The sequence below is a fragment of the Physella acuta genome, unplaced genomic scaffold, assembly GCF_028476545.2.
Source record: "Physella acuta isolate Inbredline_101_S28 unplaced genomic scaffold, ASM2847654v3 ptg000053l, whole genome shotgun sequence".
In the NCBI taxonomy this organism is placed as follows: domain Eukaryota; kingdom Metazoa; phylum Mollusca; class Gastropoda; family Physidae; genus Physella; species Physella acuta.
In genome coordinates this window covers 204,970-349,148 of record NW_026731573.1, presented here as the reverse complement: position 1 = coordinate 349,148, position 144,179 = coordinate 204,970, and the positions used below count along the sequence as shown (strand labels likewise).

The 144,179-nt window shown below is 35.3% G+C and overlaps 3 protein-coding genes and 2 long non-coding RNA genes across 8 annotated transcripts; 3 read left to right on the top strand and 2 right to left on the bottom strand.

Annotated features, from left to right (window-relative positions):
• Positions 1–1,326: 1,326 nt before the first annotated feature.
• On the bottom strand, positions 1,327–2,635 carry LOC131946594 (uncharacterized). The gene is made up of 3 exons (XR_009387721.1): positions 2,613–2,635; positions 1,938–1,995; positions 1,327–1,690 (listed from the first exon to the last, which is right to left on the bottom strand). It is a non-coding gene; the product is annotated as an uncharacterized LOC131946594 (long non-coding RNA).
• Positions 2,636–8,187: 5,552 nt separating this feature from the next.
• On the top strand, positions 8,188–10,892 carry LOC131946778 (uncharacterized). Its single transcript, XR_009387779.1, has 3 exons — positions 8,188–8,465; positions 9,525–9,621; positions 9,929–10,892. It is a non-coding gene; the product is annotated as an uncharacterized LOC131946778 (long non-coding RNA).
• Positions 10,893–35,646: 24,754 nt separating this feature from the next.
• LOC131946735 (uncharacterized) lies at positions 35,647–63,123 on the bottom strand. Its single transcript, XM_059307671.1, has 15 exons — positions 63,106–63,123; positions 56,290–56,447; positions 55,998–56,115; positions 50,382–50,469; positions 49,886–49,974; positions 47,897–47,992; positions 47,363–47,501; positions 45,599–45,749; positions 41,471–41,514; positions 41,004–41,240; positions 40,209–40,301; positions 39,016–39,177; positions 37,443–37,643; positions 37,263–37,325; positions 35,647–35,785 (listed from the first exon to the last, which is right to left on the bottom strand). The coding sequence occupies exons 2-15, from the start codon at positions 56,432–56,434 to the stop codon at positions 35,726–35,728; spliced, it is 1,686 nt and encodes a 561-aa protein (XP_059163654.1). The 5' UTR covers positions 56,435–56,447; positions 63,106–63,123; the 3' UTR covers positions 35,647–35,725.
• An 11,985-nt stretch (positions 63,124–75,108) lies between these two features.
• On the top strand, positions 75,109–76,150 carry LOC131946610 (craniofacial development protein 2-like). Its single transcript, XM_059307511.1, has 2 exons — positions 75,109–75,699; positions 75,848–76,150. The coding sequence occupies exons 1-2, from the start codon at positions 75,109–75,111 to the stop codon at positions 76,148–76,150; spliced, it is 894 nt and encodes a 297-aa protein (XP_059163494.1).
• Positions 76,151–83,989: 7,839 nt separating this feature from the next.
• On the top strand, positions 83,990–143,768 carry LOC131946747 (PCI domain-containing protein 2). Of its 4 annotated transcripts, none has more exons than XM_059307677.1 (14): positions 83,990–84,234; positions 91,413–91,454; positions 113,831–113,952; positions 118,102–118,169; positions 118,433–118,527; positions 119,005–119,108; positions 119,241–119,316; positions 119,608–119,749; positions 119,941–120,041; positions 120,474–120,547; positions 134,936–135,061; positions 139,899–139,968; positions 141,020–141,076; positions 143,594–143,768. In XM_059307677.1, exons 1-14 carry the CDS (start codon positions 84,199–84,201, stop codon positions 143,681–143,683), a joined length of 1,203 nt encoding a protein of 400 aa, XP_059163660.1. In that variant the 5' UTR covers positions 83,990–84,198; the 3' UTR covers positions 143,684–143,768. The 4 variants fall into 4 exon arrangements, with proteins under 4 accessions (XP_059163660.1, XP_059163681.1, XP_059163667.1 ...); XM_059307698.1 differs by having other exon boundaries at positions 84,220–84,238; XM_059307684.1 differs by lacking the exon at positions 83,990–84,234 and adding an exon at positions 87,959–87,979.
• The last annotated feature ends 411 nt before the right edge of the window (positions 143,769–144,179 follow it).

The window sequence follows — 144,179 nt, the reverse complement described above, 5'->3', positions numbered from 1 at the left end:
ATAGAGATGATATAACGATAGCTTATCTTTGCGGACGACGCTAAACTTTGGCATCGACACCACAGCCTACAAGTTCAAATTCGGTCCTTCAGAAATGTTTGAAGTCTCTAGATTAAAACTACTTTTCTCTTTTATGTGCCTACTGACCACATCACATGTATTTGTTCTGAAAGTCTAAAAACAGAGGCACTAATATATCGTCTAGACTTGTGAGGTCTACAGATTAGGTATTTTGGCAGTTATCTAAGCCCTTGCCTGTTCTGACTCAAAGCCTTCTTTCTCTATCGACGCCTTGCGTAACATGGGATTGGGTTTTTAAGGCGGCATAAAGCTTTATGTTGTTCCTTTTTGAGTACACTAGATTAAAAACTAACGTTTTCAGATGCCTAAAGATGTTTAACCACTAATTAATCAGAATAATGGGTCAAGATTTCAATTCTTGGTTTAGGGGCACGTTAGTTGTCGGGGTTAAAGCTAATGTCGATAGCATAAGAACTGTACCTTGATGCGGGCGTTTTATTTGTTGCCCATCGTAATAATTGAATGGTTTGATTTGCCGTAATGTTAATGATATCATGCATGTGAGGCTTTTGTAAGAAGAAAATGCGTTAAAACACTTTTTAGTTACGCTTTTTTTTAAATAGGCCTATATTTTACGACAACATAATCGTAATGAACAATAAAATAAATTTAAACAACTTTAGAATAAACCTGTTTCGGCTAACATGAATGTTATTCTTCAAACTAGTAATGTTAAACGTGTCTTTTTCGCATTTTCGACTTATAAGCAATACAGTAAATTCCGATAACGTCCATATGCATACAAGCAGTGGCGTAGGCGAGGAGGGGTTTAATAGTGATTTAATAATGATACTTTTTAACCCTCTACTGGACATCATGTTTGGTACCTTGCCCTCCGGCAACTGGGTGGATTTGGATTACACCAAAGTTTTACTTCATAATAAATGGCTTCAGTTTTAATTATTGGGGTTGGTAGCAACATTGACACAGTTGAAGGTATTCAGAAACAAGGTGGCCAGGAGAAATCACATTAATTAGTATAAAATTTACCATTACTTACAATGGGCCCGACTTAATTGTTTAATGTTGCTGGATATTAAGCCTGGTAGGTATTTATGTTTATTAATTTGTAAAGAAACAAAAAAAGGATTCCCAAACAGTTTTTTTTTCAGAAATAAAGAAAGTGATACAAATCAATAAAGAACAGTTTTCAAAAGAATTTGTATAAAAGTAATTATTATAAAATTGCATTGATAAAAATAAAATACTTGACACAAACAATTTGAGGAATATTTTTTTATCAGAGAAGAGAAAAATATATGATGTAGTTTGAAAATAATAATGTACAGAATGTAGCTTTTGCAGATTAAAATGAAAATTCTTGTTTCATTTTTAAATATTATAATAAAACATTTTTAGAAATTCTATATTAGGAATTGTGTATATATATAAATTTATATAGTTAATAAGACAATTGGATGAATTATAATAAACAGCAAAAATGATTCAAATAAGTTTAGAAGTATTTGGCTTGCTGTTTCCCTAGTGATAACCCATCTTTTTTGTGCCACCCTTCCAATCAAATATCCAGCTTTTTCTTGGCCTGTATCATAATGCTGGTCATAGATCTACTTGATTTGTGTATCACAATATGATTTTTAATGTTCTTCTGTAAATGAAATAAAGGCAAAATATTTTGAGTTTCTTTTGTGGAACTAGCAAGAGATATACGTTACAAATTTATATTACCACCTCTAATATTTCTTTATTATAACTAATTACTTTGAAAAGATAAAGCACTGAACATGATGAATAACAAGAAAAAAAACATTATCAACAAAGATTATAGATTTAAAATTGTGTTCATTCATATTGAAGATTAATGAAGTAGACTTTTGTAGACTATCAATATTTACCCTCTTGATGGCTGATACTTTGATTTGATGTCTTTACTTTAAGCTTACACATCAGTCTCTGTGTTGTAAAATATGAAATAATATGCTTCAATAAAACTGTTTCAATATATTAATTACATTAGATAAGTACATAGTTTTGAGCTCTATAACAATATGTGTTTCAATTATCATTCAAATATAATACCTTCTATGTCAGGGGTTCCCAACGTTTTTTTTTTACTCTAGAGCACATTCTAAAATATCGGTAGGGTGGCGGGCACCACCTATTTTAAATCGACAAACTCCTTCAAGAGGCGTAGCGACCCCTTCCCGTCACCCGGGGACAAAACTTTCGATTTGCACCCCCTATCTGAAATTTTCGATTTGCACCCCCCCTCAAACTTTTGATTTCCATCCCCTTCAACCTTTCAATAATGTTTATGAAAAAAATTCTGTCTCTGTCGAATAATTAGAGGCGGGCACATACGAATCGTAAGGCGGGCGCCATGGCGCCCGCGGGCATGGGGTTGGGAACCCCTGCTCTATGTTGTACAGCTCACTGATTTATTAGAATTTAAGAAAAGACAATAATTAATACAATATTTTGGATTAAAATCCATTATATTTATTATAACATAGTGCTATCTTGCTATAATAATTACTTTAAAAAATGGGTTATGCCTATAGTACAGTTACCTGAGGATCAAACTAGGCACAGTAATTGAACATCAGTTGTAGTTATGAAATCTAGATGGCCAAGCACACGCTCATAGTCCTGAAAAGCAATTTACACATAGATTAGCAAGAATATCTCACAGATTATTAAATTAAAGCTAACCCCTATTTAGTGCTATCCATCAAAGTAGTAGCATTTTGTTAAGTTGTAGACACTACAAAGTAATGTTTGTTCTGTGATTTACATACTTTTATAAAATAGCAATCAAATTACACACACACACACACACACACACACACACACACACACACACACACACACACACACACACACACACACACACACACACACACACACACACACACACACACACACACACACACACACACACACACACACACACACACACACACACACACACACACACACACACACACACACACACACACACACACACACACACACACACACACACACACACACACACACACACACACACACACACACACACACACACACACACACACACACACACACACACACACACACACACACACACACACACACACACACATATATATGTATATATATATATATATATATATATATATATGTATATATATGTATATATTATATATATATATATATATATATATATATATATATATATATATATATATATATATATATATATATATATATATATATATATATATATATATATATATATATATATATATATATATATATATATATATATATATATATATATATATCCATCCTGATGGATGTGTGCCCCGCCGACCCCCAGAGCTATGCCGGCGGGAGCCTAGTGCTCCTGGCAGGTCTAACCAAGTCGGACAGATCTGCGTGGGTAGGGGCCAGACCAAACGATGTGCCCTGGTCCTCCAGGTTGGGGGTTGTGCGATGGGCTAACTACTCGTCCACATAAAACAAAAGACAGTTACAGAAACCGAAGCCAAATCCGAAACAAATCCAGTCCTCGCGAGAATCAGGGCTCCACTTAGGAGAAGTATGACGCAATGCAGCCAAATCCGTAAGGAAGCTACAGAGCCGACCCCCCTTCTTCAACCGAGGAAAACTAAATCCACAGCCCCAAAACTACTGTCGCAATAGAAACCTATCCTAATAGGAACATGGAACGTCAGAACACTATGGGAAGCAAGGAAGTGTGCACAGGCAGTGAAAGAAATGCAACAGTATCATCTTACAGTGCTTGGCCTGTGCGAAACAAGATGGAACACCTTTGGAGAGACAAAATTCCAGACGGGAGAAACACTGTTATACTCGGGAAAAAAAAATGAGGACGACCCACGAGAGGCAGGCGTAGCCTTGCTATTGACAAAGGAGGCAACAAAAAGCCTGATGGAATGGGAACCTGTATCTGATCGAATAATTAAAGCTACGCTCCTACGAACAACGCAGACGCGGAAGAAAAAGACCGTTTCTACGAAGAGCTTCAGTCGGTGGTTGATAAGGTACCCAAGCGCGACATGCTGATCCTCATGGGTGATTTAAATGCCAAAGTAGGCAAAGACAACAGAGGCAGGGAAATGGAGATGGGAACCAATGGCCTAGGGGAAATGAATGAAAATGGTGAACTCTTCGCAGACTTTTGTGCCTCAAATGAGCTTACTATCGGCGGTACACTTTTCACCCACCGAAGGTGTCATAAAACCACCTGGATATCACCAGATCATCATACCGAAAATCAGATTGATCATGTCGCGGTAAGGCGTCGTTGGAGGGCCTCACTGCAAGATGTGAGAGCAAAGCGAGGAGCAGACATAGGATCCGACCACCACCTGGTTGTTGCTAAACTGAAGATGAAGCTAAAGGCAAAGAAGAGGCAACATGAAATTGATCCACGAAGATTTGATGTAAGTAAACTTAAGACGCAAGACAACAGGACAAATTTTCAGGTCACCCTAAAGAATCGGTTTGAAGCTCTACAGACAGAAGAGAAAGATTTTGATTCAGTTGAACACATCTGGGAAATATTTAAGCAAGCCACTATTGAAGCCTGCGAAGAGGCTCTAGGAGGCAGAGCGTCAAACAGGAAGCCCTGGATCACAGATGATACATGGCAGAAGGTGGAAGAAAGAAAAAGCCTAAAGAGCGAACTAAATCAAGCAAAAACACGGCAGCAAAAACAAGCAGCAGCCGCTCGATATAACGAAAAGGCTAAAGAGGTGAAAAGGAAACTAAGAAATGACAAGAGATTGTTTATAAATGAAATGGCAGAGCAGGCGAAAACAGCTGCCAGTAAGGGAGATCTCAAGACGCTCTATGCAACAACCAGAGCTCTGAGTGGGAGGAAAACCAATCCCAACAGGCCAGTGAGGAGAAAAAATGGTAAACTTCTAACGTCAATTGAGGAACAATTGGCACGATGGAGAGAGCACTTCCAGGAAATACTAAACGGTCCAGCACCTCAAGATCCACCAGACCTGGAGCCAGGGGAACCCCTTAACATCAATACCGAGGAAATCGCCAGACAGGAAATTTTCAACGCCTTAAATAGTTTGAAGAGTGGCAAGGCAGCAGGACCAGATAATATCCCAGCAGAGGCATTAAAACAAGGTGGGGAAGAAGTAGTAAATCGACTTCATAAATTACTTAACTTAGTCTGGAACACAGGACAGATCCCAACCGATTGGAAAAGGGGCCTCCTTGTGAAGTTGCCTAAGAACGGTGACTTATCTCAGTGTGGAAAATGGAGGTGCATTACCTTGTTGTCCATACCAAGTAAAGTCCTTACCAGAGTTATTTTGGACAGAATGAAAGAGGCGGTTGACCTTAAGCTAAGAGAGGAACAAGCAGGATTCAGGAAGGAAAGATCTTGTACCGATCAGATAGCCACTCTTAGAATTATTGTAGAACAGACGATAGAATGGCAAGCCCCGCTTTACATCTGCTTTGTTGACTTTGAGAAGGCCTTTGATAGTGTGGATAGGCAAACAATATGGAATCTGTTGAGACACTATGGTGTACCTGCTAAGTTAGTGGAAATAATCCAGCAACTTTACAATGGATTTTCATGCCAAGTTAGCCATGCAGGGAAACTGTCTAAAGAGTTCCAGGTCAACACAGGTGTGAGACAAGGATGTCTGCTGTCGCCCGTCCTCTTCTTGGTGGTTCTCGACTGGGTGACACGCACAGCCTATGCCAGTTCTGGAAAAGGTATTCAGTGGACACTCACGGGGAAACTAGAAGATCTGGAGTTTGCAGATGATCTTGCCTTACTCTCGCACAGGCTACAGGACATGCAAGAAAAAGTTGATGCATTAGGAGCCATCTCGCAGCGCGTAGGTCTGAAGATCAACAAAGAAAAGACGGAAATGATGAGAATTAACAATAAACAGGAGGCTCCAGTGTCAATAGACGGAAGACAGGTAAATGATGTGCAAGAGTTTGTCTACCTTGGCAGCAAGATCAGCAAAACGGGAGGCACAGAGGAGGACATACGCGCTAGAGTTAATAGAGCCCGCTGCGCTTTCACAGTCCTGCGACCCATATGGAAAAGTTCGGCCATCTCCATTACCACAAAAATTAGGATATTTAACTCTAATGTCAAGGCAGTTGTGCTGTATGGAGCAGAGACATGGATTCTTCTCCAAGGCAAGCACAGCAAAGATACAGACCTTCATGAATAGATGCCTTAGACCAGCCGAAATTAGTATGGAAATTAATAAGCACTAAAATAAGATTTTCTATTGACTTTTAATATGAACTACTCTTGATAACTATTTTAATAGCATAAGTTAAATTGCATACTATTCACTAAACTTTCGTGGTTAAGTTTTTAATTAAAAAAAATTTTTTGTTAACGCCAACCTATGACATTATAATTATCTTAATTTTGTTTTTAATCGAAGAATAGTGTTGAAAATATATTCTCGAAAATTCAATCGATGGCTGATACTTTGATTTGATGTCTTTACTTTAACCTTACACATCAGTTGTGTGGTAAAATATGAAATAATATGCTTCAATAAAACTGTTTCAGTATATTAATTACATTAGATAAGTACATAGTTTTGAGCTCTATAACAATATGTGTTTCAATTATCATTCAAATATAATACCCTCTATTAGAATTTAAGAAAAGACAATAATTAATAAAATATTTTGGATTAAAATCCATTATATTTATTATAACATATAATGCTATCTCTTGCTATAATAATTACTTTAAAAATGGGTTATGCCTATAGTACAGTTACCTGAGGATGAAACTAGGCACAGCGTATAGTCCACGGAGACTGATTAATATCCCTTGTAATTGAACATCAGTTGTAGTTATGAAATCTGGATGGCCAAACACACACTCATAGTCCTGAAAAGCAATTTACACAGACTAGCAAGAATATCTCACAAATTATTAAATTAAAGCTTACCCCTATTTAGTGCAATCCATCAAAGTAGTAGCATTTTTGTTAAGTTGTAGACAAAGTAATGTTTGTTCTGTGATTTACATACTTTTATAAAATAGCAAAATATATATATATATATATATATATATATATATATATATATATATATATATATATATATATATATATATATATATATATATATATATATATATATATATATATATATATATATATATATATATATATATATATATATATATATATATATATATATATATATATATATATATATATATATATATATATATATATATATATATTCATTGTAAATTTTAGTTATGTCTTGCTATTAAATTTATTTACTCGATTGATCTAAACTCACTTTATTTAAACATAATATAGTGGATAAGTATAGTGATTTTATTATTCAGCAATAAATAGCAGGCCTAAAAAAATTTAAATAGTAGCGTTTGCGAATGAACACATTAAATTCTATGTATTTCCATTTCTATGTCTTTCCCAACTTGATGCATATTACTAACCAAGCATTAAACTATAGTCCTAAACCTGACTCTAATTACCATTTATTGGATAACCTGAATCTTTGCGATACCATGTTATAATATATTATTTTTAAAAAGAGCTTACCACTAATTACTAAAATAAATTGTTTTTAGTATTAACTGAGCCGCATACTATCTGCTGCTATTGTCATCACCAGAAATCCAGTATGCTGGCAAAGATTAGTCTCTAAGTTCCCTGCAACCTCTTTCCTCTCGAGTGCGGAAAACACTGAAATCATTAATCGTTATTTCATTATGCCTAATAGTTTAAAGGTAGTATTAAAGTAGTACTAAATAGTACGAGTCTTAGTTACTATAGGTCTAATGATAATTATTATTGTGTATGCTTACATGCTTTAAGTTTTATGCACAATATTGGTATATAATATATAGTCTATAGTATATAGCCTAAGCTATAGAGTATATAGGCCTATGAGCCTAAATATAACAGCAGCTTGAATAGTGCTCATTAGCATGCATTACTATAAACTATAAAGATAAACAAATATTTCAATTTAATTTAATTATAACTAATAATGGTAAATAGGATTTTTTCTTGTGGTAACAAATTTAAAGTATAGCGCAGTACAGTTATAGTATAGGCCTACTAGATTCTATATTTAACCCTTCATTTCATGTTGTATCAATTTTGATACAAAGTGAAATAACCCCCATTGAATCTACACAAATGTTAAAATCTGAGTTTTTAATATGCCATACACTAGCTTGATCACTTTTGAGCCAAATTCATACCCGAAACAGACTATAGGTGTTTTTCGTCTCACACAATTCGAGTTTGATTCTGTTTTTTTACACTGGTCGGACAGCTGTGATCGAGGTGTTTTTGAGAAAATAATAAAAATTCACAGGCCGTGTTTTTCTTCTTGAAAAAAATATTCACCAATCTCAGGTGAGTAATTTTACCTAAAAATAAGTTGTTTGCATACTATTTCTTTGTATTTGTGCTGATAATGTCCAATTACGGTATGTAACAGTTTTGATACACCATGCAACGGTATGACCATGACATTAGCTGGGACTACTGTATAGTGACTTTTCTGTAGTATAATAATTTGTTGATAGAACAATTCCTAACACATAGTAGATAGACTCTAGTCAACTGTTGGTTCTTACACTAGCTTAGGTTTGTTTTTCTTTCATATTTTTACAATAATAATATGTAAATTATAGAAGAAAAATAGTGTCAAAATCTGTAACAATAGTAACATAGTCAAGCTGTAGACCAGGGGTCTCCAAACTACGGCCCGCGGGCCGGATGCGGCCCGCGAAGTCCTCTCATCCGGCCCGCGGAGATCTTTTTGTCCTAGGAAAAATCGTTTGTTAGTGATGGCTGAGGAACTTTGCCCAGAAAAATCAAAGACATGCCTAGAAGAAACTGGCCCCCGAATAGAAATTTGATAGTTAATGCGGCCCTCGGATTGAAAAGTTTGGAGACCCCTGCTGTAGACTATTGTATACTAATTTTACTTAGATTTAGCACTTACTCAATACTATATATATACAGATGATCAGTGTGCTACTATAATAAGCCTATAATAAAGGGTGTACAGTGTAGTGCTGCTATTGAAGACCAAAAAAGTGTCATAATGTATAAAAATAATAATATAGTATTAGACTGATATTTGCTAGCTGCTGCTTAGAATAACTTGCATATAATTCTCTAACCATACTAATTCATACACAGAGACAGTGTTTGGGTCTAATAAGCTTAGAAAGTAGTATAGTAATTATTATGGAAGAAAAATAGTAATAATATTAGGCATAGGCCTACATACTTAGTCTACTTATTATTTACTTCATACCGGTACGCAAACAGTAATAATTACTATAGGCAGTGGTGGTTTACTTATGTTTATAATAGTAATTAAAACTTAATTTATAAATCCATGACGTTCATGAATGATTAGAGATCGTTTTAGTGCTGACATTGTTTTATTTATTTTTACAGGATCTCTTTTTGTCTAGAGCGAGCGATAAATTTTGTCGCAAAACTGTTCTGAATGAAATAGATCGTAGACTTCAAGGAGAATGTAAATGAAAGTGAAGTTGGTGTAATATTTGATTATTCATCTTATGAAGTTACAATCTAATAACTAGGCCTATAGTAAATATTGTACTTATTACTTGCAATTATTGTTTTAAAAAAAATGGCATAATAATATTTGATTGACATTCTTGCATATAGTATTTATACTTGCAAATAAAATCCTAATCCTCTAGTATATAAAAAGTTGCAGTGATACATTATTTATATTTAAATTATAATTTAATTTGTGCATGCATGAAGATAAAGTAAATAAATCTAGAAATAATATATAGTTTTTTTTAGTAGTGAAATTTTTTTTTTTACAGGATGGGTAAAGATTCTCACAAAAGAATTCTGTCTGAAATAGAGACTGCATATTTCTTTGGTCACTAATGTCTAATTATTCATCTATTTATTTACCTGATGTTGAAGGTGTTACTGTAACTGAAATTGAACACTTAGAAAGTGATGTAGAGAGAATAAAGGGATTGGTTCGGAGCAAGTAAAGCGGTAGACTTTATTCTGATATACATTCATAAGCTGTAGGCCTACATTTATAAGATGTACATTCATAAGATGTAAGCAGATGCTAGTCCTGCAAAGTGGTTAACTAAAACACATGAATGTTTTCTATTATTTGTGAGGAATAGGAACTGACCAACATAGTTTTTAGAGCAAGGCCCTCCGGCTGTTCAAGATTATTTTATTTCACACCATGGATAAAGACTATCTTAGTATACTGGGTGAAAGGATTTTCTAGATCTACATTGCACAGAGGAATCCAGATAAAGCTTGAAGTCTTTGATATAGCAGAAATAAATCAATTCATTGGCTTCTAACAGTCATGTCTCTGGTTTCATTGCATAGGAAAAAGTTCTAATAATGGCCAAATATCAGCATTGTAGATATATTCTAATTTCTTTCATATCAACAAGTTTGAGTCATTAAAAACTACTATGTATTTAAAACAATAACAATTTCAAATTATACTAGATAGAGGTCCTGCTGAGCAAAGTGATGCTGCTTATTGACGTACACAATAAAAAGATGCATGATTGCTAAGAAATATGACATAACTGGAAATAACAATTTTGTGAAAAAAATGTAAATTACTATCTTGTAAATGAATTTCTGATGCTCCAGATTTGGGTGAATAAGTGTTTTACTCAAATTAATAATTACTCAATAAATTTTCAATGATAAGTAAAAAATAATTTGTTGTCAATTTTAACAAATTTTTACCCACCGTTGCATACTGTATCAAATCTGAGACATACTGTTATTTTGCAAAATAAACATTATTTGATAAAATAATTCAATTTCCTCTTTATTTATGCTCTCTACACACCACAGCCCACTTTGTAAGATTTTTTTTTCTCAAAAAGCTTTCACAAAATTAATTCATGAAATGAAGGGATAAGTATGTGGGCTTTTCATTCCAATGCACCACAAAAGATACCACACATGATGAAGCTGGACCTCTGATCTAAAGATTTAATAATTGGGCCTAACAAACAGTGAAACTACAATAAAAAATCATGTAAATTACTAATTTAACGTTCTTACCTCCGCTTCTCTAGATTCCTATTCTATTTCCTTCAAAATTTCTTTTTATGCAGCCGTATGATTAGATTCTAGAATATATTCTAATAAACATGAAATAACTACTAACCAGAACACTAGATCTAAATTTCTATATTCTATTCAATAGGCCTAATATTTATTTTAAATTCCTATGCGATGTGACGTGAACTGTAGGTTTCATGTTATTTTTTTAATGGCGGAAATCAGTTTAAAATTTCGTTTCCTTCCTTTTGTTATTCTATTTATAGATTCAATTATCATTGAGTTAGTCGGCTGATCCACACAGGAAGTGCTGGTATATCTATTAGTTACTCGGTGATCTGATCATTGACAGAAACAGAGATAGCCATTCGCATGGGGTGAAATAGTGTTTGATCGGCTGGAGAGAGAGAGAGAGAGAGAGAGAGAGAGAGAGAGAGAGAGAGAGAGATTAACAGTAGACACAATTATAGAACAAATTTCTACATGTTAAAAAAACTGTTTTTTGATAGGTATTAATTTTGAAAAAAAATTAGTCAACTAGAATTCTAAATTGATTCAAGATTGTCATTCAAATTCCTATTACTGTTACAGCTCCCTTTGGGAGAATAAGATGTAAGATGTGTAAATAGTATAAGAGAGTGCTAGGCCTCTATCCGATATTATATAATATATGCTCGATCGATATGATGATTAATATCTAACACTGATTACATTAAGTTACATAAGGCCTTAACAACTTAACTCTAATGGCTAATACTATTTCTACTAATAAAATAGGCTAGGTCCAGTTTTAACTTAGGCCAAATTAGTAATTATAATAAAGTAGGCCATTTAATGGCATTTATAATATTTTTAGTAGGCTGAGCCCTTAATGCATGAGATGTGATCTTTTTTAATAATACACGAATGACAATCTTGTTCATGATTCTCAGACTGAACTAGTGATTTCTTATCTAATATCCAGCACTACGTTAGGCCTATTTAATTATTTATTAGTAGGCTGAACAATATCTAACAGCTATACTTTATTACTATATTGGCCTATATTATAGGCCTATTATTCTAAAATTAATTTAAGTTTTCTTTCAATACATAGTAGATCGTGGTAGCCTACCTCAACATTATAGTGCCTCGACGTACGAGCTTCTTAAATTACGAGCAGTTGAGCAGGTAATATTTTACTTTGAGTTACAAGCAAAATGTGAGATACCATATTTTGTGGCTTTCACAATTCATGGAAAGAAAATACCCCAAAAGATGCAAATGATTATTCATCGCAGCTATTTAATTTTAGTAATACGCGTCTTACTCATATTTGCAACGTTATGAAAGGGAGAAAGAAATAAACTTCCTAAACATGTTTTATTTTAAGCTACCAGCACATGAATGTGACAAATAAAGCATGGCAAAAAAGAAGAGAAAAGCTCTCACGAAAATTTGCTAACACAATAATTTTATTTAGATCTAGTATTTATCCCGACCGTACCAATGTATTCAGTAACTGCTGTGATTTTTATTAGATCTAGAATGACATGAATCTAGCTCTAGATAGATCTAAATCTAGGTACACTAGCTAGGTCAATTCAAAATATTTAATCTTGTTTACGATCTTTAGGCCTACTTATTTATTAATTTACTAGGCCTACTAGATCTAGATATCTAAGTTAGATCTCTAGCGCTACTGAAAAATTACTAGATTCTAATCTAGATCTAGGTAGATTTAGATCTATCATTACTTACGAGACACTAGGCATACTTTTTCTATCTAGTCAAAAATATAGATTTCTAGATCTAAATGTAAATCTAGATTTACGTAGGTTTTATATTAGTGTACATCGTTGATCAAGAAGATCTAGATTTGGACTAGCTCTCGTCAAAACAAAATGGCTGGAATCTTGTCTTCAGAAAACACCAGGGTTTTATTCTTATAGACACAACTGGAGAGAGGCTCAAGGATTTTGTCGTTGAGATAGATGATCCGCATTGGGTGACTTAACGGATGTCATCTTTCACAAAGTAATATAAATTTCATAGATTTTTAATAGTAAAGACTCCACTAGAGCAGGGGTCGGCAACCTTTTGAAGCGGAAGAGCCAAAAGTTACAATTTTCAAAATTTCCCTGGTTTTAAAGAGCCACTAACATTTTTTTATTTCAAATATTTGATTTTTTTATTAAGATTATTAGTATTTGTTCAAGGAGCTGGAGAGCCGCATCTTGATATCAAAAGAGTCGCAAGTTGCCGACCCCTGCACTAGAGTATTAAATTGATAAATTGCGTTTAATGTTAGCGAAGAGTATGTTGAAAAGTGACAAGAAATTCACTGACTTAAATCTTGGCTAATTTTATAGATTTTTTTATTAATAAAAGAATTTTAAAAATTTAACAAAGGCTACAAAATTGTGTACATTTCGAATCAACAAACGATTAAATATAATATCAGTAACAGATTATACTAAAATGGACCATATCTATATATACTATATACATTCATATTTCTAAATTTTAGCAAGATCATTAACCGAAGTATTAAAAATAAACCAGGAGTGATCTCCTCTAAACTTTCTCAGATATTCTTGTATTTATATGAAACAACAAGGCAGTGGCGTGATCACCCGGTGCGGCACCCCCCCTCAACTTTGATTTGCACCCCCCTCCCCTCAAACTTTTGATTTGGACCTCTTAAAAGACTATTTAACACACGAATTAATCACTTATTTATGTGGAATTATCATTTTTCTCTATATATTTTGCTATTTTTTGCCTTTTCACCCCCGTAAATGGTGCGGTCCGCACCCCCCGCCCCCCTCGATACGCCCCTGCAACAGGGGATGGCAACAGGGGATAGACATTTTAAATACTTAAACGTTTTAAAATATTACGCTGTTGCTCGTAGTTTTTAAACTCTAGTAATTTCAAGTAAAAACAGGGAGCTGTAAAACGTCGATTTGCAAAAAAATCTTTTTTTTTGCACGATTACAAGACTTTCTCTATACTTCGTATATACGAAAAAGTAAAAAAAAAACTACTTACAACAGTATTAATATGGCAATCCTCAATAAAAATTTGTGATATTTAAACTTATTCATTCTCCGATGGAGAATTAAAATGTTCCTTCATTGAATAGGGTAAGGTGGGGTAATTCCACACACGGGGTAATTCCACACACTATATACTGGATACTCTCTATTTTTAATGAGAGTAAAGTTTAATAAAAAGTTACTATTCCCTGTTTCTAAGAGGTCATTTCTTGTACTTTCTGATACTGTTAGAGAAGCGTTCACCTACATTCAGAGCAAGAATTTTAATTTTATCTGCATCTATCTTCAAACATCCTTAGGTAAGTACAACCCCTGCACTTTTTTTAATTTTTTTTAATTGTTGTCAATTATTTATTGATTATATGAAAGCTTAATCATTTTTGTTAATAGTAACAGTTAATGATGCTAGATTCAGCCTTTAATTTAGAACAGGAAAGCATATTTTTTCCAATAGTAGGTGTGGGGCAATTCTTTAGAGGGTTTAGCTTTTATTTTAAACCATTTCAAATGGTTGTGGCTAATTCTGTAATTCACAACTCATGATTTAATCTTAAAAAATACTTGAATAGTACTAGATCTAGTACTATTTATTTTTTAAAAAGACTGCTATCAAAGTTAAGTAAAATTGCCACATACTTCTTTTATTTTTTTATCTATTATTATTTTTACTGTACCTATATTATTTATTATAATTTATGCAATATTAAGAGCTAAACATCGCCATACACATATTAGTAATTAGACTTTCTAACATTTAATTTTGTATTTATTTCAGAATGGTCCACAATTATAAACGAATAACTTCGGCCTATGACAGATGAGAGTAAAATTCAGGAGGAAGAAATTGAGACTTTCTCCTCACCCAGTGATGAAGACTGGTTGCCCCCATGCAAAATTGTTTCCAAGGGGAAAAATGTTTTTTTTTACATTTTTAAATACATGAATTTTAAAATTTTCATAATGTGTGTGGAATTGCCCCACTTGCCATGTTTTTGCAATAAAAGTGAAATATTTAAAAATTGTATTTTATTTTGTGAATTATCTTTATATTTGTTTGCCATCATATAAGTAATGCATGTCTAGTTTTACCCTCAATATTATATTGTGGTAGTGTTGATTTTAGATTTTTTACAATTCTTTTAGAAAAGTAGTTTATGGAATTACCCCGGGTTACCCTACACAGGGACTGAATTGTTTTTTCCCCCGTATGGAATGGGAATTCCCTTTACATCAAGGTCTTCCACTTCTATCCAATCTACACTCTCACATTTAATTTCATTGGCTATCACCATCAGTTCCCGTTGGCAACGTGCAGCAACTCTCAGAGGCCTGATGCGCTGTAATGGCACAATTGATGAGTTTGTGAGTTAAGGAATGATTGCGCAGCATAACCAATGAACAGAAGTAAGAGTGACAAACCCTGTCGCTGATCACGAATTGAACAGACGGGCCATACAAATCAAAAGGAATTGTGCGATAATTTCATCCACTTTTCTACTTTGAGCAGCAAAACGAGATCGGAATATGCAAGAATGTCAATCAAATATTATTTAGACTGTAAATTCATAAGGTAAATAATCAAATAAGCCGCAGTAATACTATAATATTATTGTTATGCATTATGACACATTTTTTTCACCACACTGTAGGCCTGCACCCTTTATTATAGGCTTATTATAGTAGCACACTGATCATCTGTATGTATATATAAGTAAAATTAATGCATGACAATTTTTATTATTGTTACAGATTTTGAAACTATTTTTCTTCTATAATTTACATATTATTATTGTAAATATATATGAAAGGAAAGCAAAACTAAGCTAGTGTAAGAACCAAAATTAGAGTCTAGTTACTAGACATTAGGAATTGTTCTATCAACTAATTATTATACTACAGAAAAGTCACTATACAGTTAATGTCATGGTCATACCGTTGCATGGGTATCAAAACTGCTTCATACAGTAATTGGACATTATCAGCACAAATATAGAGAAATAGTATGCAAACAACTTATTTTTAGGTAAAATTACTCACCTGAGATTGGTAAATATTTTTTTTCAAGAAGAACAGTAGAAACTACTAATTAAAAACTATTATGTTATGTAATCTAAATATCACATTTTTTTAATAAATCGTCGCAAGATGACCTAAAGCCTACTTCTTGGCTTACTTTTGGGCGGCAAGCTCAACGCCAGGAATGTGCTCAATAAACCTACAGATCGATTATAATTCATAATTGTAGTTGTTGCTCGTTGTCAGGCTTAATTTATCTTTCACAAGGAAACCGCGGATAGCGATTTTTAAAAATCTAACATTTCAGTGTGTTAAAAATTGAATATGAGCAATCGCCATGAATAAACGTAGAAATATATAACTTGTTTTGAGAATTCTAGACGTGTTTCCATATTTTTAAAAATTTTTTTTGGATTAGTTACAGAACTTTAAAAGGTGTTAGTTTTCACACTTTTTCGTGGTTTTCATGCAACCAGTACTGCTATTGGCGGCTATGTTATTTTTGTCTATAGGTTAACAACTATTAACATATGAATCTATTCTTAAAGCACGGGTTCCCAACCTGGGGGGCGCGACCCCCCTGGGGGTCGCGAAGGTCTTTCTGGGGGGGTCGCCAACTGGTATACTAAACCTTAGTAATTTGAAACAAAACATAAATATTTAGAAGAATTTTTGAAATTACTGGAAATGTAATAGAGAAAAAACAAAGCGCATTGTACAAAGTTGTTCTCAGTCACGAATCTATGAAATTTTCAAAACTAAAACTCCATTTGAGACGAGTTATTAGGAACACACCAAAAAATATATGAAGTTCTTTCTTCGGTAAGAAGCTAGTTGCAAACGCCTGAGACTTGATTGAACAGGAAGTTTTCACCAGCATTAGTGCAAGCATCAAATGAAGTCGCAATAGAAAATGCCAAGCAAAAAAAAACAATAGGAGAAAATATCATCAAACGCTGCATGTACGTAAATAATAAATAACACATTTTTATCGAAATTAAGCTTTCACCATTGTTTGCTTTTCAAGTTGATAAATCAACAGACGTGAGTTCGTGTTCGCAGTTGCTGGTCTGTGTCTATATTCATGCGAATGATAGCAAAGAAGGTTTGCTCTTTTGTGAAGATAGCATGGAGAAAATAAATACCTTTTGTGAAACTGGATGATTAAAATGGGTTAGAACAGCTGTGGGGGTTTGTACGGATGGTGCACCATTTCACAGAAAAGATTTAGCTCCCTAACCACTGCCCTAACCAATCGACATTAAGAGTCCATTGCTAGTATAAGTCTTAAATTATATAAAATCTGAAGCCTTCAAAGCTGATCAAAAATATTAATATAGATCACGAGGTTCTGCTCTTCTACATTACAGTACGCTGACTGTCAAACGAAATGTTGTAAATTAAGTTTTTGAATTGAAATCTGAAATCTGAAATCAAATTGTTCTTGCAAATGCAAAAGAAATAAGATCTTTTGGTATACTTAAAACGACATAGACTGGTTGGAGAGAGTATCATATCTAGCAGATGTGTTCGAACATCAAGTAAGCTTAACCTGAAGCTTCAGGGAAAATGAACGAATATTATAACTTTCCATGATAATCTCGGGGCATTTTTATCAAAGCTGTAAAATCGGTAAAGAAAATAAATCTTGGAAATATTGTAAATTTGAGAAACTCTGCGGTGTGGTAGATGAATCTGATTGTGAGAAAATTAAAATTTTGAAAGAAGCGATTTCTGGGCATCTTGAATCTCTTGAAAACGAACTGCATCGCTATTTCTCTGAGCTGAAAAAAGAAGAATCTGCATTTTCGCATTACCCATTCTCTTCTTCCCTTGATGTTGCCAGAATTCCCGATGAATTACAAGATGAATTCTTTGATTTGCAGAATGATTCTGCGTAAGATGAAAAACTGCAGACACAATGTTGGTGTAGTATTTACCATTCATACCCAAACGTAAAATTGATTGAATTTTCGAGAATATATTTTCAACACTATTCTTCGATTAAAAACAAAATTAAGATAATTATAATGTCATAGGTTGGCGTTAACAAAAATTTTTTTTTAATTAAAAACTTAACCACGAAAGTTTAGTGAATAGTGTGCAATTTAACTTATGCTATTAAAATAGTTATCAAGAGTAGTTCATATTAAAAGTCTAATAGAAAATCTTATTTTAGTGCTTATTAATTTCCATACTAATTTCGGCTTTTTAATTCTATGGGGGTCGCGGGTCACTTACTTTTTATAAAAGGGGGTCGCCACTCACAAAAGGTTGGGAACCACTGCCTTAAAGCGTGTAAAAATTATTTGTGCTAATTTTCTCCCATCATACTGATATTGATATATAGGAGATATAAAGTTGTTTTTAAATTTGGACATTTTTTAAGCTAATTACGGTGTGTCGCGAAAACGCGACATCAGGCACTTTTGACAAAACAGTAGTTTAATTTTTTTTTTTTACTATTTTTACCGTCACGTTTCTCTAAATATCCACTCACAAACAATAGAATATCAACTGAGATGTAGAATCACTTGCAAAATTCATGAAAACTATACTTTATTAGCTCATGCATAGAGTTACATAACTCTTCTGCACCTCCTCACTGACTTACTCTTATGTATGGGTATTTTGAAGCCTTGCTGTCGTGGTTCTACTACAATACAGTAACACACTACATATGAAAGGACTTCCTTCAATATTTACCATAGCCATATTTACTATACATACAAAGCACGTGAAAAAATACTGTCCTTAATGACAGTTCAGCCATTGTATATTCGTGGGTACTTAGTTTCACTACTGTGGGTACCCACTGCTATTGTTGATGGTACCCTATGTTTCCGATTTGTGCTAGGGCTATTGTGCTCGACTGATTCTGCTATTGATTACCAATGACAGTGCTGTAGCTACATATTACCCCTGGAATGGGTACTCAGTGCTGAAACAGTGGGTACTGAGTGTTGAAGCCATGTGTACTGAGTGCTGAAGCTGTGGGTACTCACTGTTGAAGCTGTGGGTACTCTACTCAGTGTTACTGCAGTCGGTTCTTGTTGTCACTGCTGTGGGTACTCAGCGCTGGAGCAGTTGGTAATCGATAACGTTGATGTGGGTACTAAGCATTAGCAGTGGGTACTCAGTATCACTGTTGTGAATGCTTAGTGCTCAAACTGTGGTTACTCAGTGTCCCTGATGTTGGTAGGCCTACTCAGTGCTGAAGATGTGGGTACTCAATAACACTGCTGTTGGTACTGCCAGTATTATGCCACTAATGTGGGTATGCAATAGCACTGCAAATTGTATGTTTGTCAGTACTCAACCTTACTGTATTTATTACGAGGTGTAGGTCTATGTTATTATTGTCAAGGTCACTGTGAAGACCTTTTTTGGTGGTATCCAGGATAGCGGTTCGCCAACTCACTTCCTGTTGTCCATTTATATTTTATGTTCACCTAATATTTAACAATGCAATTTCAAAGCTAAATTCGTTACATTGTAACCAGCAATATAATCACATTTCGGGCATCGCTCTCTCTTCATATGCCAATGTCAATGACACAGGTGAATTATACTTCACCTAACACATGGTAGGAGGATCTCTACTTCAACCGGCAGTTGATTTGTCCGTTGCCACAGAACATCGTTTCTGATGGTTTTAGGCCAGCGAATTCGCATGATCTTTCTGATGCATGGGTTTTAAATGATTGTATTTTCTTATTTACAGAGGTTATTCCCCATGCCTCATGTGTGTTGAAGATTTAGATTTTTATTCCATCGGTTAAATATCCAGAAAACCAAACATTTTTTAGTTGGTTGAAGACTGCTCTTGCCTTGTCAGTCCAATGTTTTAGGGTTGCTGCTTGATGCATTGACTTTAGACTTTGAGAACTTTACTTTTCCCTCTGTGGATGTTCAGCCATTCATGTAGAAAAATAAGTAACCCTGTTGGTTTTATCCTGCATTTGCTGTTGTGTGTGAGCAAGAAGGGGCAGGTCGTCAGCAAAGTCCAGGTCATACAGCTTGCTCCACAGTGTCCACTGTAAACCGTTTTGCGTTTTCTCTGTTGACATCTTCATAATCCAGTCTATGGCAACTATGCCTTACTCAGGTTCGTACTGGCCTTTGAAGTCTTTTGGCAATGCACTACACTACATTTTAGACCTTCATATGAAGACATAATAATGTTGACTATTTTCTGTGGCACCCGTAGTGTGTCAACAATTTCCAGATTGACTGTCTATCCAGGCTATCAGAGGCCTTCTCATATTCTATAAAATTAACTATAGAGAGGAGTTCCACTCTTGGGTCTGTTCAGTGAAGATGCGCAGGGTAGTAATTTGGTCTACGCATGATCTTTCCTTCCTAAAGCCCGCCTGTTGATCACGAAGCTGGGGGTCTATCGCTTCTTTCATTCTGTTTAATAATATTCTGTTGAAGACTGCCTAGGATGGATAAAAGTGTTATTCCTGTCTTCGGAAGTTTTATGAGTAGTCCCTCCTTCCACTTTGGTTTATCTTTCAATATTTTCTTGAAGAATATGTATAGTAGTGTGGTGCTAGTTTCTATATCTGCTGTCAGTGCTTCTGCCGGTATCTATTCATGGAGCCTTCCAATTTTTCAGCTACTTAATAGCTTTATCTTCTTTTGAAGGTGGGAGATCACTTTCAGCTGGTGGTATGTAAAAACAAGCAGCAGCTAATTTTGCCCAACCTCTCATTAGCTGTCGTCGCTTTCTTAATTAAACAGGCTACCAAAACATGGTTTACTTCAACAAGAGTGATTCTTATAGATTACAAATGGCGCCTTAACGTTTTTAAAGGGGGGTCAGGACAATAGGCCGACAAGACAAAAGGCCGACATGTTATATAAAACAACAAGCTACAATCACAGTCCATATATAGCGAAGTCACAGGGGCAAGTTTACACAAGTACCCTACTAATATAACAATATAAACATTATAAAAGAAAATATGTACAGATCCAAGTGCATAATCTGCACTACAAAAGAATGTTTTAAACATGGTGCCTCCAGGTGCAGTTCACACCCCCGCCCAATGATGTAACTGTTCGTATCAATACCCCAGAGAATTTTAACAAGTAATGTTGTAAGCTGTTGCTTAAAAGGCATCACTACCAATTGATTTCAGTTTAATTAAAGTTTGGTGACTAGACTGCACTGTAGTAACTTTGTTACATGTCCCTAGTTGCATGTATCCCATTTTTCAAATAGCATTGTCTCTTGGCGCTCCACCCAATTGCATGTGGGCGATGATGCGACGGCTCATTACTTGGTTCTTTGATGGTTGTCTACCGCATTTCACAATATTTAGGAGTTGATCTTTTGTGTTTAAGACACTCCCGTGATCTTAAGTCGCTTGGCCTTCTGTCCTACACCCTTTTAAGGGACAGTAAGTAACCAGTTTTAAAAATTAGTTACATGAAGTGAAAAGAGGGTTATTATTATTGCTATATTTGCCGAATTAATGAGAAATTAGACGGCAGGTGGGAGCTCCAAATGCTAGGTTTATCTAAAGAGTAGAACATTTTAAGGCCATAAATCATTAACAGGGAACACGGGACCCCCAAAATTTTTATATTGTACAATCTAAATGAACGGTGAATGTCCAAACCATAACTTCTAAAGTTACAAATACGTAAGTATGAGATTTTTTTTACACATGAAAATATAAGTTTGTCCCTTAGTTGGACATCAACGCCAACGCTCTACAAGTGTAGCTGTCCTCATCATCATCGCTCCTTTGTGGCCCCTGGGGATCAAAGGGCTGCAACCACACATCTCCAGCGGACGGTTTTGGGCTGCTCCTCTACTCTGTGCCCATGAGAGCCCAGCTGTTTTCGCCTCTTCCTCAACCGTTCTCTCCTCTTTGTTTTCCTTGGCCGACCCACCCTCCTTTTTCCCTGGGGATTCCAGTCCAATGCATGTTTTGCGAAGTTTTCTTTTTCTTTTCTTAACGTGTGTCCGATCCATCCCCATTTACGGGCCTTGATATCTTTCAGTATTGGCTGTTTCTTTAAAATTTGCCACAGGTCTTTGTTTGATATTTTGTCTGGCCATCTTTAAATATTTTGAGTATATGTCGTAAGCATTTGTTTACGAACGCCTGTGGCCTATCAGTATTTGTCTTTGTAACTCTCCGAGTAGGTCTCCGAGCCATAGTAGCACTGCCTTAACATTTGTGTTGAAAATCCCAATTTTGCTCCGGAGTGACAGGGCCGTGGACTTCCACATCGGGTGCAGTGAGTTGAAGGCACATCTAGCCTTGTTGATACGGCATTTTATGTCCTCGTCTGCTCCCCCGTCCTTATTGATCACGCTTCCCAGATATGTGAATGTGTTTCTCGTAAATTCTCCATTTAGCTGCATTATTATTATTTTAATTGTAAAGGAACTGGGGGGGGGGGGGGGGGGGGTAACGAATGAAAATATACGTTTACGGAGTCGTTTGTGTACCCAAAAAAAAGCAGTACAAACCGATTCATTCACTGTAAGTCTTAATCTGCAATCCTGATCAGTTGGCCGGCAGCCATGCAAACAATGTAGCAGAATTAAAACTAAATATTTTTTTGTGTATCATACATATTATTATACCTATACCACCTACGCACATATATCTAAAATCGTAAATTGATTTGCTGTTTCTGAATATTTAAATCATAAATGTATTAAGGGCAGGTTAAACCCCCCCCCCCCCCCAAAATACATATTTAAGTCAGAAATGTTGATTTTTTAAAAATCTATTGTTTATGAAACTTCATTCAATTCTGAACATTTTTGTATAATCATTTTGCAAAATTTTCGATTTGCTAGTATTTTTTATAATTTTTTTTAATTAATGAGAGTAATGACGTAATTGACCTATATTAAGCAACATTTAGCAAAGTAAAATTAAAAACTAAAATAAATATTCTTATTGCTGAGTAAGAGGCTCCAGATACTATTTATGTTACTGGGAGGTTTTAAAAATGACTTATTTGGTATAGTTTTCGCTTTTTCTCTTTTTTTTTCAAATTTAGTATATTTTTCACTATTTAGCGTTTTTCTCAAAATGTTACTTTTCAACAAAATTATACTAGTTAAATCACTATAACTCAAAAACTAATTGAGATATTTAGCTGAAATTTTGCACACATGTTTACTAAACACTGCTTGCAAAGTTGAACTAAAATAACTTCTATATCTTTAAAATTTCTTATTTTATAAATAAATAGCTAAGTCTACTCCCTACTTTTTGGAAATTTTTTAGGTCTCACATTTAAAACATTTGGCTAAAATCCATTTTTTTATTTTTTTCTAATTGTTTTAGTTCATCTTTTTTGTAATTGCGTATATTAAACTATGTTAAAGATTTGAGTTATTCTGACAAACAGAAGCTGTGTTATTTTGATTTCAATGAGAGCTAATTTTGAGCTATTTTTGAGCTATTTTACCCTAAAAACGACACATTTTAGAAAATATTTTCACAAAACCATAACTTTTTAGGGATTTTTTTGCATTTTTTTCATATATTATGTTAGTTACAACTTCCTTATCATTCAAAAAAGTCCTAACACCTAAATTTCCATTTGGGGGTTTAACCTGCCCTTAAACATACAAATTTATTGTGACTTTTTACCTCTTTTTTCAATTTAATTTTAAAAATTATAATCCGATTTCCACGTGCTTGTGCAATAAAAATAATTATTTTAAATTTATTACTAGCTTTAGATTAAGTAATTTGATGTGGTAAATTACAAAATATTAGGCCTACAAAACTGTAGTTCTGTTTTGTTATTTGAAAGTATACTGAACTGACATTTATATAAATACTATTGTTTACAGTTTAATCAAAGCTGAATCTTCATTGTACATCAAGTATAAAAGCTTTCCCGCAAACCAGTCCTTATGTTTTATTCAATAATTTATTGACATCCAAACATTAAATTTTTTTAAGGTGATTTTTCTTAAATAAAACAGTCTACTGTCATATGGGACAAGAAACATTTAATTTTGAAATTGATTGATTTATTAAATTTTAATGGAGCTGAAACACTGGGTACAAATTTATTATTACTTTGTTTCTCAGAACATCACAAATTTCGAACATAAGAGCTGTGGGAAGTAGGTAATGATGTTAAAATATCTCTTATAACTTGAAGAAATTATGGATGGTTTAGAGATAGAAAACATTTCAGAAGATGATAAAATATCTGTATCAATTGTCACTAAATAAATATTTTCATTATGCAAATCAAAATTTAGGTATAGAAGAATAAGGTATGTCTTCAGATTTTCTTATCAGCGAAGATCCTGCGTGATTCTCTTTGTTACCATCGGTCAAACGACAAGCCAATTCTGGAAAATTCATTGGGTTCTTTGTCTGGGAAGCTAAATATATATAAATTAAGTTCATGCAAGGCTTTAGAAACATCAATTGGATAATACTATATTAACTTTTTCTAACTATCAGCTCCAAAGGAATAATATAAATAAGTTACACATCATCAATAAATGAAATTTGCAGATATTACCATTTCACCAAACTTTCTCATAATATATATTTTATATATATATGTCATTTTGTTAGCCTAGATATGTTAACTTTCATTTACCACAATAATCTGATTATATAAATTAACAACATTGCATTAGAATTACCCAGCTATCATACATTCTTCTTTTTACTGCCCTCCTTTGTGAGGGGGAGATAAAAATCATCATATAATGTGTGAAGCAATTTACAGATCAACCCCCCTCTCTCTCTCCCTATATATATGTATATCTATATAATCTCTAAAATCATGTTGGTACCTACCTGTTTGAATGTTAGGCCCCTTTCTTCCAACTGTTTCTGTGTGGATCTTCTCCATGGGGGGTCATCCATAAATGACGTCGCGCTTTTTTTGACGATTTTTACCTCCTCCCCTCGTCACACATCGTCACAAAAAGCCAGAACCCCCCCCCCCCCCTTAAAATAACGTCACATATTACTAGATTCTAGATCTAGAGTGCACAACAGAAAATAAAAAAAATTAATCACATTAGTCCTTAAAATTTAGTGTTTGTTTTAAATAAATTGATAAAAATGTATAGTTATTATAATTATAAATTTCTTTTGTGTTTCATTAATATTTTTAAAGTATTTAACCTTCGTTCCCTGTAAATAATTGAGTTCGTCTACATAGTAACCAGGATTGTCTGGTGGCCATTTTGAATTTGTCGATTCATAATTTTGACGTGATAGTCCAGATAAACTGTAGTAATACGACCCTATCATTGATCCCAGTCGATAGATTTTAAAGAATTAGTAAACACTAGCATCTAATAGTGCATCCATATTTCAAGTCCCTAGAATGTCCTGAATTAAATAGCTTCACGTCTAAACACACCCTGTGTACAAGCGTAGTTCACACGCCAAAACCGTGGACTAGTAGCGTTCAAATTTACATTAATAACGTGTACTAATTAAACCAAACTGACATTCAAACTTAAAATTCATTTATTAAAATGGAAAATGAAACTTTAAAAATGATACTTACAACTTGTTTGAAGGCTCTAGCAAGGGTAAAATCCGTTTAGCAATCATCGGTCGTCAAGCTTTAAAACCTTTCGGCGAGCAACTCACCCGGAGCAAAAAGTTGACTCGAGGGTTACATGCTTATTGAGGGCGCGGCTTCGCGAAGGTAAATCAGAAATACTTGAATTTACAACACAAAGTAGTTATAAAAGTGAGCTTTACATCGGTGTAAAAATTGAAACAGAATTAGTTTGTTTTCATGTATATATTGGCATTTAAATTTTAAAAACTGATTTTTTAAAAGGAAATAAGCAAGTTATTTTTTCAATTTATACATTAAACGATAGACTAGAATTCGCTCTTTAAAAGGACATTTAGATTATGCTTCTACGATGCTTCGTCGCGAAGCCGCAACCAAATGAAACAGTGTGGGGTCGATCGGTACGCGCAAAGCGGTGAAATTTGTTGACGTAACTGATACTTTTCAAACAAATATAAAACACATTCTAACATGTGTTACAGATATAAAGATACCAGATTACGACAGATAAAGACTTAAACTTTATTGACATATAATTTTTATTCTTATAGGACAACTAGAAGTAGTGAAATTTTTTTTTTTTTTGAAAACCGCAAAAACTGAGCATAAAACGCACTTTTTCGCCAGTTTGGACTTCCTACTTTTATGGTTCCAAAATCTATAGCGATGGCAGAAGGAAGGACAGACACAGCCCGCGCATTTTGTGACCTACCATTTACGGTCAGTCCTAAATCTACCAATGCGCGCATTGGCCAATATCGCCTCCCAGTCAGTCCAAAACTGTGCTTGATTTCGGCCTTTGAATCATCTGGCTAGGAACCACCTGCCAAAGTCCGAATTAGAAGATCATGAGCAGATTTTGGGTTTTTTTAATACCGTAAGGATCATGAAATTAAGTCTTTATTAATTATTTATTATAGTAAATGACAGAAACATTCGAGTTTTATTTATAGTCTCAATCAATCAATATTATCACTTGTTGCAACAAGTTGAACTTTTATGGCATTACACTTGCAGCGATTTGACGTTCAATCGAAGCGAGTGTAGCCTTGGCCGCCGGTCAATGATTGTGAAGATGCGATGGTTCGTAGAGATTTTTTTTCAGTGCCAACTAACGACAGTAAGAGCAGTTTTTCGTGAAGAATTAAAAACTCACTTCTAGCATACAGTGGTTTTAGAACACCATGTTCCGTTGTAGACAACTGCACTGACGCTTCGGGATCACCCCGACCTCTGTCAACATCTGGAATACGGATGCGTACATTGTCACCCACTTCAGCTTGTTAAAATTTTGTATGATCTTTTAAGCACTTAGCACCTTGAGTTTGCAAGCTAGTACCTATTGTCTTGTTTATCGTGAGGTCTCTTGGACAAAGCCCGGAGAGCTTAGCATTGAGAGCGTTTTTCATTCACTCAACACACAAAGCTAAAGACACCATAACAATTTTTTTTTAAGTTTTCAGAATTATACTAACGGAAGTATACCATTGAATATAAACTAATTTAGTATTGCTGTAAATTACTAGTGCGTGATATTAAAATTATAACAAACCAGAATAATAACAATGGTCAAGTTTTAGGTGAAACGATTCAGTCGGGGGGGGGGGGGGGTTGAAAACCAAAAAGTTATAGTTTTAGTAGCGCCATATTAATTAAAGATAAATAATAGTGAGATCAACAAATTATGTCTTTAAGGTAAAAAAAGAGGGCATACTGATATGAAGAAAGTGTATGTAATTTCCTAGTAAGTTGAGGTTTGTTGCGATACAATCTCACTAAAAAGTCGAAGTTCATTTCTAGGCTAATTCTCTCAATGACTTGCCCGACAATACCACGACGCTAGTAGTGTATAATTACGGATGGGCCCTATTCGACCCCCCCCCCCCCCCCGCCCACTGAATGCCACTGTCTGTACAGTAAGAAAGGACGGGGCTTTTTTGGAACTTTTCCTTTTTCTAGAATAGAAAAGTAACGGTATTTCCATTTTCTTTTTAAAATTTTCTACCTAAAACAAATATTAAAATTCCAATGAAAAAGTTTAATTTTTTTTAAAAAGGGAAAAGGGCCCCTATTTGCCTCGGGCCCCTATGCCTTGCTTACACTAGCTTTACGGTGACTACGCCACTGTACCTAGCAGAAGTGTTCGAACAAGCTTAACCTGAAGCTTCAAGGAAAATGAACGAACGAATGAATATTATCGCTTTCCATGATATTGTCCGGGCATTTTTATCAAAGCTGCAAAATCGTCTATGAAAATAAATTTGGGAATTATTGTAAATTTGAAAAACTCTGCAGTGTGGTTGCATCTGATTGTGAGATTAAAATTAAAATTTTGAACGAAGCGATTTCTGGGCATCTTGAATCTCTTGAAAACGAACTGCAGCGTTATTTATCTGACCTGAAAAAAAGAAAAATCTGCATTGACGCATTACCCGCTCTTCTTCCCTTTATGTTGCCCAGCATTCCCGATGAATTACAAGATGAATTCTTTGATTTGCAGAATTTCGCGTGTTGAAAAATGGTATACACAATTTTGGTGGAGTATTCACCATTCATACCCAAACAAAAAATTGATTGACTTTTAGAAAAGAGTTTTAGCCCTTTTGACCATTATTTCGAGTTTTAGAATATATTTTCAACACTATTCTCCGATTAAAAACAAAAGTAAGAAATAAATTGAATGTTGATAATGACAGGTTGGCGTTAAAAACTTCACCTCGAATGTTTAGTAAATAGCGTGCAATTTTACTCATCTTATTAAAATGGATATTAAGAGTAATTCATATTGAAAATCAACTAGAAATCGTATTTTTAGTGCTTATTAATTTCCATACTAATTTCGGCTTTTTAATTCTATGGGGGCGTCGCGGGTCTCTTACTTTTTATAAAAGGGGGTCGCCACTGCTTTAGAGCATGCAGCAAACCTCCTGTCAGAATACCCTGAATCTCAAGATAGTCTTTCTAACAGATGCAAAATCTGTCCTGCAGTCGCTAAAAATCTAGAATCCAGTGGATCCCGGGCCACTGCCAGATACAAGGAAGTGAGATCGCGGACCGGCTGGCAAAAATCGGGGTAAAGAAAAAGAAAAACCAGAAACATTTTGTGACCTACCATTTAAACATTTCTAATCTAAAGCTAGTAGTGAATTGACAATAATAAAATTTATTGCACTAGCTTGTGGAAATATAATCCGAATAATAATGTTTTAATTGATATAGTTTATTTTTAAACAAATCAGTTTGTCGAAAATGATGTTTTTCGCTTAAAAGAGATGCTCTGGTCTGGCTAGGGACGAACGGCCAAAGTCCGAATTAGATGATCATGATCAGATTTTGGGTTTTTTTTATTTACCGTAACGATCATGAAATAAGGCTTTAATTGATTATTAATTAAAGTAAATAACAGAAATATTCAAATTATTTTACAAGTTGAACTTTTATGGCATTTAGAATTACATCTTGCAGTGATTTGCTGTGCACTTGGATGTGCAATTGCAGTGTAGCCTTGGTTCGTATTTAATTTTTTTTTAGTGCCAACGGACGAGCATACATTTGTTTCAGATGGCGTGACGTCACTTTTTTTCGTTATAAAGAGAGCAATGATAGAAAAAGAGTTTTAGCCCTTTTGACCATTATTTCGAGTTTTAGAAAACGGTTTTAATAAATTGTAATAGGAATTGATCAAAATACTATGCAATTATTTGGGGGGGGGGGGGGGGATTGCTTGCTGAAGTGTGACGTCATTTTAGGGGTGGTTTAGGTGGGGTTTTTTCACGAACGAAATAAATAGGTCGAGATCACGTGATTTTTGTAGGTGTGGAAAAAAGTGTATGTGTGTAGGCTCTGCTTGTGGTGCGTGTCAATTCAATCAAGCCAAATAGGCCTACACGTGTCACGCTAAATCTGTGTGAGGCTTTTCGGTTGAAAGTTAGATCTAATAATAGCCTCATATATTCTGCTTAAAAAATCAATCGACTATTAATCATGGATAGAAATAAAATGTCCCAATGTACTTTTTATGCCTACGTGCTGGCATATTCTAAAAAGATTTGCCAAAAGAAGTCGTTTAAAAGTGGAGTAAACTAAAAAGTGATGTTGATATCTTTTAAAAGCGGAGGTCTGGCTGCGGGAGCTAAAAGCAATTGCTGCCGCTAAAAAAAGGGCTCACTTTTCAAGTTTTGGGTCAAACAAACATCTGTATCTACACCCACAAATAAGAAAACATCCTGTGATTTGGCAAAAGAAATACCTAATAAGTCACTAGTCAAATGAAAAAGTGAACGATGCCCATGACGTCAGTGATTTCAAACAAACATCTAATCACGCTACAGTCCAGATCTACTTGGCTTGTATGAGCGACAAACTCGCGGAAAGTTAACGCATGAACAGACCATGGAACTTAAAAGAAACAGAGAAAAAAAATGATTTGGATCAGCATCACACGAGAGGAGACAGAATAAAGTCTACAAGATTATTAAAACATTAGATCAGCTAACTGATCAGTTAAAACAAGATGGATTTCTATTTAGTTTAAGTGGCCTGTACCTTCGACTGTTGCCGAAACTTACTTTTTCTCTTGCAGGGCAACAACATGTATCGACAGTCCCAGTAAAACTCGATAAGAGCGCAAAACGATTGCCATGCTAATCGCATTAATCGCTTATTTACTGCGGCAATAATACATCACCTAGATGTATGATGACAAGGCCAGCGTTCAGCTTGGGTTGACAGCAGCTAAAAAAGAGTCCATTGCTCATGCACATGGAATACAGGGTGAACTAGCCTGACCATGACTGGGTTGTGGCTGCAGGATATAAGCTGATCCTTTCAGTTTATGCCGGGATAAAAATTCAGCCCAACACCTTGGATACTCCGGCCCAACATTACTATCAATCAAATCAGGTAAACATTCCTCACTTAGTCATGGAATTTTGAAAAATTACACACTTCATGAATTTGATGATTTCACAAAGAGTGGTGTGGATCAAATTGTTAAACCAATGTGTGTTGACGGTTGATGGAGGCCCAGATATCAAAAGGTTATTAAGTTGTTTTGCACACCGTTTTGTATTTCTGTCACCGAAAATTAAATGTTGTCTTAGCAAATCATCTTTCTTAGGAGCTTAATAAGATCCAAAAAAATTGCCTTCATTTAATGTAGCTTTTCCTAAACCTTGGGCTTCACGATGGCCTCAAAACGCCAATCTAAACGCCAATCCCTGTTTTCCCAAATAGGGAACTGCATACTTTTATCTAGTATTACTGTTTTTTCTATTTCCTTTTTTTCCTGATGTTAAAAAGTCACATATAAAGTCTTTATACAAAAGTCGGAATTTCATAATTTTTCAGTTTTTATGTTTTCTTAATTTTGTCAGGACCTTTTACAAAGTTCTTACAGCCCAATTTCGGATCATCCCAAGTGTCTGGCTTGTGTTTAAAAAGCTCACAAGTGTATTATTTCCCGACAACATTTCGTATGGGTTTTTCCTTGTACCAAATGGCACAAGTGCCAATCAGTTAAACTTTTGGGAAAATCCTTAAGTATGTTTGAGGCCTGGTTGACAAGGACCCAACTCAAGAAAAGCACGTAGGCCTGCTAGATCCGGTGTTACGGGTGTTTCACAAAAAAAATATCAGAAAGATTTTCCAGATTTGTATCAATTATAACTATAGCATTAAGTTTTTCAAAGGTCACGCCAGCCCGCGTCTTCCGTGAACAAGTTGTTGATAGTGCTCGGCCATGAAAGCTTTATTTTTTGTAAAGCTGATTGGCTGAATCGGTTACACGTCTGACTTGATGCATGGAGGGCGAGGCGATTTGGTGCCGTGTGGTGGAATGGTAGGTTCGGATCCCGTATGGGTTCTGACTGTTCTATCTTTACCTGGACTATATTCTGTACCTGTCTACCCTTGGCGTTGAAATATCACTTTGTTTACATTGCTATTTAAGTTTTACTGGCAACTTTTCTGTCAATGTGTTCTAAATGGGTGTCTTCTAAAATGTCTATAGACAATGCCTTAATGTCTCGACGACTTGATTCTGCATATGAGATGATGTGGTTGGGTGTATATTTTGTACTTGGGTATCTTGAAACACATTTTAAAAGAACCTCTGGTTGTAAAATGTGAAGTTTTAAAGAAATAGAAATTCACCGAGATCAACTTTTCAAGCTGTTTTTAGCGAACATTTGCGCAAAATTTCTCACGTAGTTTTTGAATTATAGTCATTTTACTGGTACTATTTTGTCAAAAAGTAACAATTTGAGAAAAACGCGTAATTGTGAAAAAATATACTAAATTTGAAAAAAAAAACAACGAGAAGAAGCGAAAACTTCAATAAAAGTCATTTTTAAAACCTCCAAGTTATCCCCCAATGCGGATCATCTCACAACGTTGAGCCTCTCTCCAATTATGTGGATAAGAATAAAACCCTTTGGTGGTTTCTCAATTGACACTGTCGTTGAGAATAAAACCTACTCTCCACAATTAGGACAGCATAAACTATAGGTGAACTGAAGACAAGATTCCAGTCATTTTGTTTTGACGAGAGCTAGTCCAGATCTAGATCTACTTGATCAACGATTTACACTTAGAGAGAAAAAGTATGCCTAGTGCCTCGTAAGTAAATGATAGATCTAGATCTAGATAGACCTAGATCTAGAATCTAATTTTTCAGTAGCACTAGATATAGATCTAGATATCTATTATTAGTAAATAAGTAGGCCTAAAGATCGTAAACAAGATAAAATATTTTTGAATTGGCCTAGCTAAAGTACCTAGATTTAGATCTATCTAGAGCTAGATTCTTGTCATTCTGGATCTAATAAATAAATACGGTTGAGATAGAAAGGTAATTATTTCCGTGGCATATCTGTCCTTGTGGATCTATTCAAATTTAAATCTCTTCTATTTCATATTGTTTGTAGATCTATATCTACAAGCTTAGGTATAAAATTAATAAAGCTACACATTATTCTTAAACTTAAAGGAACATGGCTAAAATTCATTGAGCATTGTTGCATTTACGACTTAAGGCCTAAATAAAATTATTACGTTAGCTTAAGACCTAACTTTTGTGACAGTTTCACTTTTATTTTTTGCCATGGCTTTATTTAAGTCACTTTCATGTGCTGGTAGCTTAAAATAAAACTTGTTTAGGAAGTTTATTTCTTTCTCCCTTTCATAATGTTGCAAATATGAGTAAGACGCGTATTATTAAAATTAAATTTTTGGGGTATTTCTTTTCCATGAACTGTGAAAGCCACAGAATATGGTATCTCAAATTTTGCTTGTAACTCAAAGCGAAATGTTAATCGCTCAACTGCTCGTATTTAAAAAATCTCGTATGGATAGGCACAATGTTGACATACCACTGGATCTACTATGTATTGAAAGAAAACAAAATAATTATAGAATAACAGGCCTATAATATAGGTGTAGTTTCACCCCTGTGCAGGATGCCCAATCGTATTCTGCTCCCGGGCGACTAACGACTACACTTTTTTCATATTGTCATTAATATTTAAATGCAGTAGACAAAAGTTTCCCTACTGTAGGGCGCTCTTTAAAACTCATAGTGTTCGTCTGGAAGCCAGGGGCGCACCGGGTCAAACGACTGCTTGGGCCCAGGGGACTCCTTAGGTACAGGTTGAAAATAAGTAGTTTCATTACCCCTTGTGCACATGGTTCTCTGGGCTCTAACCTGCACAAACGGGGCGCTACCATCCGATAATTAATTTTGGGAAATTATTGAATACACTCTTGGGTATTTTCGACAGTTAAGCTGCACCCCCTAGGTTGTCTTTTCATCGGGGCCCCACTAATTGTAGTCGCGCACATGAATAAATAGTAAAACTGCACTATGTGTGGCATCCGGCGCCTACACTCTTTTTAAAGAGCGCCATTCACTAGGAATACGTAATAGTGAAGTAGAACACACTTCGACGACCGCCCGGGTGTCCGGGACGTAGTGGGGCGCTCTCGGGAGCCCAGGTTATAGTACCGCAGGGGCATCGCGGACGGCCCTTGGCACGGTTTTGTCATCGAATGTCGTGTGCCACAGTCAATATTGTAGAGTGCTCTTTAACACAACCTTATTGCTCATAGGATATCCCAGGGCGCCAAATCGCATTCTGCCGGGGCGCCGGCAAACGTGCCTAATTCCATATAGTCAACGATTATTGTTGCCCATCGTGTCTTTAGTGTATAGCTTTAAAAAAACGAAACTAGGCGCCGTGGTGTTCACAGGGTAGCACGGGGCGCTTCGGGTTACGCAAAATCCGGGGCACCGGAGGCTGCGCATGTTTTTACCGCTGAGTATATTAAGGCCCCTTCCCCGCCATGCAGTACGCTCAAGTTCTAGTATCGCTGCGCTGGAATTATGGGCACCAGGCCGTGTATTAACAAAAATCGCACCCTCCGGGAATCGCTCGGGAGTATTTTCATTAACTCTCCAAAGTTTAACGGCACTCAGATGAACGATGTCAAACAGCATCCGTTTTTTTTTTTAAACCCTGTAGAGAAAAATTGCACCCTCCAGGAGCGCCGCCCTTGTAAAATAAAATAAAAAAAATGTTTTGCTAAAACCTCCCCTGAAGTTTTATGGCGAGCGGATGAACGGAATTTAACCGCAACCTACTTTTACTTATATACCCTATATAGAGAAGAATCGAATCGCGCCATGCAGGGGCACCGTCCTCGTGAAGTATCTCCAGTGGTATTCTTAAGTTGCATGGCGATAGGACTAAAGGTGTAGTACTGCATAAAGGACAAAAACCCACAAACAAACAAGCAAAATTTCATATATATAAAAAGAGAGAAATGTACATAATTCTACATATGCATAGTACATAAATAAATAAATAAATAAATATATATATATATATATATATATATATATATATATATATATATATATATATATATATATATATATATAAACATAAAGTGATATTTCAACGCCAAGGGTAGACAAAGGTACAGAATATAGTCCAAGTAAAGACATGCTATGATAGTGGTCTGCCAAGAAAGCTCTATTTTTGTAGAGCTGATTGGCAGAAGTGGTTACACGTCTGACTTGAGGCATGGAATGCGAGGCGATTTGGTGCCGTGTTGAATGGTAGGTTCGGAACCCGTCGGGTCTGTCTGTTCTGACTTTACTTGGACTATATTCTGTACCTTTGTCTACCCTTGGCGTTGAAATATCACTTTGTTTATATTGCTATTTTAGTTACAACGCCTGCTTCCATGTTTTATATATATATATATATATATATATATATATATATATATATATATAGCTGCATTTGGTCAATTTGTGCACATAATCCACATAATTAATTCATGTGGAAAAAGCATCGTTATCATTGTAAATTATTAGATTTTGTTATCAGCTCCTCTCCGGTCGTCACTTGGCAAATCTGTTATCCAAATACTTAACAAGCATGCATTCACCTGTAAATTTTGCAGTTTGTGTCATCTTCACTCACCCTCACCACCCCTTGGGTGATAGTTTTTAGACGTGCACAGTTAATAGTAGATTTTTATCTGCAGTCAGTTATTAGTACAGCTAACTCTTATTAGTCATTTACTGAACTGGCAAAATGCATACTTCTTCTATATATTTTGCAATTTTTCGCCATGGTGTCACACCCGAAATTTTGCCACCTTGCGCAGTCCGCAGCCCCAACTTGTGACGCCTCTGGGTAGGGTTACTTCTTGAGTACAGTAGTGATGTTAAAAAGAGATCAGAGACAAAGTTTAGGCCTAGACTTAGGGGAAATCACCCCTGCTTTAATTTTACTGGAAATTACAACACAATTCAATACATTTTTGTCCTTTTAAATTTAAATAAAATGAATACAAAGTGATGTTTTCAATTTGTTTATTTCTGAGGTTGAAAGCTTTCTAACAATTTTGTTTTATATCCAAAAAATTTGACCTTCATCAAAACATGTCTGGTTCTGCATCAACGAAGTCTAAGATCATTGCCTCAATCACAGATGACTGAAATATATTTTTATTTGTTGTTTATTTTTAGTTAGTATATTAAAAAAAGGATGATTAAGAGGCGTAGCGAGGGGGGGGGGGTGATACATATGTCCCGGGCGCCGGCCCCGGGGGGGGGGGGGGGGGCGCCAAATTGAAAGTTTGCCTCTGGGCGCCTGAAAGGGTCGCTACGCCTCTGGGATGATTATAGATACTGGTGTCCGATAAAAGACTCTTCCATAAAATAGGTGTGTTGGGTTGTTAGTAATATTGTAATCTCGACTAATTTTATGGTTAGAAAGTAGGGTTAAGCGTATGGTAGGACCAGGGTTGGGGTTAGGGACAGGGTTAGCATCTATATTAGCCAGCCATGTGTATTTAGTTAACTACCAGTAACCTTGTTTAAAGAAGATTCCATTATAGGACAACAGTATAAATATTCTCCCAAAAAAAAAAAAAAAAAACTAAAATACATTGAAGTTTTGACAACAAAACCTTTATACTATACAAGTTATTGATTTAGGTTAGACGGATCCAAAACTAATAAAAGAATCAGTTATGATTGTAATAATATTAATTAACAGTTTACATTCTATTACATGAAATTCTACTACAAAAATAGATTTTAAAAAGATACGTTCCCGTTAAAATTTAATAAGTTAACAATGTTTAATAATTTGTCTATCAAACAAAATCAGAATGACAAAGTCATCAGTATTGGATGTTCTCAGGGCGGCTTGTAGTAAATAGGCTTGGTAAATCTTAAAACCTTTTTAGACATAGAGAGGTACAATAGTCTACATATTTTCCAACTGATATTCAGTGATATGTTATGAATTTGATTCCCATAGATGAAAAACATGTGCCGTTTTTGTTTCTAGGCGTCATTTCGAGATTTAAAAATAACAATTATAATATTTTTACCAATAATGGAATCAAATTAACTATCCGTAGGCCTGGCTATTAATAATATTTTATTAATATTGTAACAACGTTTAGGGGTCATCCATTTATGACGTCCACAATTTTATTTTGGACCACACAAGTCCACATAATTCCCTATTGAATGTCCACACACACGTCACCAAAAGTCACAATTTTTTAACCCCCCTCCCCCCACCCCGTGTGGACGTCATAAATGGATGACCCCTTACAGATTTGAACTGCATACTTCTTTGAAAATAATCAGAATTTAATGTAGGCTATATTTTTCTTTAAGCTTTATACATCTTATAAATTCATCATTGTCATTATTTATGATTTTAAATAACTTAACACTAGCAGAAGTAACTTATCTAGTTTTGTTTAACAGATTTAAGCACAATATTCACATTAAGTTTGAAAATTTTTAGCTGGCAAGTATGTGAATATGAAGTTGGTGACCTACTATTTTTTTCTTTAGTTACATTGCTTATAATACAAACTGTAGAAGAATTACAAATAATTAAAGAAAAGCAGAAAGGATGATGCGATTTAGTATTTCATCATCAAATACCTGTCCACCGCCACTGGTTGGCTTTATTATTTCATTTTCCACTTCCAGGCTTTCTTTATGTGACTAAAACAAAGAAAATTTTTTTTCATATAATTTTAAAAATACCAATAGTCTAGTCATAGCAAAAGAAACAAATTAAAATAAAATTACTATTATTTTAAAATTTTATTTTTAGCATACCTTTTTTGTAGGATTTTCCTTCTTCAACACATTTACATCATCTTTTCTCTTTTTGGGTATATTCTGAGAAAATATTTGCTTTGTAACACAAATATTTTCAACAATCGGTGAGCTTTTCACTTGTAGATGAGCCGTGTCATTATTAAGTTGATGAGCCGTGTCATTATTAAGCCTTGTTTGTTGTAATGCTTCTTCCTGTAACTGTTTATTATTTCAAAGGTGAATCACAGGCAAATAAAGATTTGTTTTTACATAAGTCAGCTTTGAAATTTAATCTTTTATTTTTCAAAACTAAGGGCTATACTCACTGTATCTACTTTTAATAACTGTTTTAATAAGATATTTTGTTAATAGCAAAACTACAATTTTGACTGGCATCTATTCTAATGATAATGAAGTGATTTTGTTGTAATGTTCCAGTTACATTATTAATACAGCAGACAAGGAATGAATATTGGATTTTTAATCAAACTGGATAATTAAGTCATTAAAATACAATGATAACGGGAAGTTTAGTAATGACTAAAAACAAGGAAATAAAACAAATATACCCCCCCAGTGACGGAACTAGAAAAAGGGCCCCCCATATATATATATATATATATATATATATATATATATATATATTCACAAATTACGAACATAGGATACTCACTTCTGGCCTGATCGGGTTTTGAAAAAGAAAATCTTTGTTGTTTTTTTTTTCAAATTAACACAAATTACATCTCACGTGTATTAGTGCATTAGTCTTTTATGAAAATCTCTGTTTGATTTTATTTCTGCCATAATATTTCTGTATCCATAGTCGGTCAAAAGAATACGAAACATCAAAGCTTTGTATATGTAATGGTTTCCCGTGTTATGTTTATTTTTATGTCTTTTTGTATTGTATTATTAATTTTAAATACATTTTTTATACATTGTCATTCTTTGGTGTGTATTTAAAAAAAATAAATATGAGAAGTAATTGTTTTTTAATTGTTTAATACAAATCTATTAAAAGGAGCTCATGATCACCCCTATTTGGCTATTTGAAAAATATGTTATGTTGCATAACTTATAACACGTAAGGCCACGTGGCGAATGCTTTAAGGGTTAATTATTAAAACCATTTCCTAATTTTGAAATTGAACCTATTTCATTGCAAAGTATATTATCATGAGACCAAAAACAAGTGGCACAAAAATATGCTCTTACTCATTTTGGAGCCTAAAAATGTCTTAATCTCATTTATGCCCGCCGAAAATTGTGAAAAGTGTAACTTCATATCTGGCAAGCCGGTTAAAAGTATTTACACTGAGGATTGATGTGTTATGGTTTTCTGTTTGTATTATTTTTGTTTCTTTTGCATTCATATTAATTGTTTTGAAAACATTTCATTTTATAGCTGTGTCATTCTTTAGTATGGTTTATCTAAAAAAAAATTATTAAAGGGAAGATTGAACTTTTTTTGACTAATGTTCTAAAAAAAAATTTTTCTTCTAAGGGGTATGAATTAATTTTTCCCTAACTTAAATGGATTTTCTCATTACTAAAGTATACTCTAGTATAATCAATAGTTTTTGTTACTTACTGTTTTTAATGCTTGTATTTCCTGTTTAAGGCGGATAATCTGATGGTTCTGATTCTGTACAATAACTTTTGCTTCTAAAACTTGTTTTGAAAGTTCTTGATTTTCATTATCTATTAGGTCAGCAGCATTATCTATTTCATGGCTGTTATCATTTCCGTTATTCTGAAAAAAGAACAGTTTTTAAAAAATACTGATTTAACAATACAAATACTTATGCTACAAAAGGGTGGATCTTAGTTTCTCCCACTTATATTTTACAAATATACTTCCAATTAGATATTTATAAAAACAATTATTTAAAGAAAAAACCTGCATCAATGTAATGACAAAGGAATTATGACTTAACAGTGGCGGAACTACAGGGTAAGGGAAGGGGCAGCGAGCTGTAATGAGTAACAGATAAATCAAAATTTTTATTATTCATACATCTTTATTGTATTTAAAAAAAAATAATATAGCTGTGATTGAGTTATTGTATTTTGGTCATTTACCCTTGCTAGTAAGTAAGACGTAACTACATTTGCACTAAGGCAAACTTTCCATGACTTATCTCGCTCCTTTTATGTATAGCTGAATAGTGTCTCCCAAAAATGATATACTAGAGAAATAATACAGTTGAAGGGATAGAGAAAGTGGTCCAACCAAGCTTAATGTAATGAATGTAAAGTTTTCTCACTGTTATAGAATTGCCTTCATTAGTCACTAACTAAAGGTGACTTTTATAACCAATGTTATAAATTGTTATAACTAATTTTTACACCAAAAATTCAAGTCATTAAAAGCAGAACTGTAACTTTGACGAAAAGTTTTAGAAAATTATAATTCTGATTTCTGTGTTATTGATTTATCCTGAATAAGTTTTTACTAGTAATATTAAAAAAATAATAAAGTGTAGGGTTAAAATTAACTCTCCCTCTAACTGTAATTAAACAACAACAGGATGAGGCCAGCTATACATTTTTCTTGTAGGTTATGTTTGAGTTAAAGAGGTGCATATATGATTACTAGATCACCTTGACATAGCCTGTTATTGTTGTGAATATTCTTCACATGTAGATTTGACAAAATAATTTATTGGCCTAGGTATATCACTGAACATTTTTATAAAAATTAAATATAGCACTAAAATATTGTGTAATTTTATCTATTTCATGTAACAGAATTTTTTACATTGGTTTTTGTTTAAAACTTACCTTTTCATTCATGAAAGTTTTTTGAATAATTGGTTTATTCATATGTGAAGACAAAAACAAAACTTTCAAAGCCTTTTTGCATGTTAATTGAATCTGAAATATAATAATGTATAATAAATCATTATCTGATCGATAGCACAATAAATCATAAAATAACGTTAGCCCTCAAAATAAAAGATATTTAAAAACTTCAGATAAAGATTAAAATTCCTTTTTGGTCCTAGTGATGCCATGGGTAGATGAAGTAGAGTTCATATTTCTTGACCTCTGCATATGAAAGAATAGTGTGGACAGCACTATATCCAGCCACCTTTACTTTCCCCAATGTAAATCAGGTACCCATCGATGCTGGGTTGACTCGGGCGTTCTACAGTCACTAAATCTGAACTGAGATTTGAACGTGAGACCTTAGGGCTATCGGACAATTCTCTACCTTTCAACATCACTGTCCCTGATTTCTCACTTACTTATACTAAGCACAAAATTGGTATGTTGCTTTGTTAGAGAAAGTAATAAAAACTTAAATGAAAATTATGAGTTATGTTTAATGGTTTTTCTTTAAGATGATATTTACATCAGAGTAAATTCTGAAGCAATCAAACTTCATTTAACTGATGGATTATTTGCAAATACAATTTTGATAGTATTGCCAACATTTTCTTTTCAAAATGTGCAAGGTTATGAACCAAGTAGTTGATTAATCTAAGTAGCCAATTTAGTCAAACAAAATCTTTAAGGTGATCATACAAGTTTTCAAAACCATAAAAAAGAGTTATTTTATTTCAAGCTTTTTACCTCATATGAAGTATCCAAATGCATCCCACAACTTAATACATTAAGTGCATTATTCATCAATCGGTAATGTGCAATAGCATCTTTTTTATTTTGACCATGAACCGAATTGATTGTAGCACATGCTAAAACTGTAGAATATAGAAGTTTTCTACAATGTTGTTGAGCATACGGAGAAAAAGATGGTGCAGCCGATCTTTGTAATGTTGATGTTGTATCTAATATGCATCGTGCAAGATTCTAAATGACAAAGAGAATTCAAGTTACTTTCACATAAATAACAAATATTTGGCATGCCTCAATCACAATAAATATGACAAACGACATTAAATCTGACTAAATCAAAATTGAAAAAAAAAAAAAATCATGATAAACTATAAAAACTAAACAAAAGTAATGATACATCAACTTCACATGAAGAGGGTATAGGGGATGGGACTTTAGGTCTACGGGGAATTTTTTTTTTTTACCTCAGCAAGAATAAAATCTGCGTTGTCAAGAACAAGTCTGGAAACTGGAATTTAAAAAATACTGGTTACGCTTGTAGCAATTTAATTAACAGATGTCAACAAATAAAAATGTGATAAATCATAGAAGACGTTGGTATTATTTCTGAATTTAAAATTTCATTATAAATATTATAAATTACATAAAAATGTATCAGGAAAACAAAAGGTTTAAAATAATTCTTTTTAAAATATTTAAAGTACATTAAAAAAACGTGGTTGCGGAAAAAGTGGTAGCAATTTTTTGGTCAATCAAAAAAAGGGGGAGTAGGAAAGAATAAAAAGTAATTTCATTACATCTCTTATAAAGGGGATGAGAATTTTCCTGCTTAAATCTATACCATCAACTTCTTAAATGTATCAAAAACTTAAAGAGAACTAACTAGTAATGGTTACTTGTAAATCGTTCACATGTAAATCGATGTAAAATCCAATGTATTCATTTCAAATACTCAAAAAAAAAAACCTTTACAGAAGAATACTGCATAGTAAAACTAAAATTAATTTTTAAAAATTAATATAAAATGAAATAAAAACACTAATGTGAAATAAATACACATTCATTCCTTTTTTCTACAAACTTTTTACTTAAGGATATATGCATTTTATGTGCATTTAATTATTTGTAATTACATGTTCATTTCTAGTAGTAAAAGAATAAGAATAAAGGTAGCAGTTGCAGGCTCATTTACAAGGTTTAGTATACTTCATTTGTATACCAAAGCCTAGTTCTAGTTGTGAGATGTAATTTGTTAGTTATATTTACTGCAATAAACTGTCTTGCCTACAATAACTAGCATTTACGTAATGTATACCTGTAGACTAGTAATAGTCCATACTTCTGCATATAGTATAGATCTATAAGGTAAATTTTAATAAGTAAACAGAAAACAGCAGGTCACTATGGCTATCCTAAACACATTGAGCTCACTTCTATTAATGAACTTTACACTGTAGTGTAGACTTGTCATAACATTCTAGTAGTCTACAATTGTACTAGTATTACTAGTAGTTGTGTGCTGAATGACTAGGCTTTTGTTTACTTAAGCGGCTCATTGGAAGCTTCTGGCAAAAGCATGTTCAGTCCAGCAACCGTTGCTACACCAGAAAGACCACAGACAAGAATGAGGTAGCATGACATGTCGACAACTTTTGCTGTGTTTGAGGTCTAAAATGTGTTCCAATAGAAAATCCAGAAAAATTGTACTCAAAATATACTTTTGTGCTGTATTTATGTGTGAAACTTACAAAAAATGATTGTTATAATGATTGTCATGTTAGTAGTTAATAAATTGTATAGTTTGTTCCTGTTTTGTAAATATATTTTTTTTGGAAAAATTGTCCTACATTCCTGACGGTACTTATAAGTACCAATATATGTTTGGGCCATTAAAAATTTACGAAACGAAATTTCCTTCGACATATGCTTTAATTGCGCCAAAAGCAAAATGATGACACATTGTTTAAGTAAAAATTTCATTCAGAACCTAATTCTGTAAATAAAGGGTTAAGATAATAACTTTTTAATGAGAAAATGTTAAAAAATCTGTTTAAAATACCATTTTTATGACCCTATTAATTAAAAAAAGAATCATTTTTCCCAATCTTACGAACTCTCTACTAAAAGTTTTCTATCTGTCATCACTGGAAAGCTGGATCAACTCTCTGGCAAGAAACAAATAGAAACTGTCGTCTGCTAGCTGATCAAGCAATCTCCACTTTTATTATTGAATTTAGTAATCTTAAAGTTAAATTTTAGTGACTATCTGATGTCTAATTAGAATAAAGATAGATATTCTAACAGTGTCGAAAGAATATTTCTGGTAAGTTTGAATGAAATCACTGAATTAGAAATAGGTTACAAGATTTGTCATAAACAAGCAAATAAACAGATATTGTGAACTAAATAAAAGCTTATTATTATAGAGTCCTTTCATATGACGTCACCTCCGTTCGTGAATTTAAACATCTGCCATCGCAGTGTACAGATCTACATTCAAAATGGTGATCTGTGCGGTGAAAGGTTGTCATACTCGAAGTGGCAGATCTAAAGGGATTCCTTTATTTCGACTGCCAAGGGTCATATTAAACCAAGATGACAGAGATCGACAGTTAACAGATCGTAGATGCCGTCAATTTTTAGCCAATATTTATCGCAGTGCTGTGAGCGAAGCAGCGACAAATAACATGCGAATCTGTTCTCTATACTTTGTTTCAGGTAAGGACAGTAAAATAATAATCATTTTAATTATAAAAGATAACTGTTAATAAGACAAATATGCTCGACATTCACAAATACTAATAGTAAAAGACAAAGTCAAAAGTAATAATAAGAATAATAAGATTTAATAGTAGGCCTAATAATAGTGTTTTAATATCTAGATCTAGAATCTAGCTCTAAACATGGCGTAAACAAAATTCGGACCACAGATATAGATTCTGGATTTAGGGTGACTGGCTCCGCTGGGTAGACATTCTAGAATCTACTTATTTAGGCCTACTTAAATTTAATTACAAAATTTAGATCTACATTTGATTCAAAATACACCCATAATAAATCAAAAGTAGTCATAATAGGCCTAATAAAGCATTTAATTGTCTCTAAGATCTAAAATCTCGCTCTATAATCTAATCATTTTTTTAGCAAACGAAATTTTCTGAAATTGATATAGATTGTTTGACTAGACTTAGATCTAGAATCTGCTACTTAAATTAAATTTTAAAAAGTTTATACAAGCATGTAGTTTATATTATTGTAGTAGAAGGCTTAATAAATTACTAAGGCCTCGGGCCTACCTACTTTGTCTTTTTACAGCAATATGTATCTGATACTGGACTGAGTTTAATTAAATTCAAATGCATATCTAGTAATTGGTCTACTAAGTTTATGTAGCCTAGTAGTAGAATCTAGATCATACCAGCCAACAACAAATAACCACATTATTATTATTTGGTTATTGATTAGGCTATTTTTTTTTTAAATCCACTGTTTATAAAAGAAACAAATCAAGCTAGAAACATTATAAGTGAGATGGTTTAGAATAATAATGGATCCAGTCTACAATTGATACAATTGCAGGTCTACATAGGGCCTACAGTCTAGTAGTTTACAGTAGGCACCTAGTGTGTAGCTAGTATACTAGTGTGTAGCTGTCCAGAGTTAAGATTCTTGGATGTAAAAAGGGACGGTACTAACTAATCTGCCTTAATGCTTTCCCCTGATAAGCCATGTGTGCTATAAATAACATAACATGACATCCAGGTGAGAAATGATGAGGGGAGAGCAGTGGGACTTTCGCCTTTGTTCTCCCTGCTGAGCCCTGAGGGTAAAAAAAAAAAAAAGGGGGGGGGGGGGGGGGGCGGCTGTGTATCACGAAGGTGAGAAATTTTCAGGGGAGGGCAGTGGTACTGACTCCTCTTTGGTTTTATTGGGGGGGGAGTTTGAACAGTGTCATCCCCCCCCCCCCGACAAAAAAAGTCTGGAAGAAACACTGATTGGCTGAGATCTAAGAACAGCAGTGGTAATTACACTTGAATTATATTAGCCGTTGTAGTGTGGGTTTTGTAGGAGTTAAGTGGTCTCACGTTTGCTACAGTAGTGTGGTTGTACTAAATCTATTGCTTCTAAATCTTGTACTTAACAGAGAATCTAGAATCTACATTAACCAGATCTAGATAACCTATAATATATTACTGCATTTGATCAGATTCGTCTACTTAAACTCTAAACGCAAACAGTATTACTAACAGTATTTTTATTTAGAAATTTCGGCCACACATTTATATTATCCACAAAACTGTCAATAACAGTATAAGGATCTTCAATTCCTAAGAGTTCAAGTTTTTTAACGTATTTTTCCTTTTCCGCGGGTGCGGTTCTTTACTTACAGTAAATTAAAAAGTAGTGTATTATTATAAAATTAAAGAAAACCATTTATTTTCTCCCATTTGGTACATTACATAAAAAGGATTAAAACTTGTTTTATGCAATTTTTTTTTCACTAAGCCTTACTTTTAAAATGTGTATTTACAATAGAGTTGCATGAATAAAACAGAGGAAGCAAATAAAATAAAAACTTGTAAAAACAATACCTTCCAGTGCAGCAACGGTTGACTTTAATTCAGAAAGACTATGGTCTTTTATACTATTTTCTATCTCCTTCTGATTAATATTTAATAAGTTGCTGTAAGAATTAGTAGTAGATTTCTTATTTTCAAAGTTTGCACTGATCTGTTTCTCTTCCTAAAAAAAAAATCATTAGATGTAGATGATGAAAACTAGTGGTAACTTTTGAAATGAAACAAAGGTTTTGGTGCCATATCTATTATATATAAAGCAATGTATGTGTGTTTATTTGTCTGTCTGTCTTTTATGCATTACTGAACCTTTCATCCAATCACCATGAAACTTTGGGAAGTTGTTGAGAATACCTCCTGGAAAGGTATATTTGAAAAAATTTCGAAGGGGTGGCACAGAATAGGATTAGATTATTCTCTATTTACAATATATAAAAACAAAACTTGATTGCGGTTTGACACTGTTTATCTGATCGCTATTAAACATTGAAAAGTTGATTAGAATACTCTAGGTGAGGTTTCTGAAAAAAAAAATCTTTTTTAATTTCACAAGGGGAGGCACCCCGGGAGGGGGCGATTCTCTTTATATATGGTATATAAAAAATAAAAGTCGGATGCTGTTCGAAACTGTTCATCAGAGTGCCATTAAACTTTAGTGAGTTGATGAGAATACTCCTGAGAAGGTTTCTGCGAAAATAAATTTTTATGGGCAGCTATTTTTGTCAATACACAGTTTGGCGCGCAGTTCAAGAGCGGCTATTGTAACACTTGGTATCCATTAATCGGGCGTCCTGCATAGCGGGTAAGGGGTACTACTGTATTCAGCGTTAAAACTTCAACTGCAAACTGAGCCAAGGGTCATACCCGGCACCCCTGGAGTAGTGTAACTAGGGGCTCCCAAGAGCGCCCCTCTTCGGTTCCCAAAGTGTGTTCTAACTCACTAGTATGGAGTGTGATTAACGTATACTCAATGCTTTCATTCACCATGTTTTGGGCCTGCTAGGCAGTAGTGGAGGTAAACACGTACCCTGAAGTATGATCCAAAAAAATATAGCATTGTTTACATTCAAATAATTCTAAAAATATAGGATTGGTAATGCATTGATGAAACCCCTAAAATATTTTGTGACTTTCTTCTAAACCCACAGCAAAGGACGGGCACCCTAGTAGGTTTATAAAAGAAGATCTTATAGTTTTGTTAACTTTTTGATGCTAGACACTTACTACAGAGTCACTTGTTAAATTAATGCTTTGTAAAGTTTTTTAATACAACTAAAATATATTATTCATTTACTTCATGTTTTGGAAAAATTGTTTTTTTTTAATTTTGAGATTTAATTTTAACAAAAAAGTGCATGTGTCAGTATTTATTTAAAGTTCTTTTGCAGATACTTCCACTATTTTTAACAATATAAAATTTAATAACTGAAGTGTCCTTTTGTATAACAATAGTTTTGAGCTGTTTATGTATAAAATAATTGTTGTGACACAATAAAATAAATTAATATTTTAATATGAATTTATTTTTATTGGTGAAGGGTGTCTAGCTATTAGTTTCTCGGCTATTCATGAAAACAAGTCTTTCACTGGTAAAAGATAAATTAAGAATGTTTCTCAGTATTACACTATTGAAAAAGGGACACAAAGATGTAGACATACATTGGGAAGATTATTCCACTTTTAAATTAATCTCTCAACAGCCTCATGGTTTTCCAAAAACAAAAGTATTCATTGTTTTTAACAGGTTACCATAAAATAAACAGTGCAAAATAACAATACCTTTTCCAATGTGTCTACGAATTTGATGTCCAAAATCAATTGATTATAAAGAAAATTATACTGGTTTATCAAAAACTGTCCCCAGCCAAACATTTCAATCAACAGTTTAAGAACATTGTAGGTACTTGTTCTAATGATGCTGAAAAATAGTAATAAATAAATTGATAATATACTTAAAAACAAAATTCCCTCTTCTTTTGTCACAAAGTGAATCTGTTTCACTCACTTTCTTATCTCCACAGGTTTACGAGATAGGTTATGAATTCAAATGTAATGAACTCAGGAAATGTAAGGGACAAAAGCATGCTATTGATCCATGAAAACAATTATGATCTGATTCATCTCAGTCAATTATCATTTCTCAGGTTAAAAAATTAAAAAAAAAAACATCACAAATTTAGTTAACTAAAGATTGTTCAACCATAGTAACAATTGAAAAATTGTCTTTTACATTTTTAAATAACCATACAATATTAATACATTAGGAACGTCACTTTCCTACATTTGACTAATAAATTTAAAAAATGTCCTTACTTTTTAATTTTAGTCTTCATGTAAGTTGTATTGATTAATACTTGTAAACAAAGGTCTGTTATTAAAGGAACTTGAGGGAGCAGATGGGTGCCACAACTGTTTGTAAAAAAATATAGAAGAACAGAGTTAGTCTAGCATTTCTGCTTGTTTGGGTTCCATATCTTGTCATGATGACTAGACACACGATCTCAGACAAAACATGTAGAAGACAAAGGATCTCAAAAGAAAAAAATGAGGTGCCCCCTTTGAAATGGGAGAAAGGTTCTAAGTGAGAAAAAAACCGCTCCTTAGGAACAACATAACATCAAACAATCAAATAAAAAGAAAAAAAACCTTTGACTTTTTACGATAGCTAAACATAAATTAGTGATTCTTTTCTTTTTTGTTCTTAATTGTAATGTAGGAAGGGATTTCCTCCAACACAAGTATTACATGTCAGCATATAGGCAGTTGGGTGACTGCTATTTTAGCCAGCTTTTGTTTTAGAATTTAATTCCATACCCATTGTCTATTCAAGAACTGGAAAGCACTAGTTGGAGTTTCCTCTCCTAGATGGGTTTCTTTCCCCAGCTATCAAGCCTCCTCTGGGACTTTTTGGTTTAGCAACCACTTACTTTACCGACATGACCACACCAGATGCTAGTGATTATTTGATTAGTGATCAATATCATCAGGCAGGTATTGAGGTGGAACCCACAAGGTTAGCACAAAAGATGTTGACAAAAAACACCTGGCAATGGGACCTTGAAACTGAAAAGATGGGTTACACCTGGTGCCAGGTGAGAAAATGGTATGGACAGAGATCTTTGAAATGACAGCAGTCATTGCAATGCCAAGTTATGTGTAGTGTGTATGAAAACAAAGCAGTACTAATTGTGATTAACTAGCTGTGGCAATAAAAAAAAGTATACAGAAGCAGATGATCAAATCCCTTTTCTTAAAATTTCACTTCTCATTACCAATTTATTTTTTCAATTTTTAAAATAAGTTGCCATTTAAAAAATTTGGTTTAATATTAAAATTTAACACATTTAACATTCAATTAAAAATGTTCACTACTCATATCTTTCTAATTACTACAGGTAAAGGTATTTTGTCTGTGGTATCTTGTCCTTAAATATTTTGTCTTTGTTTCATTAGTTATGGAACCCTTTCACATTAATTCGATTAAACACTGAGTAAGTCACTGATGAAGATATTGGATGTTGTGGAGAAGTGATTTAAAATCATGCTTTAGAATATGTGTGTCTATCTGTGAATGACATTGTTATTTCAAATGATTTCTTGGAATTATTTTTGTCAGTAGCTATGAATCTGTTAAAAGAGGTTCATTTTAAAAAATAAAACAAAACAACCCAAAGCACATTAAGGTCAAGTTAGTGATGCCAAGATATAGGATTGCAAGAAACCATGTTTTCTTCTAATTTTCAGGTTGTAGAAAACACAAATTCTGACTTAAAGGACATGTTTCAAAATGGTGACCCTTAAAATTACATACATGCACTCCTGGGTAAGAGTTTTCAATCTATAAGTTATCTAGTTTTTTAATACTGGTTTTACATATTGCAAGGTAACAGCTTAAAACTTTTAAGAATCCAGAGGATCTTTGGAGTGTTTCATTTCAATACCTAGAGACCAACTGTCATCATGCATAACCTTACAGAAAAGGTTTCTATGACATGGATCACATTAGTGATACTAGGAATGACAATGCTATGTGTTAATTAAATGAGATGCAGCTAATGCAAAAATATCTGCTGAATATTCTACTGAATTGTATGTATTACACCCCTTACGATAAATGATTGTTTCAATAAATAGCTGGTGGTAGCAGTAGTTCCATCTTTGTAATACTATAAGATGCAAAAATGGAGTGCAAAAAACATTTTCTCTTCAGATACTTGTTTATATTATTCTCAATCTATTGCAAATTAAAATTCATGCAAATATTTTTAAAAATTCATATTTAGAATTTTCTTCTCATATTACCAAATAATCAGTTGGTTAACTAGATGAAGCATTGCTTGGTATATTGCAGGTAGGGCTTCTGATAAAACACAGCAAAAAGGCAAAGTTTTCTGAAACAATGGAAAAAAAGTAGCAATAAACAGTAACATATTAAAAAGATGTGTGAATTATTATGAAGATTTTAGGCTACTTAGAGATTTTCATATTAAAAAAAAAAGAAGACAGGGATGGTTAGGTCATCTAAAAACAATGCCAAACAACAGAGGGTGAAAGTGGCAAATTAGCAAAACACAAAGGGAAAAGAGTAAAGTAAGGCAAGACAATGCAAAAATGAATTTATGATGTGGATACAGTCCTACTGCAGTCCAGAAGTAGAAAAAAAAAACATCTGACAAAGTGGTGCAGCAGACTAAGCCCTCTACAGTCTGTGGAGCTACAGGGGTGGAAACATTTTATAATAACACTTTAAGTAAAGTGTAAAAAAAAACCCAACTAGTAATTAGTAACAAGTACTTACAGAAGCAGGATATGACAATTTAAGCCCACGAGAAATTAGATTGAAAACTGACCCAACAGGCAGCTTGATTATGCCATGAGATGGTTGCCTAAAATATAAAGAGTGTTAATCAGCACTAAATATAAATAGGAAAGGTCTTAGTGTTTTTTTTAAATTATGGATTTCATTTTTACAAGCTTTTAAGTCGTTCGCAACGTCTACTTATTTGTTTGTGGCAGATCTTGTCAATTTTGACCCACTTTTAATGCAGCGATTTCATTCAAACTTTCCAGATACATTCCATTTTAATGACAATAAAAGTCTATCAATTTTTTAATTTAATTAGTTATTTAATTAGTCATTAAAAATTAATTTAAATGGTTTTGAAAGACATCTGACAAAGTGGTGCAGCAGACTAAGCCCTCTACGGTCTGTGGAGCTACAGGGGTGGAAACATTTTATATACTTTATATACTTCTATACTTTAAGTAAAGTGTAAAAAAAAAACCCAACTAGTAATTAGTAACAAGTACTTACAGAAGCAGGATATGACAATTTTTTAATTTAATTAGTTGTTTAATTAGTCATTAAAAAGTAATTTAAATGGTTTTGAAACTAAGGGGGGATAACAAAATCAAATCACTCAATAGATTACTATATTCAACTAGCGTACCCGTCCCCGCGCCTTGCTGCGGGGATATAAGAAAGTCTTATGAAATATATAAGAAGGGTTTCATCAATGCATTACCAATCCTATGTTCTAAGACGCGTGACCTTGTTTTCTAAAACTGAGTTATTTAAATGTAAACAATGCCTACGCTTGGATCATAAATATAGGGACATGGGTTTACCTACAATACCAACACTACCGCATGAAAACCTTACGTCAATCACTCACCAAAATAATGAAGTAGAACACACTTCTGTGACTGCCCATGTGTGAGGGACGTAGAGTGGTGCTCTCGGGAGCCCCTGATTACACGAATGCAGAGGCCCTGCGTACGGCCCCTGGCTACAACTAACATAGGTGCCTTAGTGCTCACAGAATAACCCAGAACGCCAAATAGCATCCAAAAACAATGATGCAAATTTTGTCAATCATTCAGTGACACAAATCAACCGGATTTTTTCTTTAACATGTAGAAAAATGAATATTTGACGTGTTATAAACATCAGTGTGGCTGATGCAATTTGTTAGCTCTGATTGGATAGTTTAAAAATAGATGCTAGTTGCATCATCCGCAAAAATTCAGTGTCAGCATGATAAGAGAAAATGAGCACAAATAATTTTTTACACACTTGGAACATAATTTAGGCATTAAGGGGTTAATAGCAACAAGCTTTTAAATGCACTGAAAAAAATATAACTTATTTGCTTTCTTTAAAAAAGCTTTGGTCTCTCATGTAAATTATTTTTATTTTCTTATTTTCAGTGATTTTAAAAGCTTGTTGCTATAAAGGTTTTTTTATATTTGTTTTATATAGTTATACACTTATGTACATATAATTACATGTATGTATATATATATATAAACATAAATCTATATATGTATATACACAAACATATAATATGTACATACTACCTTAACTGTCAAGCAGATTGCTGCAATCTCAGATCAAAAGAAATTCAAGGACACTAGTTATGCAATTCTTACCAATGATGTATTTTTAGATAAATGACCTAATAATCTTAACTAACGTTGTATCAACAACAGATGCATACGCATCAGATAATAAAACCGGGAGTGATCTCCCCTAAACTTTCTTGAATATTTTTATATAACACTACGGGAGATGGCACATCACGATATAGTTAGGTTTTTAATCTTTTGAGGTGAAAAACATCAAGATTTGCAAAAATCTCAATTTTTTTTTTTTTGCATGATTACAATACTTTCTCTATACTTCTTATATACGAGAAAGTAAAAAAAAATGGGAAAGGCTGAGGTAGAACACCCTTCGTTGCTTGCACTGGTGTCATTGGCATCAGGAGGTGCAATCATAAGCCAAGAAGAAACATTGTGGGATTGATCACTCCAGTGGGTCGGCAACCTTTCGAAACGGAAGAGTTGCAATTTATAAAATTTTCCAGTTTTTAAGGGCATAGGCAGGTGATGAGTACAAACCTCCTTATTTCTGAGTCTAAAGATATATTTGGCTAATAGTTATAACTCAAAGGGTTAAGCATAAAAATATCTTAAATTTTTTTTTGCCATGGTGATGGTGGCCATATTGGATTTTATTGCCGATTTTTAAATGGGAATAACTCAACTTTGTACAAATTTTGTGAAAACTTAATATAAGATGGAGACATGTGTTTAAGACTTCTGATAGAGTACATTTTCAAAAATGAAGATCATTTTTTTTTTACTTTTTTTCCATACATCACTGTAAAATTTTCATTATTTCGTCAATTTTTTTCACTATTTCAACAATGATAAAAATTTTTTTCCAAAATTGTTTTATCAGTTTTATTTGAGCATATATATAGCGTAACTGGAGGAAATTTAGTTCAGTTCTCATAAATATTAACAAAGTTATTTTAACAATGGTACAAAAAAACATCAAATTGAGAAAAACGCAAAAAAAGCAACCAACAAAAAGCTGCACAAAATGAACATTTCCCGCTGTATGTCACTAAAATTGACCACATTCATAGCCAGAAGTATGGTGCTGCTGAATTAATTCATTCAGAGCTTGTTCAGCTGCTAGTTTCCTATTTTTTTTTTTGGCACTCTTTGCTTTTACCTAAGCTGAAGTCAGGCTGTTGTAAAGGCGTCTTTTTTGGCGTCCTCCACTTATTCTTCGACTATGGTTTCCTTCTATTGACAGCAGTGCCATAGCATGCATGGGCCCAAAATTGAATTCTGCTATCGCAGAAACAGCAGCATATGTTGTGAGGTCCCATGTCTAAAGCCAATGATGCTAAAATGATGTCTTTGTTTTTTGTGAATTGCCTTGTTCTGGATTCTTTTGCAGTTGTATGCTTACTGTTTACAACATGTTTACAACTGCTACACCAAGCTTGAAGCAAACTTTTTCTCATCAATATTAGCCACTATATCACAGTACACTCTGGGCAAGGAAATTTATTGATAAAATCAAGAAGCAAATAACCACCAACAATAATTCTGCATGGCTGTGGTTTACAATCAGCATTATCAGTACTAGATGTAGCATTGCTTTCTTCTGTCTGTGAAAACTGTGTCTTACATTGCATCAGTGCTTGTCTGAATAGTGCTAGATTGAGTAGAGGTAGCTGCAATCAGTTGCATTCAGATGTGCCTTGTTTTAGACTTTAGTTAGATGTGTGTATCTATTTTTAGCAGGAGTTTGGTTCTACCCATAATCGACAAACAAATTTAATCCTCTCACTGCTTGTGATAATTTACACAAATTAATCTAAACTGTTAATAGTATATTTAATTGAAATGAATATACGTTAAAATAGTGTAAGTATTTCACAGACTGACACAGACGCTTACAGAAACAAAATTAAACCAAATCAAACATCGCAAGCGCTGAAACTTAGGGAATGTTTACTAGCTAAGTGAAACGACCAATCGCTAACTAGCTTCCGCCGTTGAATGCCAATTAAAAAATTGAGGATGATTAAAGAGCCACCAACATTTTTTTTTCAATATTTGGTATATGATTAGGTGAATAAATTCAAAATAAATAGGTTTAGTCCCCTAAGTATGAAATAATATTTATTTCTCACAAAACATATGAAAGTATTTTAGCTATCTCTGCTAGTATAAAAAAAAAAAAAAAAAAATATAGCTATGGCGCTATCCCTAGCCAATTGAGAAGCTAATAACTAAAAAACAACGTCACTCGGGTCAAATTTATGAATGCTGATATATAAAGAAATGCATTCTGAATAAAATAACATTCACTATTGAAAGATATTTGAATACAAAGTGTGAACATCGGTAGTGGAAAGCATGGAACCATTGCCACGAGGCTGACCACAGCAGTTTTTATGCTTGGTGCCCAAGCAGCTGTCAGCTATCTGTATACGCTCTACTTAGTGTTTTTATCTTGTTTGCAGGAGTTTCTCTCTTACAGTATAACATTTGTTATGAGTTTTGAAAATGAAATAAAATAATTATTACGAGCCGACCCGCTGCTTATCATACGCCGCTATTAAGTTGTTTTATTTTCTACGTTTCAGTAATTTATAATTTGTGAATTCGACAGTACCAATGCTGCCACTGAAAATATTTCCTTATAAACACTAAACACCCCTTCCCCCCCCCCCCCCCACGTGAAAGCAGCCTCCTCTTAGTTACCTCCTCTAAGTTTAAAATCGTTTCAAACTAAAGTATCTGCCCCTAATAGCCGTCACCAAACCCGTCTCTATGATTGTAAAATCTAAACAGCGTGAACCACAACTCACCAGACCGTGTGAGGGGGTGGGGGGGGGGGTAGCTTGCAGCTTGTTTTCTAACGGCTCGAAGAAGAGAATTATATATATAGATTTGTGCTTGGAACTGGAGAGCTGCATTTTTAATTCAAATGTGCTGACCCCTGCGCTATGCCTCTCCCATGAGCACCATGGCTTCTACATTCATTTTAATGGCGCAGACATTAGGGACACAGTGAGTTAATAAAATGATGACAAAAAAATAAGTTGCTTCACAGCAGCCGGGTACAGTAAAAAAGAAAATGCTATTCTAGCCTTTAGTGCTTCAAGATATAATTAGTAATGAAGCTTCTGATTCCAATAAAGTCAACAGTAAAGATATTGTGTTTTATGTATTTAAGCATTCATTTTTTGACTGTCTATTAGTACTATTACCTAAGACTTTTCCAATCTGGACATTTCACACATGGCCTGAGCAGTTCTTACCATCTATATATATAAAAATGAAACTTTAGGAAGTTAAGAATGCTCCCAGGAAGGTTTCTGAGAAAAAACATTTATTTTAGAGGGGCGACACTCCAGCAGGCTATAATTTGGTGCACAGGGCTCCCACTTGGGCACTATGGCCCCTATTATTTCCAGAGTGCAATCCACTATGGATTGGATAGGCTATTATAATCAGTCACTAAATCAAATAATTTGCTTCTTCCAGCAACTTGCGATTGGGTGCGGGGTTTTCCTTGTGAGCACTTTGACACCTACGTTCATTTTAAAGAGTGCGATATACTAAGGATACGATGGCCTGTTGTAAACGTTCACAAAATTGAATAAGGCACGTCCCTGACATCTCGGCAGGGTGTGATTAGGCGCCCTGGGGCTCCCCAGTGAGCACTAGGGGCCTAAGGTCACAGGGGTGAGTTCTAACTCACTATTACGGAGGATGATTAATACCCTGGGGTGTCTGGGCGCAATATTAACTAAGATCCAAGAAATATATTGCTGGCATTGTTTACATTTAAATAACACATTAAAAAATGCACTATTATTATTATTAAAGCACTTATGAAATCTTCTTAACATATTGTGTGAGCCCAAAGTAACATACGAAAGGGTTTTATTATTTCTTTATAATACCTAGTAATGCCTAGGAATAGAACAATGCAGATATTGCATAACCTTGCCTTATAATGAAAGGGACTATACATTGCCTAGGTATTTTACAGAATGCCAGGGTTTCATACATATTGTAAAAGCTATCAATTGTTCACCTGATAATTGTAATTAGAGCTAAACAATTATGAACTGCTGTCTGCGTTACAGCTTTCAGTGAAGCATCTGTTTCTGGATTATCATCTGGATTTGTGTTGGGTGCTGTAGCATTTTCTTCTGCATCCAAAGAATGTATATTTTAAATTAATCAAAAAGTGTAAAACAATCTGATCACTATAGCTCATTAAATCTTCATATTTAGTTTACTGAAATATTCATTTTTATTCTAAAAATGTTTTATTGTAGAATTTGTATATGGTTGAGATCAAACACTTGTACTAAAACACTTGCCTGTTTCCACTAGACTGGATAAAGTAAGCAGAGATTTTTCAGCTGCATGCAATGCAATGTCAAAGTTATGGGCCCAAACATCAGTCTTTTTACTTTTTAACCTTTTGCTACCCCACACAAATGGAGTATCAAGCACAGCAGACATTCTTGTGTTGTTCCTAACAAAATTATAAAAAGCATTTTAGTTTAATCATATAATACAAAGTAAATTAAACTGTCAGATTTGTTTTTGATATTTCTTTTCTCTCTTCTGAACTGAAGTGGGCTGCTACTAGAAATACAGTGGACTGCTAACCAGGGGTGGCACCTTTTCTCATGGATTGAATGGGAGGGTGCGATTTTTCTCTATATACAGTATATAAAAATAAAAGTCGATTGTGGTATGACAACTTTCATCCGATCGCCATGAAACTTTGGGAAGTTGTTGAGAATACTCCTAGTGAGGTTTCTGCAGAAATTTTCTCAAAATACGGTATGTAAAAATAAAAGTTGATTGCGGTTTCACACAGTTCATCTGGTCGCCATCAAACACTGTGGAGTTGATTAGAACACTCCAGGTAAGGTTTCAGTAAAACATCTTTCTTAATTTTGCAAGGGAGTCGCCCCGGGAGGGTGCGATTTTTCTCTATATGCAGTATATTAAAATAAAAGTTGATTGCGGTTCGACACCATCCGATTGCCATGAAACTTTGGGGAGTTGATTAGAACACTCCAGGTGAGACTTCTATAAAAACATTTTTTTTTAATTTTGAAAGGGCGACGCCCCAGGAGGTTACGATTTTTTCTATATATGATGTATTAAAAAATGTCGGATGCGGTTCAACATGGTTTATCTGAGTGCTATAAAAGGTATCAGGGAGGGGGGGTGCGTTTGTCGTTCTGGTCTTTCCCATGAGTGCTATGGTGACTACGTTCATTCTAAACAGTGGGATAGACAATGGAAAAGATGGGGCGCTACCGTCACTCACTAAATTAAATCAGGCGTGTACGGCGGCGGCCTGGTAGGGTGCGATTAGGCTGCGAACAAATAATTCAGTTTATGCCCCGAAAGGCTCACATGGGCCGCTGAGGGCCCTGTAACAGAAAAATTAACCAAGGTTAGATTATTAACTGGGTTGTTTCCTTTTATACGTAAAAAAACCCAATTTTGTCACTTTACAAATGATACAATTAGCATCTATTTTTAGATGATCCAATCAGAAATTAAGATTGAGCTTCTAATAATACATCATTAGTAATACTAACAAATCGCATCATTCACACTGATGTTTATAACACGTCAAATAAATTTTTTCTATATGTTAATAAAGAATCCTGTTGATTTGTGTAACTTTAACGAATGATGCAATCTGCATCTTTGTTTCAGGATTTGGCGCTCTGGGTTATCCTATGGTGCCTATGTTAGTTTTAAGGAGCCAGGCGCCTATGCGGAAGTGTAATGGGGGGGGGGGGGGGGGGGGGCTCTCCTGAGAGCGCCCCTCTATGTCCCGGACACATGGGCGGTCTGCGAAGTGTGTTACCTCATTATTTCTGTGAGTGTAGGTAAGCCTGTGTCCCGATATTTATGATTCAAGCGCAGGCATTGTTTATATTTAAATAACTCGGTTTAAGAAAACAAAGTCAGGCGTCTAAGAATATGATTGGTAATGCATTGATGAAACCCTTCTTATATATTTCGACAGACTTTCTTCTATTTCCGCGGCAACGCGCGGGGATGGGTACGCTAGCATATATATATATATATAATTGAAAGTAAGTTTGTCAGTGGGTTTGTCTTTATGAATAACTAATCCTTGATACATAGATTATTAGATGGTGATTAACATATACAAGGCGTTCATACAGCAGGAACGTCTGGGTAGAAGCTACAACAAACAAGACGTCTGCAGTAACATATTACTAGCATCTCAGTAAAATACTCTAAAGATGAGTTAGCTAAGCATTAATTTTTCCCTCCTGAAAATAATTACTGATACTTTTATAACGTAGATGAAGCAGATCTTAAGTACCTAGAATTTCCTGGATTTTAACAGGATTAATAAAATATGTGTCCTTTGTATGAAAGGTTTTCTTATGTTTTAGTTAAAAAAGCTGGGTTAACTATGAGTAGTGTGAAATGAAAAATACTGTTTGTAATAATTTGTTCTGTTTTGGACCAGCACATACAATGACTTTTGAGAATTAGTGCTGTATATTAGAAAAATTCCTCGATAAAAGCTTCAAAACAGCATTTAAATTTAAAATACTATCATTGATAAAGTCCAGACTTTTATGAAAAGGCTGCCTCAGACGAATATTCAGGATCTTGCCGTTGAAGAAAAAATTAGAAAAAGAAGATGGAGTTGGATATGGTACACTCTGCACAGACCGCCAAGGCATGCAGTGAGGTGTACCCTAGAGAAAATGGCACAGGACAGAGGACTCTGAAGATCTTTGGTTGGTGGCCCATATCCCTGCAGGTGTGATGGGCAGTGATGATGGTACAGAAAAATTGCTGTAGACAAAGCATTTTAAATGCATGTTTGACAACAAAACACTTCAGGCTTTAAATCTGTTTGATTTTAGCAATTTTAAAATGTTTATGTCATTTTTCTGTTTAAAACTATTTTACAAAAACCTCATTTGGTTCAAAATAGTTTCTTGAATTATTTTTTACCTTCATTGTACGTTGTGAGTGGAATCCACCCACATTTTCATAAATATCTGCCCCAAGAAATGCCGTTTTCTCTGTCATACAAAAGCAAACAAGTCAAGCATGGCATCAACATCTTTATCGGCATGTGATACATACACGTCTTATTACAAAATGTTGTTTAATGATATAGTTTTATAGTCATCACAACGATTTTTATAAACAGGTTGGGCCATTTTGGCATGAATTTTGTATAGAGATTACAAGGCAGATTATAAAGCAAGTCGCTGAAAAATGTGATGGAACAGTTTAACAAATGATTTACATACATTAGTGAAGAATATGCTGCACCCCAGCTACAACAACACTGCATTTACATAATGCACCTGTGGTGCACTGTCAAAACGGCCCAGGACAAATCGGGACCAATTTGTCAATTAATATGACCCCGACAAAACGACCCAGTCAAAATAACCCAGTCAAAAGGGCCTGACTTATTGGCTTCCGTCATATTGACTCTCAACATATAGGCACCCGACAAATGGGCTCCCGACACATAGTTTCAGGACATATAGGCTCCTGACAAAGCGGTTCCAGATATATTGGCTAAGTGTTTTAATTGTTGAATGTAATTTAGATTTAAATGATCTAGATCTAGTTGAAATGCAAAATCCATTCACAAAACTGTTGTGAGTGGACAACAACATTAAATACAATCTAGTCAGATATTTATGGCAACAATTTTTTTTCTTATTACTTCTAGTCCTGGGTTTTAAATGGGGGACTAATGAAAAGATACGTTTGAGTACCCATAAATAAAAGCAGTAGGTCTACCTAACAGATTCATTCACTGTAAGCCTTAATCTGCAGAGCAGGGAAGCTGATGGTAAAAATCCTGATCACGTGAAATAATAGTCCATTAACAGATGGCCGCTGTTAATATAGCAAATCTAGCTCGCAAACACATCTATTTGAAGTTAATTTCTAGCCTAATTTGATATATTCATTATTTAGTAGTCACTGCTTTTGGTTTTCTATATTTTATTTTAAAAATAGACAATAATATATCACAATATAGGCTACTAACTTGTATTAAAGCCATAATATTGAGTCACCTTTTTTCCACATTACTAGCCTCTGCCAAATTTTACGTACCTGATAGTCTGTGATAGATCATTACCAAGAAGATCTAGAATCCCAGATTCAAGTGTTTTTTTAGGCCTATAGTTTTAGTAGGCTAACTAAAACCATAATCTTTTGTTTAAACTACATAAAATTAGGCGAGATTAGTATTTTGAATAAACCGGGAGTGATCTTCCCTAAACTTTCTCGAATATTCTTATATAAGACTACAGGGGATGGCAACTCAGGATATAGACATGATTTTTATCGATGTTTAATTATTTAAACTTTTTAAAACAGAATAGAATCTCATAGAAAAAAAAAGAATAGCGCACCAAGTGAATAGCAAACAATATGTGTATAATAGTGCGGAATATTATTAGTGCTTTATAAATTCATTTCGTTTTTTGAGAAATCAGAAATAGCGTAAATTACTACTTCCAGTCGACAGAAATTACTCAAAATTTGACAGAAGGCAGAAAATTAGATCTTTTACTAATATATGTGAAATTTTGTTTATCTATTTGAAACAGTACTCAAGTTATAGGCTTTTAAAAAACTAAAAGTAGATTAAGTCTCACTTCCGGTTATTGGAAATAGCTGAAAGGTAGAACTACAAATTCGATACAATACTTATATATGAAATTTCATCAACCTAGCTGTAATGGTACTCAAGTTATCATGTTTACAGACACACAAACACTGACATACGACAAAACTGCAAAACTATGTTTTTCCAACTCAGGAAGATGTAAAATGTCGAGGTTTATGAAAATCTTGATTTTGATTCTTTGCATGATTACAATACTTTCTCTATACTTTATATACAAGGAAGTAAGAAAGCTGAAAGCTGACTAAATTTTAGCACTTATTTCACATATTTAGGAGGATTTATGTTTTGAAAGTTACAAAAAAATTTCAAAGATTCATTTGTGTACCTGTTTTTAAACAATCGTATTAAGTCTGTATTATACCTTTTCAGTAATAAATTAAGACTAGCGATGTTTTCATCAGATGCAATAACTTAATTACTTAATTTAGCAGCCACCTTATAATATTAAAAAGATTTTTTTGGCAAAATTATAGTTAGAGATTCAGGGGAAACCACTCTAATTAAAAGGCGGCAGCTGTTTATATAGTGTATAGCAAATCTTACTTGCAAACACTGCTGTTTAAAGGTAATATCTGGCCTATATACTGTATTGGGTAATCTATCATTTTAGGTACATAAAATCGCCCGAGACTAGTAATGTGAAAAAAGGAGACTAATTAAATTTTAGTAATAACTATTTCACATATTAAGGAGGATTTATGCTTTGAAAGTTACAAAAATGTTTCAAAGATTCATTCATGTACCTTTTTTTAAACAATTGTATTAAAACTTTTAAGTAATAAACAAGGACTAGCGCTGTTTTTAAATTTATCAGATGCAACCAAGCTCATTTACTTTAGCAGCCATCTTGTTTAAGTTTTTTGGTAAAATTATAGGTAGAGATTCAGGGGATACCACTCTAATTTACATAAAGCCGCTGTTTATATAACAAATCTTGCTCGCAACCACAGCTGTTTAAGGTTGATTTCTGGCCTATATTGATATATAAATTAATATTTAGCCATTGATTTTGGTTGATTATTCAGTTATCTATTATATCTGACACAAATATATCACAATACTAGGCATACTGCCTGCCTAGCTTCGCTTAGGTTTTCAAAAAACTTTTGAGAATTGAATGATCAATTAATTAGTGATTGGCTGTTATGTGGAGTACTTAGGGCCTAAGTTTAAGAAGTCTGAGTAGTTTCATGTCATGGAAACCTTGATGGAATATTTGCAAACTTATTACCCGCAAGGTTATTAGAGCTGCAAAGGCTTCCTTAATAGTATAAAGCAAATATTATATTTAATTTACCTTCGCAATAGTTTTTAGAATTTCATTACAATTCATAACTTTATTTATAACAAAATATCTATTTAAACGAATGCTATACTTTGTGATTTTTGTTTTTTCTTTAAAATAGTATAAAAATTATCTTAAAATTATTTTTAAAAAGTTACATCCCCTGAACATAGACCAAATGACGTAGTCTTTGTTTACTTTTTCGCAAACAATTGTTTATATAAGAAAATACAGCATATAACAAATCTAACGACCCTAAGAGGTTTTTCTGATGGGAAGAAAGTTTTCTTGTTACTGTTACCCTCCAGGGTCAGTCTACGACCTCACAAAATATTAGGGGGATTGTTCGTCAATTTATTTATATATATATCTCATATAAGGAGAATTACACTCTAGGTCATTTTTTAGCCCTCTAAGAGGACTTTGAGTCAAACCAACAGTTTTTTTCCATACGGCCTAGTCATCCATAGATGGGCATGCAAAAAAATAGCATATTTACAGAGGTTAAGTACCCTAAAATTTGTGTTTTTCACATAAATACAAAGATTATACAGGGAAATACGGCTGGTCAGTTTTGACCCATTACTAGATTTTCCAGGATATGGCGAGTTTTAATCTGACACCCCTAGGTACCACCTCACAAAATATCACCGGGGGGGGGGGGGGGGGGGGGTGTTTTGCAAAAGTTTTTTTCAATATATAGCTCAAATAGGGAGAATTTCACTTACGGTCATTTTTTAGCCCTCAGCGAGGGCTTTGAGTCAAACCGACAGTTTTTCCCTATGGCATTACCATTTACCTAGGTGCATGCCAAAAATTAGTCTGATGTACAGAGGGTAAGTAACCTAAAATCTTTGTTGAAATTACCCTCTGTTTTTCACATAAAATACAAAGATTATATAGGGAAATACAACTAGTCAGTTTTGACCCATTTCTAGATTTTTCCCGGATGTGGCGAGTTTTTTCTGACATCCCTAGGCGTCTTTCTACAACCTCACAAAATATCAAGGGGGGGGGGGGGGGGGGTCGGTCGGAAAAAGTTTTTTCCGTAATATAGCTCATATAAGCGCCTGTCAGTCAAGGTCAGTTTTGACCCCCTCTTCGTGAACTTGTTGGCTAACCGGCACCGACCCTGTATTCTATTGCCCCAAGGCAGGAACCTACCGAAATTTGAAGCGCCTGCGGTGTCAGGAAGTGCCCTATCGGGCATCCGAGCACTTTGCTGGATATATATTAGATACTTCTATTAAAGCCGTAACAATGAGGCAACTTAGGTACGCAACTTATTTTCACATTTCTAGTCTCGGCCGATTTTACGCACATATATTACCCTATAGCCCTATTGCCTATTACTATTGATTGATATAGGCCTAGGCCTATTTAATTTAAAATTTAGCCATTGTTTTCGTTTTATTATTCAGTTATCGATAAGTAGGCTATTGACTAATCTATAGATTCTATAGAAATATCTGACTCAAATTTGAAATATCACAATATAGGTAGCAAGGTAGATAGATCTAGTGAATAAACTAGATCTATAAGCCTAATCTAGGTCTAGGCCTATATTTTTTTATTTATACTTGTAGGCCTAGATCTATATAATATAGAATCTATAGGGCCTATAAAAGTATAAAGTAAGCCTAAAACAAACAACGAGGCAACTTTTTAACACATTACAGTTACACTTATAGATCTAGAACAGGGGTCGGTAACCTTTTGAAGCGGAAGAGCCAAAAGTTACAACTTCCAAAATTTCCCAGGTTTTAAAGAGCCACTAACATTTTTTTATTTAAAATATTTTATTTATTTATTAAGATTATTAGTATTTGTGCAAGGAGCTGGAGAGCCGCATCTTGATATCAAAAGAGCCGCATGCGGCTCGCGAGCCGCAGGTTGCCGACCCCTGATCTAGAAGAATTCTAGATTCTAGTACTACTAGATCTAGATCTAGTAGTAGGGCCTATAAGATCTAGATTCTAATCTAAGATTAGGCATTCCGACTTCCGCTGTTTCGATTCGGTATTCAACATCCGGACTTTTCGATGCAGTCTTTATAAAAACTCGCCCTTTTCCGAAGAATGCCGAATCTCACTGTTGGAATCGAGTTTTTAGAAATATTCGATATAGATATTCTAGTGTAGTCGTATTATATGTTTCAATTAGAAAATTACCGCCATTATGACAATCTTTAAGCCGAAATCGATCGCACGATTCTAATGAGTTTATCTCGCGAACATGTCCCGTACGGTGCTGTCACATTTTAAATAAGTTTACGTATTAAACCCTTTATAAGTGTCTTGCCATTAGTTGTAAGTGTCCATTAAATAAACAAATATTATTATAATAACGGTTTTATGGCACTTACTACTTCTGCTTACGAGTTATCATACATGTCAAATCCCCGAGCTAGCGCTTCGGCCTTGACAACGCCATGGCGTCGGTTTAGCACCGCATTACCTATTATCGATAAAATACGCGCACTAATGCCAATGACGTAGTTTTCGAAGTTGGAAAGAATTTAAATTGTGGGTGGCACTGTTAAAACTAGATAAAATACGTTGATCAAGTTATCTATTAAAACCGACAGGCAAGAATCTTAGGCTTACATTAAATAGTGTTAAGCATTTCACACATACCTACTTACTTAGATTTAAGGCATTTTAAGGCTAATACTAATAGCCTTTAAATATACTATTATACTTTATACTATAAATAAGTTATAGGCCTATTTCTTAGTATAACTAATGCTATATACTATATGTATCGATTGATAAAGTAAGTCTGGGCCTATTATTGGTTATGATAAGCAAAGAAGCTTGGTGATAAACTTATTTAATTATTTGTAATAATTATGCTTATGACATTAGTAAATAATTAACAAAAGGTGCAGCAATTGACATGGAGGGGGGGGGGGGGACTAATTAATAAGGCAGTGAATTTAGAATGACATGAAAAAGGCATGATAATTATTATTCATAATAATTTAGGATACAATTTTTACATTTTATAATAAAAAGTAACAAAAAACAAATAACAACAAACAATACAGATTTCAATCACTGCATGTTGCCAATATATATATTCATATAAGCAGATAGACAGGGAAGCTGTAACTTCTGATTTGGTACAAATTAACACTTAGCTTAATAAACTTTTACAAGAATTTAAGGTTTTTCTATTGATTAGTAATTTAGTTGTACCAAAATATCAATAGGGTCTTATAAAGGCCCTAGTATATTAAAGTAGTTTCCCTTTTGGACCTGTCAATCCATCATCCATAAAGCAGCTGAAGTAGAGTTTATCTGTTTCTTGACCCATGCACATGAAGTGATGGTGTGGTTAGCTCTCTGCCAAGCTATCTTTACTTTCCCTTGTGTCAGGTACTCATCTGAGCTTGGTGGATGCTGCACGTTGCACAGACAGACTCGTCTGAGCTTAAGACTTGCATGTTGGTAGTTGGGTGCTTTAACACACCATCCCTAGTTTTATTTTTCAGCATTCTTCTTATTACATGCTTCAGTATCAATAACCAAAATGTATCCTATCTATTATAGTAACATTCTGGACATACGTCCGTTGCAGTCACTATAATTACTATAAAAGGGTGCAACACCCTTTCAAAAATTCATAGGACTTTTTAATTATATGCAGTCATACTTAATATAATTTTTTTCTATATTTCTATTGCCCCCACCCTCTAGCAAAGTTTCAATTTTAATATTAAAAAAAAAACATAGACTTTCAGTCTGCATATTGACCTATATAGAACAGCACCCCTCACTTTAATTTGGCTTGATTAGTTCTAATTATCCTTCATCAAATTTTGATTTTACTTTCATATTTCTATTGCCCACACTCTCTAGCACTAATGTGCAAAGTTTTATAATTATATCTCGAATAGCAGCAGTGGTATGCAAGCCTAAAGCCAATCACACAATTAAATCCGACGTTACAGTGATATATAACAGGCTTAATACATAACTTTAAAAATTCATATAAAAAAAACTATTAGGCCTAGAATGATAAATTTGGTATTTTTTTCAATGGGGTATATTATAGGATTAATCTGTGTACATTTTATCATTCTATGGTAATTAGGAAAAATATCCCAACATTCCTAATCTAAGATTCTAAATCTAGTCTAGCTAGATTCTCTAGATCTACTCAGCCGATTTTACTTTTTTAATTTTTACGCAATTTAAAATCTTACAGTTTAACTTAAAGTTTAAAGTCACAAATTGGGGGACTTTGGGCCTAAATAAAGTCTTGAAACGATAGATTGACTTTCAAAGTGTTGATAGATTTCTTTTTTTTTAATCTGTTTACATAAAAATTTGCTTTTGTAGTTGTTTCCCTTAAGCCTTCTTGGTTATATTACTTCATACCGCGTGTTTTTAGGCTAGACTTTTGAGTAGACTAGACTAGACAAAACCCGCCAAAAGTTAATTTTATCTGGAAACAATTTCTCCATAGCACCTGTAATTAACTTAGCGTTCACAACTAAAGTTTAGATCTAGATAGATCTAAATGTTATAGAAATTATATAGATCTAGATCTAGTACATTTTAGAAAACAAACATGTCATGACCTTTGACTTGGAATGTCTTGCTTTAGTCTAGATTACAACAAAAATGGATGAGTAAGCTCTAATCAAACTAAAATAACGCGGGAGTGATCTCCCCTAAACTTCTTGTATAAAATTACAGGCAGTGTTTTTTCCACGTTTTTCTCCGGGGGTACACTTGAAATTTTTTTGGGGGCGGACTCAAATTTCCAAAGAGATGCCTGGAAGAAACTCTGATTACAGGGGATGCAACTAGGGATACAGACATGATTTTTAATCAATTTTATATACTTAAACTTAAAAAAATCATTAAAAAACGCTTTAAAAACAAGCTTTTATGTAATAATGCACTAAAAAGTAGAAAATAAATTATACAACACTATCTAAATAACTATAAAGAAAAGCGGAGGTCGTTTCCAAAATATTAGTAAAGGTATTCAATAGATGCTAAAGTCATATAGGGTTAGGTTAGTATTAGTTTCATGGTCAGGCTTAAACTAGTTCTTGGGTTTGGGTTAAGTTTTAGGCTGAGGCAGTGGCGTAGCCAGGATCGTCTAATGGGGGAGGGGGTTCAAATATTTTCCCGCATTATAAATGTATATATCAGAGGCGTAGCGTCCCTCCCCGGCCCAGTGTTCAGTGTTTCTTCCAGACTTTTTTCTCCGGGGGGGCACTTGAAATCTTCGGGGGGGGCGGTAAACTTTCTTCGGGGGGGCGGACACTGTTAAAAGTATATATTTTCTATATAAATTATATAAATTTCATTTCGTTCGGGGGGGCGGTAAAAATTTTTCGGGGGGGCTTCGCCCCCCCGAAGAGATGCCTGGAAGAAACTCTGCCAGTGTTTCTTCCAGACTTTTTTCTATGGGGGGGGGGGGGCACTTGAAATTTTCGGGGGGGGGGGGGGGGGTAGACTTTCTTGAAGGGGGGGGGGGGCGGACACTGTTAAAAGTATATATTTTCTATATAAATTATATAAATTTCATTTCGTTCGGGGGGGGGGGGGGGAGGACACTGTTAAAAGTATATTATTTTCTATATAAATTATATAAATTTCATTCGGTTCGGGGGGGGGGGCTTCGCCCCCGCCCCGAAAAAAAGCCTGGAAGAAACTCTGCCCCGGCCCCCGAGGACAAACTTTTGATTTGCACCCCGGGGGGTAATTGACTTGACAGAGGGTTATTGCTTCGTAGTAATGACGGGGTGGGGGGGGGGGGAATGTCCGAGGGTAATTGACGGGGGGGGGGGGGTAATTTCCTAGACCCGTTTAGTACACATATTTTCAATTTTGGTTGTACCATATAGAGAAGCACATTTGATGGTAACATAGACTTTGGAAGCCTTCGAGCCCAGTGGCGTAGCGAGGATTTTCGGGCCCCTATGCAAAAATTATAATTGGGCCCCTCACGTTAAGGGGTCATCCATAAATGACGTCACGCTTTTTTAAACGATTTTTACCTCCCCCCCTCCCCTCCGTCACACATCGTCACAAAAAGCCAGACCTCACCCCTAAAATGACGTCACACCTCAGCATATCACGCCCCCCCCCCCTCAAAATTGCAGTTGAATTTTTCTTAAAACATCGATGTTTTTCCAAAATCTTGTCTGAACTCTGTCAATATAGAATATTTTAATCAATTCCTATTACAATTTATTAAAACAGTTCTCTAAAACGCGAAATAACGTCTAAAATTAGTTTTCTAATATGGCTTTTTTATAATGCAAAAGTGTGACGTCGCACTATCTGAACCCCCCCCCCCCCCACCTCATTACACACCGTCACAAAATTACTGACCCCCCCCTTCCCCCTACGAGTGTGACGTCATTTATGGACGACCCCTAATCTGTATACATTGTGTATTTTATACGTCTACTAAGCTTCGCTTAGGCTTTCGAAAACATTGAGAATTTGAATGCTTAATTAATTCGCCCGAGGGTCGGTCTACGACCTCAGGAGTTATGAAGAGGTTCCTACGTGGACATTTTTTTTTCGATTTATAGCTCATATAAGGCGCCGGTCAGTCTTGACCCCCTCATCGTAGACTTTTCGGCCAACCGGCCCCCGTGTTCTGTCGCCCCAAGGCAAGATCCTGCCAAATTTGAAGCGCCTGCGGCGACGGGATAGGCACCCGACAACTTTGCTTTATATACTATAGAGATTAGCAAATTGCATAGATAAACAAATATTTCAATAAAGTAATTAAGGCCTGAAATACTTTAGTATAGATCTAGAAATGTATTATTTGAATAGATTCTAGATCTAGGTAGGGATTACATCTGTGTAAGTCTAGTTTTTCCGTAGATCTAGAACATCTAGATCTAGAAACTCTAGATCTATAGAATCCTAATAGATTTTTTTAAAAGTTTAGCCCGAGCAAAATTGTGTTGTATAAATTTTATAGCGTACGTAGATCTAAATCAAATTTGAATGAAATAGTTCATTTCTTTTTATTCTAAACACGGCAGATGACGTCATTAGTTAATGTATAAACATTAGTGACGTCACTGTTTTATGCATTCTTTTTCACAACTATAAACGCTTTTCCTGTTGCATGATTAAAACTGTTTCTCTACATTCGAATACGCTTTTATTTTTTATTTTTCTTCTTTAAATAAAATTGTGGTTATACATTTAAAACATCTAACATATTATTTTCAACAAAAGTCCGTATAAAGGTATCCATATATCGCTGCCGATTCTGACGTGATATCCGGCGAAAATCTTTTGCGGGCAGAGAAAGAGAAAGAGAGAGAGAGAGAAAAGTGCGCACTTGGGCTATTACATATTAGGATAACTGTATTTATACGGTATTATTATGTAGTACCCGTAGCATAAATACCTTTGATTTTATATCACTTTTATGAAAAAATCAACAAATTAACCGTAAGCCTGTAACCTTTAAGTAACATAACACAGTAGCTTCACGCGGCGGGTGCCTCACAATTTAGGCGTGACACCATGACGAAAACTCGTTAAATTTACTGTCAAAACTATATTTAATATTTTATTCAGTTAAAATAATAAAATACTAAGGAGAGGTAACACTCCACCGGAAATGCAAAATTGTTAGACGGGGTGGGGGTAACACTCACTAAACGCACCGGGTGATATCGAACTTTGTGACGCCACTAACTAAATACACATTTTTAAAAGTTGCTCATGATTTATTTAAATTAGTTTTTCTAATTTCTCGTATATACGAAGTATAGAGAAAGTCTTGTAATCGTGCACAAAAAAAAAATCGAGATTTTTGCAAATCTCGACGTTTTACACCAGTGGCTTAGCCAGGATCGTCTCATGGGGGGGGGGGGGGGGGGTGTTCAAATTTGTTCCAGCATTATATATATATATATATATATATATATATATATATATATATATATATATATATATATATATATATATATATATATACACTAGCTGTATGTCATTGCTTCACTATAATGTAAAATAAATTGAAAGTACTCTGGAGAAAGAAGAAAAAAAACAACACAATGTTGGCCGACAAAATAAAACAATTTATCACTCTAAATAAAAATAACAAAAAAGATACACACAATGAACGCAACACAATCTTTTTGTAATCCTTGTAAAAACAATTTGACATAATGATTCCTAGAAAATTAAGACAAACGAACTAGGGGAAATAATCACTCTCTTAATATAAATATGCATATTTCTACAAATTTAATTGTAAATGTCGAAACATATCACTAATTTCTTAAGTATGTAGTAAATAAACTTTACTTTATTCGGTTTTACAAAAACATATTGTCTACAAGCAGAATTAAATATATTGTCATCATAAATGCTAAAATTTTACGGCATAATTTAAGTTTTTTAAAAATCAGAGTTGGTATAAAAGCACGCTTTTCGATTTCATATTGCAGTTGATTTTAAATAAAAACTTACATGTAACTAAACAGTTGAGATCACACTTTTTTACTTTCTCGTATATACGAAGTATAGAGAAAGTCTTGTAATCGTGCAAAAAAAAAAAAAATCGAGATTTTTACAAATCTCGACGTTTTACACTGATACGAAAAAACATAATTTTGCAATCTTGTCCGTATGTCTGTGTGTCTGTCTGTGTGTCTGTCCGTGTGTAAACACGATAACTTGAGTAGCGTTACAGCTAGGTTGATGAAATTTCATATATAAGTATTTTATCAAAATCGTAGATCCGTATCAACTTTTGAGCGATTTCCGATAACCGGAAGTGGTACTTTTCCTACTTTGAATTTTTCAAAAGCCTATAACTTGAGTACTATTTCAGATAGATAAATGAAATTTCACATGTAAGTAAAAGATCTAATTCTCTACCTTCTGTCAAATTTTGAGTAATTTCCGTTGACTGGAAGTAGTAATTTACGCTACTTCCGATTTCTCAAAAAACTAATGTAAATTTTAAAAGTACTAATAATATTGCGCACTATTATGCGCTTTTTTATTTGGCGTTCACTTGGTGTGCAATTAATTTGTCTACGAGATTTTATTCTATTTTTAAAACTTTAAGTATTTAAAATGGATTAAAAATCATGTCTATAGCCCGAGTTCCCATCCCCTGTTATTTTATATAAGAATATTCGAGAAAGTTTAGGGGAGATCACTCCCGGTTTATTCTAATTAGCAACTATTTGTTTGTGTTCTTTAAAGATCATTTTTACTTTCTCGTATATACGAAGTATAGAGAAAGTATTGTAATCGTGCACAAAAATAACTTGAAATTTTAACAATTTTCACCGTATTACACATCAGTCCTTCATCACACCCGAAGTATAGAGGACTTATTTTAATCGGGCAAAAATTATCAATCCAGATTTATCAAAATTAAAAGATTTTATGCGTAATCCAGTCTGAAAAACTGGGCTTTGCAATTCTGTCTGTGTGTGTGTCTGTGTGTAAACACGATAACTTGAGTACCGTTACAGCTAGGTTGATGAAATTTCATATATAAGTATTTTATCAAAATCGTAAATCCTGATAACTTTTGAGCGATTTCCGATAACCGGAAGTGGTACTTTTTCTACCTTGAATTTTTCAAAAGCCTATAAGTTGCGTACTATTTTAGATAGATGCATGAAATTTCACACGTAAGTAAAAGATCTAATTCTCTACCTTCTGTCAAATTTTTAGTAATTTCCGTTCACCGAAAGTACTAATTTACGCTATTTCCGATTTCTCAAAAAACGCATGTAAATTTATAAAGCACTAATAGTATCCCGCACTTTTATACACATTTTATTAGGCGTTCTCTTGGTGTGGGACGGAGTGGTCTAGCGGTAGAGAGCTGGACTGCTAACCCGTTAGTCTCGAGTTCGAATCCGAGTTCAAGTCAGTGCACCGTCCCTGAGTCCACCCAACTCTGATGGGTACCTAACTCCTGTTAGGGAAAGTAAAGGCGGCTGGGCATAGTGCTGACCACACTATCTCTTCATATGCCGAGGTCACAGAAACAAGTGAACTCTACTTCACTTACCCCATAAGACCGTCAGGTTTGAAAGGAAAACCTTTTCACTTGGTGTGCAATTCTTTTTTTTTACGAGATTCTATTATATTATAAAAAGTTTAAGTAATTAAAAATGAATAACAAATATTGTCTATGTCCTGAGTTGCCATCCCTCGTAATCTTATAAAATATATTAGAATATTCCTGAAAGTTTAGGGGAGATCACTCCCGGTTTATTTATTTGGCGATCACTTGGTGTGCAATTCTTTTGTCTACGAGATTTTATTCTATTTTTAAAACTTTAAGTATTTAAAATGGATTAAAAATCGTGTCTATTGCCCGAGTTCCCATCCATTGTTGTTTTATATAAGAATATTCGAGAAAGTTTAGTGGAGATCACTCCCGGTTTATTTATATAAAAATATTCGAGAAAGTTTAGGGGAGATCACTCCCGGTTTTTTTCTTTCTTATAAGTTTGCAAAGTGATTAAAACGTTCCTTGAAGTCCATTTTCGCTGCTCCTGTATGTTCTATACTTAGGATGGCCAAGTTACTGACTCAAAGCGCATATCTACAACTTGTTACATAACTTTATCAAAATGGCGAGACTTGGGGTGTCCAAATGTATACTACTGAGGCGGCTGAAGGACACCACTTGTTTTATTTAGCCATTGATTATAGTAGCCCTCCTTATCCCTTTGTTATAGCGCTAATTAAAACAAGTGCATGCGCCGTGGTGCTCACGGGGGGGGGGGGGGAAGCCCGCGGCGCTGACAGATGCACCTGTGCAGTTTGTCCGTTGAATTAAGCAGTAACCCTGACCCCTTGTGCAGGAACCCAATTAACTGACCCCAAGTGCTAGGAAAGCCGCTGGGAAACTCTGGGTAGCAAACCGAACCGCCTTACTGCCAAGGGACCGCTCTCCTTATGAAATAAAATAAAAAAATTAATGGCAGAAAACTTTGCAGGAGTTGTGGTTGGAAATTTCACGGTCAGTAGAGGTTTGTTTGAATTATTCTGAACGACTAACCGATGTTTCTTGGCGATTGGATCATTTTAGTATTAATGCAAACAGGACAAGGGGACAGACAAACAAAAATCTTTAAGTAACGGCATATTGATTAAAGATAAATTAGATCAACAAACACATTGTGATTAATTAAAACTTTAAAAACATTAACACATTTGCGACAAAGCTTGTTGTGAAAACACTGTCCACGGCTGATATTTTTTTTTTAATGGCTCGATTGTAATCATGGATGGATGGAATTTCGGTGAGGACAGAGAGTTGAGAAGGCAGGGGGTGCAGATTTGTGGCGGTGGGGTAGAGAGTTGAGAGGAGAGGGGTTGCAGGTTTGTGGCGGTGGGGTAGAGAGTTGAGAGGGGAGGGGGTGCAGGTTTCTGGCGGTGGGGTAGAGAGTTTTTAGCGACGCGTATAAATTTGCGGGTGCCGGATGCCAATCTTACAAAAGAGTCAAAGTTCAAGTTTATTTATAGGCTCATTCTCTCAACGGCTTGCCCGACAATGCAACAATGTCTACAGTTTTATTAATACCGATGGGCCTTTTACAACCCTCCTTCCCCAGTAAGAAAGGTTTGGGGGCCTTTTTTTGAGTTTTTGATTACTTCTACATTAGAAAAGAAACTGGACTTCCGTTTTCTTTTTAAAATTATTTTATTTTACAAATATTAAAATTTCAATGTAAAATTTTTTAAAAATTTAAAGAGGGACAAGGGCCCCTATTTGCCTTGGGCCCTTATGCCTTGCTTACGCTAGCTATGCCACTGCTTTGTATTGAACAGACAGGATGCCTGTATTAGACAGGTAGTTACCCGACGAACACTAGTCCTGACTTTCTTGTTGTAGTTGTTGTATATTTAGGCCTACTTGTCTTGGTATAACAAAATTAACATTCAGTGGCGGGAATAAGGGGTGGGAGGAGGGCGACGGGGCGGGGGGAAAGAGTGATCATCATCATGGGGGGGGGGGGGGGGGGCATCGAACAGAGTGATTTATTGTTGTTTTTTTTTGGAAGAAAGTAAAAGTGTTGTTATGTTGTGTCATCTTAAGGATTTATCCGTTCCCAAACAGAATTATTAATTTACCGAATTCATTCAAATTGTTATATACAATCATTTCCAAAGGTGCTGACTTAATATAGTCATCGAATTGTCCGCGTCTTTTATGGAGGAAAGGGAATCGGTGAAGGGCAGTGATATGGTAGTCATTAATAAACGCCAATTTTTTAAATGTAGGATATCATTTACAATAGTTAAGATCATAATGATTTTTGTTTTAGAATATTCTAAACAAATTTTGAAGTTTATACTGTTTTGATACATGGACCGAGTTCGCTTTATTGTAAAGTTGTCCTGATTTCTCACGCGTCTAAAGTATCGGCATTCACGGCATAAATAAGGTGTAGCTGGCTGTCACGTCGTTTTCTCCCTAATTATTTATAGACACGAACTTTCTTTTGTGAGACCGCGATCATGACCAGCAATGTGATACGCGGTCGCTCTATAAACAAAAACTTTCTCTTAAATGACTCCGGAGTCCTTTTTCTTAAGGTATGGCAACCCAAGGCATAGATTTAAGTACACAGTTATCCTTTACCTCACCCAACCAACTGCCACCCACCCCAAAGCTTCACACTACTGAACGTCCGTGATTACATTTGAGAATCATTTCTTTTTGATATTCATAAACATAGAGTGTGCTTTCACTATTCGTAACCAGTAAGCTATCAATGTTTTTCTATTTGTTTTAACTTTAATTTTGTTGATATTGTAATTTGTTTAAAATTCTGCGCTTACTAACGGTACAGTCTCTTTTTTAAATACACCTATAACGTATGCTAACGGAAGCTAGTTTGCTGACAAATCTCCTAACGCCCAAGACCAAAACCAGATTAGGCACCTGGAACATCAGAACCCTATATGAAAGCAGCAGATCAGCCCAGGTCGCTAAAGAAATGAGGAGGTATAAATTAAAAGTCCTAGGATTAAGTGAGACACGATGGAACGGCAGTGGCCAAACTAGGTTGCTCTCGGGAAAGACTGTCATCTACTCAGGTCACGAGGACGAAGATCATGAACACACGCAAGGTGTAGCCATAATGATGTCTCCAGAAGCAACAAATGCTTTGATTGCATGGGAACTCGTCTCGCCACGACTCATAGCAGCTCTTTCAATGCCAAGGGAAGGAAAACAACTTTAATCCAGTGCTATGCACCCACAAATGCTGCAACGGATGGAGAGAAAGAGGACTTCTACAGCGCCCTGCAGGCTCAAATTGACAAATCACCAAAAAGAGATATAAAGATAGTAATGGGAGACATGAATGCCAAAGTTGGAACAGAAAATAAAGAACGGGAGCTCACAATGGGGAAAAATGGAATAGGCATAATAAATGAAAACGGGGAACTCTTTGCTGATTTCTGCGCATTTAATGATCTAATTATAGGGGGGGGAACAATTTTCTCTCATAACACCACCTGGACGTCACCCGATGGCAAAACAAAGAAGAAAATTGATTACTTCACAGTTTCCAGAAAGTGGAGAAGAAGTTTAATGGATGTTAGGGCGAAACAAGGTGCAGATGCAGCCTCAGACCACCAACTCGTGGTTGCAATACTAAAATTAAAACTAAAATCCTACAGGGATCGAGCTGATAAACCACACTTTAAATTCAATACAACATATCATAGGTGTCCAAAAATAAAGGAAGACTTTAACTGCGCAGTAAAAAAATAGATATGAAGCACTCTCCAGCCTGGCAGAGGAAACAGTAGAGCAAAAATGGCTATGAATGCAGGAACTATGGAAGTCAACATGCACTGACATATTGGGGAGAAGAAAAAATGAACAAAAATAATGGATCACATCAAAGACATGGGCCAAAATTGAAGATAGAAAAGAGATAAAGCAGAAGATTAACAAATGTAAGGATGAAAAAGAGAAAATAAACCTCAGAACACATTATTGTGAAGTAAATCGCATGGTCAGGAAATGTGCAAAAGAAGACGAAAGACAGTTCATACATGAGATGATAGAGGAGGTAGAAACTGCGGCACGACAAGAAAAAATGAAGAGGCTCTATGAAGTAACCAGGACACTATCAGGCAAGAACATTAATCCCAACAAACCAGTAAAGGATAAAGTAGGAAATATCTTAACAAGTGACACAGAATAGAGAGACAGATGGGTAGAGCACTTTGACGAGATTTTAAACCATCCTCTCTCATCAAACATCCCCGATATACCACCTGCAAATCACCTACTAGATGTGTGTACAGATCCACCCACAAAGTTAGAAACAATAAGAGCAATAAAAAACATGAAAAATGGCAAAGCAGCTGGCTCGGACGGCATCCCACCAGAGGCACTCAAGGCAGACCCAGCCATAGCAGCAGACATACTACATCCTCTTCTTAAGCAGATTTGGGAAGAAGAGATAATCCCATCTGACTGGAACCTGGGATACCTGATAAAAGTGCCAAAGAAGGGAGACCTAACACAATGCAGCAACTGGAGAGGGATAATGCTTCTTTCAGTTCCAAGTAAGGTGCTGACAAGAATCATCCTAGAGAGACTTAGAGATGCCTTGGACAAAAAGCTGAGACAAGAACAGGCTGGTTTTCGTCAGGACAGGTCATGTACTGACCACATCGCCACGCTGCGTATCATTATCGAACAGTCCCTTGAGTGGCAATCCCCCTTATACATGACTTTTGTTGACTTCGAAAAGGCTTTTAACAGTGTGAATAGAGATGCTATCTGGAAGTTAATGAGCCACTATGGAATACCCAAAAAATGTATATCTATCACACAGAAACTATATGAAGACTTCACCAGTCAGGTAATACACAAGGGAAAGCCAACAAAACCATTCACGGTGACGACGGGTGTAAGACAGGGATGAATGCTATCGCTAATGATATTCTTGATGGTAATCGACTGGATCATGCTGAGGGCCACAAAAAACGACACAGGAATCCAGTGGAGTTTCACAAAAAGGTTGGAGGATCTTGATTTTGCCGATGACATCTGCCTACTATCTCATAAGCATCAACACACGCAAGTCAAACTAAATCGGCTGTCTGAAGAAGCCTCCAAAATTGGACTAAAAATCAATAAAAACAAAACAGAGGTCATCAGAATCAATAACAGCCAGGACCTGCCCATACAGCTAAATAGAGAAGATTTACGAGAAACAAACACATTCACATATCTGGGAAGCGTGATCAATAAGGACGGGGGAGCAGACGAGGACATAAAAAGCCGTATCAACAAGACTAGATGTGCCTTCAACTCACTGCACCCGATGTGGTATCCAATAGATACTAAAGAGACCCACGCTTTTCTTTATAGTTATTTAAATAGTAGTGTATAGTTTATTTTCTACTTTTTAGTGCATTATTACATAAAAGCTTGTTATTAAACCGTTTTTTATGATTTTTTTTTATATGAACTATTGGTCATTAACAACTTTGTTCTAAATTTTGGGCATGTGATTAGGATGCAAGAAATAAAATAAGAACATTGGTAAAACGTAGGAGAGATAAACATCTGGCATTTTAGCTGATAGACTTGAAAACATTTATGTGTGCATGTATGTTATATATATATATATATATATATATATATATATATATATATATATATATATATATATATATATATATATATATATATATATATATATATATATATATATATATATATATATACTAGCCGTCCCGGCCAGGCCCTGCTCTGGCTTCTGTGAAAAACCTTTCTGTTAAAGACCATTACCTGTGTGTTTAGTAATCATCATAAACCCGGCATTGCCCACCCAAACCACAACCAACCAAAACCAAAACAACAAAACGCAAACATAACGCTAACACAATTACAAATACAAACGAAAACAAAAACTTAACAACAAACACAACCACACCCACAAACACCAATACAAACACAAAGAAAAAACAAACAAAAAAGCAAACGAAAACAAAAACCTAACAACAAACCCAACCACAAACACCAATACCAACAAAAAAAAATCAACGAAAAAAGCAAACGAAAACAAACCAAATCCAAACGCAAAACCAACCAAAAACACAAATACAAACCCAAACAAAAAAAACACAAACAAAAACGAAAAAAGAAAGAACAAAAACGAACCAAATTAAAACGCAACCACTAACGCAAACCCACCTAAACACAAAGAAAACACTAACGCGAACATAAACGCCCGGGGCGGAATCACCTGTTTTAGCTTAATGAACGACTATAGTACCCCAACTTATTCACAGTCTTTTGCACTCACTTAAACGAACGCGCCTGTTTCAATTTAATAAACAATTTTAATACTCCAAGCTTAACCGTAAAATACCTACAACATTTGCACTTGATCAATCCCCGCTAATTATGTAATTATTTTTTTTCCCAACACCAAAACAAAGTAATTAAAAAGTAAATTATTTTCACGGAATGCAATGGTTTTTTATAAAGGGAAGTAATTGTGTTTTTCCTAATTTATCAAAGGGAAGTAAGTGCTATAGGACTAAATAAAGACATAATTAGAATTTTTGTAAAGGATGATATTTTTTTTAAAACTTGTGTTTAATGAACATGCCGACAATTATTACTATAATTTGAAAAATGAAAATTATTTCCCAACACTTTCAATGGTAATTTTTTAGCTCATAAATTTAGACAAATGCGCACGATAATTTTTCTAACACTTAAAATCGTACAATTCCAACGACATACAAATGCATTACATACAGAACTGAGCTTTATATATTATATATATATATATATATATATATATATATATATATATATATATATATGGGCTATTTATATAATGGTAAAAGCAGGCCCCGCGCGGATGGTTGGCACTAGGCAGGGGCGTTTAGGGGCCCAGTTCCGACCAAAAAATATTGAATTTTTTTTTTTTAAATTATGTTTTTCATGCAACCTTTAAGTGAGTTTTTGTAAAAAAAAAAACAACAGGTCTACTATAGCATTATAGCAGAGATTGTTGCGTAGAAAAATATTTTAAAATCTACAAGAGCTATAGTTTGAAAGGTAGGTAAACATTCACACTACTTCCATGACTTACGACCCTTCTTTAAAATAGGGATGTCCACGAAGCTCATTTTAACAGTTTTGTACTATCTATCTATATATATAATTCTCTTCTTCGAGCCGTTAGAAAACAAGCTGCAAACGCTCTCCCTACCTCCCCACCCCTACATGGTTTTAGTGAGCTGTGTTCACTCTAAATGTTTACAAGCAGAGCCAACAATTTTAAACGTAGGGGGGGGGGGGGAGAGGGGGGGGGGAGGGAAGGAAGGGGGGGGGGTTATGGTCCTTAACGAGCTACTTATAGTGTTTTAAAGAAATATTTTCAGTGTCAGCGTTGGTACTGTCGAATTCACAAATTATGAATTATTGAAAATTAGAAACAACTAAATAGCGGCGTATGTTATGCCGCGGGCCGGTGTATATTAAAAAGCAATTGATTCTCTGAATTGTTACTTAAATAAGACGTACTATACAATAGTATAGATATAAAAATCAATGTTTTCAAAATTGATATTATAAAAGCCAAAAATGAAAAAAATAAACATAACGCGAGAAACCATCAGAGGCGTAGCTAGGGGAGGGCGGCCGCCCCGGGCGCCGACCCCAGGGGGGGGCGCCAAAAGGGGTAGAAAAAAATATTAAAAGCTCATTTTAAGTTGCAGTTTTGAATTATAAACAGTCAAAGTAAAGAAATTTAACGGCTGGGAGCCTTTGCATACTGATTTAACTGTTTTCTACCTTGATTGTGTAACTGTAAAACGTATATCTTTAAGAAACAGTGACCGGAAAAACCGCTTTCCAGCTTTCCTAGATGGGGAGGGGGGGGGGCGCTTTTTCGAAGACTAAAATCGGAAAAATTCACAACGGATTAAGGAATAAATAACCGATATCACTCAGAAAAGAAACCCTTTGAACTAAAGCGTATTTTACGATTGTGTAACATAAAAAAAGAGTTAGTGACGTTTAAAATCCGCTATGTACTAGATAGGTTGCTAGATAACTCTTTTAACACTTAGTAAAGAAATCAATTGTATTAACACTTAATGTACGATTTCACTACCCAGTTTTGCTAAGTAATAACGCGACTAATTCTTTGTACGATTCTTACGATTCTCTCAACGTGATCGTGATAGATCAGATACTTTTACTTGATTGCATTACATCTTGCCGGGTTCACTGCATTAAAGAGAAATAAAAATAACGGATTCTTGTATCGCTATCCGATCGGTAAAATAGCAGACTGTCGGAGCAGGTGGATGGGAAGCGACACTCTTTGCCAAAATTTTAAGAGAGAAGAAAATTAGTATATTGTACTGATTATTACTTTGTTCAACCTAACTGATAATTCAAAATTGCAATATTGTTCTAAAGACATGAGCAAAAGTAGACCAAATAAGGCTTGCACCTTCTACAAAATACACTCTAAAGCAGTGGTTCTTAACTTTTTGGAGTACTGAACCCAACCAGTTTCATATACGCAATCACCGAACCCTCCTTAATAGTTGTATCGTCCACAATGACAAAATCCGATCGTGAATCCTATGCGTCGGGTGTGTGTCTTGACCTCCGCGGAAGCCCTGAGACTTAATCACCGAACCTCTCGGGTTCGATGGAGCCCACTGTTTTAAGCTCTTTTGATTTTCTACATTTTATTCGTTTCAGCATCTTACTTAAGGGGAATTTAATTGGCGTCCAGTAAAGTTTTAGGGAACGACAATCAGCGTAATTGTTAATTTTTTTCCAGACTGTCGCACACACAAACACACACACACACACACACACACATACACACACACACACACACACATATATATATATATATATATATATATATATATATATATATATATATATATATATATATATATATATATATATATATATGGGGGGCGCCAAACTGAAAGTTTGCCCCGGGCGCCTGGAGGGGTTGCTACGCCTCTGGAAACCATTCACGAATCAAGCTAACGTCTTTATATATTTATGAAACTTTTGTAATACTAGATGAGTTTGGACTAAATTTTCTCTGGTTTGTTGTCTCAGATGGTTATATATTGCAATGAAGTAGACTAAATTACTCAGTTAGGATATATATATATATATATATATATATATATATATATATATATATATATATATATATATATATATATATATATATATATATATATATATATATATATATATATATATATATATATATATATATATATATGTATATATATATGTTTATATATATATATATATATATATATATATATATATATATATATATATATATATATATATATATATAGGGGTAAAGGAGGGCGTTAAGAGCCACACTTTTTAGCACCTGTACATTTTTAAAGATTTCTACTAATCTAAGAATTTTTTAGTATTGAAAATATGGCAAAATTATTCTAACATATCTTACACAATATATAAATAATAACAAAGTCTATTAAATATACTTTAAATAGGTTTAATTGAACATTTATTGTCATACCCCCGAAATCAGCATTTGGGGTGAAAGGAGCCGGGCAATGGGGCAATAAGCATTATCTCCTAGTTTAGACTAACTCCTCAATAAAAATAATTAATTTCTAACCCCAAAATAGTTAATGGTGTGTACACACACTTTAACTGATACTAGCTATCACTAGGCCCCAATGGGCCCAGTCTACAATTGATACAATTACAGGTGTACATAGGGCCTAAAGTCAAGTAGTTTACAGTAGGCACATTAGTGTGTAGCTAGTATACTAGTGTGTAGCTGTCCAGAGTTAACATTCTTGTATGTAAAAAGGGTTGGTACTAACTAATCTGCCTTAATGCTTTCCCCTGATAAGCCATGTGTGCTATACATTACATAACATGACATGGAGGTGAGAAATGTTGAGGGGAGAGCAGTGGTACTGGTTTCCCCTTTGTTCTCCTTGCTGGACCCTGAGGGCCATAAATTACATAAGGAGATGCTATCTCTGGTTGGCTGAGATCTAAGAACTAAGTCCATGCTACCTACAAAGAGATAAGTTTTATGGTGTGTTAGATACAGGTGGGGGCTGGGTATCATGGGGGTGAGAAATTGTGAGGGGAGAGCAGTGGTACTGGTTTCCCCTTTTTTTCTCCTTGCTGGACCCTGAGGGCCGTAAATTACATAAGGAGATGCTATCTCTGGTTGGCTGAGATCTAAGAACTTAGTCCATGTTACCTACAAAGAGATGAAGTTTAATGGTGGGTTAGATCATGGAGGTGAGAAATTGTGAGGGGAGAGCAGTGGTACTGATTCCTCTTTGGTCTCCACCCTGCTAGACCATGAAGGTCATATGTTACATAACATGCCACCACAGATTGTCTGAGATCTGTAACTGTAATCCATGTTACCTACAAAGAGATGAAGTTTTATCCATGTTACCTACAAAGAGATGAAGTTTTATGGTGGGCCACAAACTGGTGGGGGCTGGGTATCATGGGGGTAAGAAATTGTAAGGGGGGGGAGCAGTGGTATTAATGTGTCTGTTTACTTCCATGCTGGACCATGAGGGTCATAAATTACATAACATACCACCCCAGATTGGCTGAGACCTAAGAACATTTATTCCTGTTACCTACAAAGAGATTAGAAGTTTTATGGTTGGTTAGAAACAGGTGGGGGCTGAGTCGGCTGTATTGCCCCTTAGGGGTAATAAGTACTCATACCATTTTAAAAATTACCTTGCTAACATGAGATGACTGAATTTTTACTTTTTAGCAGGTTAGAATAGTATTTCTATCATTTAGACACAAGTCTGTTTAACAATTAATACATTTTGTGTTAACTATTCCTATACCAGTGTCATATTCAGTGGTCTAATAAATGAGAAACTTGCACATAGGGTTTCAAGAGCCACATAACAGTATCTGTTATAACTTTTCTAAACAGGCAAGCAAGTGAACAAAATGAATGTATTCATGTAGATTTAGTTATTATCTAACAAATAAAACCATTATGGTAATGATCAGTCAAGTTTTACTCTGATAATGATAAAAACTTTATAGCATGGTAAAATGGGACTAATGTCGGCCATTTTGTTTTGGCACCAATAATCACTGTGCAAAAAAAATTCACCAAAATAAAACTTTTCTAGCCATAGCTATAAAAATAGTGTTAAAATGTACAACAACCAATACTCTAATACAGGAACAAAGAATGGGCTTGAAAAACTCATTTGGTTTATTACAAAGTGAAGTTTCCCAAGTTATGTCTATTTGGAAAAAAAGTTCACAAAATGGTTTTATGGAGATGAGAAATTTTAGGGAAAGAGCAGTGGGATTAAATCTTGTCTCATCCTCTCCCTATTGGACCAAGTGGGTCATAAATTACATAAAATGAATCCTCTGCTTCTCTGTTATCAAAGAACAGCAGTGGTTGTTACCTCAGAAGTAGATTAGCAGTGTTATTGGGGGTTTTGTGGGGGTGGGGTGTTGATTGGGGCTTAATACCACACGGCTCCTAACGCCCTCCTTTACCCTATATATATATATATATATATAGGGGGCCCTAATTTTTTCTTTGCGGGGGAGCCTTTTTTTTCAAGTTCCGCCACTGGCACTAGGCCCCGCGTATTCCTTACGCCGGCTCTGCCGGCACCCTTGCAAGGTGCGATTTGACGCACTTATCCATTTATCACAATAGCACCTGCGACAGTTTAAGGAGCACCCTACTATATTGACACGGCGACACACAACATTCGATGATTAAACCGAGCGGTTGGGGCCGTATGCGGCGCCCCTGTTGTAGTGTAGTCGGGGGCCAAATCTGTTGGCTCATTTATATTATCTGTATGCGCAATTTTCGGGATCTAGTATGTCTCACCATATCCTCGAAGTTTATTATTAAAATTGGATGTTAAAAAAAATAAAGCGAATTTTTTTTCTAACTAAGTTGATCTTTTGGGAAGGAAGAAATTATTATTTAGATTCTAGAAGATAGATCTAGATCTAGATCTAGGTCTAATAAGATCTAGGAGTTCAAGTTTATTATTCAATATTATTATTAGGCCCAGAAGTGACGAGGAGATTAGATCTTGATAATCTATAGAGTCTAGATCTAGATCTATATCTATATTAGAGCTACCGTTAGATCTAGATCTAGAATCTAGATCTAGATCTCTAGATCTAAGATCTAGACTTGTCACTTGGACAATGGCGAATGTTTCTCTTAATTCGTATTTGCACGCTGTAGGTAACTTTACTTTCTTTAGATCTAGAATAATCTAGATCTAGAATCTAGATTAGATCTAGGACCTAGATCTAGGTCTAGGATAATCAGATCTAGAACCGAGATCTAGACATTTATGATAATTTGTTTTGAGCAATTATTTAAGATTCTAGATTTAAGAATATTTAAGATTCTAGACTAGACTAAGTGACTAGATCTAGAATGATTAGAATATTTGGATTATTCGGTAATCTATCGCTTTGGGTACGTAAAATCGCCTGCGGCTATTAATGTACGAAAACGTTACCTCATTGTCAAGGCTTTAATAGAAGTGTATAGGCCTAGATCTAGAGTATGTTGTCATATGTTTGTGTCAAATATTATAGATAAATGAATAATAAACCTAAATCAATGGCTAAATAATATCGATATAGGCCAGAAATTAACTTTAAACAGCAGTGTCTAAGAGCAAGATTTGCTATATATTATATATAAACAGCAGCCATTTATAAAATAGAGTGGCTTCCCCCTGAATCTTGCGCTATAAGCTTATAAAAATAAAACTTTAACAAGATGGTTGCTATAGTAAATAGCATGGTTGCTTCTGTTGGAAACATCGCTACCTAAAATGATAGTTTACCGATTATTCTAGATCAGTGATCTAGAAATCTAGCTGGCTAGAAGAATCAGAATCTAGATCTACTATTATTATTAACTATTATTAACTTAGTATCTAGAATAGTATCTATCTAGAATTCTAGATTCGATCCAGGGGCGGAGCTACCATACCGCCAGACCCCGCAATGCGGGGGGGGGGGGGGTGTGGCCCAGGACGTTTAGGGGCCCAGTTCTGACCAAAAAACAATGAATTTTTTTTTCAAAAATTATGTTTTTCATGCATCTTGAAAGTGGTTTTGTAAAAAAAAAAAAACAAAAAAAAAACAGGTCTACTATAGCAGAGATTGTTGCGTAGAAAAATATTTTAAAATCTACAAGAGCTATAGTTTGAAAGGTAGGCAAACATTCACACTACTTCCATGACTTACTGCCCTTCTTTAAAATAGGGATGCCCACAAAGCTCATTTAAATAGTTTTGTACTATGTATATTAAAAAGCAATTGATTCTCTGAATTATTATTTAAATAAGACGTATAGGTATAGTTATAAAAATCAATGTTTTCAAAATTGATATTATAAAAGCCAAAAATGAAAAAAATAAACATAACGCGAGAAACCATTCACGAATGAAACTTGCGCCTTTATATATTTTTGACCAGCATTTTTAGTCGTCGTCATGATAATTTCTAGCCTAAGATGAGTTTGGACTAAATTTGTCTGGTTTGTTCTCTCAGAATGGTTATATATTGCAATGAAGTAGACCAGGGGTCGGCAACCTTTTGAGACTGAAGAGCCAAAAGTTACAATTTTCAAAATTACCCAGGTTTTAAAAGCCACTCACATTTTTTAAATTGCAATATTTTTTAAAAATTATGATTAGGTAAATAAATTTGATTTATTTAATATAAATAGCTTTACATATGAAAAAAATATCCTAATATATAAAAGCCCAATGTGCGCACATCTCTCTCTCTCTCTCTCTCTTTCTCTGTCCGCAAAAAATTTTCCCCGGACATCACGTCAGAATCGGCAGCGATATATCGAGAATTTTTTACGGACTTTTGTTGAAAATAATATGTTAGATGTTTTAAATGTATAACCACAATTTTAGTTAAAGAAGAAAAATAAAAATTAAAGGCGTATTCGAATGTAGGGAAACAGTATTATTTATGCAACCGGAAAAGCATTAATATATGTGAAAAAGAACGCATAAAACTGTGACGTCACTATTGCTTATACATTAACTAATGACGTCATCTGCCGTGTTTAGAATGAAAAGAAATGAACTATTTCATTCAAATTTGATTTAGATCTACGTACACTATGAAATGTATACAATACAATTTTTCCAGCCTAAACTCATAACATTTATTTTATGTATTTGGATTCTAGATCTAGAGATTCTAGATCTAGACTAAATCTAAATCTAAATCTACGCAATAACTAGATCTAGACGTAGACGCTAAGATCTAGATTTAGACTCTAACTTCTCTAAAATCAATTCCAAAAATAAATTTCTATATTAGGACTAAACTATTTCAAGACTTATTTATTTTATACAAAATCTTTGTTTGGAACTGGCTAATTTGGGATAAAAAATTAATTTGAAAGAATAGGCATATTCGCGTAAGTTAAGATTTTAAAATACGTCTTTCATTCTCCGTATTTTATAAGGTGCCTAAATAGCGGAGGTGTTAGTGTACATTAAACCACGCAGGTGGTGCGGGTTCGAGACACAGCAAGTCAACTTGGTTAATGTATTATTTTTTATTATGCTCGGGCTAAACTTAAAAAAAAAATTCTTTTAGAAATCTAGATCTAGATCTAGATTGTCGGGTGTCCGATAGGGCACTTCCCGGCGCCGCAGGCGCTTCAAATTTGGCATGATCTTGCCTTGGTGCGACAGAACACGGGGGCCGGTTGGCCGAAAAGTCTACGATGTGGGGGTCAAAACTGACCTCGACTGACCGGTACCTTATATGAGCTATAAATCGAAAAAAAATGTCCACGGAGGAACCTCTTCATAACTCTTGAGGTCGTAGACCGACCTTCGGGCGAATTAATTAAGCATTCAAATTCTCAATGTTTTCGAAAGCCTAAGCGAAGCTGGGCAGCATGCCTAGTTTCATATAAAAACATACTCTCATTTCACCAGAATAATGAAATTAGTAATAAAAAAATAAAAATATGGAACTATCTCAATCCACTTTAGAAGCAGTTAGCTTTTTTTTCTTTCTTTACCAACATCATCGGCTCAGATGTCTCCCATTAGCCAGGCAGGCCTCGACACGACAAACTGAATCTAACTGGCTTGGATATCGGTTTGATTACAGTGTATGGGTCACTTCTGTCCTTTGGTTCCTACCAGCTTATCTTCCACCCAACTGAACACAGGGTAAACTCGTACCCCGCTGTCCAGTACCCGGCTCAACAGTAGGAAGCTAATAACTAAAAACTACGTCACTCAGGTCAAATTAATGATTACTGATGTATAAGGAAATGCATTCTGAATAAAATATCATGCCCCTTTTAACGACATTTGAAAAAGTCAGCAGTTGGGCATTGGCAAGCATGAAATGCAGGGTTCGTGCGGCCTCCTGAAATTCCAGGAGGTCCTGGAAAACTCCTGGAATCTTAAAAACGTAAAAATCTCCTGGAATTCTCCTGGAATTTGAAAAAATATAAAAACCTCCTGGAATTCTCCTGAAATTTAAAAAATTCTCCTGAAATCTCGTGAAATTTTATTAACCCGCGGCGCAAAACCCGACCGAAATTATTTGATTTTGTTCCGCCAATAATTGAATAGTAGTTTTTAAATGGGACGAAAATCAACGCATCGGCCGTCGTCCGACTGAATCGCACTGCCGTGATCTACACAGCCGAGTGTGTGGTCACGTGACGCTAGGCGATTAATCCGAATGGATGATACTATAAACAATTTCTAAAGATAGACAGGCTTACATGTGTTCCCGTGTTTGACTTGTCGGCTTTTGGATTTTTAAAGTAGACAGGCATGTTTCATAACTTTGTCTTAAACTATTGAAACAGCAAAAACAAGTTGTAGTAGTATTTACGGCTCAGGACTAATCGTCAAAATTAATCTTCTTTAGAAAACCCGGAAAGCTGCAATCCGATCAAACAATGCTGGTTCGCGTAACGTTTCATTATTTTATTTTATACATTAATTTTTCGTAAAAATAGCTATAGAAAATAAATTAAATTTTTCCAGTGGCTCTTTTTTTCGGTTGACTAAAAATTGTTAATACGCTTAATTCTAGCTTGCCAAATCAACCAAAATGGGCTGGGGTGGGTGGGGGAAGACACTGACCATCCTACACGGTATGTAACACCCAACGTAACATCTATAGTCTATAGCCTCAACCCGCCCCCACTACTCCGTGCCGTGAAGCGACAAGCTGACGATCGTCGCCTTTGATGTTGTGTAACACTCGTACGGTGGTTTCATACCCCACCTCCCTTCCCCCTTCACTTTGTGGAGTTGATGTTACTAATCCTTGGGCATAGATCAAGAAATCTTGCCAGACTTTTGTCTCTGAAATTATATAATATTCGTCTGACACGTTCATCGGGTTGGCCGACTAGCCTAGCATCATTGGATTTGGCATCCAAAAATCAATAAAATATCACGAAATGATATTAATTGGTGAAGTCTGCTTGCATTTATACCTCTTTTATAGTGAAAAACTCTTTAAAATTTGGTCCATACCCTCCCAGTATTTTTCCTCTTTCAGGGTCTATCCGGGTTGTCTGAAAAATCTGCTATTTTTTTTAATGACAAAAAAAAACTATCATAAATTTTTTGTTTATGGTCAGATTTTGAAAATTCTAACTGGTCTGTAGTCAGATTGATAGCCTCTATCCTAATATGTAACTTTTACTGAAATTAAATTTTTGTATTGGCTTAGCTAATTAAATGTATTATTAAGTACGCTTTTTTAAAAAAATGTACAAATTGGGTTTCTTTTTTGTTTTTAAAATCTCCTTGAATTTTTTTTTTAAACTCCTGGAAAAGTCCTGGAATTTTATTTGAACTTTTGAGCATGAACCCTGGAAATGGTTGCCTAGTGGCTGTACACAGCTCGGCTGTTGGGCTGGGCCTGGTGCCCAAGCGGCTGTCCGTATACTTTCTACTGCACCTATTCTCACTGTTCCCGTATGAGTTTTTTTTTCTTCTGTTTAAAATTGTGTTTCTTTACAGTAGAATTTCGTTATGAGTTTTGAAGACGAAATGATATAAATATAAATATTTGTGCAAGGAGCTAGAGAGCCGCATATTGACATCAAAAGAGTCGCAATCGGCTCGCGAGCCGCAGGTTGCCGACCCCTGAAGTAGACTAAATTACTCAGTTAGGATCTAGATTTTATATATATATATATATATATATATATATATATATATATATATATATATATATATATATATATATATATATATATATATATATATATATATATATATAGGGGCCCTACTTTTTCTTTGCGGGGGAGCCTTTTTTTCTAGTTCCGCCACTGATCTGATCTACTATAATGATTATTAGGTAATCTATCACTTTAGGTACTTAAAATCGCCAGCGACTAGTAATGTGAAAAACAGGTGACTCCTTAATTTTAGGTCGATTCTAGCCGGAAAAAGATAGACATTCTCACTGGAGAGAAACTTTGACTTGCCTTCGCGGCAATTTTTTTGATGGTACTGCGCATGCGTGTGTTTACAGCTGCAGAACCCTAACCTAGCCCTAACCCTAAGTCCTAATCATAGTATTACTTACTAATGTGAAGGTCTGGTTGGTTGCTAACAACAATATTAGTTGGTCCCGTTACAAAACCGGAAGTCAGAAGCTGACCCTGAAACGTCACGCTCCGTTTTTTTTTTGTCTTTAAGTTTTTTGGGCGGTCCTCTATACAAGAAATGAAAAACTGCTAATCTCGCATAATCTCTTCATTATTTTAATGTGAGATGCCATTTTAATTTTATAGTGCTTACATTTGTTTGAAAGTGTGCACTAGGCCATGGGTCGGCAACCTTTTGAAGCGGAAGAGCCAAAAGTTACAATTTTCAAAATTTCCTTGCTTTAAAGAGCCACTAACATTTTTTTATTTCAAGTATTTTATTTTTTTTCATTAAGATTAGGTAAAAAAAATGATTTGTTGTTTAAAATAAATAGCTTTATTTATGAAATAATATTTATTCATATAAAAACATACGCTTGTTTTGCCAGAATTATGAAATAAGTTATCAAAAAATAAAAATTTAGGACTTTAGAAGCAGTTAACTTTTTTCTTTCCTTACGGACATCACCGGCTCAGGCAGTGTCTCCCATTAGTCATGCATGCCTCAACACGGCAAACTCCCTGACTAACTGGCTTGGATACAGGTTTGATAACAGTGTATCGGTAAATTCTTTGGTTCTCACCAGGCTTATCTTCCACCCAACTGAACGCAGGGTAAACTCGTACCCCACCGTCCAATACCCAGCTCAACAGTAGAAAGCTAATAACTAAAAAAAAACCATCACTCACGTCAAATTAGTGATTACTGACAGATAGGGAAATGCCTTCTGAATAAAATAACATCCCCCATTTAACGTTATGTGATAAAGTCGGCACTTGGGTAGTAGTAGGCATGGAATTGTTGCCACCGGGCTGGCTACAGCACGGCTGTGGGGCTGGGCCTGGTGCAAAAGTGGCTGTCAGCTGTCCGTATACTTTCTACTGCACCTTTTCTCACTGTTCTCTGATGAGTTGTTTCTTCTGTTTAAGCTTATGTTTCTTTACAGTATAATTTTTTTTTATGAGTTTTGAAAATGAAATAATATAACTTAGTATTTGTGCAAGGAGCTGAAGAGCCGCATCTTGACATCAAAAGAGCCACATGCGGCTCGCGAGCCGCAAGTTGACGACCCCTGCACTAGGCCATGGATACAATGGTTTGCTATAGTCTCTCACTGAATCAAACCCATTGCCCCGCAGGGTGCTATTTGATGCCCTGGGCTATCCTATGAGCACTATGGCGCCTATGTTTGTTTTAAGGATCACCCTACAATATTGACACGATGGCACACGACCTTTGATAATTAAACCATGCCAGGGGTGGTATGCGGCTTCCCTGCAGTAGTAAAACTGGGGCACCCAAGAGTGTCCCTCCATGTTCCTGACACCTGGGCCGTCGCCGAAGTGTGTTCTACTTCACTATTACAGAAAGTGATAATCTCACAGTCAAGGCAAACCCCTGTGTCGACAGATATGATTCAAGAAATATAGCTCAGGCATTGTTTACATTTAAATAGTACAGTGTTGGAAAACAAGGTCACACGTCTAAGAAAATAGGAGTGGTAACGCAATGATAAAGCCCTCTTAAAATATTACATCAGACTTTCTTCTGAAACATTAGCAGCGCGCGGTAATGGCATGCTAGTGTACTCCGATGTTAAACTACCAATTTACTTTATGAGTAAGTTACAAACACATTACAAAATAATTTTTGCCATCCATTAACCATTAAATGGTAATGACTATTGTAAGTATGCTCTATTAGTATATTATTTATTTTATTTTACAGGTTGATGATGCAATCAAACATTTTGATAGTGATGAAGCTGCAGTAAGTACTTATTTTTAAGCTATGTCATTTATCTCTTTGTTATAATATTGCTTACTTAATTTGTTTGTAGGTAAAAAAAATAATTTTTAAAAGTTAAAAAGCTATTCTCTGACCTTGCCATCACAAGTCAATTGTATATGTGATTTTTGCAATTAAAGTGTGAACATGCTCTAATCCTAGCCACTTTAACTTTTCATCAACTTGAGTTGACTACTAATTGAATCGATTTTGAAACCCTTAGGCAATAATTCATTAACTTTATATATATATATATATATATATACGAGCCGGCCCGCGGGATAACATACGCCGCTATTTAGTTGTTTCTAATTTTCAATAATTCATAATTTGTGAATTCGACAGTACCAACGCTGACACTGAAAATATTTCTTTAAAACACTATAAGTAGCTCGTTAAGGACCATAACCCCCCCCCCCCTTCCTTCCCTCCCCCCCTCCTCCCCCCCCCCCCCCTACGTTTAAAATCGTTGGCTCTGCTTGTAAACATTTAGAGTGAACACAGCTCACTAAAACCATGGGAGAGCGTTTGCAGCTTGTTTTCTAACGGCTCGAAGAAGAGAATTATATATATATATATATATATATATATATATATATATATATATATATATATATATATATATATATATATATTTATTGTGAGGTCTCGGTCGAAAACCGCCCTTCTAAAAAAAAAATTCAAATTTCTGTTTTTTATATAAATCAAAAGCCAGTATGATTCCCCATAATACCCCCAAAATATTATAGAAATCTGGTGAATGATCATCGAGATATAATCATCTGAAGGAAACAACTATTATTTCTAGCGCTAAAAATCTCGGCGCAAAACGAATATCGCAATTTCCGCAGTATACTTTTAATCAGCAATGCAGTCGCACAATTTAACACCACAGCAATCAAGGTATTTATAGGTAAGGAGATTAGATTAGTTATGGTGTAAGCTATTCTATTACATTTTATCATTTAAAAGAATAAAAAATAAAGAGTATTTTAGATTTTTGAGAAACAAACTGTTTTGTTTACATTTTTATTAGGCTTTGAAACTAGGTCTAAATTCTAGAATCTAGTGTAGATCTAGAGCTCAATTTAAAAATACTATCAAATCGAATTATCACAAACTTGTGCTATACATATAATTATTTTTTATTCATTACTAACTTTAGATGGAACATTTATCTTCATGTTAAAAAATGTTTTATGGTAGTTACCAAATTATGACCTACATGTTAGACAACAAAATAAACTACTTGGAACTTAAATTTAAATGTTAAATGGTAATTAGCATGGTATATTGATAAGTATTACATGTTTACATTTTAGATCAAACTTGAAATTATTTAATCACATGATCTGAAATTGTATTTACAGATGCTACCATACAGCAGAGGGAGAAGGCTGATTCAACTTAGTTTAAAATCTCAAGCTGTCAAGCAACACAATTATATTATTTCATTATTCACAAAACTCTTCTCGTCTGACTTAACAAATAAAGATCAGTTTAATCTCTCTCAAGAGACCAGTCTTACCATATAAAAGACCAGCCTCTCTTAACTGACCAGTCTTACCATACATCAGACCAGCCTCTCTCAACTTGACCAGTCTTGTCATACAAGAGATCAGCCTCTCTTAACTGATCAATCTTATCTGACTAGTATTACTAAAGAACAGACCAGCCTCTATCAACAGACCAATCTGGCCTTTCAAGAATTCAATGTGACAGACACTGCAAAACAACCCTGATGCTACTATCTACTTCAAGGGTTCCCAAACTGTGGGTCGCGAACTGAACCCCAGGGGGGTCGCTAAGGGCTTTCTGGAAGGTCGCCAACTGGTAGACTAAACCTTAGCAATGAAAAAAAAACAACTAATATCACAGGAAATTGAATAGAGAAGAAACAATGCACACCGTACAAAGCTCTTCTCAGTCATGAGTCTATCTATGAAACTTTCAAAACTAAAAAGTCATTTTGAGACAAGTCATTCCTAACACACCAAAAAAGAAGCTGTGGGTACTCAGTGTTACTGCAGTCGGTTGTTGGTGTCACTGCTGTGGGTACTCAACACTGGCGCCATTGGTAATCGATACCATTGCTGTAGGTACTCAGTCTTAGCAGTAGGTACTCAGTGTCACTGCTGTGGATACTTAGTGCTGAATCTGTGGGTGCTCAGTGTCATTGATGCTAGTACTCAGTGCTGAAGATGTGGGTACTCAATAACATTGCTATTGGTACTCAATGCCAGTACAATGTCACTGATGTGGGTATTCAATAGCACTGCAATGGGTATTTTTGTCAGTATTAAACCTTACTGTATTTATTACGAGGTGTAGGTCTATGCTCAGTGTTATTATTGTCAAGGTCACTGTGAAGACCTTTCTTTGGTGGTATCCAGGATAGTGGTCCACCACCATACATATTGTTGTCTATTTATTTTATATGTTCTCCTAATATTTTACAATACTATTTCAAAAGTTAAATTTGTTAAATTGTACCCAGCAGCATGATCACATTATTCCAGCATCGTTCTCTCTTCATATGCCAAGGTCAATTAAACAGGTGAACTCTACTTCACCTACTGCATGACCCATAATGTTCTAAAGTGCACTTTTATATATAGGCAAAGACTTTTTTGTAAATCCTTTACTTATTTATAATAATACTTGAAGAAAGGACAGCTTGGCAAGGGATCTTATTTCCATATACCTGCTTTGCACCCAAGTACAATTTTATGTCTTGTTACCTGATGTCGCGCTTTTGCAACAAACCAAAATCAGAAGATAACTTCCAAAATTATTCTCATATCATTATGTGATTTATACTGTTTATATACAGAAAAAAGTGAATAATAAAGCTATTAGTATTTTTGTTGTAAAACCACCTGTTATTAATACAGGGATGTGACTTTTCCGAATTTTAGCCGTGATTTTCTTACAGTTTCTAATACTGTTGACTCTCTACAAGCTCCCTAATAAAAGTCAATAGTATTATCTAATCAATAGTAATATAACTTTTACTTCGGCGCCCCACGTTTTTCATCGCTTATAGTAGAGTGATCGCTTGCATTATTGTGATGTATAGCATTTATTTTCTACTTTTTAGTTCAATCAGAAAACGTGGGTTTTTTAAAACTTTTTTAATGATTATTGTTTCTGTTTCAGTTGCGATTTTCCTCCGCTGATTTAATTTTCGCCGAATTTTTCCGCCGACTTTCAATTTTTGTCGATTTTTTACAAAGTTTTAAAAATTAGGAAAATAAACCGGGAGTGATCTCCCCTAAACTTTCTCGAATATTCTAATATAACACTACAGGGGATGGCAACTCGGGATATAGACTTCTAGACATGATTTTTAATCCATTTTAAATACTCACATTTCTTAAAATAGAATATAATCTCGTAGAAAAAAGAAATGCACACTAAGTGAACGCTAAATAATACGTATGCTTCGCTTCGTAGGCCTACAGATTAAAAAAAAATACTAAACTCAACGTGACTACGACCGTGTCTTGTTTGTGGAAGAAAAAATACGTTCAGACTGTTTTTAAATTTTTAATAAGGGGTCTTCCATAAATAACGTCACATTCGTAAGATAGTATAACGTCATATTTTTGTATTTTAAAAAAGTAATGTTAGAAACAACTGCATTTTAGCCGCTATTAGAAAACTGTTGTAAAACATTGTAATAGAAATTGAATAAAATACCCTTTGTTGGTCGACCTCAGTCAATATTTTTGAAAAAAATCGATGCTTAAAAAAAAAAAATTAATTTTGAGGAGGGGGGGGGGGAGCATTTGTTGGCTGAGGTGTAACTTCATTATAGGGGGGGGGGGGAGTCTGGCTTTTGTAGGAGAGAGGGGAGGTAAATATCGTCAAAAAACGTGGATGACCCCTAACACTGACAATTTACATTTATTCCAAAAAAACATAAATATCGATGTGGCTTGGCTATCAAAATGATTAACTTTGGTTCACACATCAGACCCTTTCTAATTTTAGCTAACCTGGTCCATTTCATTTTTCCATCACATGAACCTAAAATTTTCAAATTATAACTAATCTTAATCTAGGGTCTTTACAGTTGGAGATAAATATTTTTACCAATCCAATCTTTAAAAGAATATATATTAGGCATTAGACCCCCTATTAAATAAACCGGTAGTGATCTCCCCTAAACTTTCTCGAATATTCTTATATAAAACAACAGGGGATGGTAACTGGGGATATAGCTATGATTTTTAATCCATTTTAAATACTTAAACTTTTAAAAATAGAATAGAATCTCATAAAAAAAACATTGCGCACCAAGCAAACGCCGAATAAAAAGGCGTATAATAGTGCGCAATATTATTAGTACTTTAAAAATTTACATTAGTTTTTTGAGAAATCGGAAGTAGCGTAAATTACTACTTCCAGTCAACGGAAATTACTCAAAATTTAACAGAAGGTAGAGAATTAGATCTTTTACTTACATGTGAAATTTCATTTATCTATCTGAAATAGTACTCAAGTTATAGGCTTTTGAAAAATTCAAAGTAGGAAAAGTACCACTTCCGGTTGTCGGAAATCGCTCAAAAGTTGATACGGATCTACGATTTTGATATAATACTTATATATGAAATTTCATCAACCTAGCTGTAACGGTACTCAAGTTATCGTGTTTACACACGGACAGACACACACACAGACACACACACACACAGACATACGGACAAGATTGCAAAATTATGTTTTTCCGTATCAGTGAGGTGTAAAACGTCGAGAACTGTAAAAATCTCGATTTTTTTTTTTTGCACGATTACAATACTTTCTCTATACTTCGTATATACGAGAAAGTAAAAATTGAAAATAGGAGTACATCTAGAATCTACATAGATTAGTACAGTTTAAATTAGCTTCATGGTAAAATAAAACTTAATTGCTACTTTTGTTACATTGTAGTTTTTAAAAAGTTGTTTATAAGGTAAACATTAAATTGCTATTAGACAAGACTTTCAATGTTATTTTAGAGTAACATAAACTTCTTGTATTTAAAATATTAACTTCATTAAACAATTAATTAGTACAATAACAGTATGAAGCTGCTTAACTGCGGTATGAAGCTGATTAACTGCGATAAAAAGTAGATAAAACATTGAGTTATTATCCAACATATTGAGTTATTATCCGAAGAAAATTTCCTAATTTTTTTTCCTGGTCTGGTCTCATCCCTGGATATTAATAATCAATGTAAGTAGGCTGAATTCACAAAGTCAAAAACTTTACGATGCGTGTGAGTCAAGAGAGTGTGACGTCATAAATTTCGACTTGACGTGAACATTGGTACCGATACGACCTTCTGGATGTACTCAATACACAACAGTAGCAGTAGGATAAATGTACCTATGCGCATATGCTAAGCGCAGAATTGGTATGTTGCGTTTTCGCATGCTATTTTACTCATCATTTTAAAGCATTTATCAAGATTAATTCAAACTAGAAAATCTTATTTTAGTACTGATTAATTTCCTTACTAATTTCGACTTTTTATATTATTGGGGTCACGGGTCACTTACTTCCAAAGTTTCATGGCGATCTGATGAATGGTGTCAAACAGCAATTGACTTTTATTTATATACCGTATATAAAGTAGAATCAAATCGCGCCCTGCAAATTTGCAAAGTTTCATGCTGATTTGATTAAGGTGTAGTAATGAATAAAAGACAGACAGACATACAAAAGTACATTGCTTTTTATATATATAGATGTATAAATATATATATATATATATATATATATATATATATATATATATATATATACTAGCTGCATCCCGTGCTCCGCCACGGTAAATCTTTTTAAAATATACCAACTTTGGAACAGAACAAAACAAACAAAAACACAACACAAACACAAACAAAACACAACCACAACACAACCACAACACAACCACAACACAACCACAACACAACCACAACACAACCACAACAAATGGTAAATCTTTTTTAAATGTACCAAGTTGGGAACAGAACAAAACTAAATACAACACAAACGAACGCAAAGAAAAAACAAAAACGAAAAAACAAACACAACACTCAACATAAACTCAATTTAAATGTAATCATAAAGGCATATTGCTCACAGTCTATCCCGTAGCGCCAAATCGCGCCCTTTCCGAGCGCCTGACACAGTTAATGAGGCGTAGCGACCCTTCCGGGCGCCCGGGGACAAACTTTCGATTTGCTACCCCCCCCCCCCCCCCCTCAAAATTTTGATTTGCACCCCTTTCCCTCAAACTTTCAATTTCCACCTCACTCCCTTAAACTTTAGATTTGCACCCCCCCCCCCCCGCAAATTTTCAATTTGTTTTTCCAACCCATTTTGGCGCCCCTAAGGTCGGCGCCAGGGGACATATGCCCCCCCCCCCCTCCTTGCAACCCTCTGCTATAAAACCTCTAGCTTGTCCGCAAACCGAAAGATAGAATAATAGTTAGTAAATAATACGTAATAGTGTATAAAATAAATTAAAGGCATTATTTAGAATATCCGTGTTTTACAGACCATATTGCACATTATAAATTCATGCATTTTTTTCAGTACTTTTAAAAATTTACAATAAAGTTTCATGACTAAAACCATTGCGCACCTAATGAACGTGATGACTTAATATAATAATGGAGAATAGTTGATTAAAAATTATAATTAGTAAACAGTACATTCAGTGAATAAAATAAATAAAAGATAGCCTTTTATCAATCAATGCTAATAATAATATTCCAACAATAATGTACTCTTACACGTCTGCATAATTTGCATTCACATTTTGCTAATTATATTATTCCAACAATTATTCCGTCTTGCAGATTTTGCATTCACATTTTTAGCGTGAGTTCAATTTATCTTTGAATTACCTCCATTGGCAAAATTACTAAGCAGTTTAATTAGATTTTTCTACCGTACTGTTATTATGTTATTAATATGTATCCACTTTTTCTGGGAATATGAACGAAAACGATATTTGACATTGATCCTTTTAATATGTTTTAGCAATGTGCGTGTATTTAATATTCTCTTTACGTTATGCAAAATTGTACAAACAGTGGAAATTATAAAATAGCTCTATGCCGTTATATAAACAAACCCTACTCTATTACTTATAATAAGACACTGCGGTGCACTGAAAAGCACAGCATGGTGCGATGTTTACTTTTATGGTTTCAAAATCTATAGCGATGACAGAAGGAAGGAAGGAAGGAAGGAAGGACTGACACACGCTCAGCCCGCTTATATTATAGATATATACGAGCAGACCCGCTGCGTATCTTCTACTTTTCAGTAATTTATAATTTGTGAATTCGACAGTACCAATGCTGCCATTGAAAATATTTGCTTAAAAACACTACCCCCCCCCCCCCCACGTGAAAGCAGCCTCCTCTTAGTTACCTCCTCTAAGTTTAAAATCGTTTCAAACTAAATTATCTGCCCCTAATAGCCGTCACCAAACCGTCTCTATGATTGTAAAATGTAAACAGAGTGAACACCGCTCACCTGATCATGTGGGGGTGGGGTGGGGGTGGTAGTGATAGCGATAGAGAGGAAGAGAGGGGACTGCAAAGGCGCGCTTGCAGCTTGTTTTCTAACTGATCCCAGAAGAGAATTATATATATATATATATATATATATATATATATATATATATATATATATATATATATATATATATATATATATATATATATATATATATATATATATATATATATATATACTAGCTGCATCCCGTGCTCCGCCACGGTAAATCTTTTTAAAATATACCAACTTTGGAACAGAACTAAACAAACAAAAACACAACACAAACACAAACAAAACACAACCACAACCACAACACAACCACATTACAACCACAACACAATCACAACACAACCACAACCACAAAACAACCACAAAACAACCACAAAACAACCACAACACAACCACAACCACAACCACAACACAACCACAACCACAACACACGGTAAAACTTTTTTAAATGTACCAAGTTGGGAACAGAAGAAAACTAAATACAACACAAACGAACGCAAAAAAAAACACAAACGAAAAAACAAACACAACACTCATAACATAAACACATCTTAAATGCAATCATAAAGGCATATTGCTCACAGTCTAGCCCGTAGCGCAAAACCGCGCCCTTTCCGAGCGCCGGCGGACGCGTCTGACACAGTGAATGACTATAAAACAGAGGTGTAGCGACCCTTTCCGGCGCCCGGAGACAAACTTTCGATTTGACCCCCTTAAACTTACGATTTGCACCCCCTCCCCACAAAATTTCAATTTCCACCCTACCCCCTCAAACTTTTGATTTGCACCACTTTTGATTTGCACCCCCCCCCCCCCCTCAAACTTTCGATTTGCACCCTCCCACCGCCCTCAAACTTTCGATTTCCACCCTTCCCCCCCCCTCCACGCATTTTTTTCCAACCCACATTGGCGCCCCCTAAGGTCGGCGCCCGGGGACATATGCCCCCCCCCCCCCTGCTACGCCTCTGCTATAAAACCCCTAGCTTGTCCGCAAACCGAAAGATAGAATAATAATTAGTAAACAATACGTTCAGTGTATAAAATAAATTAAAGGCAGTATTTAGAATATCCGTGTTTTAGAGACCATATTGCACTTTATAAATTCATGCATTTTTTTCAGTACTTTTTAAAATTTACAATAAAGTTTCATGACTAAAACCATTGCGCACCTAATGAACGTGATGACTTAATATAATAATGGAGAATAGTTGATTAAAAATTATAATTAGTAAACAGTACATTCAGTGAATAAAATAAATAAAAGATAGCCTTTTATCAATCAATGCTAATTATAATATTCCAACAATAATGTTCTCTTACACTTCTGCATAATTTGCATTCACATTTTGCTAATTATATTATTCCAACTATTATTCCGTCTTGCAGATTTGTATTCACATTTTTAGCGTGAGTTCAATTTATTTTAAAATACCTCCCTTGGCAAAATTACTAAACAGTTTAATTAGATTTTTCTAACCTACAGTTATTATGTTATTAAAATGTATCCACTTTTTCTAGGAATATTAACGAAAACAATACTTAACATTGATCCTTTTAATATGTTTTAGCAATGTGCGTGTATTTAATATTCTCTTTACGTTATGCAAAATTATACAAACAGTGGAAATTATAAAATAGCTCTATGTCGTTATATAAACAAACCCTACTCTAATACTTATAATAATACAATGCGATGCACTGCAAAGCACTCCGTGGTACTTTTATGATTCCAAAATCTATAGCGATGACGGAAGGAAGGACTGACACACTACCAGCCCGCTTATATTATAGATATATATATATATATATATATATATATATATATATTTATACATCTATATATATAAAAAGCAATGTACTTTTGTATGTCTGTCTGTCTTTTATTCATTACTACAACTAGTATACCTGTCGCATGCGTTACTATGATCACAGAAAAAAGGCTGACACAACATTTTAAGAGTATTTCATCAACGCATTACCAACCGTGAATGCTTAGAAGCCTGACTTTACGAAGTTATCATTCTCTGTTAATCATTTCCATTATGGTAGCTCTTTTTTTGAAAGTCTTCAGGTTTTCTTCCACTTTAATGATTTTTACTCTACTGAATCTGTTGAAAGTTACGAAGATATCAGCCATATATGTTATAATGAGAATTGACTTAAAATTTTTGAAGCAATCTGCATGACAATGTTGAGGTTTTGCAAAAATCAGGGCTGATTCCACACACGACAAAAATACAAATCAGCACCAGTCTCCGAGATAATTACTGGTGTTAGAATGGTACTCCAATTCAGAGCCCATTTCTTTACATAGCTCACTGAAGATGCAGTGCCTCAGTACACTAATTCGCACTTGGTTGACACATTCCATTTCAATTTTTAATACTCATGCCTGTGCAGAATACAATGCATAACAATGATGTGGTGCATCAGTTTTTACTAGCGCACCAAAACCAGACTTTCTTCCCAGCATGACTAGAAGTCTATACAAAGAAACTGGAGAAACCATATGAATTGAAGGATTGTTTTCTTTAAAAATAGCCACAAATTTCTTCACATCGGCTGTCTTAGTAATTGTTGTAATAGGCTTACAAAATAAATTATCTTCATTAATTTTGATGTCTTTCACTTACCATATGAATACTGCAAGCTGGTTTAGATTGAAAAGGCTGAATTTTGCAGGGCTTGAGATTAAATCTACAACTACCTGAGCCAAGATGTCTTTGGTCATGTCTTTTTTCTGTTGCTGATATAATTTAAAAGAGGAATTAGGGATAACTTAATTTCAGCAGCTTTTCCCAGCATGGTATTTGCCATCTTTAACACAGCTGATTTTATGAGTGTTTCACCAATTGTGAGTGGTTTGCCCAGCTTTGTTATCAGGTGTGTAACTTCGTACGATGCCTAGAACAGGCAGAGTACTCTTTTCATTGAATTGGGCTCTCTTAACCTGGAATTCACCTAGCATTGTGTTCTTGTATTTTCCATCTCCATACAGGTTTAGGAAGTGTTCTTTTAGTTTTGCAAATCATTTAGTTAGGACTCGGACTCCCACCAAGTTCTGTTATACATGTGAGTTCATTTTGTCCAGATTAACCCGACCACTTTCTTTTTTGCTTAACATAGTATTAAAGGATTAAAATAATAAGAAAGTAATCACACGACATACCATCACAACAGTCGCAAGTCACGATATAGAAATAAAAAGTATATTCATCATAGCAACTATATACAAGATCAAAGCACACTTGTCTATGTGGCGTTGACACACTTCATGACATGTATGTCACAATGTCAGTACCATGATATAGAAATACGATACCAATTTGTGTTATCTCGCTTGATTACAATGTCATGCTGTCTCATTAAGTTTATTTGAACTGTCATTAGCCATGGTCGCTATTTCTATCCTTGTCACTGGCAGAATCTGATCACAAATTATGAGTCTTGTGTGTGTCATGAACTCAGCCAAGCACTGTGACTGCCTTACCAAACCCCTGGGGTTTGATCGGACCCAGGTTAACCCTCCGTGGCAACTGGGTGTAATCCACCCGAAGTCGCTTTTTTTTTGTCATATCTCAAGTCTCGTTTTATAAGGTGGTTGGGATGAACACATTAGATTGTAAATTTTAAAAATATGCTTAAAAAATTTTTTTATGAGGGTTTGCAAATTTTTTATACGGTCCCTGGCAACTGGGTGTTACACACCCGTACACAATTTTGAATGGAAAAAATATAACTAATAAACTTGATTCTAAATATTTGTTTTTACTCATAGTGGGTTAAGTCATTGTGTTACATTTTCAAAGTTTAACTATAAATTAACAATCTGAAGGTATCTGAGTAACAAAAATATCAAACAGGATTGAAGTAATATTACTTTAGTAATAAAATAATAGAACATTTATAGGCTACTTCTCTCTTGGCCTGACCCGTACACAATTTTGAATGGAAAAAATATAACTAATAAACTTGATTCTAAATATTTGTTTTTACTCATAGTGGGTTAAGTCATTGTGTTACATTTTCAAAGTTTAACTATAAATTAACAATCTGAAGGTATCTGAGTAACAAAAATATCAAACAGGATTGAAGTAATATTACTTTAGTAATAAAATAATAGAACATTTATAGGCTACTTCTCTCTTGGCCTGACCCGTACACAATTTTGAATGGAAAAAATATAACTAATAAACTTGATTCTAAATATTTGTTTTTACTCATAGTGGGTTAAGTCATTGTGTTACATTTTCAAAGTTTAACTATAAATTAACAATCTGAAGGTATCTGAGTAACAAAAATATCAAACAGGATTGAAGTAATATTACTTTAGTAATAAAATAATAGAACATTTATAGGCTACTTCTCTCTTGGCCTGTTTGGGAATTCCTTTAGTGCAATTAATACAGGTGAGAGTGTGCCTTGAACTAGAGATGTTTCACATTTTTAAAAATCTCTAAACCACTCGGTCAAAAGGTCAATGCTTTAAGGAGATGTAATGCTAGGTACTCTAAAAAAATTTGAATCTTGAATATGACAGAAGTGAACCTAGGTCAGCTAAAGCTGCCAGTCCTACCACACCTTACAACCTTAAAAACCCCCACTTCTACATTGGTCTGTTTCTAACCATCCACTGTGCTATGTCAGACCCTCCCTACAACTTGGGCATGTTTTCCCAAACTTAACACCCAGGTAACGCCTTCTGTCCAGTTCAGGTGGGGGAAAATCCACTAATGGCGACCACATTTCATTAAATCAACAATTTGGGCTCAATTACTCTACAGATGGCTCTACTATTAGCTGAAATAAAACTGGGTCTATATTATGTGCCCCCCAATTAAGATAGCTCTATGAAAAATTAAAAAATGTTAACACAATACTTAAAGCATGCCCCCACTATACTTAAAAATCAATATGGGCAAAATTATTCAGAAGGATATTACTACCATGTATCAAAAACAATATGCTGATGTTTATCTTGAGGATGTCCTTACAGTATGTGCTTTCTTAATCTTAAGTATGCTCATATAATGCATCAAAATGAATAAATGCCCCTACAATTTAACACAAACAGTATGGGTGTTATTACTCTACAAATAGCCATATATTTCACCAAAGATGCCCCAAAAATGTATAATAATAATAAGGGCATAATTACCCGTTCGATGCCCTTAAAATATATTATAGTAAACATGTACATAAAATCTTTAGCGATGCCCCCAACGTTAGACACAATGATGACGGTACAATTACTGTTGGATTCCCTTCGAATGAATTATATGAATATAAGCATAATTACTTTCAAGATGCCGTTATAGTATACAAAAGATGGGTATACTTACTATGTGAATGCCTGTTAAATGTATTTTAAAAATAAGTGAGCATATTAATATTACTGGATGCCCTTAACAAAGGATGTGTATGTGTGTCTGTAAACACGATAACTTGAGTACCATTACAGCTAGGTTGATGAAATTTCATAAACAAGTATATATCAAAATCGTAGATCCGCATCAACTTTTGTGCGATTTCCGATAACCGGAAGTGGAACTTATTCTACTTTCAATATTTCAAAAGCCTATAACATAAGTACTATTACAGACAGATAAATGAAATTTCACATGCAAGTTAAAGATCTAATTCTCCGCCTTCTTTCAAATTTTGAGTAATATCCGTTGACCAGAAGTAGTACTTTTCGCTATTTCCGATTTCTCAAAAAAGGCATGTGAATATATAAAGTACTAATAATATTCCTCACTATTATGAACATTTTATTTTCTATGAGAATTCTTTTCTATTTTAAAAAGTTTAAGTATTTAAAATGGATTAAAAATCATGTCTATATTCTGAGTTGACATCCTTTGTTGTTTCATATAAGAATATTCAAGAAAGTTTATTACAAAAGTAAACTGTATGCTACGGATGGTTAGATATCAGAGGAAGACAAATGCCTTTTTTTAAGATTGTTAATCTACTGATCAGGTTTTAAAGCAAATATTTTTAGTTATATGTGGCGTGGATTTCATTAAGAAAATATTACTAAAAAGGAGAAAATAAAACAAGTAAGTGTAAAATACTTTGTTATAATGAGCTTAAAAGGGATACGCTCAGTTTATTTATATTTTTTACATTTGGGGTTATCCAAAAAAAAAAATCCACTTATTTAAAAAGTCCATACACGTATGCAAAAGTAATTTTTTTTGGGGTGTTTCTGAGATGATTAAAAATACAACAATCAAATATATGAGAAATCCAGCTTTACAATAACGCCAAATACAATATGGTGCTAGATATTAAGCTTCTCGTAGAGAAGTTGTAAGATTGGGAAAAAATGATAATTTTTTAATTTATGGGGTCTTAAAAATAGTATTTAATTACATTAAAATCTTTGTTTAATAAAAGCATTTGTCGCTCATGAAATCTCTTTCACATTTTATTGACCAATGCTATTATTTAAAACAAGTTAATAAAAAGTCTAGTGACAATTTAAGCGCAATTTCCTTAATTAATTTTTTGTGACCGAACGAATCACCCGTAGATGTTTGCCCCCCCCCCCCCCCCATTTTCATTTTCGTTTCTCTCCACACGAGCAGAGCTAGTCCCCGCCCGCTCGCGAGATCTGCGCGAGTCTGGCCAATGGCAGCGTGACGTTATTTCTCACTAGCGACTGCCTCAGCCGGTGTGCTTGTGGTAGAAATATTTGTATATTCTTAGTAATCTTAGCCAACACAAATTAGAAGAAATTAATTATTTGTGACCGAACGAAAGGATATTTTTGAAAACTTTCTTCGGCAATATTGTTCTAAATTATGGCAGGAATCTATTGGTAAATGTTTCAAGTCGCTAAGTGGTCTGGTTGCCGAGATATGGGCCAAAAACTGCATTTTTTCGAGGTTTTTAGGCTTTTCTGGGAAATCCAGGAAGGAAACCCGGGAATTATTTTGGCCTATGTTCATCCTCGGAACTTGCTTAACATATTTGCTTTTGGAACTAGTCCTCGATATTGCTTCGTTGAGGAGGAGATACGACTTAAAGACGACTTAAAGCTGCGGACACACATCTCCATCTATTCATTCATTCATCCATCCATCCATTCCCAGAAATGACGAGTTAATAAACGCAATTCTCCAGAATGGAAATTGCGCTAAAAATGTATCTTTCTTTAAAAATCTTTAAGTGCACACTTATAAGTGTAAAGTTTTTCATATTTCTTTAATTAATTAAAATAGTATGTAGTCTAATCTCATGAGTAGGCCTAAAAATTATGTAATATGTATTATTTGTCCAGATCTAGTACTTAATATCTTAAGACTAATTCAAATTTATGTAATAAAACTATTTCTCTCTCTCTCTATATATATGTGTATACATATGTATATATATATAAATATATAAATATATATATATATAATATATATATATATATATATATATATATATATATATATATATATATATATATATATATATATATATATGTGACGAGCGAACATTTATCCTGCCGACAACGCCAATTGTAACGAGCCAACAGTTACCATGCTCGCAACGCCACATGTAATGAGACCTAATTGCCTGTAGTGCCACGTGTTAACGAGTTTAACCACTCATTCTAGACAACATTGACCACAGTATAGATACTCAAGATGCAGGTTCGCTATTGATCCTTTATTACATGAATCAAGAAATGCTTCATAATAACACAATAAATCAACAGGAATGCTTCTCAATAATAGTCTGAATCAACTGACCCCTAACAGTCCTTCACTAGGCTTCATATAACTGAATCCACATGTCTATAATCCTCCTTAACACAATACGGCTAACCCGTTCTATAACCGACTTGACATAGTCACACAGACTGACTGATCTAAGCGAGCGATGAAAGAGGTAAGAGCTCGGAAAGGGGAAGAGAACGAGTTCAGTCGTCCCCTCCTATTTATGCCTTGTATCCGTACTCGTCCCCGTACTTGTATTCCTCCGTAATCGATACTTGTACTCGATCTCCGACCACCAGTTGCGTAGTTCAAACGTACAGACCGTAAAATAACATCTGCGTCCTATCCATCAAAGTTGACAGGCCGTCTGAATACCGTTTCCCAAAATAGCACGCGCCGGCTTTGAGGTTGTTATCAGCCCGACCCAATAAGCCACCTGTTATCGGTTGCATCAGACCAACACTGTGTCTCGGCTTCTCGTTCGTTATCATTTGTAACTGGTAGTTAGGCCTACCCCAGTTACATCCACCCCTGCTTTTTTTGTGTGTTTTCAACCACAAACAACGCCTGGCAGGTGCACTCCTCCAAAGTCAATCGCACAGTCGTAAAAAAAAAAAAATCTATTGTTCCACTCACTGTCCACGACGTTCCATTCGTATACGATTGACAGTTCTACCTATTTCACATATCAACTGTGTCTACATCATCTTTCTGAGACACAAAACAGTTCTAGAATTCACATCCACCCTTTCCATTTGGTGCCTTCACCAGTTCACTTCTATAGCTCTTTGAACAGTCTGTTTTCATACCAGCGCGACCATGAAAGAATTGATGGTTGCTGACAAAAAATTTCGTATTCCTTCTGTTCCTTAAACTTCTCCGCGGACCACTTATCTGATGGTCTACTGTCTCTCTGCTTCTGGAGGGACCGGGATCCTCATTGTTGCCGGTATCCTCCCCTTGCGTATCGCTGTTGTTCTGTTGATGGTGATATGGTTCCGGAATGGGTATGTGAATTTCCGTTATAACTTCCGGTTCCCTAATTGTCTTGGGTTTCTGTGTGTGTAACTGCTCTTCTTGCCTATTCCAATATTTCTTTAATTGAGCAATATTCGCCCACCGATCCGGTTTGGCGTGATCGATGGGTCTTATCTTAAAGGGGCCACCTGCTACTTTAGGCATCTCCACGACTTGCCATATCTCCTGTCCCCAGAGATCGTGGATTTTGTTTCTGCCTAACGGGTGGCTACGCAGTAATACCCTGTCATTCAGTTTGAGTGGCGGGTCCTTCGTCTGTATCGGCGGTTCCCTTCGCCGAGATTCATGTTCTAGTCTTTCCTGTACTACCCTGTACATTTCTCTAATTCTTCTCATATGTTCATTCACATATTCCAGTGCGGTGTATGAGCCAGTCATACTCTCCCTTTTTCCTAGGAACAAATCAAGAGGGAGTCGAGCCTCTCGTCCGAACAGCAACATGTATGGCGTAAAGCCGGTTGTGGCATGCGGGGTGCAGTTGTATAGATATACCAACTCTGGGAGAAAATCAGGCCAACGTTTTTTCTGTTCAGGTTCTAACGTACGCAGCAAATCATGCATGCTGCGGTTGAACCGTTCACACTGTCCGTTTCCCTTCGGATTAAATGTGGTTGTTCTAGATTTGTTGATCCCGTAGTGGCTGCACAGTTGGTTAATTACTTCTGACTCGAAAGCCCTTCCTTGGTCAGAGTGTAATTGTCTTGGTATGCCATATTTGATGAACCAATGTTCTAATAAGACCTTTGCCACTGTTTTGGCAGTCTGATCTCGTGTGGGCACCGCCACAGTCCATTTGGTGAATACATCAGTCATTACCAACACATGTTCCGTCCCATCCGATGATTGCTCCAACGACGTAAAGTCCATAGCCACAATCTCTAGTGGTTTTGTCGCTAGTAGGTGTCCTGATGGCTGTCTCATTTTGACAACTGGCATTTTCGCATGCTGACACCTCACACAAGCCTCACAATGGCGTTTGACCTCCATTTCCATATTGGGCCAGTAACACCTCCGTCGTAATATTTTGTGGGTTCTGTCCTGACCCTGGTGTCCTGCCCTGTCATGTGCCAACCTTAGCACTTCTCCTCGTAATTGTCCCGGCACCACCACCTGGTGTATTGTGCCATCAATTTGGTCATGAATTCTCCGCATGAGAACACCATCCTTTATACTGAGACGGTTCCACTGACTCAGTATTTTCTTTGTTTCTCGACCAAATTGTTCTCTTTCCCTTCTTCCTGGGAATTTTTGTTCCTGGACGTGTTTCAATAGCGGTTGTAAGCCACTATCCGTTCTCTGGGCATCTCTTATCTTTTGGTGATTAAGGCAATTAAAATCACTACTGTCCATATGTTCGGGTTCCGTGGATATGTGCTCCACCCCGGTCTGCCCGTTCTGCATCACTTGTACCCCATGAGGGATATCTGTTGACGCTCTGACCTCACATATTCCTGTCAGCGTTTCTTCCTCATCACCCGGTTTCTCGTAAGGATTCCTTGATAAGGCGTCCGCATTGCCATTGGACCGCCCCGGGCGATGTTTTCTCTCTAGGTCAACGAGTGCCAATTCTGCTGCCCATCGCTGTTCGATGGATCCCAGCCTTGCTGTAATTTGAAGTTCTTTTTCAATATCTGATAATTTTTCTTCAAGTCTTGTTTGAGACTCTTTCATTCCTTCTAGTTTGCCAACACTGTTCTGTTGTCTAATATTTTTATTTACTTCTTCCGATAACAGACACTTTAAAGATGAACATTTCTCCTGTGCTTTTGATTTGCATGAACTTTTCCTATCCAGTTTCCTGGTTAGACTTTGAATTCCTTTATTAAGTCTACCAATTTTCTTCTTATCATCATTTTTCTCTACCAACAAATTGTTCACTTGACACTTTTCAACATTCAAGTTCATTTCACAGTTCATTTTTTCCATTAGTTGTGTTTTACCTTTCTTTTTCTCCTTACTGTGTTTCTTTGTCATTTTGTTTACCAAGTCATTACCTCGCCGCTCTGTAGCCTTGACCTGCCTTACAGAGGGCGATCGTTTCACCGGACAGTACCGTGCCATATGTCCGGGTTGTGAACAAGACAAACAAATTGGTCGACCGTCTGCCGTCCATTGGAGTGATGGCTTGGCAGGACACGGCCGTCCAACCCGTCCCTGTTTTGTCCCGTTCTTTTCCTGATTCTCAGCTGTTGACCTGCTTTCCAACCTCTCCAAACGTTGGTCAACCTTCTCTAGGTGGGCCAACAGTTGAGCCATCATGGTCTCCATCGTGTCGGCCCCTGTGGGTGGGGATTGTCTCTGTTCAGGCACAGAGACTTTGTCCACCGAACAGTTCGATTGGTCCTCATCCTCGGACCTGCGGATCGCTGAGTTCCTGACCTGAAGGAAGGTCAACTGCTGGTCTCTGTGGACCTCCTCTTTCAACTCTCTCCTTAAGATCGGGGTTGCTAGCCCCTCGATGAAATGGTCCCTCAGTAGGCGTACATCAATGTCCGGTGATTTGCCCTTTACCAAATCAAAGGCCCTGTTCATCCTGTGTGAGTACTCCATCACACTCTCCGCCATTCTCTGCTTTAAGCCCACGAATCCCGATAGCAGTTGCACTCCCGACCGTCTCTCCCCAAAGGTCTCCATAATCAGATCCAGCACCTTATCTGGATCTGATTGGACGGTCCTATCGTGGCACTTAACCTCTGCCCTAACCGTTTCACCTATACTGCCCATCAGCAGTCTTAATCTTTCCTCTGGTGACATATGTCTCGAGGCCCAGGCCGCTTTGACCTCTTCACTGAACCTGTTGGTTAAAGTTGGATCTCCGTCCCCGTAAAATTTGTTAATATGGGACTCTCTGGGTAGGACCACTATATGGGTCTGCTTCTCGTCCAGAGTAGACATTTTCTTCCTTAAGTACTAAAAAAAAGAGTTCTTTCTTACCGTGTGTGTATGAAAAATTTTTCCTCGTTCCTCAATTTTCACAGTTCCTGAATGTCCGAATTCACACACACACTAAACACAGTTATGCACAAGGTTGACTATAGGTGCCTTAAACGGCAAGTCTAGTTGAATTCATCCTGATCGCAGCGCCAATTGTGACGAGCGAACATTTACCCTGCTCGCAGCGCCAATTGTGACGAGCGAACATTTATCCTGCCGACAACGCCAATTGTAACGAGCCAACAGTTACCATGCTCGCAACGCCACATGAAATGAGACCTAATTGCCTGTAGTGCCACGTGTTAACGAGTTTAACCACTCATTCTAGACAACATTGACCACAGTATAGATACTCAAGATGCAGGTTCGCTATTGATCCTTTATTACATGAATCAAGAAATGCTTCATAATAACACAATAAATCAACAGGAATGCTTCTCAATAATAGTCTGAATCAACTGACCCCTAACAGTCCTTCACTAGGCTTCATATAACTGAATCCACATGTCTATAATCCTCCTTAACACAATACGGCTAACCCGTTCTATAACCGACTTGACATAGTCACACAGACTGACTGATCTAAGCGAGCGATGAAAGAGGTAAGAGCTCGGAAAGGGGAAGAGAACGAGTTCAGTCGTCCCCTCCTATTTATGCCTTGTATCCGTACTCGTCCCCGTACTTGTATTCCTCCGTAATCGATACTTGTACTCGATCTCCGACCACCAGTTGCGTAGTTCAAACGTACAGACCGTAAAATAACATCTGCGTCCTATCCATCAAAGTTGACAGGCCGTCTGAATACCGTTTCCCAAAATAGCACGCGCCGGCTTTGAGGTTGTTATCAGCCCGACCCAATAAGCCACCTGTTATCGGTTGCATCAGACCAACACTGTGTCTCGGCTTCTCGTTCGTTATCATTTGTAACTGGTAGTTAGGCCTACCCCAGTTACATATATATATATATATATATATATATAATGTATGTATATATATATATATATATATATATATATATATATATATATATACACATATATACATATATATATATATACACATATATACATATATATATATATACACATATATACATATATATATATACACACATATATATATATATACATATATACATACATATATACATATATAAATATATAAATTAAAAAAAAATATTGATAAAGATATATGAATATATATATATAATCAAAGTATGTCTGCGGTCGGTGGACTGGCTTTGTCTTTTATTGAAATCCTAATGCCTGAAGGGATCATGTTCATTTTTACAATACTGGTGCATTATAACACTAGTGACGGCTATTAGGGGCAGATAATTTAGTTTTTAAACTATTTGAAACTAGGGGAGAAAGTAACATGTTCTGCTTGCTCTCTTCATTGTAGCCTATAAACTGTCGCCTCTAAACTGTCGTCACAGACGTCTACTTTCGCGGAGGGAAGCGGGGGGGAGAGGAGTGGAAATTGAGGGTGAGGATAATTGTCCTTCACTAAGTACTGATAGTGTTTTAAAGCAAAATATTTTCAGTCGCAGCATTGGTAGAGTCGAATTCACAAATTATGAATTACTGAAAAATAGGAATTAAACTAAATATCGGCGTATGCTATGTCGCGGGTCAGCTCATATCTTATTTCACCAGTTCACTTTGCAATAGGGTGTGTTCAACTTTTGGCCAAATATGTAGCCTAATAATACTTAGATCTATATCTAGGAGTTGTCCATTATTTTTTTCACTGTAGTCCAATACTAGTATACAACCTTAGTCCACTATCGTTACGACATCAGTATCGCATGATTTTGTACATGATTTTGTAAGCGGTCTATTTTCAAATGTATCATTTTAATTAACGTCATGTGGAATACAAAAAGTCAAAGAAAATGTATCATCCTTCACAAAAATTTAAAAAGTGTACAAATTACTTCACTTTATTCCTTTATTGCCAATTACTTCCCTTGATAGATCACAAAAAAAAGTATTGCTTCCCTTAAAAAAAAAACATTACATTTGGGAAAAAAATACTTTTCATTAGTTTGTTTTGGTGTTGGAAAAATAAAATCATACTGTTAGCATAGATATTAAGTGCAATGTGGTGGGGAAAACACGGATATTTTACATACTGCCTTTTCTTTATTTTATACACTGAATGCACTGTTTACTAATTATTACTTGTAATCAGTAATAGTTTAGAAGGCGCTCCTAAATGTCCTCGATGTTTACTTCTATCTTTCCGTTTGCGGATAAGCTGTGGGTATTTTAGTCGATCACTAAATTGATTCAGGTGCGTTTCCGCCAGTGCCCCGGCAGGGTGTGATCTGTCGCCCTGGGCTTTCCTGTGAGCGTTATGGCAATGTTAGTTTTAAACAGTGAGATAGACTATTAATAAGAAGAGGTACTATAGTCCTTAACTAAATCCAATCCAGGCGTTCTCCATCGCTCCGACAGGGTGCTATTTGGCGGCCCGTATCTTCCCGTGAGTGCTATGGCGACTATGTTCGGTTTAGTGATATCAATAGAGTATGTATAGTCGTTTATTAAGTTGTATCAGTCGATTCGGTCGGCGCCCTGGCAGGGTGTGATTTTGTGCCCCATCTGTATTGTGAGCACTATGCTTTTATGTTTGTATTTAAATTTATGTTTATGTTCTTTGTTTAGGTTTGCTTTGTATTTGCATTTGTGTTGGAGTTTGTGATTTTGTTTTCATTTGTGGTCGGGTTCTGTTTGTGTTTGCTTTTGTGTTTGTGTTTGCTATTGTAATTGAGTTAATGTTTGTGTTTTTGTTTTCGTTTCTGTTTGTGTCTGTGTTTGGGTTTGTGTAATGTTTGTGTTTGCGTTTTGGTTGGTTGTGGTTAGTATTAAGTTTAAAGTTAGAGTTGGGTTTAGGGTTATGTTTTCTTTTGTCAAATGTCCATGCTGGGTATATGCTGCTGAATTATCACACAAGTCATGGTCCTTTACAGATAGGTTTTTCACAGAGGACCGTGCAGGGCCTGGTCGGGACAGCTAGTATAAAACTAAATTCTAAAGTAATTGTTTCTGAAAATATTCTAGTGGTTTAATTTATTCAATATATTTTTTTCTTATCTTTTGTTTCTAGCGTCTATTGTCATTCCGGGATCCGCATGTTGCAAGTCCTCATTTGCAACTTGAAAAAGCTGATAATCAGTGCAGAAGATTTTTAGAGTCTCCATTTGATGAAATGGTAGCTTCACATCTTAGGTAATCATTTTAGATAATTTTATTGGTGTGTTTTATGTCAAATAATTTTTAAATAAAAAGTATTGCAGACAATTATTTCAAGATCTAACATTATATTAGATATGCAAACTAACATACTTGTTTCCTTTCTTTCTTTTTAGAGTGTTTTTACTATTCATATTTTTGTTACAAACTGTTATGCTATTTTAATTCTTCCTCGTTGTTCCTAATTATGATATTGGTGGAGATATCTTCCAACACAATTAAAATTATTACATATCAACATGTAATGTGCCATTTGGTCAATTGAATACAACTCCCTACTTGCTTTTCTTTCTGGAATTGCTTGAAATATCTCAGTGTCTAAATTTCAAATAGCAATCCAAAAATGAATTTCTATACCTTGACTATACAATAAATATAAAATAAATCAGGTTACAAACATACAACCGGTTTCCAGAGGTGTAGCAACCACTCCAGGCGCCTGGGGAAAACTTTCAATTTATTTTATATATATATATATATATATATATATATATATATATATATATATATATATATATATATATATATATATATATATATATATACACACAAATATATGACGGGTTTAATGATAGTGGCACCACCCAATGCATTGTCAAAAAAATTCAATCAAGATCTATTACTGTATGCCTCTGAGCTAGGTTACAGAGGCATACAGTAAAAGAGACTTTACATTTGGCTATAGATCTTGATTGAATTTTTTTTTACAATGCATTTGAATTCCACATGAAATGAAATTAGAGCATCGAAAAGGTGTTGGTTAGGGCACAAAATCAGAAAGACAGTAAATAACATCACTAATAGGTGTTGGTGTAAAGTCCACGGGGAAAGAGGAAGAGGAGGAGACAAAAAAGTCATGAAGGAAATCGTTTGAACTAGAGATGGGGGAGGCTGGAGTATTAAGGTTCGATCTTCTTTAAAAAAAAATGTGAGTTGACAAAGTGTTGCCAAGGCCTATGCTACTTAGCAAACCAAACAAATAAAAAGAAGAAATTTTTTTTTTGTATTTTAAATATGATGGCAAATCATTTTTTAAAAAAATGGCTCAGAATTTTTTGAATGTTATGTCAAGAATGTAACAAAGTGAGGACATTTAAATATTTTGCTTTTGAACAGGTAAACCTTTCGTGCACAATAAAATCAAATTCAAATGTAAACGTTCGCATTGCTATGTTAACCGTTTTAAAAAATGATAGAACGCGATTATGATTCCAATCATATTTGCCCTTCTTATTTGCAGCAGTTATTGACTGTTACCGGCGTATAATTTTTATTTCAACTTTTTACTTTTTTTTGTTAATCTCATATTGAGTTTAAAAGGTGAGTTTTCAAAAATTTACTTAAAATAGTAAAACATTGAGACTAACTGTTTTTAGTGGGATTATCTTCATTTTTATTAAGCTTTCTAACTAGCATATTTATTTTAGGTTTATCCGTTTAGCAGACTGCAAAATGTCTCACAAACTAGGTACCCTATTAGCGGTATCGATATCGCAATTTGATGTTCATTCATTTTATAGGAATTATTTCACTAATTTTTATACATTTTTTTCTTAAAGAATGTTAATAATTAAACTAGTAAATGAGTTGATTCAAAGATAATAAATTAAGCTTTTTAAAATAATAAAAATTGTATGAGTTGAGCTAATATGTTGCTGCCTGTACTGCGTGCTACTAATGATTGAATTAGGCATACGATAGCACAAAGTTGAAGTTAAGTTATACATAGAATGATTTAAAACTAAAAATAATGACACTAGGTTTAATTTGAGTAAGACGTTACGATTTTTAGTTTAATTTTTTAACAACGAAAATCATCCTTTTCTTAATGCATTATAGCAGAGGCTTAAATCTAAAAATCGAGAAAGGTGGTATCGCTAATGTTTTGTCGCTATATCTGTTGGTATTTAGATTTAATTAAAATAAGAAAACATTCAGACTTAATTTAAATTTAGTGTGAGTTGGTACATCTTTAATGATATTTTCACAAATGTTTTTACTTTCTTCAGACGTTCACAAGCTGTATAACCCGACTAACAAAATAGACCCTGTAGGCCTATTTATTTGCAATATCGATACTACCTCTCTCCGCTTTCGTATTCCGTTATATTTGTATTATATTATTAGGTCGTTAGGTCTATTTAAAATGTAAAATAAAGATGTATCTAAGCTGTCTTAAACATTATAAGCCAAAGGTGGAAATTATTAATTGAACAGTGGTTGATTAAATTCACCAAGTAGACTGTGCGGGATCCAAAATCTTATTAATATAAGAAATATTAGTTATAAACACAACATTTTACGAGTGTGTTCATTCTATGTTAACAAGCTGAATGTGTACACTGATAGTCTTCATTTATTTCATATCCCATTAGTTTTTGCTAAAGAATAAAACATACCCTTGTAAACAAAGGACTATATTTATTTGCTTGATACCCTCTCAAACCCAAATAACGATTGTATAAGGAGGGTGGGGGGACTTTCTGAGTTAAAGACCTTTGAGTCGGGTGCTTATTGAATTGCTTTTGTTAAGTTAGTGTGATTGTTTTTTTCGATACTACATCTAAAAATGAAGTTGAAAGTATGTAAAGTATGGTTGATAAGTTAGCTATGTAGTCCTGGGGTACCTTTTGCTTTTATAAACGTGGTACAGAATTAAATCTGCCCTTCATCGTCCACAAATAAAGTCACGCTTTTTTACACACATTCCCCTCCCCATCCATAGCTTATCCTCATTTTTTTCTAGACGTTTTTTCAGACCCCATATCCCCAAGCTTTTGTTAAACGTTATCACAACTGGACAGTGTGGTCTAGTATGTAGTATGTCAGCTAACTAAACTAATAGATCATAGGTCATCCCACCACCAAACTGTCCCTCACGTTCAAAACCAGGTGGCAAGATGCCGTATTTAAAACTGGAAGCAAAAGTCTGACAGCTGTGTGAAATGCTCGATTCTTGATAACGTTGCTGTTTGTTTCGTGCCAGCTATGTTCAGTTATCTAACGACACCCAGAGATTATCTCTTAACTGACATGCTTCCAATAAGTCAAAAACACTCATATATGTTGCACTGTACTGAGCTGGTTCTATGATACCAGTTACCTAGGAATTCGGAATGTTTATTTTTTTTACTCAGCCAGTTTCTTTTATTTTTACTATTACTATGACGTTTGAGTTAAATGATTGAATCTATCCAGTGGTATATTTTTATTTAAATAAATTCTTAATAGACCACTTTTAAATTAAATAATTTATTAATATCTATGCAGTTGTAAATGCATTAAAAATACTTATTTGAAAATTTTATAATTGTGTGCCTTCGCAGAGTTATTTCCCTTTCGCCTTTTCTCTTTACTCTCGACGTGACCAGTTTTCATTTTCCATAGGCTTAGTTGTCCCCACAATTTTTACACTAAAACCGTCATATCTAGAGAACCGTTTATCCTATAAACATAAATTTGGTATCATTTTGCAACATTTAGTCCCCGTCATTATTTTGTCATTTTAATTATTTAAAAAATTGTGTGCAACTAGCTAATATATATATTAGTATCATCTACTCCATAAAGTTTTATGGCACTCCTTGGGCGCCACCCTTGTGAAATTAAAAAGATTCTTTACAGAAACCTTCCCTGGAGTTTTCTAATCAACTCCCCAAAGTTTGATGCCGATCGGATAAATGGTGTCAACCCACAATCGGCTTTTAATTTTTATATACAGTATATAGAGAAAAAACAAATCACGCCCTGCCTGGGCGTAACCCCTGCCTGGAGTTTCTTGACAACTTCCCAAAGTTTCATGGCAATCGGATGAAAGGTGTAGTAATGCATTAAAGACAGACAGATACACACACACACACACACACACACAAACACACACACACATCGACCAATGCTTTTCTTTTTTTGTTAGTGCATTTAAAAGTTGTTTTTTTAGAAGTTTTTTTTTTTGTATTTGTTTTAATTCCTATAAAGAGGGTGTTTTTTTTTTTTTTTTTTTTTTTTTTTTTGCTTACTTAATGCCAATTTTCATTGTCTTATATTTTATATATATAAGTTAGTTTATTAGTTTTTAACATTGCACTTGCAACATATTTTCTTTACCATTTTTTTGTTTGGGTTAAGATGTTGCTGGGCTGTGAGTAACCATGACTTTGCAGAAGCATACAACAATCAAGCTTTTGTGGTTCAATATCCTTTATATACGGATAATTTATATATTTCGTTTTTTAGCGTTTATTGTATGAACATTGCATAATAATTAATAAGGTCAGACTAAAAATATATTTTGCTCACTAAAATCAAAATATAATTTTTATTTGGTAGGCCCACATTCTTAATTAACAGTCTTCACCATTTTAAAAATCACATTTCTCTTTTTTCATTTATATTTAGATAAAAGTTTGTTGTATTTTTTTTAAAAAGGGGTATTGTTATTATACCTAAATGATTACATGCTTCTTGAAAGCTCTTCAGTCACAGAAAGAAGAAAACTGGGCTCTTCCAGTTATGTTCACAGTTTCCCTTGACCTCAGATTATTTGCAGTCAGTGTAAGTTTTTAAATTTGTTTTGGCTTTATTGTTGAAATATTTTTGCTTGGGTGTTGGAAGGTAAGGAAGTATTTAACTTGAGCAGTATCATGAAAACACCTCACTCACAATATTTAGAATAGGTAATTGATACTAATTGTCTTTCATTAAGATCTTTGATTCACATCACTCAATTGCTTAAAGTAAGCAAATCCTTAATCTATATAGTATATATACAATATAAAAATTTTTTATATTTTAAAAATGTATGTCGACAATTATTACTGTCATTTGGTTGTGAAGGTATCTAATAATTCTTTTAGATCATTATTTTTAGTGCCAGGAACCTCACAGTGTTATGGACATTACATTTATACCTTAAGTTTAAAAATCAAATTTAAACAACAAATTTTAAAAAGTCTAGATGCTTGATAAGAAGATGTTTTTTGTAAATACATTTTTTTAAAATTAATTTTCAAAATGTATGTAATATAACAGGCAGATATTCAACTTGTTAAAAGGAATAAGGGCAAAGTTGGAGAAAAGTTGGAAAAAGCTGCAGAGTTATTGATGAACCTTTTTAGAGTTTGTGCCTCAGACAAGTAAGTTCACTTTTTTTAGGGGAAGGAAAACATACATAGAACTTACATAAGTAAACTTAAACTTCTGTTAAACCCACCAACCTCTTATTTTTTTTTTTTTTGTCTTTTAAATATATTTATTTTAAATTTCAGCCGTGCAGCCATAGAAGACTCAAAGAAATGGGGCATGTTAAACCTAGTGAATCAGTTATTTAAAATTTACTTCAAGGTTAAAGTGAAAAATAATTTTTCTAGCTTCTTTATAGTCAACTAAAACTAAATTATGGTTAGAAAATCTTTCTGCTAATTTATTGAGATAGTAAACTATTCATAACGATTTTTCAGAATAAGTGAGCTTATACTTACTCATTGGTTAAAATTATTTAAGGATAAAAAAAAACTCAAATAAGAGCTAATAATTAGCAGTCAAAAAAAAAGATTGTAAAAATTCATTTTTATATTTTTAGAAATCTTTCCTGGTGTTTATTTTGTACTACACATATTTTTACTATATTTATAGATTAACAAGCTTCATTTGTGCAAACCATTAATCAGAGCAATAGAGAACCTTCCTATTAAGGATAAATTCAGTCTTTCTCAACTAGTCACTTACAGGTTCTATGTTGGAAGAAAAGCCATGTTTGACAGTGATTACAAAAGTGGTAATGTTTAACAATACTTCATTTAATTTAGTTTATAATATAAAACTTTAGAGGTAAAAAGCAAGTGTTGACTAAATCACTGCAATAATTTTTGTTAATAATTATACTACTAATAAATCTAAATAATATGAGTAGAAAACTTAACTATTTTTTTTTATATAAATCATTAAATGGATGTTTTCTTTTCACAGCTGAGGAATATCTTATGTTTGCCTTTGAAAAATGTCATAAACATAGCCACAAGAATAAAAGACTTACTTTGATATATCTTATCCCTGTTAAAATGCTTTTGGTAAATTTCTTTATTTAATTTTTTTCTAGGAGTAATGCTTTAAATTAAAAATTTTGAAAATTATCTAAAAAATTAGAAACAAAGTCTAATTAACTTTTAAGAGGTCTACTGCAACAAAAATTTTTTAAAAAGCCCCTTATTTTGAATACACAAAAACAGCGATAAAAGTTTATAAATGGATCTTTTTTTATTTTTTTATTTATAAGTATTGAAAGAAATCAGTTATCTGTCAGATTAATAATTGATTTATTATTTCAATTAACTAACACTTGTAAGGTCCTTTAAGCTGGAGTTGTTCTTTTTAAAAAAAAAAAAAATTAAAACAAGTTAATCAATCTAATAATGCTATAGAAGTACTTTTTAATGATTTAGATTATTCCATTACATTATTCCAAAATGGTGTTTGCAAATAAAAGACATTTTTTCTTACAGGGTCATATGCCCAAATTAACCCTGCTTGCCAAGTATGATCTTAATCAATTTACAGATGTTGTTCAGTCTGTCAGGTAAATTTCACTTACATTACATTTTCAAGTTGTTTTAAAAGTCTTCAGCAAATAATATACATCTATGACACCTACAATTTTTTACTCTAAATAATTGAAGATTTTAACTTCATTTCAGAATTAAGTGTTAGGTTAGACATAAGATTAGGTTAGCCTTTTGGCCATCATTAGACATAGGCCGCTAAATAAAAGCTTACCAGGCATCTCTCCTTTGGGCTAGTCTGTACAAATGTCCCCAGGTGGGGTCTATGACAAATTCCCGAAAGACACTTGCCCGAATACAGCTGATTTACCTAATGGACACTTTCCTGAATGCGACAAATGCCCGAATGGACACTTGCCCAAAGGCTATTTGCCTGAAAAATGTTAATATTATATATTTCCAAATAATCGTTCGTAATCAATTTAAATTTGAAATTTTTATAAACAATACATGACTATCTAAGCCAGGGGTCTCCAAACTTTTCAACCGGAGGGCCGCATTGACTATCAAATATCAGTTCGGGGGCCAGAGTTTCTTCAAGGCATATCTTCTTCAAGCCCTTCCCCCCGCCGAACAACGCGCCCCGCGCCCCCCCCCCCCCAAACAAAATATAATTTATATAGCAATATATACAAATTTCAAGTGCTGCCGTGCCCCCTCCCCCCCCCCCCCCCCCCAGAGGAATTGCTCTCAAATTATTCTTCATGTATTCTATTTTCTATATCTATGGTTGAGCCCATGTGACCTTATGAAATTCGCCATCTTCACCACAGGATTCAGTACACTGCTAATGTCCATATATTTAGCACACAAAGCTTGCTGATGAATAATAGAGTACAGGAACATTGGTTGTCGAATATTTTTCTCATTAGCTTGTCCAATGAAGCCTTTCTTTATGCCACTAACATACTTTTCCCCATCAACAGTCAGGTAACTGAGGTTAGTCCAGTCCAAGTTATAATCAGCAAATGTTTTCTTTAACATAATGAATATATCCTCCCCGGTAACAGTGCCATATATGTTATGTAGGGAAGCCAGCTCTTGTGTTATGTTCATGTCTTCATCCACACCTCTAATGAACACAAGCAGTTTAGAGGGGGAACAGCTGTCCAGCAACTCATCCATTGCAATTTAAAAATTGTGAAACTTGCTTGCATTTTTCGCTATTTGAGTCACGATGTTTTCACCAATGTCTGCAACAGGGTGGGCAAAGGTATTTGACCCAAAGCTACATTTTCAAGTTGTTTGGATTTTTCTGGGCAAAGTTCCTCAGCCACCTCTAACAGACATTTTTGCGTGGACAAAAAGATCTCAGCGGGCCGGATGAGAGGACCTTGCGGGCCGCATCCGGCCCGCGAACCGTAATTTGGAGACCCCTCATCTAAGCAAAAAAGAAAAGAATAAAATAATGTTATATTTTACCGTGCAGACATTCTTAATTAATTAGTATTTGCTGTATAAAAAGTGTATTATTTTCATTCCTATTTATGAAACAACACAAAAAATACCATTTTCGTTTATCTCATGATCTTAAAATGAATTTTGATTTATTTATTAAGTAATCGCGTCAACACATTGTCTAAACAAGGTGCATAAAATAGAGATAAAACTTAATTGACTATCTTTAGTTTGTAAATTCGCCGCCTAGACAGCACCTCGTTCTTTGTGAAATGATCACCACACATGTTAAACAAAACAAAAAAAATGAAAAGAAAGCGCTTTGTTCAATTTTGCGAGACGCCGCGTCGCCTACACCAAGTCATAAATGCCCTCTAGCCACTGCAACATGTTGGTTAAACTAGGTGTTCAAAACGTTTATAAAAAGAATGTAGAGACACCGCCACCAACATCACCTTATATTGGTTTAAGAAAAAAAAGATTTTTTTACAGCAATTTCTCAATTTTCATAAAATAAAAGCTAAATTTTAAAAAATATGAACAACTTTGTTTTTATGCTTAGAATTGTGTTTATTATCAATATTTCAAACTTGAATTGATGGAGAATGTCTATTTGGTAATATTATTTATTTCCTAATATTAACATTTTTCCGGCAAACAGCCTTCTGGCTAGTGGCTTTCGGGCATTTGTTGCATTCTGGCAAGTGTCCATTTGGGCATTTGTCGCATTCGGGCAAGTGTCCAATCGGGCATTTGTCGCGTTCGGGCATTTGTGGCATTCGGGAAAGTGTCCATTTGGGCATTTGTCGCATTCGGGCATTTGTTGCATTCGGGAAAGTGTCCATTCGGGCATTTGTCGCATTCGGGCGTTTGTCGCATTCGGGCAAGTGTCCATTCGGGCATTTGTCGCATTTGGGCAAGTGTCCATTCGGGAAATTGGCCTTCGGGCAAACGGCATTCATGCAAGTGTCTTTTGGGAAAACGTCAGGCTTCCCCATCCTCCCCCCCCCCCATGTGTATCCCATCCAATGTTCTATATTGACTTTCACCACCAGCTTCTCCATGGAGAAATTATCTATTTGTATATCTTAATTGTCTAACTTACCTGTAGGCCCTGGTTAAGTTCAAGTTTTTGAGTGAAGTATCAGACCTAAATCACGATGTTTGTAGAATAGTCGAAGATAACAGATGAACTGTTGTTTAAAACATTTGTTAATGACAAAGATGCAGTTGGGAGGATTTGAAATAGTCAAACTATGTAATAACCAAGAGAACCACATTAACCCTCACCCTACCTTGTGATTTACCAGCCTACGCTGTGATTTACTTACCCATATACAATTAAATATAGAAAAACAATTTTGTGATGATGGGCAATGCGAGGGTAAAGAGTGGTGAGGGGTTGAAGAAATGTAACACAGTAGTCTCTTTGTACTTCTTAAAAATAAAGACGTTAAACAAATGTTAATTCACATTATAATTTCATTAATTGAAGGGTGGGGGTTGTTGTTGGAACTTTGATGTCACTATGTCAGCTGTGGGGTTAGGCCTTACATGACATTACTGAGTGTGGAAGGAGGACAAAAATCACCTAATTACAGACAGTCTCTAATGTTCACATTTTTTATATTGTGTCCAGCTATGAGTATACTGTTTTGTTGTCACTGTGGTATATTCTTCAATTACACACTTAAATAATTGGTTTGACAGTTTCATCACATCTTTCAAGGAATTAATTGTATTAGACAGGTGTATCCTCCTATTCTTTGTGTTTGCATGTTAAATTTGATCTCAAAAGTAAAATGCATGGTCCATAAAATGCATGGCAGCATGTTCTAGCCTGCTCTTATTTTTCTGCTTTGGCCATAAATTCTCTTGTTTAGGGATCCGGACAAAAGGCTGACTGGAAATAAGGCACACAACTTAAGGCTGACATCCAAAAGGCCGAAACATTTTTTTTATTATTAAAATCAAATTAAATAATGATAAAGTGAAAGTACAACATAAAACAAAATAGGGTCTAGTATGATAAATTATATGCTTAAGCACATAGAAATTCAAGTTTACTTCTGTCTTCACGTTCTGCAGTGACATTTGCTATCCTCCTTCTCTCTGTAAATATTTTTTTTCTCGTTCTTTTTATGGCTCACCAAGCAATATTGCCACCACTCATCCTTGTTCTTGGCACACTTGTATCACAATCACAGCTGAATTTATCAACCCAATGAATATAGTATCAAATTAGTTTTATGCTGTCCGCAATGAACGAACCTGGAATATAATTCAAATTTTTTGGTCTTTAACATGTAGTCTGGTCAAGGAACGTGATCAGTCAACTTCATTCGGTTTATTTCACTTCTTTGCAACATTTGGTGGTAATGCCACCTATCTGTTTTTGTTTGTACACTCTCATCATTCCCAGTCGCATGGACCCCATTGTTCACCTTATAAGGATAGCTATTAGCATTGTCTCTTGTCGTTCCGCCTTATTGCCTGTGGACGATGATGCTGGCGGCTTTTATCTTGTATCATTGATGGTTTAAGGCACTTCTTCATCTCCAGCTGCTTGGACCCAATGGCCCACCTTATAAAGCTAGCAACTAGCATTGCCTCTTCTCTTGAAATGTCCATCTTATTTCATTCCTTATTTTGATGGTTGTCTAGATAGGAGCTATGTAGTAACACATATTTTATATTAGTATTTTTATATGTCTGTCTGCCTTTTGTCCATGTCAGGCTTTTGTCTTGCCGGCCTTTTAGATGTAGGCCTTTTGGATATCAGCCTTTTGTCTTACACCCCCTTGTTGCCGGCAAAACCACCAATATTTAAGTCTAATATATGTGACCTAGGCTAGTTGCATCTATCCTGTTCGCAACGCCCAATGTGACCTTTCCCGAGTCTATCCTGCCCGACAACGCCAATTGTAACGAGTTGAACCACTCATGCTACACAACATCGACTACAGTAGAAAGACTCGAAGATGCAGGTTCGCTATTGATCCTTTTATTACATGAATCAAGAAATGTTTCAATATAACACAATGAATCAACAGAGATGTTTCACAATAATAGTCTGAATCAACTGACCCCCTAACAGTCCTCACTAGGCTTCATATAACTGAATCCACATGTCTATTGTCCTTCTTAACACAATATAACCAACTTGGGTATGTCACCCAGACTGACTGATCTAAAGCAAGCGACGACGACGGAAGAGAGAGCGAGTCCTGCCGTGCCCTCCTATTTATGCCTTGTATCCGTACTCGTCTCCGTACTTGTATTCCTCCGTAATCGATACTTGTACTCGATCTCCGACCACCAGTTGCGTAGTTCAAACGTACAGACCGTAAAATAACATCTGCGTCCTATCCATCAAAGTTGACAGGCCGTCTGAATACCGTTTCCCAAAATAGCACGCCTTGGCTTTGAGGTTGTTATCAGCCCGACCCAATAAGCCACCTGTTATCGGTTGCATCAGACCAACACCGTGTCTCGGCTTCTCGTTCGTTATCATTTGTAACTGGTAGTTAGGCCTACCCCAGTTACATCCACCCCTGCTTTTTTTGTGTGTTTTCAACCACAAACAACGCCTGGCAGGTGCACTCCTCCAAAGTCAATCGCACAGTCGTAAAAAAAAAAAATCTATTGTTCCACTCACTGTCCACGACGTTCCATTCGTATACGATTGACAGTTCTACCTATTTCACATATCAACTGTGTCTACACCATCTTTCTGAGACACAAAACAGTTCTAGAATTCACATCCACCCTTTCCATTTGGTGACTTCACCAGTTCACTTTTATAGCTCTTTGAACAGTCTGTTTTCATACCAGCGCGACCATGAAAGAATTGATGGTTGCTGACAAAAAATTTCGTATTCCTTCTGTTCCTTAAACTTCTCCGCGGACCACTTATCTGATGGTCTACTGTCTCTCTGCTTCTGGAGGGACCGGGATCCTCATTGTTGCCGGTATCCTCCACTTGTGTATCGCGGTTGTTCTGTTGATGGTGATATGGTTCCGGAATGGGTATGTGACTTTCCGTTATAACTTCCGGTTCCCTAATTGTCTTGGATTTCCTTGTGTGTACTTGCTCTTCTTGCCTATTCCAATATTTCTTTAATTGAGCAATATTCGCCCACCGATCCGGTTTGGCGTGATCGATGGGTCTTATCTTAAAGGGGCCACCTGCTGCTTTAGGCATCTCCACGACTTGCCATATCTCCTGTCCCCAGAGATCGTGGATTTTGTTTCTGCCTAACGGGTGGCTACGCAGTAATACCCTGTCATTCAGTTTGAGTGGCGGGTCCTTCGTCTGTATCGGCGGTTCCCTTCGCCGAGATTCATGTTCTAGTCTTTCCTGTACTACCCTGTACATTTCTCTAATTCTTCTCATATGTTCATTCACATATTCCAGTGCGGTGTATGAGCCAGTCATACTCTCCTTTTTTCCTAAGAACAAATCAAGAGGGAGTCGAGCCTCCCGTCCGAACAGCAACATGTATGGCGTAAAGCCGGTTGTGGCATGTGGTGTGCAGTTGTATAGATATACCAACTCTGGGAGAAAATCAGGCCAACGTTTTTTCTGTTCAGGTTCTAGCGTACGCAGCAAATCATGCATGCTGCGGTTGAACCGTTCACACTGTCCGTTTCCTTTCGGATTAAATGTGGTTGTTCTAGATTTGTTGATCCCGTAGTGGCTGCACAGTTGGTTAATTACTTCTGACTCGAAAGCCCTTCCTTGGTCAGAATGTAATTGTCTTGGTATGCCATATTTGGTGAACCAATGTTCTATTAAGACCTTTGCCACTGTTTTGGCAGTCTGATCTCGCGTGGGCACCGCCACCGTCCATTTGGTGAATACATCAGTCATTACCAACACATGTTCCGTCCCATCCGATGATTGCTCCAACGACGTAAAATCCATAGCCACAATCTCTAGTGGTTTTGTCGCTAGTAGGTGTCCTGATGGCTGTCTCAATTTGACAACTGGCATTTTCGCATGCTGACACCTCACACAAGCCTCACAATGGCGTTTGACCTCCATTTCCATATTGGGCCAGTAACACCTCCGTCGTAATATTTTGTGGGTTCTGTCCTGACCCTGGTGTCCTGCCCTGTCATGTGCCAACCTTAGCACTTCTTCTCGTAATTGTCCAGGCACCACCACCTGGTGTATTGTGCCATCAATTTGGTCATGAATTCTCCGCATGAGAACACCATCCTTTATACTGAGACGGTTCCACTGACTCAGTATTTTCTTTGTTTCTCGACCAAATTGTTCTCTTTCCCTCCTTCCTGGGAATTTTTGTTCCTGGACGTATTTCAATAGCGGTTGTAAGCCACTATCCGTTCTCTGGGCATCTCTTATCTTTTGGTGATTAAGGCAATTAAAATCACTACTGTCCATATGTTCGGGCTCTGTGGATATGTGCTCCACCCCGGTCTGCCCGTTCTGCATCACTTGTACCCCATGAGGGATATCTGTTGACGCTCTGACCTCACATATTCCTGTCAGTGTTTCTTCCTCATCACCCGGTCTCTCGTAAGGATTCCTTGATAAGGCGTCCGCATTGCCATTGGACCGCCCCGGGCGATATTTTATCTCTAGGTCAAAGAGTGCCAATTCTGCTGCCCATCGCTGTTCGATGGATCCCAACTTTGCTGTCTTTAGGTGACTCAAGGGGTTATTGTCAGTGTATACCACACATTTAGCACCTAATAGATAGTCCCTGAATTTCTCAGTCACAGCCCATTTTAATGTCAAAAGTTCTAGTTTCATGGCGCTGTAATTTGTCATGTTCTTCTCTGATTCCTTCAGAGCTCGACTGGCATACGCAATAACCCTGAAACCTTGCTTTTGTTGTTGTGATAGCACAGCTCCCAGACCTTTAGAGCTGGCGTCAATTTCTAGCCGAAATGGTTTGTCAAAGTCTGCGTATCCCAATATCGGCGCCTCTGTCAAAGCCTTTTTCAATAGCTTAAACGAGTTCAGGCATTCATCAGTCCATAATTCACCTATCAGTTGTGTTTTACCTTTCTTTTTCTCCTTACTGTGTTTCTTTGTCATTTTGTTTACCAAGTCATGCAATGGTGCGGCAATTTTTGCAAAACCCGGCACAAATTTTCTATAATAGGAAGCAAAACCCAAGAATGACCTGACCTCTACCGTAGTTGTTGGTTGTTTCCATTCTTTAACAGCTGCAATTTTATCTGGGTCAGTGGCGATGCCATCCGACGAAATCACGTAACCCAAAAAATGTACCGATTTCAAACCAAAGCAGCATTTGTCTGGGTTCAGCTTTACTCCTATCTCCCTAAGACGGAGAAACACTTGTTCTAATCTTTTTAGATGGTCCTCCCAAGTTTTTGAGTAAACTAGAATATCATCCAAATACACCAACATTATTTGAAATAGAAAGTCACTCATAGCACTCTGCATTACTCGCTGGAATGTAGCAGGTGCATTAGTTAGACCAAACGGCATACGGGTCCACTCGTACAGTCCCAGTGGAGAAATAAATGCAGTTTTATGTTGATCGTTGGGGTGCATGGCCACTTGGTGGTAGCCACTAGTCAAATCCAAGGTAGAAAAAAATCTTGCTCCTCCCAACGCATCAAGACATTCATCAATACGAGGCAAGGGGAATGCATCCCTTCTTGTGATATTGTTCAATTTCCGGTAATCACAACACAGTCTTATCTCCCCTGACTTCTTTTTTACCACTACTATCGGTGCCGCATACGGGCTCGTACTGGTTGTAATAATTCCCTTTTTTAGTAGGTCATTCAGGTGTGCTTTCACCGCAGAGTAGTGACTTGGTGGCAATCTTCGATAAGGTTGCGCCACCGGCTTGTCTTGTAGTAAGGGTATCTGGTGTTTTATTACTTCCGTGTACCCCAAATCACCCTCATACGAGGCAAATATATCACTGTATTTATTCAGCAATTCATTTAGTTTTGGGTCCTCAGTTTCTGGGAATGTATATGATCGGCCATCTTCTTTCTTCACCTCGGCCGTCACATTGACCGACCTAATTGTTACTTCATTACTACTGGTATTGATCAGTTCGATGCACTGTGCCGACCGTTGTACCTCGACGTTCTGTGGTACTCCTACCAGAGTGTTAGGCGGTATAAAAATTTCTTCATCCAAAACATTTGCTACCAACCCTTGAACTAGTCCGTTTTCCACTGATGTGTATGTCCGCAGTAACACGACGCCTGCCCTCAGTGCGGCGCCACATGGTTCTATCATCACATCACCATTCACGCTTCTATCACCAATTTGTAATGTGATTGCCTTGACCGTGTTTGCCGGGACTGCTGTCCTTCCTCTGGTCTTGGCAAACCTGGCCAACTTGGATCCCCGACCTGGTGTGGTCGATCCGACAATATTTGTAAGAAATTCTGGCAACTGGCCAAGAATATTCATGCCCAACAGGCAAGGTATATTTGACACATTTGTCTCTAGGTTGTGTTTCGTAACGAACACCCCAACCTGCTTCAACCTATGTCCTGCCACCACGACATCCGCCAGAAAATAACCACAGTATGGAATGGTTAGTCCATTAGCTGCCGTCAGGCGCATGCATGTGTCAGACCTCAACCTATGGTCTTTTCCTTTCATCCATTTGGTGTAAAAATTTTCCGTGATTGTCGTCACCTGGGAGCCTGTATCCACAATTGCCTTCACCGCGATGTCCCCAATCGTAATCACCATTTCAGGACAGACTCCCATCATTTTGCTTCTTGGGCCATACCCTCGCCCCTCTGTAGCCTGGCCCTGCCTTACAGAGGACGACCGTTTCCCTGGCAGTACCGTGCCATATGTCCGGGTTGTGAACAAGACAAACAAATTGGTCGACCGTCGGCCGTCCATTGGAGTGATGGCTTGGCCGGACGCGGCCGTCCAACCCGTCCCTGTTTTGTCCCGTTCTTTTCCCGATTCTCAGCTGTTGACCTGCTTTCTAACCTCTCCAAACGTTGGTCAACCTTATCTATGTGGGCCAACAGTTGAGCCATCATGGTCTCCATCGTGTCGGCCCCTGTGGGTGGGGATTGTCTCTGTTCAGGTACAGAAACTTTGTCCACCGAACAGTTCGATTGGTCCTCATCCTCGGACCTGCGGATCGCTGAGTTCCTGACCTGGAGGAAGGTCAACTGCGGTTCTTTGTGGACCTCCTCTTTCAACTCTCTTCTTAGGATCGGGGTTGCCAGCCCCTCAATGAAATGGTCCCTCAGTAGGCGTACATCAATGTCCGGTGTTTTGACCTTTACCGAATCAAAGGCACTGTTCATCCGGTGTGAGTACTCCATCACACTCTCCGCCAATCTCTGCCTCAAGCCTACGAACCCTGCCAGCAGTTGCGATCCCGACCGTCTCTCCCCAAAGGTCTCCATAATCAGATCCAGCACCTTATCCGGATCTGATTGGATGGTTTTATCGTGGCATTTGACCTCTGCCCTAACCGTCTCTCCTATGCTGCCCATCAGCAGTCTTAATCTTTCCTCTGGTGACATGCCTCTTGAGGCCCAGGCCGCTTTGACCTCTTCACTGAACCTGTTGGTTAAAGTGGGATCCCCGTCCCCGTAAAATTTGTTAATGTGGGACTCTCTGGGTAGGACCACTATATGGGTCTGCTTCTCGTCCAGAGTAGACATTTTATTCCGTAAGTAAAACAAAAGAGTTCTTTCTTACCGTGTGTATATGAAAAAAATTTTCCTCGTTCCTCAATTTTCACAGTTCCTGAATGTCCGAATTCACATACACACAAAACACAGTTATGCACAAGGTTGACTATGGGTGCCTAAATCGGCAAGTCTAGTTTAATTCATCCTGCTCGCAGCGCCAAATGTGACCTAGGCTAGTTGCATCTATCCTGTTCGCAACGCCCAATGTGACCTTTCCCGAGTCTATCCTGCCCGACAACGCCAATTGTAACGAGTTGAACCACTCATGCTACACAACATCGACTACAGTAGAAAGACTCGAAGATGCAGGTTCGCTATTGATCCTTTTATTACATGAATCAAGAAATGTTTCAATATAACACAATGAATCAACAGAGATGTTTCACAATAATAGTCTGAATCAACTGACCCCCTAACAGTCCTCACTAGGCTTCATATAACTGAATCCACATGTCTATTGTCCTTCTTAACACAATATAACCAACTTGGGTATGTCACCCAGACTGACTGATCTAAAGCAAGCGACGACGACGGAAGAGAGAGCGAGTCCTGCCGTGCCCTCCTATTTATGCCTTGTATCCGTACTCGTCTCCGTACTTGTATTCCTCCGTAATCGATACTTGTACTCGATCTCCGACCACCAGTTGCGTAGTTCAAACGTACAGACCGTAAAATAACATCTGCGTCCTATCCATCAAAGTTGACAGGCCGTCTGAATACCGTTTCCCAAAATAGCACGCCTTGGCTTTGAGGTTGTTATCAGCCCGACCCAATAAGCCACCTGTTATCGGTTGCATCAGACCAACACCGTGTCTCGGCTTCTCGTTCGTTATCATTTGTAACTGGTAGTTAGGCCTACCCCAGTTACATCTATAAAGTTCATCTCTGTATGAGGCGCTCGGAATATAGGTATAAAAGGAATATAGTAAAAAATATACTTGATCGTCATAGTGTAATATCTCTAAAGTACTCTTTATCTAAATTAATGATTAAAATATTAATATTGAAGGTGTTATAAAACAAATTTCGTTTTCCAAAAGTCTCAAAGGTATTTGAGAGGTCCATAAATTAATTTAAAAATCATGCACGGCGTAGTTACAATTAATATGGTTATAAAATCCTGCCTGTCTGGTATTTTTCGGACTTTACTAAAGATTGGATGTATTTGATAATTTTAATATTTTCGGTAACTAAATAAAAAAATAAAAGGAAAAACAATTTGGTTTTCATGTGTAATGGCGACATAAACAATGGCATCCTGCTATTCGATAGGCCGACATAAATTTTATTGTACACATTATAAGCTAAAAAAGAAAAACTAGCTCATGGGATTTAAATTTGCATTGTTATTTAAAAACTTGAACTGCAAAGTTTTGTAAACAAAAAAAACTATAAAGTGGGGCTGTCAGAAATCGATCACGGAGTTCCTGTACAGCCAATCAATGTTTGTCTTACGAAAGTGAAACATTGGGTTATGACTTAGGCTTGATGAAAATAAATAGAAATGTAGCCTTAAACTCAACAAATTATTTTCAAGTTCTCTGGATCTGCAACTTGTATAGCATTGATTCTAAAAATATTAAATTTCTGAATTAATTTTAGGCTTAAGTTTTTAATAAAATTTTATCTTTTATTATTTGTACGGTCCTAAATCTAAAAAAGCACATTTTTATTCCATGTCAACAACATTACGGAAGGATTTTCGTCAACTCACTGGTGTCCATTGATGGCATGTACATTAAACAAAATTAAAGAATATTTAATACCCTTCACAAAAATTCTAATTGTGTCTGAAAATTATTTTCATTTAGTCCTTTACCACCAATTACGTCCCTTGATTAATTAGGAAAACGCAATTACTCTTTAAAAAAACAGTACATCAGGGAAAATTTTTTTTTCCAAGCTTTTATTTAACTCACTATGTCTGTCGTCAGTCTAGATCAAACCGTTGGTAAGTGGGTCAAGACATGAAGACAATGCAACATGACATTAAATTTGACTTAATTGGTTTTTATGAATTAATTAACATTTTGACCAAAATAGTAGTCTTACCCAACTATTCTGCACTATTATACATGCATATCACGTTCATTAGGTGCGCAATAGGTTTTAGTCTTGCAACTCTATTGTAAATTTTTAAAAAGTGAAGTACTGAAAAAATAAACTGGGAGTGATCTCCCCTAAACTTTCTTGAATATTCTTATATGAAACAGCAGGGGATGGCAACTCGGGATATAGACATGATTTTTAATCCCTTTTAAATACTTAAACTTTTTAAAATAGAATAAAATCCATAGAAAAAAGAATTGCACACCAAGTAAAATAGTGCAGAATATTATTAGTACTTTATAAATTCACATGCATTTTTTGAGAAATCAGAAATAGCGAAAATTAATACTTCCGGTCAACAGAAATTACTCAAAATTTGACAAAAGGCAGAGAATTAGATCTTTTACTTACATGTGAAATTTCATTTATCTATTTGAAATAGTACTCAACTTATAGGCTTTTGAAAAATTTAAAGTAGAAAAAGTTCCACTTTCGGTTAGGGGTCACTCATTTATGACGTCCACAAATTTTTTGGATTTTGGATGTTCTTTTTTGCCAAACTGTTAATAAAAAATTCCTTTTAAGACATTAATTAATTAATTGATATATTCATTGGTAGGAAAACAAATTGATTTATAAAAGTTCAGAACAATGACTTTATTTATAGTAATGTCACATGATTTATTTACTTTTTACATCAATAATGGCGGTTTCCATCCAAGATTTTGTTGCCCATTCAAAAGTTTAACGCATTATAAAGCTAATTTTCTGTCGGCTATAGCTTTAACAATACATCTGTTTGCTATGTTTATTAGGTTCCAACACTATTATCAATTTTCAACAGTTCTCCTAATTTGAGTATACAATAAATTTCTCTAGATCTACAGATACGCTGTCGGACAAAAAGAAAGTCAATCCTAAATCTAGAATCTAGGTCAAACCAAAATTAATTAGTTAAAAATAAAATCAATTCTAAAACCACAATAAATTATTGAGTTTCTTTATTAAACTTAAATATTTGGTATAAATCTTTGCCTTTTAGTTTCAATGATCATTTAATTCGAGAATACATGGGATTTATCTATCTAGGTTCTAGATCTAGCTAGTGCTCCTGAAAAACTAGCCGTAGATTCTAGATCTAGCTCTATCTAGATCTAGAATCTATGCCAATAATGAGTTTCTATACTAAACAATTTCAGGCCTTAATTATTTTTATATAAATCTTTATTTGTTTAGCTATGGAATTGGCTAATTTGGGATATAATTTAATTTGAAATAATAGGGCCTATTCGCGTAAGTGAAGTTTCTTACTTTACAGTAAATTATAGTACTGATTCTGCACTAATTCGTAAGTGCCCACATAGCTAAGATGATAGTATAATAGTTACCATGCGGGTGGTACGGGTTTGAGACAAATCTCGACAATAATAAATTATTTTTTTTTAGATGTGAATGATAAAGTTTCTTATCGGGACTTTGGGGGCACAGGGTAGGTGAAGTAGAGTTCACCTGTTTCTATGTCCTCAGCATATGAAGGGATAGTGTGGTCAGAGCCAAGCTCGGCCAAAATCTGTTATTTTAAACGATAAAAACATGTCGTCTGAGACTTGGCAATACACTGGGCAGGTGAAGTAGAGTTGGTTAGGTGTAGAGTTCACCTGTGACGTCAGCATATGAAGGGATAGTGTGGTCAGACCCATGGTCAGCTGAAAAATGTGTTTTTAAAAGACAAAAACATCTGAGTTGTGACGTCTTTTTGAATGTGGGGTCTGGTTTTTTTGTGACAATAAAAGACAGACGTGATGTCATTTTTGGATGACCCCCAGAAACCCAGTTATTCAAGGATAACGGGTAGTCTAGTTAATTTATGAAAATTTCAATTACAATACTTACATTTAGTGGCAAATTTCCTTTTTTTTTATAAATTAGAATTTTTTTCTAATGTGTCCAGCTGTTGCTAATTAGTGATACAAAGAATAAAAATTCATTATAGAAGTCTCCTAAAAGGCTATAGTTTTTTCTATTTACAGTCTTTGTAGACTTTGATAATTACCAATGGTTTTGTATTTTTAGGATAAACTGTATCATGGCAAATATTTCTAGGGAAATTTTTTATAATGGAAAAAGAAAAAAACATGGGTGGCTGCTGAAAAAAATAAAAAAATGTGGGACTTTTTGACTGAAATCCATTATCCAATTAATCGTTTTATCATTTTTTTAAATTTTAGATTAACATCATTTGTTTTTCTTTTTGTATTCTCCAGTTCAGGAAACTTGTTGAAGCTTAATGCTGCTTTACAAAAGCATGAAGCATTTTTTATCCGTTGTGGAATTTATCTGATTTTGGAAAAACTTAGGATCATTACATACAGAAATCTCTTTAAAAAAGTGTAAGTAATTGCTAGAAATTCTTAACAAGTTTTAATATTGATGTTTATACTTATTGGTTGTTTATTCCATATTGTTTTTGTATTAGGTTATTATACCTATGCACACCCATACCTATACCTACTTATAACTATTCCTATTCCTTGTTTGGGCATGGGAAAAAGGCCTGGGGAGATGATGGTGAGGAGTATGTGGGAATTGATCTAGAGTAATTAGCAGGTTGTTATTATCAATCATCCGACCCATCTTATTCCCTTGTCCCTTTCCCCTTGTCACACATCATAAGAAAACTGGATATTAAACATAGCTAAGAGAATCCTAAATTAAAACATATTAACTCTACAAACTTTAAATTTAACAAATACGAAATGCGTAAATAAATTTATAACACTTTTCTAATCATTTTGACTTACTGTAACACTTAATTCAACACAAATTATAATCTTAGCTATTATGCACACACAGACACACACACATACATATCTATCTATCTATCTATCTATCTATCTATCTATCTATCTATCTATCTATCTATCTATCTATCTATCTATCTATCTATCTATCTATCTATCTATCTATCTATCTATCTATCTATCTATCTATCTATCTATCTATCTATCTATCTATCTATCTATCTATCTACCTATATATATAAAAAGCAATGTATGTGTGTGTGTATGTCAGTTTGTCTTTTATGCATTACTACACCTCTCACTCTCATCACATCACTTTGAAACTTTGGGAAGTTGTTGAGAATATTCCTGGGGAGGTTTCAGCGGAATTTTTTTTTCAAATTCGAAGGGGTGGTGCCCCGGTAGGCGTGATTTTTTTTCTCTATATACGGAATATAAAAATAGAAGTGGATTGCGGTTTCACACCGTTACGGAATATAAAAATATAAGTGGATTGCGGTTTCACACCGTTCATCCGATCGCCATGAAACTTCGGGAGTTGATTAGAACACTGCAGTGAAGGGTTCTGCGGAAAAAAAATCTTTTTTAATTTTGCAAGCCTGGCGCCACGGGAGAGTGCGATTTTTCTCTATATATATTAAAAAATAAAAGTTGAATGCGGTCTGACACCGTTCATCCGAGTGCTATGAAACTTTAAAGAGTAGATGAGAATACTCCCAGGAAGGTTTCTGTTAACAAAATAATTAAAATTTGATCAGAGCCGCTATGTTAGCACTTGGCATCCGTAAATCGTACGTCCTGCATAGTGTGTAAGGGATACTACTATATTCAGCGTTTAAACTTCAACAGGCGCAACCACCGGCACATCGTAGATTGTTGCGAGCACTATGGCGCCTAAGTTCGTTTTAAAAAAAGGCTGTACCCTAAACACACAATGGACAACAATAATCATCGACTATATCGAACCAGGCGTGTCCCCTGTAGGATTTGATCTGGGCTTTCCCCTGAGCACAATGGCGCCTGCTTTCGTTCTTAACAGTGCGATAGACAATGGATAAAATGGGGCGATATATAGTTGCTCTCTAAATTGAATCAGACGTTTCCTCTGGTGCCCTGTGCGATTTTGCAGCGAACAAAAATTTCAGTTTTTACCCCCAAAGGCTCTCAAGGGCCACTAAGGCTCTGTAATAATTTTTTTTGAATAATCAGATAAATTAAGCAAGGTTAGATTATGAACAGGTTGTTTCCTTTTGTCTATTAAAATGTCCAAACAATTCCAAAGCCTAGAGTTCTCGAAATAATGAAAATATTTTGGTAAAAAATTAAGTTTCTGAGGGCAGCTAAAATCTAAAAAAAAAGTCACACTTCTAAAAATAACTTTGTGAGGTGAGGAAATCTTTCTGTTCAGTTTGGTCACTTTGCAAATGATGCAATTAGCTTCTATTTTTAGAAGATCCAGTCAGAAATTGAGATCAAGCATCTAATAATACACCATTAGTAACTCTAACATATTGCAGCAGTCAAACTGATGTTTATAATACGTCAAATAATTTTTTTTACGAGTTAAAGAAAAAATCCTGTTGATTTGTGTCACTTTAGCGAACAACGCATTCAGCATCATTGTCTCAAGATGCTATTTAGCACTCTTGGTTATCCTGTGGGCACTATGGCGCCTATATTGGTTTAAGTAGCCAGGGGCCGTATGCGGTGCCTCTGCGGTAGTGTAATCGGGGCTCCCTAGAGTACCCCTCTACTTCCCTGACACACAGGCGGTCACCGAAGTGTGTTCTACCTCATTATTTCGGTGAGTGATCAACGTACACTCAAGGTTTTCATGCGGGAGTGTTGGTAAACCGGTGTCCCGAAATTTATGATCCAAGCGCAGCCATTGTTTTCATTTAAATAACTCAGTTTTAGAAAACAACGTCACGAGTCTAAGAACATAGGATTGGTAACGCACTGATGAAACCCTTCTGATATATTTTGTCAGACTTGATTTTATCCCCTCGGCAACGTGCTGAGACGGGTATGACAATACGGTCGTTATTGTGGGTTCTTTCATTCAGGAACACAATAACTTTCAACTTTATTTACGTAGGTCCACAAGAATCCTAATATATAAAACGCCATGTGCGCTCTTCTCTCTCTCTCTCTCTCTCTCTCTGTCTGTCCGCAAAATATTTTCGCCGGACAACACGTCTGAAACGGCAGCGATATATGGAGAACTTTATGCGGACTTTTGTTGAAAATAATATGTTAGATGTTTTAAATGTATAACCACAATTTTATTTAAAGAAGAAATAAAATACTTAAAAAAAACTTTTTAAAAAAAACACGTTTTTCTTGTGGACTAAAAAGTAGAAAATAAATTTTTCTTCCGACCCTAGGGGATCTACCAATGACTGCTCGTAGATTTTGTGCTTCCTCGAGCTGTGCAGGTTCTTGTGATGACTGTTCATACATTTGATGACAAAAAACGTGGGTACGTTCACCATCAAATTTCCAAAATTCGTGTGTTTTGTGCTTTTCGCTTTAATCATAAATCTGCCCGACCCACGTTTTTTGTCATCAAATGTATGAACAGTCATCACAAGAACCTGCACAGCTCGAGGAAGCACAAAATCTACGAGCAGTCATTGGTAGATCCCCTAGGGTCGGAAGAAAAATATATTTTCTACTTTTTAGTCCACAAGAAAAACGTGGTTTTTTAAAAAGTTTTTTTTTAAGTATTTTATTATATACTGTATATATAGAAAAATCACACCCTCCTGTGGCGTCGCCTTTGCGAAATTAAAAAAGATTTTTATGACAGAGCCCTTCCTTGGAGTGTTCTAATCAACTCCCCAAAGTTTGATGGCGATCAGATGAACGGCGAGAAACCACAATCGACTTTTATATTTATATACCGTTATTAAGAAAAAACAAATCACCCCCTGCCGGGGCGAAATTGAATATGTTTTTTGCGCAGAAACCTCCCCAGGAGTATTCTCAACATCTTCCCAAAGTTTCATGGCGATGGTGTGAACGGTGTCACTGCAATTCACTTTTATTATTTTTATATACCGTATATAGAGAAAAATCGCATCCTGCCATGGCGCTGCCCTTGCGAATTTGAAAATTTTTTTTCCGCAGAAACCTCCCCAGGAAAATTCTCAACAACATCTCAAAGTTTCAAAGTGATGAGAGATGTAGAAATGCATAAAAAACTGACACAGACAAACATAACGCTTTTTATATTTATAGATAGGGCCTCCACCATTTCCTTCCATTTCGTCCGATCCCTATCTATTAATTTTGCAATCTCCCAAGACATCCCTGTTGGCTTCAGTTCTTCGAGAAGACTCCGCCTCCAGGTCTGTCTTGGGTGGCGTCTCTTCCGCTTTCCCTCGGGGTTCCACTCAAGTGCTTATTGTGTCATATTTGGGTGAGACTTTCACAGTGTGTCCCACCCAGCACCACTTCTTCCCTCTTATTTGCTTTGGTCCTCCAGGTTGGGGTATGTTCCATGGGCTAACTACTCATCCACATAAAATTAAGTACAGTTACAGAAACCAAAGCCAAAACAAATATTTTTACATGGAGCATTTTTCTGTACATATTTCTTGGCGAGTGTGTTTGCTCAATTTTCTATTGGGCATTTTTTCATTTGCACTGTATTCTGAGATTTATTTCTCATGTGGAAAACTGGATGTAACTTTTAAAAGAGCAGTATGTGTATTTTGTTTATTTTAACAGAAGTTTAACCTATGTTTGTGTTATATATCCAATAAACAGCAATGGTTTTTTTTTTAACTAAGTAGTATATGTAATTTTTTTATTCCTTTATAATCTCATCTTTAAAAATGCTTAACTTGTATCACTAAAACTCTCAATTAGTTTTTGCTGACAAACACAGCTTAGAGAGAAATTACTCTCTCTTTTCTCTTTTAGGCTAAATAAGTTAATCCATTAATAAGCTGATAAATCATAAGAATATGATTTTTTAAACTTGTTGTTTTGCTGTGTATGTTATAGTAATAGTATTGTTTTTTTTTTTTGAAAATTTTAATCTTTATTTTTTCTTCTTGGGATTGTTTGTGGGTACTTTTAGTGATTGTATAGTGCTGGAAATAAATTTAAAAATTACGTTAAACCATTAAATAAATTTTAATGCTGCATCATATCGAATTGTCCCATCATGGGTTTAACTTAAATCCTGGATAAAGACATAAATAAAACGTTTTTCTGAGAAACTTTTACCTTTAGTCATATTTGATTTTACATTAGGAAGTTGCAATGTAAAGGAATTTTTTTTTTAAATGGCCGTCAGTCACAATATTTTTCTAACGTTCCAATTTTGACATTTCTTGTTTATCCTTCTTTTTACATGTTGATACATGTTACAGTTTCCTTTTTATTTTAAATAAACGGTCCTTTTTTTTTTTAGATATCTTATAAATCAGAAAAATCATTTGATTGACATGAGTGCATTTACAACTGCTTTAAAAATGATGGAGGTAAGTTTTTGGCTTAGTGATATTTCACTCATTATTTAACTAAACAAAATAAGAATAGGAAGTGGTTATCAATTTTTTTTATATCAATATATTAATAATGTTTTTAAATATTAAATTTTTATAATATGCAGTAAGGTATAAGAGCATTGTTACAGCCCTATAACAATCTATATATATAATTCTCCTCTTCGAGCCGTTAGAAAACAAGCTGCAAACGCTCTCCCTACCTCCCCACCCCTACATGGTTTTAGTGAGCTGTGTTCACTCTAAATGTTTACAAGCAGAGCCAACGATTTTAAACGTAGGGGGGGGGGGGAGGGGGGGGGAGGAAGGGGGGGGGGTTATGGTCCTTAACGAGCTACTTATAGTGTTTTAAAGAAATATTTTCAGTGTCAGCGTTGGTACTGTCGAATTCACAAATTATGAATTATTGAAAATTAGAAACAACTAAATAGCGGCATATGTTATGCCGCGGGCCGGCTCGTATCTTATATTTTTCTAACCTTCAAAGAATTTAACTTTTTTAGAATGATTGGCTTTCTAACCAGGCCCCTTCTTTTACCTCACTTTAAAGCTATTCAGTTCTTCCTAATGCACATGTATCAATCCATTTTCTCTTAAGAGATTTCCATCATTAATTTTAAAATCTCCTTGATTTTGTTGTAAATGGATTAATTTGAGGGGGGATGGGTGGGTGTGTGTGTCTTAGTAATGTTTTGTAATATCAGAAGGTCTAGGAAATGCTATATAATATAATATTAATTGTGCTTAATCAGATACAATAAGTTTCAAACTTTTTTGAGAGACACTTACCATAACTGTGGTCAACAATTAGTGGGTAGGGCAAGTACAGATTTTTGTGACCTTGCATTAATGGGGGTGGGGGCTTGAATTTGCATTAGTTAGAATGATTGTTATAATCTGTGGATTGTTGACCATGCAATAATTTTCTTTTTTTAAATTATGAGCATAGTTTTTTGTGGGTAGATTTTAATTTATTTTAGAAATGGATCAAGATCAAATATGTTAAATTATTGTTTATGCTTTTCAGGTTGATGGAATTGATGATGATGAAACTCAATGCATTCTTGCAAATTTAATTTATGAGGTAGATATTATTCTTAGTTAACTTCTTCGACAATAATGCTGTAGTGCATTGTTTCAACTTTACTACATGCTTAATTCAGATGACTAGAAAAAAAATAAGGGAAACTAGGTGTCCTGTTACCAACTCAAAAAATTTCCGAATTTTTTTTCTGGCGTAAACTATGGTGCTTTATCAGCAGTACCAAAATTTCAAAATGGTCTAAAAAAAATTTTTTGTATTATGTAAACATTGAAATTGAATATAATTCATTGAGTTCTTAAAATGTATTCAAATGTAATTAGTATAATTTTATTCCATTAGATTTACCATGAGTGGAAAGTAGGTTATAGTATTTAAAAATGCAATCATGCCAATTTAAAAAGTTTGTTGACAACAACAACAATAGAAAGTAATAAATGATAAGGGATAATGCACATTGTAACCAAAAATATGATATTTTAAACACATCACCCTAACACACTTAGAAAGTAATGTTATATTTTTATATAGATAACAATTTCACTTGTAAAAAAATCAGTTTAATTGTATCTATTTTTTATTGTATCTATTAATAAGAGAAAAAATATAGTGCATAGTGTACAATTTGGCACCCAAAGTTCTCCAGCTGCTCCTTGGATATGTTGATTGCTCGTCCTGCTCAGGGTTACTACTTGTTTAAATGGCTAAACTGTTTATTTTAAGTTTTATGATTACACTTGATTATTATAACCATTGTCTAATTCTGCTGCTCTTCTACATGTTAAGCTTGTGAGGGTACCGATCTCATCAGTCGTACATCAACATATACAATCACTTGACAAGATGCTTGTATTTAGTTTAGAGTTTATTCACATAGTATTACATACTTGGTTAATGCACATTCACAATGTCTCCAGCTTCCATAAGTTAAGGTCAGATTATTACAATCCCAAGACGACCTCAGTCTCCCCATCTAGTCACGCAAGTCATACTTCTTAACACCAAGTACATGAAGACAAGTACCAACTCAAAAACACACAGCAATCAGTTTCTACACAAAACATTACTTTCTTTATTCCTGTCATTAATGTCATCATTCTATTAATTCATTATCTCTTTGCACCAACATTCATTCGCACCTAGCAAACTCAACTCATAACTGTGTGTGGATTGGATTATGCATTAGTACACCTTTCATCTGACTAGAATGAAACATTGGGAAGTTTTTGAGAATTTTTCCATATCAGCAATCAGAAATCTTTTGAATAATAAAAGGACTTCACAGTTTTGTTTAATTTGAAAAAAAAAATTAACTTGGTTGTTTCTCATTCGTTATAATAGCCAGCACTAATGTGTTTGGGGGGGGGGGGGGGTGTCTGTAAATATTTTTATGTCTTTAATTAATTCACTTTGTCCTGGCGGGTAATGGTTGCAGAGGGTGTAGGGGTGAAAACTGTACCAGGGTGCCCTCCAGCGCCCACCAGTCATGTTACCAGGAACACTGCAGACTCCCCATTAACATATGTTTTATAGACTGATCTACACAAAATATATGGTCGTCTAATAAGATGCACCGTCAAAATGGTCTGGGACAACATGGCCCCGTCAGTGTTACTCCGAGAAAATGACCGTGTCAAAATAGCTCAGTCAAAAGGGCCCCAACATTTTGGCTCCTGTCTTATTGACTTTTGATGAATAGGCTCCCGACAAATCGTCTCCCGGCATATGGGCTCCCATCAAAATGAGACGAATGATCTTTATTAGCATAAACGTAACCAGTTTGTCCAACCCACCTACCATGTGCAGTTCCTACCTCCACTACCATTATAGCCTCTTTTAAATGCCTGAATGATAAACTTTTGCATGAACCAACAGCAATTCATTAACAAATTGAGCGCCATTAACAGCTAAATTTGACCAATGTTAAAGTTTTAAAAATGTTCAGACATGAAGATCTGTTGCTTAAAAGCGAGCACTGAAGTGTATGATATACATTATGTTTATAGGATAACAGCATTTTGTTTTGATAACCTACAAGCATACTGCAGGTAAATGTTCAGCAAGCACCTCTCCCCACACACTGAGTTGGAACAACCCACAACTGACTCATTTGATGGAAGTCATAGCTAGATGACCCTTAAATTTTGAACACTATTTTTTATACGGCTAAATAAAACAATCTAAAAATAAGGGCTGCTGAACAAGAGATGAAATGTTGAATTATTTAAGATTGTTGGATAAGGTAACTGTAAAGAGCATTGATGAAGCTTAGTCTCTATGGTAACTGTATTGACAAGAGCCCTTTTGTCAAGAGCCAAAATGATGGGTACCTTATAGACGGGACCTATATGACGGGGTCCATTTGTTACTGGCCCTTTTGATGCCTCACGGTCTACTACAATCTATTACTAAACCAATATAGGGTGGTGTATGCATTCATGATAGTGTGTTATATAGATGTAGCTGAGGTGTATGCAGTGTGTTTTAATTGTTCACATTACAATTAAATTTATACAAATTTGTTTTAATGTATACTTGAAACATTTTTACTGACTATAGAACAAGATCAAAGGCTACATATCTCATCAACACAGAAAGCTGGTAGTAAGTAAACAGAATCCATTTCCAGTTTTATCAACAGTTTTGTAGACTGAGTACATCCTTCAGAATTACAAGAAATTTTCTCTTGTCATTACTTATTTTTGTTAATTAAAAATACATTTATAAACTTTAATTATAAGTATTTTTTCTAATTTTTTTCACACAACTAACCCAAAATTATTTGAATGCTTTGGGCCCATTAATGCCCGGAGACTATATAGGTTTACAACTAGTTTTAAGAATATTGTTGTACAATACAATGTATTTTTTATGTTTTCTTCTGATTTCTTAATTACTGATAATATTACTAATTAACTACTTATATTTGATGATTAAAATATCCATTGGTAATTGACTCAAATGGGACAGTTTTGTTGCTAGCCTAAAGGTCTCGAGTTCAAATCTCGATTCGGACTAGTGGCTGTAAGACATCCCTGAGTTCACCCAGCTCTGATGCGTACCTGACTTTTTAAAAAGAAAGTAAAGGCAGCTGGGCATAGTGTTAACATCACTATCCCTTCATATGCCTAGGTCAAGAAATATA

Bases quoted from the DNA above. Each gene is read 5' to 3' on its own strand.
- LOC131946610 (XM_059307511.1), top strand. From the start codon at position 75,109: ATGGGAACTCGTCTCGCCACGACTCATAGCAGCTCTTTCAATGCCAAG. The intron at 75,700-75,847 runs GTAAAAAAATAG...ATCACATCAAAG, and splicing joins AGGAAGACTTTAACTGCGCA to ACATGGGCCAAAATTGAAGA.
- LOC131946735 (XM_059307671.1), bottom strand. From the start codon at position 56,434: ATGTCTGCTGTGCTTGATACTCCATTTGTGTGGGGTAGCAAAAGGTTA. The intron at 37,326-37,442 runs GTATGCTAAAAA...TCTTTGTTTTAG, and splicing joins AGGAAAATCCTACAAAAAAG to TCACATAAAGAAAGCCTGGA. The intron at 35,786-37,262 runs GTATTTGATGAT...AATATATTTCAG, and splicing joins CAACCAGTGGCGGTGGACAG to TCATCTGTGATTGAGGCAAT.
- LOC131946747 (XM_059307677.1), top strand. From the start codon at position 84,199: ATGGCGAATGTTTCTCTTAATTCGTATTTGCACGCT. The intron at 91,455-113,830 runs GTAAGTACTTAT...TTTTGTTTCTAG, and splicing joins TTGATAGTGATGAAGCTGCA to CGTCTATTGTCATTCCGGGA. The intron at 118,170-118,432 runs ATCCTTTATATA...AAATGATTACAT, and splicing joins TCAAGCTTTTGTGGTTCAAT to GCTTCTTGAAAGCTCTTCAG.